The 144179-nt window shown below is 46.2% G+C and overlaps 1 long non-coding RNA gene across 1 annotated transcript; it reads right to left on the bottom strand.

Annotated features, from left to right (window-relative positions):
- Positions 1 to 28349: 28349 nt before the first annotated feature.
- LOC146855621 (uncharacterized) lies at positions 28350 to 137375 on the bottom strand. Its single transcript, XR_014980859.1, has 3 exons — positions 137224 to 137375; positions 40425 to 40516; positions 28350 to 28533 (listed from the first exon to the last, which is right to left on the bottom strand). It is a non-coding gene; the product is annotated as an uncharacterized LOC146855621 (long non-coding RNA).
- Between the last annotated feature and the right edge of the window lie 6804 nt (positions 137376 to 144179).

Raw genomic sequence — 144179 nt, 5'->3', positions numbered from 1 at the left:
ATGCTGTAGGAGGGACTGACACTCTGCTTGTTGCTTTGTTGTGCTGGTCTGCTGCTTGCTGCTTCTGTCCTGGGAGTGAAAGGACTGGACTTTGCTTTCTGCATCCTGCTTTCCAAGTTTCTCCAAGGGCTTGTGCATGCTTGCCTCCTGTTAAGAAGTCTCAGGGCCATCAAAGACTTCACCTACCAGTGCTTGGGCTCTTCTGTTGAGAGCCCTGACTTGCCAAGTGGTGCCAAATCCAGTTCATGGACCCTTGAAAGTGGAATCTGATAAATCTGAGAAGATAATCCCTGCATCGACTCTCAGCGCCTGTTTTTCCAACTTAGCACTGGCGTGCAGTTGAAAAACCAATGCATCTCCACTGTGAGGTTGCAGAATCAAAGCAGCACCTGTCATACGGCTGAAAGATGACCACAACCCAAGTCCCGGGCACCATGTCACCGACATCCATGGTGCACGCTCCGACTCTGGCGCATGCCCTGCTGTACGGCTGAAGAAATCAACTTATCACCTGCTTCGTGGCTGTGAAATCTACGCAGCGCCTGTTCCGCAGCTGCTGCGTTGACACGGCACGTCTAGATTTTTGATGCATCGTCCTTGGGCGCAGAGTTCTTCATTGACGTTGCTCCGCAGTAAGGAACAGAAGCCATGCATCTGGATATCGACGAATCACCTCCCATCACAGAAAGAAACTGTTGCATCACCTCCCCTGGGAGTAAGGAACCAACGCATCACTTTGCTTTTATGGTCCCTGACCTCCCCAGCTCCTGTTTTCGTCTTTGATTTTGACGCATCCCAGGTACTGTGTGCTAAAAGTAATGCATACATAGATTTCTAGGATGGATCTGATTGAACCTTTCAAAAGTGAAATCTTTACTTGTGTATGTTGTATTTTTGTCGTTTTCTCCTTGTTTTAGTCAGATAAATATTGGTTATTATTCGAAACTGGTGTGGTCTCACTTTATAGTGTTTGTACTGTGTTATTGTGTATGTATGTGCAACTACTTTACACATTGCCTCAGAGATAAGCCTGACAGCTAGTGCCAAGCTACTAAGGGGGTAACCGGGGGTTATCTTAGCTGTGTTGCTCCCATACAGTGACTAGAATAAGGGGCCAACTTGGACAGGGTGCAAACATTTGCAAACGCGAGACCCCCATTTCTAACAACAGCCATGTCACTGAGTTCACCTGGACAGACACCTCCATCATCCACTTCACCAACACAGGCTTCCCCGGCATCGCCACCAAGCTGCCCAGCACCCCACACCACAGCTGCAACCAAGTATTAGAGAGCCAATGGACCGATGCACCCAACACCTCCCATCCTGACAATGCAACCAATCTAGAACAGGCTGTCAAGAACTTCTACACTTGGATCACCGATTGCACCCACAGAGTCGCCCCATCAAGCCCACCAAACTTGAGAGATCCTCAAAACAGACCAGTTGGTACACCATGAAACTGAGAACCACAAAATGCAACTGCAAGTGACTGGAAAGGAAATGGCACACCACCAAAGAACCCATAGACCGAGCCACAGTCAATACATCCCTCAACCAATACCAGCAACTCCTGAAAGAGACAAAAAGGAGCGTGCTGGCTGACCACATCTAAGCCAGTTCTAACCACAGCAAAGAACTCTTCAACATCATCAGAGAGTTCTCCAACCTCTCAGCCACCAAAAGATCATCACCCCATCCCAGGAACTCTGTAACACCGTGGCAGACTTCTTCCATGACAAGATCTCCACCATCTACAAAAACTTAAATCCCCAATCTGCTGACACCGACATCCTCAGCCTCCTCGCTCCCACAGATGCAAACCCCAACCACCTGCTCACCACCTGGGACCAGCTCACCACTCAAAACACGACAACCATCGGGAAATTTCTCCACTCTGGAGCACCCACAGACCCCTCTCCCCACCACTTCTTTAATCTCGGGAGCACGATGATCAGAAAGAAGCTCACTGCTACCTTCAACGCATCCATCACCACAGTCACTTTCCCTGGAGAATAGAAACACACAGAAGTCAAACCCCTCCTCAAGAAACCGTCCGCCGGACAAACCAGACTCAAGAACTATGGTCCCATCTCTCTGCTCCCTTTTCCCACAAAAGTCCTTGAAAAGTCCATCAACTGCCAACTCACAGAACACCTGGTGAACAACAATCTTCTGGACATCTCCCAATCTGGATTCTGCACTAACCACAGCACCAAAACCACCCTGATCGCTGCCACCGACGACCTCAGAACCCTCCTTGACCAGGGAGAAATGGCAGCCCTGATCCTTCTCAACCTCTCAGAAGTGTTCCACACCATATCCCTCCACTCTCTTATCAAGACGTTTCACCATAATGGAATCCAAGGAGGCACCCTCAAATGGATCACCACCTTCTCCACCAGAAGATCCCAGTGAATCCACCTGCCAACTTTCACCTCGATACCTAAGAACATTATCTGCTGCGTCCTTCAAAGCTTGTCCCTCAGCTCTACACTGTTCAACACCTGCATGACACCATTGGCCAACATCGTCAGAACCCATGGACCAAACATCATATCCTGCACCGATGACACCCAGCTCATCCTCTCGCTATCAGAAGACCCCTCCACCACAATGTCCAACTTCCGCAGGTGCATGACTAGAGTCGCCGACTGGATGAATGACAACTACCTAAAACTCAACACAGACAAAACAGGAGGGCTAATCTTCGGGTACAACACCTCTCCATGGAACGACGCTTGGTGGCCTTCTGAAATAGGACCCTCACCCATTTCGACAGACCATGCCTGCATCCTTGATATCATCCTGGACAGCAAGCTCACCATGAAAAGCCAGATCAGCGGAGTCTCCTCCTGCTTCTTCACTCTTCTCATGCTCCATAAGATCTTCAAATGGCTGCCAGTCAACACCAGACAAACTGTCACTCAAGCCCTAGTCACCAGCCAGCTGGACTATGGCAACACACTCAATGTAGGAATCATCTCGTACCTCCTGAAAAGACTACAGACTATACATAATCCAGGGGCCAGACTCATCCTTAACCTCCCAAAGAGAACCGACATCACCCCTACCTCAAGAAGCTCCACTGGCTCCCCATTCAGAAGAAATGTCAATTCAAGATGCTGATTCTCACCCACAAAGCCCTACACAACCAAGTACCAGCATACATCAACCCCCACTTGAACTTCCACCAATGCTCCAGACATCTGCGCTCCACTTCCCTCTTCCTCACTCAAACCCCCCACATCAGCTGAAGCAACAGTGGAGGATGCTCCTTCTCCTACCATGCTGCAAAGTCCTGGAACAACCTCCAATTTCACCCCTAGACCTCATCCTTTCTGTTGGAGTTCAGAAAAGGACTCAAGACCTTGTTGTTCAGCTGAACCCTCCCTAAACAGCAGGGTTCTCAGGGCCTGTATATCCCCACTGGTGATTAGCCACCATTTATAAGTACTGTTTTGATGGATTTGATTGCTTTATATTACTTTGCTATCACAAAAACATTTTTTTTTGTCAGAATGGAAAGACTGCTCCTTTGTCCAAAGTATCTAGTATACAATATCTAGCTCTGTATGCCTTTTATGTTCACCACTTACAACACAAACTTAATTTTGACTCCATTTCATAACACTCTTCTTTGAGGTTGCAGCTTATCTCTGCTGATACAGTCTGTTCCAGAAAGGGAGCCTACTCCCAACTTCCTTATTGTTGTTACACACAAAGTTGCTTGATTGCGGAATGCTCTTCCTGGGAGAGCTGGGAGCAACACGACCAAAGGTACCCAACTATTACCAAGGACTTCCCCTAACAAAAAGCCCGACCTATTTGATTTTCCAATTCTCGCTTGATTCCTATTTTTTTCTGAGTCCTGGCTGTTCTGTCAGTCAAACTGCTTGATTCGAAACCACAAACTCTTTTCTTTCATGGTGTAATGACATATTTATGCCTCGGAGTACCCAGAGAATTTCCCACATTTTCTTTTTTTTCTATATTTCCCTTGGTTTTACTATAGGTACTCCCCTTGGGAGCTGCGATTGACTGTCCAGTTTAGATGCACATTTAAATTGTGGTATTGCTGGATATCCCTTGACTCGTAATGTCTAAAATGTTATTTACCTGGTTCTGGAATAAAGGTGTGCACCCTCAGCAAGGGAGACACTACACTTTTGGGATGAGAAGGATTGATAAAGGTTGCCATAAAACCAGGAAATAGCACAGGGTGGGTCAAAGTAATGCAGACTCACCCTCCTAGAGCCATCAAAAAACCCCTACTAGAATCAGTCCTCTTGCAAAGTAGATGTTATTGGTTCAATTTTGCCAGCAGGTTTGCAAGCTTATTATGGATCCGTCGTCAGTAACCTGGATCATGCTCTTTGATCTCTAGGTTCCGAGTAAGCATGTTACCATGCAGCAAGCGGGATAGTCTTCTCTTCTTCAAGGAAGAATCCCAGCAGCAGAATTTTCTTCCACATCCTCTGCTTGTTCCCAGCCTCAGGGAGAAAAACAGCTTCCAGGATCCTTTGTTTGGGCAAACCTTCGTCTCTTCTGATTCTGCTGAGATTCTAAGTTCATACCAAAACATCCTCCTGAGTCGAGGAAGACAGTATTTCTAAATCTTGGGGAGCTGAGGGGGAGACACTGCCCATTCAATTTAGTGCTTCAAATTCATAACTGCAGTACAGCAAAGCAGAGAGCATCTTGACTGTCTTGTTTACAGGTTTTCACATAAGAGGAGAAAGGAAGGCACCACATGGTTAGGATAATACGAATTTTGCGGGAGGCCATGCAGACCCATGCATGGAACCCGGCACAGACTTACTGCAGATTTCAGATAGTGCTTGGTAATGCACGAGAGGAGACAGAAACAATAAGGAATGTTGCACCTTTTCTCCTAGCAGAATTTGCACATAAATATGTACCTTAGTATTTGTTGTTCATTATTTCCCCTTCTTCTTCTTCTTCTTAGATGCAATTTGGGCTGGTATATCTGTCCATTCTTCCTAACCTTATCTTGCTCTACAACATACTGACATTAGGTTGAAAGATGCAACATGAATGTCATCTAAATATTGGTTCTAAATTCACAGGCCTATTGCTTATTCATGCTAATGAACTAACCTTTAAGGCAACTTTTATCTGTGAACCTGTACTTGTACACTTCACGGTATATTAATGCAGGACTAGGCTGTAAAATGCATCTACCAAGGACCCAATTGGGTGTCTAAAATTGCCTACTGACAGCTATTACACGTGCTCCATCTATTGTTGCCAGGGGAATTACAAGCAATCAACATGAGGTTTTAAAGAGGTCGCAAAGTCTCATACATTTGAAAAAATCACATATTCACCTCTCCATCTCTCACGTTCATCTGTCTCTTGGCAATCTGCGTGTTGGCTTGTCTGAAGTCTTAACAGTAAATATAACCTCTGTCTATTCTATTTCAACATAGTCCTCTTACTCAGCGTTGTTCTCTAATGCCCCCAATCTCCTCCTCAACAAATTCTTATTTTTCCACTGTTGGGAAAATATAAAATGTGCTGGAAGTATTGAGAGAAAAGACAGTACAGTAAGGATGACCTTCAAGATGCACTGCATTTAGAGTAGCACATTCGGAAATGTCTTACACATGGTACTGGTGACGGTGAAAGCGCACAGGATGGTACAGAGACAGACCAAAGTATACACAAGAATGATCAAAGAAGATGGCAACTGGGATAGTATAAATGCCCAAAGACAAATGGGTGCACATTTTAAGCAATTTATATCATCTGTATATAAATCAGAAGTATCAATGCCATCAACAACTTTGCCAATTCCTCAATTTTTTCAGTACTCAAGGTATCCAACATGCATTCTTGACATGAAAAGATCTAAGTCTCTGAATGACCCTCTTTCTGTACCATGGCTGTGTTTTGTTTAGTTCTGGAATTGTTTCTCGTACACCATACCATAGGCCATACAAACATTTTCCAATGGCTTCAGCATCATTTGTTTAGCTGCCCTCACTCTACTCACCATGTTCACATTTGAGTTCCACATACAATGTTGGCTGAGAAAGGCACTCCATGACACATGGCTCTGAAAAGCTGTTGCTCAAAAGTTAAAATAGAAACCAGCAAACCTCAGTTTCTCCAGCATTGAAATCAGCTTCTTAATCTGTTGAATTAAAAAAATAATAACCGTGCAAACGTCCTAAAAATGTTCTACATAACATGAGGTATCTCATTTACTGAAAAAGGTCTAAGATAGTCAGAGAGTTCGAATACTGGCATAGCATACTGGCCTTATAGCATAAGGCATTCCAACTTCTGACAACATGACCACCTTTGCCAAATTAACGCTCTTTAAGGTGGCTAGTCAATCACCCACCTCACATGGCACTCAACTCAATGGCTAACAACCTTATGCAGAACACAGTACAAGTCCAAGAAGCCCTCCGCACCAAAGTACCAACCTCCTGCTCTAAACGTGTGTCACTTCATACTGCTACTCACTATCTACAATCACCTACGCTGCGCCTCCATTCTGCAAATAGCCCCAGACCACCAGCTCTGACACACAAATATAAATAAAACACCTACAGATTGAAGCAGCAAATCCTCTGATATTGGACTGATGTAAATATAAAATATTTATAACTTTTCTTCACCGATCTTGCCCAAAATTAAGATATGTGTATAGCAACCACCGACTCACAGTGGCGACATTACCATTTAATTGTTACATCCATCTATCAAGCAACAAAATACAAAGCCAGCATTAGGAAAGTCATTCTTTTCTGGCTTGCATATCCACGCCATACCTATTGGTTTTGGCGGTATGCTTATCACCGCATGCAGGCACACCACACTTAGCTTTAGCAGCCCCTGTGGAAATTTAGCTTGCAAACTGAACATTATCTGCGCCATCTTGCCCCTCCCCAGCACCACGCACAGCGAGCGCACGGCTGCCATTTTAGGCACCCCACTCATTGTCAATCGCCAGCGCGGTCCCCTTGGCGCTGCAAGCATCCCCCGCGCGCTGGCCACCCCCGCTCTCTCATACAGGCCATAAACCCTCTCCTTCTGCGCGACCCTGCTACGGAACCACATCCGACCGACATCCCATACATGGTCATGCCTCTCCTTTGACAACCCCCTTCCTCTGCACCCCATTGTCCGAACTGGTCCCAGGCCATCACCTAGCCCTGCGGATGCAGTTTATTGCCCCTACTGTAAGGGAAACACCCCGCATCAAAGGGATTACAGTAGATCAAAGCCCCTACCCCCTGAGACCCGGCCGGTTGCACACACCGCCGGGAATTAGCGGAATTCCCTGCTGCGCGATAGCCATCTCCCACTGCGGGTAGGGTGGGAACTTCTACTGTATCTATGTGTGGGATCGGATCTGAGCCGGGGCTTCAGGGGATGTTCTTTCAGGCATCAAGGGAATCTCAAGAATATACTATGTGTAATAAAGCAATAAACCAGTGTATAAGAGACCAGGTCTCAGAGATGCAGTTAGAGCACCTCGTGACGATACCTTGCTGTCTGATCTGATGTGTTCTGCTCCGACGGAATAAAACTTTGTTTCCTGCCTTCCAGTCTCCGGCGCCTGCCTCTTTTATTGGTAAATTATCGAGTGGTATGAGAGGCGATTACCGCCGGGCAAATACTTGAAAGGTTATCGACTGAAACTGCCGCTACCATTTAACAATTGGCGTCCCAAACGTGGGGCCCATCAGCGACACGTGGATCCAGTGGGAGAGGTCCCGACGACAGAGTGAACGACTGCAACGATCGGGAGAGCTCCTGCCCAATAGACCCTCGTCTGGCAGCCGATCATCCGAACTTCACTGGTTCCGAGCAGACCTCTCTCGAGTGATCTACGGTCCTGACTGGGAACCATCAGGAGTGCCGCGGCAAATACGGAGAGTAGAGGACGATCGGGCGCTGGAGGCGGAAGACGAGAAACTGTCCACGCGGTCCGGGTAAGGTCGTGAAATACGACAAAAGTGCGAAATAATTGATTGATTGTTTGAATACTAGTATTGCTCATTGATTGTTCTCTTTGAGATATTCGCTGTCTACAAACGGGGAGGAGTAGAAATACTCTCTCTCTCCCTTTGCAGATAGTGAAGGGTAGGTAACGCAGACTTTTGTCCCCATTGAAACCCGTCGTGCCTATCTTTATCTCCCCATTGATTGATTGATTGATTGTCCGAACACTAGTTGTTCGATATTGGTTCTTTGGAGGTATTCTCTGCTTACAAATAACGAAGAATAGAGATATTCTGTCTAGTCTTTGCAAGCAGTGAAAAGATAGGTAGTGCTGACTTTTGTCCCCGTTGAAACCCGTCATGCCTATCTTCTCCCCACTGATCGGTAGTTGGTTCTGCCCGGACCGCTTATTAGAGGTGAACCACCCGGCTCCACTGGAAGGCACCCCTAATAAGGACATGTTCACTAAATATGGACTAGTCGCCGTAGCTTATAGCAAGCTGTGGCATAAATATACCAAGAAGGACCCCGAAAGTCAGTGGCCACTGATGGGATCCTTCGACGACCGCAAGATAGAAGCGCTAGAAGTAGCTCTGCGTAGCAATAAGACGACGCCTACTATGCTTGACAGTATTGGCATGTGGCGCAAAGAAGCGACGCAACGGAAAAAGAGGGAAGAAGTAAAAGCAGAAAAGGAATTACGAAAGGCAGCTCACCTTGCCGCTAGAAAGTTAGAAGAAGACATAAAGGAGAGAAGGGAAACTAAACTAAGACAGGAGCCCGAAACCTCAGGCCAGTACGCTGTTAGGACCCCTTCTTTGCTCTACCCTGAGTTGTCCTCCAAGCAGCGAACGAATGACGAGTTACTGTTAGGTCCCCCGATCATTTACATGCCCCCTCCGTATGCACCCTCCCAATCAATAGTGCAACACCCACAACCCCCGAACACGAGCGAAAGCAGTACAGGGGCCTCGGCCCTCACGGCCTCCGCGCCGGCTGAGCCTCTTGTGCCGAACCCAATGTCGACTACAACGCTAGACGACCATGAGATAGGAAAGAAAGAGTCCACCAGAATGAATCGATTAACTAAGGATGAACGAACAGGAATCGACAAGATAGTAAAGGCACTGGTAGGATCCTTTTTGACCTTACAAAAACTAAAATAACGCTAGGAGTTAGCCCTTTGTGGGACATATGAAACCAAGGGAAGGAGTCAAGCTCACGGTCGAGACGACCGCGAGGTAGCCCGACTCCATTACTCTCGCTACCTAAACATGTCTGCCCTACTGCCCACCCCGCCCAATAAGCATGACAAAATCCCGCACAAACGGAAGCCTGCTGACACCCACCATCGACGTCACCAAACTAGGGCTAGATCGCGCACAATTGGGCTATGTTATTTTTCCGATTGCACAGTAACCTCCTTGTGCTCGTCATCAGACCACAAATATGTACAAACACTCCAACGAAGTAATGTAGTTATAACATTTTAATAACTTATAGGATATAACAAACACACCAACAGGGTAAACAGGTTAAAACACGTTTTAAAACAACTATTTACATGACAGTCTGCTGCAACCTCCATCCCAAAGCCTTAACGTCCACGTGACACCGTCCTCGCCTCTCCTTCCTCGAAATTGCAACATTGGCCTGTTTTGGGCGGTCCCTCTTAGTTGACTTTGGGCTATAAAAGCCATGCAAAAATCCATTGACATCAGTGGCGAGCGATTGTGCGAATAGGCCGGAGGCTATACGAAGCGCCGAAGTTCTGGCAACACCAAGGCGGAGCCCGCCACGCTGTACGGGCCTTTCCGCTTTCTCTTCTTCTTTCTTTAATGAGGGCTGGTGCCCTGGCGGGGGGAAGCGACGCGGACGGGCCTCCCCCACCTCCCCAGGTGGAGGCTCGCCGGGCAACCCAACCGTCTTTCACTCACCGGCCAGCTAAGCTGCACCCAACCGTCTTTCACTCACCGGCCAGCTAAGCTGCACCCAGCCATCTTTTTCATCGGCCTGCTGAATTTCAAACTGGCACGCTGTGCGGGTCTTCCCAGTCACTTCTTCCTTCAATAACGGAGGGTGCCCTGGCGGGGGGAGGCGACGCGGACGGGCCTCCCCCACCTCCCCAGGTGGAGGCTCGCCAGCAGATGAGGGCACCCCAACCGCATCTTTCACACGTCAGCCAGCTGAGTTGCGCCCTGCCACTTCATTCGCCGTTCGGCTGAGCCGGCGCCCCTGCACGCGACCGCCAGGCAGCCACCCAGGCACAGGGTTCACCAAGACTGCCGCTAGCACCCGACGCGGGGAGTGGGCCCCCGCAGCCAAGTAAGTAGGGGCCCACTCCGATGGTGATACCATCCGAACTGCTGTTGTCGCTGCTACTGGAACCACTCCGGTGGCAATACCATCTGAACTGCCGCTGTAGCTGCTGTTGGCCCCTCTCCGATAGCCGTACCGAAGAGCTGCTGCTACTGCTGCCATTGAACTCCGGCGGTTGACCCCTCCGGTTCCAGGCCTGGCCCACCGTGAGACAATTCTGGACTCGAAAGCTTGTTTGCTAGGGCATGGGCCCCACCCTTGACAGAACGCTCCCCTCAGCCTTGCAGAATTGGTTGGAGTCATTTGACATTCGACTCCTGCGGACTTCCGGTAAGGACAAAACCACCGCCATTGCTCTTTTGCCCCCGGGCGGCAGCCGCCTTGCCTCCGCTTGGTGCAGTGAGAAAGTAGAGCGTCGGCGGAAGAACCCGCCTGCTGCCCCGCCCTAAGAACAAACCGTGGCATTGCTACAAGGTTGCAGTGACGCCATGCTGACGCAAAGTTGACGCTAACGAAAGTTCTCGAACTACCGAAAGGAATCCTGGTTCAACAGCTAATTCATGGAAAGACTTAGACTGTGCACTGACCCGACCCCGCCCCAAGATGGCGCTGATGTAGGAGTGGCCTACAACTCCTTGTGGCGTTCCAGTCACGTGACATTTGTGTTAAAAAAAAGAGATATATATATATGTATGCGATGCTTACACACATGATGGTGGGGAAAAGGGGGGAACCGATTTTTATGTTAATCCAGTGTTGCTCATGTTGCTCGACGCCTCTCACACCGTGGCCGGTCTATGGCGGCTGTAGGCCCGTACTTCCATACTGACATTGTTTTAAATAAAGGGCTTCTTAAAAAGGAATTACGAAATCAGTGTCATGACTAATCATCTGGGTTATTGAAGGTTTTTCTTTTAAATAAATGATTGTTACTCCTAAGCGAAAGCATACAGATAATACAGACACAATTTGCCTAAAAATCTTTTTGTTTAACGGAATTTGTACCCATCACGCCTGCCCTTTTTCCAAGAATTGTCAAATCAATAATGAACTATAACTTAAGGTATATGTCGCATGCAAGGTATGGTATCCTGCGCCATAATACACGACCAATTGAGAAATACATGCACGACCAGGGAACGCGAATTTAGGAGATGAATGAACTAGAGCATCTTTGCCTCGAACTAAAGAATAATAGGTCCGTGGTATTACCCACCCCTGCGGCTAGCCTGGTACATGGTAGGTAGAACCTTTCGTGTCTGCGCGCGCTGGGGTATTTTGAATACTGCACCTCCCCTCCCCTCTTATTTCCCCTCTATAGGTCACGACGAAGTTCCGACTGAAGAGTGGAGTGGACATGGACCGCACCAAGTTCAATATCAGGGAAAACATAGACAAACGTTGTGAGATAGTGCGTAAAATTACAGACCACCATTGGGAACATGAAAAACTGTATGATATGATTGTGCGTGTGTGCTACGATTATACGATATGAATGTGTATGCATTTCATGTTCGGATCACTTGAAGAGAGCGTCATTGTATGATTGAAGTGCGCGTCCACCGATCAAAGGGAGGAGAATAAAGGGTCAGACAACCCATAAGATGAACTACAAAATACTGAAGGTACGCAGCATGCATAGGAATAGAGGACAGGAAAGGAGAGGTCCCCGTGCTCGACCCAGCCCTGAGTCTCCGTCTTGATGCATGTACTGTCACACCCTATCCGGCATTTGTGTGTACGTGATCACCGAATTTATGTCTTTTCCCCGCTTGTGTTTTCTTACATGGAACAGACCCATGCTACTCCATGTTGTGTGTGCACCAAGTGGCCTATTATCTTACCCATCTCTCTCTCTCTCTCGTTTTGTGTCGTATGTATGCCAAAATAGCCTACTTGATGCACACGTCTCTCTCTCTCTCTCTCTCTCTCTCTCTCTCTCTCTCTCTCTCTCCCTCCCTCGCAAAAGGCTCTCTCTTGCCCTCTTTTCTTCTTGAATAAATTAACGACATACACCCCTTTGGTAAGTGTATAATTGGCCTGAACACAGTGGTGTTCGAACAAATTGACAGAAACAAAAACGACCATACTTTACCACGTTACTACCTCTCCTTTTTACAAACATTAAGCCTAATCGGCTGAGAAGGAAAGGACAGGTAAGACGACTGATGTCTCCCAATCTGACCCTCAACACGGGGACTATATGTCAGTGGTTTTTGTTCTTAAAGGACACCATCTCCACCACCCAGAATTACCCCTGACCAATTAGCCCGAAATAGAATGTCTAAAGCACCCTGTTCTCCCAGAGATAACTCCAGCCCTATACTAGCCGTCTCAGAGTATCCCGGACGAAACAGCTGATGGCCCTGTTTTAAACTGATAAAGGGTCACCTACTGTATGAAAAGGATACTCATGAACGCATGACAGTAGCACCTCGCACTTACGGGTATTACCAAACCTTGTATTATAAGGCGCAGAAACCGACACCTAGAAGGCCAGGCGATGGACAGGGACACCCACAGAACCCTGCACCACAGCAGTAATTAATAGATTAGTAACACGCACATTAACATCAGAGTTAATAGGCACCAATCATGTAGTAACAGATAAGAGCATTTCCGCAACTACTCAGTGGTTGGGAGAGAGAATGAAGTATGTAAATGTCTTCCCTGCCAAGATCTCTAAGACTTTCGTTTCTTATAACCTATTCAAGGATAACCTGCAGCCATCGGAAGAGAGGGGTCGGACGTGACGCACAGTCTGGCTGCGGATCATAAAGCATTTATGACATCGACCAAGGGGGAAGCGACGAAGCAACAAGGGTGTGAGACGAGACACCATTATCAGAACGATGAGCGCGAAGGGCTACATCGAGGCCCCTGCTCACTGACCAGCGTGCCTGAAGTCTCAACCCGTCGGGCCCGATTGATGGGCCCAGTGCTGAAAAGATTCTGCCCCCCCTTGGTCCGCATTTTTGATCCGATCCCATGCCACCCCATTCTCTCTTCCTCTTTCATTTGGACTATGACTTTGACCTACTACCGAGGAACAAAAGGCCGGCACCCTGTCTCAAAAGTACCTGTGGTGAACTGTGTTAAGGAACAGGACTGTGATCAAAGAACAGTGAGTGGTCACACCCTGCCACGTGAAGAAATCGGATTTGAGCTGGACCTTAGTTCCACCGCCGGTGCTCAACAGTGCCAACGAAAGAAGAACAACAATGAGAGCTTACCAGTGATAGCTCTTTATAAAACAAGGACACTGGAAAGAAGAACCCATGTCAAAGTTGAAAATCCTCTCCCAACCACCTTATTATATTAACTATCTTCTTATCAAGTTTTCATGATGTTGCATCAATCACTTCCGACTATACACTGAGAAGTTAAGAAAATGTAACTTTGTATAGTAACATTCATACAACACCAGCCATGTACACGACTATACTGCAACTTTGAATGTACTTCCTCCTCGCCTACTTTATCAAACTGTATGAGACAATGTACAAATGTGTCAGATTACTCCTGCCTACCCTAACGACTCTGTATCTTTAAAATGTGTGACGAACATTGACGATACTGTAACTGAAAGGCTAACAAAGGTGAATATTGGCCGGACAAGCTGGCGAGATATGTTAAAAGGGAGGACTGTGGAAATTTAGCTTGCAAACTGAACATTATCTGCGCCATCTTGCCCCTCCCCAGCACCACGCACAGCGAGCGCACGGCTGCCATTTTAGGCACCCCACTCATTGTCAATCGCCAGCGCGGTCCCCTTGGCGCTGCAAGCATCCCCCGCGCGCTGGCCACCCCCGCTCTCTCATACAGGCCATAAACCCTCTCCTTCTGCGCGACCCTGCTACGGAACCACATCCGACCGACATCCCATACATGGTCATGCCTCTCCTTTGACAACCCCCTTCCTCTGCACCCCATTGTCCGAACTGGTCCCAGGCCATCACCTAGCCCTGCGGATGCAGTTTATTGCCCCTACTGTAAGGGAAACACCCCGCATCAAAGGGATTACAGTAGATCAAAGCCCCTACCCCCTGAGACCCGGCCGGTTACACACACCGCCGGGAATTAGCGGAATTCCCTGCTGCGCGATAGCCATCTCCCACTGCGGGTAGGGTGGGAACTTCTACTGTATCTATGTGTGGGATCGGATCTGAGCCGGGGCTTCAGGGGATGTTCTTTCAGGCATCAAGGGAATCTCAAGAATATACTATGTGTAATAAAGCAATAAACCAGTGTATAAGAGACCAGGTCTCAGAGATGCAGTTAGAGCACCTCGTGACGATACCTTGCTGTCTGATCTGATGTGTTCTGCTCCGACGGAATAAAACTTTGTTTCCTGCCTTCCAGTCTCCGGCGCCTGCCTCTTTTATTGGTAAATTATCGAGTGGTATGAGAGGCGATTACCGCCGGGCAAATACTTGAAAGGTTATCGACTGAAACTGCCGCTACCATTTAACACCCCTGTGTGCACATATCAACCCCCCAACCCCCGGGCCTAAAGGCTACTGTAGTTAGGGTGACCAGGCGTCCCTGTCCCAGCAAGTTTCAAGAAATTTAGCTCATGTCCCGGTTTTTAGAGAGGGTCGACTGAAAACGGTGGGAGGTGTTTTTTATGTTTTACAAAGCAGGGAAAGTTAGCAGCTGTTTCAAGAATGCAATTTAATTAACAGGTAAGCTACTGGGGTTTAAAAATTACATTTTATGTATGTTTTTACTGCCTGTTCTGTAATTCTCTGCTGAGGAGCACTCTCATCGCTTGAAGTAAAATTGTAGTCCTTCTTCTATTTTTGTGAAATGTCCCGGTTTTTGGCTTTAAAATTCTGGTCACCCTAACTGTAGTACCCCCTAAAAGTACACCACAGCATGAAGTGTGAAGCCTCTACTGTTCCAGATTAGTTGATGAATGTATGGGAATGGTCTACTGCTGAAAGATATTTATGATTTGTTGAAGGCAACAATTTAAGGGAAGCTTCGGACCTCGTGTCATGTTAATATCCCTGTTGAAGTGAGTTAGCAAGCCTACAAAAGTTGAATAACATGGGTTATTAGCACGCAGAAAGAGTCCGGAGTAAGTCGCGCACATATCATTTGTGTGGTGGAGCATTAACTCTTGAAAGGGTAGCTTCACCCTCCTGCATCAGCATCAGGGTGGGTTGAGCGGACAAAGGAAGCGAGAGGGGATCATTATTTGATTCTTTGTGGACGCTTAAGTAACGGTTAAGCTTGTGTTATTTGTGTGTTACGAAAATCAATAACATTCTGTTTGCATTTGTAAACCTTGAGGCTCGTGAGTAGCAACTGTAGAATTTAAGAAGGAATTCATGAAACGCAAATCGTGACACGGCTAACACAACGAGGGAAGACGTATTTATTCAAAAGGACAGTTTGTTCTCATGAACAACTCCTGAAGAGATCCGGGCATCTGCTGTAGGTCACAGGTTCGATTCCCACCAAGGGAGGGCGACTCAGCAAAATCCATACTGAAACCATTAGGGTGGGTTACAAGACCACCCTCCTGTCGCGTGCCAGGGGACACTTCAGTTGTGAGCGTGCAGTATGTCAGAGGTCATTGTTGTTTACATTAGACCCACATCACAGCGCCCGCTATTTGCCTATGAGTCATTCTACTTGACTAGGGACTGCTTCTTCAGGTTTGACATTAGGTTCGGGCCAGGCCTTGCACGTACGTTACTAATGCCCTCACATGTTACTTTCTGTCTACCTCAGCCACGTTCCTGCCCCCTGTATGTGGAGAAAGAGAGCGACTAAACAAACCTCATCACAGCCGCCGTCCGCAGTAATTGGAGCTCTCGCAGAGAACACGGCTTCTGCTGCTCATTAAACGTGCATATTTAAGTGCTGTAAAGAAGGATGCAATTAAAAGACAATTTCTAGCAATGATAGCTCCAATTAGCTGGGAATTACAAGGCGCCATATTAAGTGGTCAGCCTTGTATTTGTAGTCTTCTCATAAGGTAATAAATTAATCAGCTGCATGCAGAGCCATGTTTTCAAAACAGCAATTAGTGCTATGGCACTTTGCGCCAAGGCACTTCATACACCTCTTCAGAGTGGTTGGAAATGTCGTCCACACCTTTAAATAAGATTCAAATGCAGCTACTTCAGGTAAGACCTGCAGGACAACAGGCCGCCGTACTTGTTCGGAGGCACAGCTGATGGTACATGAAAACACTGACAGAAACGGGTTTGGCAAAGGCCTCAAATTCACTAAGTACTGCAGGGGATATTATAATTTATGTATTATTGATATCTGTCAAGTTTAAGTTAAGCCACATCTGAAACTAGGAATGCTCAAGGAATGTAAACCTAATTAAAATCAGTGCACACTTCCCTAGATTGCTTTGAATCGTTCAAGCGAATCATATTTGATAGAGGTAAATGTCAAACAGACATGATATGTGTATTTAGTGTCCCAGAACTTTATTTTATGATTTACCAAGTTGTACCTGGAAGCAGTCACACCATACCCCAAGAGGTATATTTTAAACATTTATTCAAGAATAGTTAGCTCCAGGATGGATTGTGCGGTTCCTACAATGTACACTGATTGTGTTAATGGTCCCAGTCCTATATGTATGTCTGCTCTGTTGCGAACAGTATTCAAATGAGGAGTTTATTTCACCCTGTGACTGGGATGCGTCTTCCTCTTTCCTCAGTTTAAGAAGATCTCTAGAGGCCTCCGCTCTCCGGGTATAGGGATCTCACAGCTTTCTTAACCAACCTGAAAGAATTTTTTCTGGCTTGAAGTTTCATCATTTGTGTCTTTAGGAGCTGGGAGGGGACTTGGGACATTAGCCCTGCCCCGACTCATAAAGGGCAGTCAGAGTTGGAGTAATGCTGGAGACTAATAAGGGTATATGAAAACAAATAAGTAAATGAATAAATAAATGAATAGATGGACACTATAATAGTCACTATTATAAGCTGCTAGAGCAGCCCACAGCTTTATGCACAATCAATCCCTTTGGAGCAATATACACGAAGGGCCAGATGTACAAACAGACTGTTCGCAAAACATGGTTGCAAATCGCACACTAACTTTCCGCGACCACTCTGTGATATTGCAATGTGATCTATGTACTATCAGGTCACGTTACAAAACACCTAGTCGCCGAGAGTTGAGGAAAGACCTGTCTAATGAGGGTTAATTTGCCAGGTTTGTATTTCGTGACCCCCCCCCCCCCCTCCCGTCATGGCGCCAAACACAGCGATGGTGCCCTGTAAGCAAAAGTAGACCACCATCTGCGTATTTGCATTCCATAATAGTAAACTTTTAATTTCAATGCAGTCTATGTTCCATAAAGGAAACTGGTTGTTTTAAGAAATGCATCCCGTTTGGAAACACATTGGCCAGGGAACAGGGAGTTCCCAAAAGGGAAGCTGTTCATTGAGGTCAGCTGCCCTTTTGCAGATGGGTTACCACCTCCTTTGGAGGGCCTGTAACTAATCAATGGTTTGTCACCACTATTATGGTAAAAAACATTTATATATCTTATTCTGATTCACAATTTGGAAGGTGCATCCCTTTTATACTCCTTCCTAATTGTGATTCTGTGCTAACTCACAATAGGGTACACAATGAGTTCATCCAACATGGATCTTTTTCCCATGCAATAATGACAGTGAGTTACCCCAGGAAAGGCAAGCAACCACTATTGCCCTCTCCTTGTCCCCAGCAGTCACCCTCAGAACACTTGGCAGTCTCAAAGAGGCTCACAGTAGGGTAGACAGTATTCCAAGGTAACGTCACAGAATTCCAGGCTACATCACAAATTGTGACACTGTTTTAAAAAAAATATATAAAATAATAAAAACAAAATCATTATACAACAAAAGCCACACAAAAAAAGCCCTAGATGTATCAACAATTCAGAAATGACAGACAAATCCTCCCTGCCGAGACACTGATGAAACTTCAATGAAATCTGGGAGAGGTTTTCCTTATTCGACCACTTCAGTGATAAGGAGTGGTGATTTCTGTTCTTTTTCATCAGTACCTGATAAAGGATCCCTGAGCTAAGACATTTCAATAACTTTAGCAAAATGTCACCAATGATTTCCCTGAACTCTCACAGCATTGCCACAGACTTTTTTAAATTGTCGCCGGCTCACCATGCTTATACTCCCTCTCCATAGCGCATTCTATTAGACTCCTTTCTTAACCATTTAAGAATTGACTTTGCTTGTCTTGGGTCTCTTGAACTCTACCCCTGACAATGCAGTCTAATTCTTCCAAAGGGACACCCAGCTCCACCCACTTCTTCATCCACGCAGGGAACAGTTTGAAGTACGGAGTTCTTCCTCTGGGTAACATAAAAAGTGAGACTTTGGTAACCGAATCAGGAGTAGTACTGTGGAACCAAAGTATAGACCTAATGGTATGACAATCTTGCAATCATTAGCCTTCGCCCAATGGATATATTATGCGAGTGGATATATTCTGTGGATACCCTATTCATATGATCCACTAAACCAATCATTTGTGTGTTATACAATGAGCTGCTGAAATGTTTGGCTCCTGCTATCTCCTGGAAAGTGACCTTTTTGAAATCGACAAATTAAACCCCATTGTCTGACACCACATGCTCAGGGAATCCCTCCCCTGAGAAAATGGCCTGCAGGAACTCGACAGCCTTCATTGCTCTTAGTTCATATACAAACATAACCTCTGGTCATTTGCTATAGTACAAAAGTGAAACAGATCTGCCAGGTAAGTTTGTTAAAAGTCCCATCATCTCAGTTCCTACCACCTCGCCCGGCTTTGAAAGGAACTCTAAGTTTTGAAGGGGGGAATGCTGACCTTACATTTCTTTTCATATATGACACACACCACATATAACTAGACCCATTCCTCAAGTTCTGTATCCATCGCTGCCCACCAGAAATGACTGCGCACCCGCCTCTGAATGTATGACTTTACAATGCATGCATTTACCATGCATGCACTTATCATGCATCCTTATACAATGCATGCCTTTACTGCACATGCTTTTACGACGCAAAGTATAGTTAAGGTAAGTTTAAAAAACCAAACGATATATATACGTATATAGATATAATTTATATCCCGATTCCCAAAAATACATCTTGTTTCTTGCTAAACTCCGGCACAGTAATATAAGACACCTCTCGGCACTCGGGATGTAATATTATGTCTACGCCAGCAATCACAGATTGATGAGGCAGCGATTTGGACTTTTAAACCTTGACACCACGGTTACCGAGGGCGTACCTACACAACATTGACGTGCATGATACACAGCACGTCATTATTTTACCTTTCGTCACAGTGGTCGGCTGAATAGGATTTGGACATCCGGATATTTTCCTTACTTAAACACAGCTACTGACACGCCTTGACTGTTTATGTGATTGTTTTAGCACACTTTAATTAAGTAGTGTTCACTGCACATGTGTTTTCATTAAGTGTACTTAGTCGCACTTTTTATCAATCTCTGTGAGCACTGGTATGGCATTCTCCCCGTTCAATTAACACTCACCTACATACGCCCTTTGCTCATTTCATCAGGTGCATGTGCTTTCAAACACTTTCTAATAACCTTCGTAGACATCTAGTGCACCACCCTGGTAACATTAAGGACACTGAACTCATCATTCTTTCTTCAGGACCAACTTTAAGCTCCGTTCTCCTTTCTCCTTTGTATTGCCCTACAGAGATATATATCTCCTGATAAAGGGCTTTCAGTGAAAGCATAGCAGTGTAATGTGGCAAGTGCACTGCACCCCTTGATACTTGCTCATAAAGCACTCGTGCAAACAAAGCATCTCATGCCACACAAAAGGAATGGTAATATGCTGGGCAACTTGATGTGGTTTGTGCAGTTGTGAAGGGCTAAGCATGGTTTATGTAAGTCATGTTATACTCAATAAGTTATGTTTTAAAGCTTCCCTTATTAACTATGCAGAATACATGCTCAATGTGTGGTAAAGCATTAAAATGTCTGGCATTGATTTACATTTGTCTTTGTTTCCGATTGGCTTCATCTTCGCCCGTCACTTACTCTCCCTGTGCCGTCCGCCACCCTTCCCCCCCCCACAACACTGCTTGCCCGACCTCGCCACCACCCCTTTGAAATCATAGCTTTGTTTAATGTACATTGGTAAACCACGATTAGGTATCAGAGCACTTTGCATGAACACCAGTTGCCATGAAGGGCTTGTTTTTAGGTCTCGGCTAGCGAAGGCTGCGCTTGCGCAGTCTCGCTCGCGAGATATAATGACTTGGAGAAGAGGGGCTTGAACCCGCCCCTCTTCTCCCCTCTTCTCCATTGGCTGGCCTCTTGAATGCTGGCCAGCCATTGGAGAAGAGGTCCGTCACTCCGAACAGGCCCCGTCCTTTTCGGATTCGGGGGTGTGTTTTTTGCTACTTTTCTAATTAGAAAAGAAAAGAAAAACACGCCCCCGAATCCGGAACCGCCGCTGCCTTTCTCCGAGGCATTTCTGCTTCGCCTCGGAGAAAGGCGGCGGTGTGCTTGTTTAACACCTCTTTTCGGCAATGCCGGCGTGGTCCGTCACGCTGCGTCCCAGCTCTCCCCACGCTCCATAAACGAACACTTCGCAAAATATTTTGGCATGTGGGAAGTCTCCCAATCTTTCTAACATCACCAAAAGTTAAGAGGGAGGGACGAGAGGGCGGGGGAGCCTGCCGCTAAGAGTGAGCTATGGCGGGGGCAGCAGGGATGCCTCTGCCAGTTTGTCTTCCGTGCCCCAGCCCTCCGCCTCCCGCTAACGCAGCCTTGTCGCCACCGTTGGTCCCTGAGCTAACATCGCCGCAGCTCCCGTTCCTATCGGAGCTGCCAGACTCTCGACGCTTGACCCTAGAGCCTGTCTTTCGTGGTCCGTCACGCGACGTCCCAGCTCTCCCCACGCTCCATAAACGAACACTTCGCTAAATATTTTGGCATGTGGGAAGTTTCCCAATCTTTCTAACATCACCAAAAGTTAAGGGGGAGGGACGAGAGGGCGGGGGAGCCTGCCGCTAAGAGTGAGCTATGGCGGGGGCGGCAGGGATGCCTCTGCCAATTTGTCTTCCGTGCCCCAGCCCTCCACCACCCGCTAACGCAGCCTCGTCGCCACCGTTGGTCCCTGAGCTAACATCGCCGCAGCTCCCGTTCCTATCGGAGCTGCCAGACTCTCGATGCTTGACCCTAGAGTCTGCCTTTTGGGATTTGCCTATTGTCCCGTCCCCCCATCATTACACGCACCCCCTCCCGCCGATTGTAATCTCCCCTTCTCCACCCCCGCGTTCACTAATTTTAGCCTCTTCCAGAAAGCGGGACAGTGATGTAATGCAGTGGGCCAAAGGCGATGACTTTGGATCGCCTTGTAGGTGACTTCTGCAGGGCGAGGACGGCTCTGTCTTCCTGGTATTAATAGGATGTCTTTCGGCAAAATACTTTAGTGGGGCAGCATCCCTGGGCCCAGCAAATGTGCCACCACCCCAGAAAATAGAGGGGTGCTTTAATTCAGTGGGATGGTCGGGTTTCTTTGGTTATGATTGCACCTTTAGCCGCCTAAGAACAAATCCTGGTTACTTTCCTGGTCAAGGTCTTCAGAAAACTAATAAAAATAAAATACAAAAAACGCCCACCACTGAATCCATAAAACCAATATATTGATACCTTTTTTGATGTGTAATGTCATGGTGTATTTGACGTGCAACCTGGAAATATGTAGCTTATTATTTGATACAGTGTTTTTTCTTTTAAATGATTTTAGGATTTCAGTTGTATGAAATAATTGTGTATATGTGGGGAAGCAGCGTTAACATCTATGATTCGGAATTTGCCTGGGGGAGGTCTACCGAGTGTACTATGAAATTGAAGAATTCAGCTTTATTCCCAAGATGGCTACCTTGTAGACCAATGAACGAAATCTTCAGCTTGGCGTCCGTTGTCTATTTCCACTCGATCTCCGCTCTCAAACCACTAGATCTCTATGCTCTTGTTTTCCTTTCGTGTCACACGAGGCCATACTACAACGCTCCCGGGGGAAGGGGGGAGGGAGAGCGAGAGGGCAGTCGGGGAGGAGCGTCACCGCAACCTGTGCTGCTTCTGCTGCCTCTTTCGGTGCATTGTGGGATCGCGGCGGGCTCCTCCGGAGGCTTGAGCCTGGTCGCCCCCCTCCTTCCCCAGCAGGTCCAAGATGGCGGACGCGGAGGCAGCGGTGGAGACGCAGGCGCCCGTGGAAGAAGACACCTGCCCGGGCTCCTTGCCGGATTTCGCGGTGGTCTGCTCATTCCTGGAGCGGTACGGGACGCTGCTGGAGCTGCCCGAATTTACCTTCCTGCAGCTGGAGCGAGTGTTGCGGGATACCGGCCCAGGTGAGCGGTATTTAGTCTTTCACGTCTTTAGTCCCTGATTTCCCCAAGAGCCACTCTAAGATCTGAGTGTGGTAGGCTCTATGTGTGTGTGTGTGTGTATGTGTGTGCCTCTGTGTGTGTGGCTCTCTGTGGGTGGCTTTTTTTGTAGGTGGCTCGAAGCGTGGGTGGCTCTGTCTTTGTGTGGGTAACTCTGTGTGTGTGTGTAGGTGGCTCTGTGTGGGTGGCTCTATTTGTGTGCAGGTGGCTCTATGTGAATAGCTCTGTGTAGGTGGCTCTGTGTGGGTGGCTCTGTGTGTGTGGGTGGCTTTGTGTGTGTGTCTCTGTGTGTGGGTGCAAATGCAATAGGTCTCGCATTTGAGAGAGATTAAGCTATTGACATTGTAAATAACATTGCCGTTTCTTTAAATGTTTTAAAAAGAAAAACATAAACAAAAAAAATGTCATGAGTAATGCCAATAGCTCTAACTTTAACAATGCCAAGACCATTGCATTGTAAATGCTTGTTTTGTTTCCAATCGGCTTCACCTTCGCCCTTCACTCACTCTCCCCATACCGTCCTTAAATCATCACTACACTGCAAACAAAAATAAAAAACATTGTCATTTACAATGCCAATAGCGCTAACATTCACAAATACGAGACTGATTGCATTGCAAATGCTTGTTTTGAATATGTGTGGTGGGAATGGTAGTCTGCTGGTGAGCCTGCCAAGCTTTGATGAGGTCAGGGAGATCACTGAAAGAAAAAGTATTGAAGGGGGGTAACCTAGGTTGTTGACTATGGTTAGAGGTCATAAATTGAGGCTGATTGATTGGTGTATCCGCTTTGGTTTTCATGTCACATAATTTGTCCAGTCTTTGGCTTTTGAAATAAAGTGGTCTTACGGAGATTGCATAGTTCTTCAGTAACTCTGGAAGAAATGCATTCCAGGCTCTGTAATTCAGGCCTTGGTACACAAAGCTAAACTTACACTTTTGTGTTAGTTCACGATTGTTTGATGTTCACAAAGAGATTTATGAGTAGTATGTTTACCAGTGCAACGTATCCGCATATAAAGATAAGAATGTTCAATCTTTTTATGTGCGGAGACTCCGCACTCGTAATGATACTACTTATGAATCCCTTTATGATTAGCAAACAATTGTAAGCGTACATTAAAGTGTACGTTTGCCTTTCTGAACCAGGCCCTCCGTGTTTTTTTGTGGCTTTTTCTGATGTGATGTGGTAAAGGAGTCTTTTAGCTTTTTTGATAAGGACTTTATGAATTCTGGAGAGGCATTAGACTACAACCTTGACGTCAAGGTTCTATATTTCCTCCCAGTTTCTTTCCCAATTTTTTTTTTCTTTTGTTTTAGTGATTTTAAGACACACACCAACCAACTGGATTTTAAGTAGGGGTGGGCAGAATTTGCGTAGTCGCGCTACGCAAAGCTCCGCTAAATGGTAAAATATCTCCGCGAGCACGCAGAAATTATGCGAACACGTGGAATTGCTTGTTCACGATACTTTTTTCCTGTTCGCGAACGCTGTTTGCATGCTTGGGGGGAAATATCTCGCGAACACGCATATTGAGACCGCGAACAAGCGAAAAATTCAGCGAAACCGCAGAATTTTGGGCAATTCTGCGTTCGCTGCGGAACGTGAAATTACCCAAATTCTGCAAATTCCATGAGCGGAACAGAATTTACCTCCCAGGCCTAATTTTAAGATGACTTTTCAGTAGTTGAGGAGGGATTTAAGAGAATAAGGGATAAAGGGAGATGCTAGCCAGACATACAACTGCTTGACTGTCTCTTTGGGTTATTAGCTAATCTCGTCATCATCTTGGAATCCTCGCTCACCATGAACCGCTAGATCAACGCCGTCTCATCATCTTGCTTCCACATGCTTAGCCTGCTCCGAAAGATCTTCAAGTGGATCCCCAACGAGTCCAGAAAGACGGTCAACCACGCACTAATCAGCAGCAGGCTCGACTGCGGCAACACACTCTACGCCGGCACCACCCAGAAACTCCTCAAGAAACTGCAAAGCATCCAGAACGCCTCTGCCAGACTCATCCTCAACATCCCTCACTGCAGCCACATCACCACCCACCTGAGAGACCTTCACTGACTCCCAGTCAACAAAAGGATCACCTTCAAGCTCCTCACACACGCCTACAAAGCCCGACACGATACGGGACCTGCATACCTCAACCACCGCCTCTCATTCCACACATCCACCAGAGACCTCCGCTCTCTTCAACTGGCCCTAACCGCCATCCCACGTATCCACAAGACCACCACTGGGGGAAGATCATTCTCCTACCTCACAGCAAAGACCTGGAACATCCTGCCTCTCTCCCTAAGTCAATCACTTTTACTGCCCAATTCAGGAAGGACCTCAAGACCTGGCTATTCGACTGAACCACACTGCTTTGTGACAGATCTGCAGCCATCCACCCCCCCCCCCCAGTGCCGCGAGGGACCCTTACTGGTGAGTATTCGTGCTTTGCAAACCACTTGATTGATTGATTGAGGGAGTGGTATATTTTGGTTGTAAAGTCATATGTTAAGACTCTTCCAATGTTTAATGTGCATCCTGGTATTTGTGAGGATTACAGTCATAGGTGTTGCTGGAAGGGTGAGGTTGAAGCAAATGACGTTATGGTTAGTCAGGGTGTTGGGAAGAATGCAGGTGAAGACGATGAGGCTATGAGGAGTAACATTTGTATTCACTATATAACCAGCTATATGAATAAAAGCATAGATCAGCTTATCTAGTATGAATGATTTGAAGTCGGAGAGGAACTATTTGGGCTTTTGCATTTCAAGTTTGTAAAACCAGATATTAAAGTCTCCCAGCGTCCAGAGGTTGTAATACTTTAAGTGAGTTCAGAGATGGAGTCTATGAAGTCATCTGTGATGGTATATATGAAGTCTACTAATTAGCAAGAATGATCATGTGATGGTTGGAGAGCATTGGAGAGTAAAGATTCTTATTGTGAGGCAGTGAATTCCTAGATAGATTTGGTAGAGATCTCTGATCGTCTTTCTGGGTTGGTTTCAACTCTGTAATTTATAGCAACGGGGGATAATGGAGAGGAGGTGAGGAACTGATTTTCATATCATGCCATGAATGCTAAGACAGTCCTTGCCCATTGATTTGGCATTGATGGTGATGTAAGAGAGATGCTTAGTGATGTTTTGTGATAGGAGGGGCTAAATAATGGGGGTTATCAAGTTGGAGGATAAGGGTGCATGATTTTCCTGATTGACTCCAGCATGCAGAGTAATCACTTTACTAGGTAAGGAAAAGAAGAGAGGGCAAGGGGGCTGAAGGAGTTAGTAGAAGGGTTAAGAGAGTGGAAAAATGGGAGGGTGAATAAAGTAAGTGAAGAGTGCTAGGCTGAGAAAGTGGAGAGATAAAATGGAGACAGAATGGGGCTGGTTAAAAAACATGCAATGTTGGACATCTGTTGGGAGACAGAGGAGCACATAAGGATCCACATGTGCAGATACATCAGTGAGAGGAGAAGACATTAGTATAAGAAGAGGAAAGGGTGGATTTATCGGAAAATGAGTAAAGGGAGAGTCATGATGAGAGAGTGACAGCATGAGAGGGCGTGAAAGTGTGGTTTTAGTAATGAAGGGTAGTGGAGGTTGTATGATAGTTCATAAGAAGGAATGAAGGTGGAAGCTACTGGGTTAATTGTTTTAAAAGGGGAAAGTAAGTAGCCCAAGAGTGAAAAGTAGGATTCCATTGGAGACCTGGATTGGAAGGATGGAGTGAAAGGCAGGCAATATCTGTGAAGGAGAAGGGTAGGCGTAGGTCATAGGAAGAAGGGTAAAGACAAGGCAGGGTAGGTTGTGAGGGAGGTAGTAAAGGTGTAAGGGGAGGAGGTTAGGGATATAAAGATGAAATCAGAGGGGAATTGTTTGTCATTGTAGACTGGATTATTGTGTTTCAAGTGGGGTCCATGTGTGGATAACAGTATGAGTCCCGAAGTTGTCAAGGACTGGAGTCACATGAAGAATGCTTGATTTACATGAAGAAGCAGCATTTCATGGGGATGAGGGGCCGGTGGGGAAATGAGGCATGAACCCACTAGAACTGCACCTTCCAATTGCTTGTTTTTGGAATGTGATATCAATCCATTGAGCAACGAGAGCTCCATTACCCGAAGCCACTTGTGTTTTAAGTTATGGGTCAATCCCAGGTTTCAGATACTTGTCTAGAAATGCGGTAGCGATCATGGAGTGGTGGAAGGTCAGTCTCCATGAACTACTCCTGCTGATGTTCAATAATTCAATCCAGACATAGGTTAGATTAGGTTTTTCATACAGTACAACTTTCACCCGGGAATGGATTAGGTTAGGTTTTTCATACAGTACTACTTTCACCCGGGAATGGGTATCATGGTAATTGGAAGAAACCAAGTACAACATGAGTTGTGGTTGGGTACAAAGGAACTCTGAGTGCAACATGCTGAAGGTGCAAGTACCACCTCCAGTTTGAGTTTTGAGCTCTCCAACGGCAGCATTGGAGATATCCACTGCAAATCACAGCCTCATAGACATGTGGGCTGGTCAAAGTATATAGGTTTAGAAGCCACAGAAAGCAGCAATGCCCTCTGGTGAGGTACTGCTACCATAGATCCAAAAACAACAACCGTCTTTTCTTTTAGAAGCCCTGAGCAGGATTTCAAATACACGAGAAATGGTTCAAACAAATAACGAAAGATTTGTGAGTAAGAGTGCTGCAACATGGATCCTAAGGTGCATACAGTTAACAATATTTTACTTAGTATAGTATGGTCACTTACTTGAAGTCTTGGTTGGGGTTGTAGATTGGTAAAGAGCAGTAGGTGAGGCTGGTATCTCAGCTTCGATAATTCACCTACACAGTGGCTAAGTAAGGAGAAGCCGAGCTGCAGAAGTCTCCTGTCACTTCCTGCCAGCTCAGATTGTTGTTGCTAAGCTTGATAAGACACCGTCAATCAGGATCAATTGGAGGTACTCACATGACCTAGGAGCCGCTTGACACCTGAGATGGTACTTGACAAGTGGGAAACGGAATAGAAATATTAAGTGACAGCATGGAAGAGAGAGGCATGAGTTGCAAGAAGTGGAGGAGCCCTTGAGGGCCCTGGGATGCTAGCATTCCAGATCCAGGTGATGATAACACCACAGTTCTGCGCGAAGAAACATATTTCAAGAAGTACATATACAAGTGCCTACAGGCGGACAATGCAGCACACTCTCATTTCATAATTTGATAATGAAACAGGCAAAGTCCAGTCCTCTGAGGAGGGTGTGCATTTATCCTGATTGCCCGGGGCAGACGATGTCAGTGGCATCTCTCCCCTTGAAGCAGTCGATCAAGTGATGGTATGTAATTGAGAGTGGACAGAAGTAGGTGGGAGGACAGCTGCAGAATCATTGTTAATTTCGTGATGTGGGGATTCTAGGACCAGGCAACAGCAACACCTCAATACACATGACTTTATGCTTGCCTTTGGCCATGTACAGCCCTCAACTGCCTTTTGGCTAGTTTAACGCCATATAAATGCCATGTACATACATACATGCATACAAAGATAAATTCTATTCAATTACAAATGCAAGGCCCTAAGGCCTTCAAGGACCCACAAGTCAGTAACCAAACTGGAAAAAAACATTCACCTGAGGCCTGGGGATAAATCATCTGGATAGGCTTGACCAGAGTAGGTCATGGGGTCTCTCTGCGTACGGCAGCCAATCAGGGTATCAAATAAGATGGTAAGCATGGATAGGTGGGAGGGTAGGGTCAGACTCTTTACAAGTCCTGTGATGCCAAGATTATTGGTCAGTAAATAATAACACCTCGATCCACCTGTGAAAGGGAAAAAATTTGAAAAGTACAATTAGGGACACCTACAATGAACACTGTGTGGTACACTGTATTTTAAATGTGATAACCAAACAGGCAAAGCCCAGTCACTTAAAGACTATGACAGTATTTTACTACAGCATTTGCTTGTTTCATTGGATCAGGAGCTAGTAGAAACGAAATAAAATCTTCAAGATCAGGTGAATTTCTGTGATCTTTCACACTTTCAATTGGAATTAATTCTTTCATGAGGATCTTTGTGTCTGGAGTGAAATTTAACAGTTCAAATGAGAAAAATGTTAATTAATGCACACTTTAATTGTTCAGACAAAGGGAAAACAAAAAAGCAAAACAAACATTAAAATTGCAAAACAGTAAGGGCCAAGTGTCAAAATAGCATTCTGCTCTTACGAAATAGCGATTTTTACAGAATCTCTATTTCTTAATCGTAAAATGCTACGTTTGTAAGGAATCACCAACGATTTAGTGATATCTTAATATTACCTAATAGCGATTTGGTAAATAGCGAATCAGTATCAGGTAATATTACTCCATTCGTTCCTATGAGCGAAAGGCCCATAGGTGCAAATGGTTTTGCATTTGCTAATTTGCGATTACTGTATTAGTAATCGCAAATCAATGAATGCAAAGCCAAGGGTCCCCGGTGGCCTGAGGCCCACTGAAGCACCCCCCAAAAAATTAATGTGCACATGTAAAGCACACACAGGGCATGTGTGCGCTACATGGCACTTTGAAAAATGCAGTTTTGTGCATTTTTCATAATTTGCACATGGTTACCACTGTCTTGAAGTCGATGGTAATTGCATTTCCCTAAATGCACAGTTTGCCTTTGGAAAATGCTTCATACTTGTGCTTACAGATCCACAAATTGCGATTCCTTATTTCCATTCGCAATTTTAGGTTCCTATATTTGCAACTGCAAAGCCTTTCATACATCATGAAAGACTATTTTAAATTCTCAAACGGACGTAGTTTTGCGATTCGCACAGTTTACAATTGAAAAATTGTTTCATACATGTATCCCCAAATTGCCAAAAGAGGAAATATATATGTGTTCTTATTTTTCATCGTCTCATCAATGTGTGCAGCTGCTTAATGACCAGATAATTTAGCCAACAGACATTAGGATTTTTGAACTTGTAGTTTTGCTTTTACAATCATGAACATAGCCTTATAATGCCTGTTTTTATTAAGCTCCTGCCTAAAAACACAGGCCTGGCTGAAAAAAAACCTGGGCCTTCCCACTGACTGATAGTCCTCAGTGCTCAGATCATGCAAACACCAAGTTCTCCCCCACTTCACAGTACCAGGGCTTCTCGGAGGCACATTACTCAGTGTTTCTTGGGGCATCACCACATCCCCCCCTGAGGTGCACCACTACTGCTTGCCTGTTGCATATTAATTTGTCATTCATTTATGCTCCCTGTGCACATTACACTGGGCTCCCTTGCTGCCATTTGCTTTGTGCACCAGTGTGCACATCATTCCATGCTTTGCTGTGGTGCATTACCTTTGTCCACCTAGTTATCTAGGACCGCTGGTCTGTAGGTAGTGATGCCTTCATGGTTATTGTTATACCTGCATAGGTGCTCTACATGCAAAGGAGCCGTTTATTTGTTCAATCTTGAGTAAATGGGTGTCTGTAAGTATCTTGGATTGTGTGCATGTGCTTTTGCTTTATGTGCACAATTATCCCTATATGTTGTGTTTCTCTGTGTGCAAGCACTACACAAATCATAAAACTAAATTTATTTTCATGCTATTGCACAACAGGCGTTCCGCTATATTGCCCGTTTCGCAGCCAATGCCATAAGAGTGGCTTACATTGTGCAGATCCACAGTTTGCAGGGGCGTAGCTTATGCAGGGGCGTAGCTTGGTCAGTAATATTGGGTGGGTGTGAGCTTCAGATTCCCCAACAAACACGCTGGGGCATTTTGTTAAAACACATTATGTGAGAAGAGGACATGAGGGGGCTTAAGGGGCAATGGAAAGAAACAGGAGTGCGGATTGTTAGGGGTACTTAAAACGCAATATTTTTCAAACTAATCGATATTTTTTAAGCCCTTCAAAATATACACAAGAGAGTGTGTGTGTGGTTTTGTCAGTGTGGGCATGTGAGAATCCCAGGTGAAATCCGACAGACACTTCACATTACCCGACAGAAAGCACTTGTACCCAACTATTTACTACAGTATATATTTTTTACGGGGTGTAACACCCCAAACACCCCCCTTGGAGCTACGCCCCTGACAGTATGGTATGACTGTGCAATATAACTCGTCGTATCGCATGCTGCTTTTGTGGTGTGAGGTGAAAGTATAGGCCTCACCAGACTGGAGTTCCTTCAGTGCAATGACAAGGGGCCTGGCTACTCTTGCTGAAAAATGTTCCTTTAACCCTATAAACAAGCACCTGCAGTGTCTAGTAGCATCAGCAACCATTATGCCTTTCCCTGTGAAATCAGCACAACTCGCATGGGCAGCATGTAGGGAGTCAGAGAGTACTAAGCAGTGCTAAATTTGTTAATATAAGTGGCAGGGCTCTTCTCAAGAAGCTACTACAGTTTGCACTGCTCAGTGCCCCTGCCAGCACTGCCAATGACAGTACCCACACAAGTACCAACCATGGCACTCCAAGTGTGACAATTCAGACTATTCCAGGGCCCCAAAGCTATAAGAATGGCCTGGGCGGTAGGTATTATTCATATTCAATATATCTTGAATTATTACACACTGTTGCTGTGCTGCCCTTCTCAAAACGAGATAGTGTGTTGGACTGTCATTAGTGCCGGTGTTAGAAATTCAGAATCCACAGGCTAAACGTAAGCATTGGTACTAGGGCCTAGGCTTTGTTAGAAGCAGTATCAGTCTTCTGCATGCGTCCCCTCTCAATTTCAATTGATTTGACAGACGAGGAGCCTTCAGAAAGAGAAAGAATGCACCAGCACTGTAGATGAGGGGGAAGTCATGCCATATGTCTGGGATTGTAGAGTTCATTGCCTAGAGTATATTTCGGTTCATGTTTTGTGCCATTTTTATTTTTTGCAGAGGATGCATTAAATGGGTATTTGCAACATCTTGTTGTATATGTTAATTTTTATGGTGCTGTTTGTTACTGAGTGCTGGAGAAGATATTCTTGTCTGCATGTGTATGGCTAATATAACATAATCCTCGCTGTAAAGCAATATGGTTGTCTAAACGCATTAACAAAGATTTTGAATGTCAGTTGTAGGCATCTTTGAGAGTGAGCCTGCTAATATATTCCTGCATCATGTAAGTTTTGTTGGAAATGGTCCTTTCTGCATGGTCACTGCCAAACGTTTTGCCTTCCGCCTCCCCTTTTTGCAGTAGTTGTTTTTGTTGGCCTTAGGCCTCTGTGAACCTTACACATGCTAACCAATGCAAAAGTGCTTGGGCTCCCCCCTCTTAACATGGAATAATTGGTTTATACCTGTTTGGTATATATTTTTTTTAAATTCTTTTTTATTAACAAAACTCAACATTTTGGTCACTTCACAGTTTCAAGTCATTAGAGTTACAGTGTTCAGCTGCAAACCCTTGGACAGTCCTTCAGTGCAGTAGGGTACAGCATAACAGGATATGACATTTTCACCATCTTATGGGGATACGATTTCCTCTGGGGGAGAAGGGACTGGGGGCTCGCAGATGTTGCCCCGGTATGCATTCCAGGGAGACCAGATCGCAAACCACTTCCCGGGGCACCCTCTCGAGACATATACTATCTTTTCCAGCAGCATGCACCAATCCATGTCTTTTTTCCATGCTCCAAGCACTGGCGGCGCTTCCGCCCCCCAGAGGCGCGCTATATTACGCTTTGCAACCGCCAGTCCCAGGGTTGCCCATATTCTGCCTTTAACCGGTAGGTCCGTGGGCTCCCAGATGTTTAAAAGGCATCGTTTGGCCTCAGGCCGCAACCTCACCCCCCACACCTTGCTTATACAGTCGTGTATCTTTCCCCAGTATGTTTGAACCTGCGGGCACTCCCATAACACATGAAGAAATGTCCCCCTGTCCCCACACCGCCTCCGGCAGAGCCCGTCCGTACTCCTCCCCATCGACACCAGTCTAGTGACCGAGATATACACCCAGTGCAATATCTTGAGTTGTACGAGCGCGGTTTTGCCGATATCGCCACTTCCGTAGGGGATGATAGGGCCTCTCTCCACTCCTCCTCATCAATTTCAAGGCCATCCGCCTCCCACCCCCCTTTGAGGGGCCCCAGCGGGTCCGGGGAGTGATGTATGAGTTTTTTGTAGGTGAGGGATATCGCCCATTCAGGCAAGTGACCGTCTAGTAGTCTATCCTCTAGAGGGGAGGAATCTTGGAGCGACATCCCTGGTGGAATGTTGGATTGAAGAGAGTGGCGGACCTGCATATATCGGAAGAGTTCCGAGGGCGCCAGCTCATGCGATTGCTGTAGTGAGGCAAAGGACACCACACCCCCGGCCCCCCACAGGTCCCCTATGTGGGATATACCGATCAAGTCCCAGTTTTGAAATCCCTTAGTGCGTCCCAATGACCCGAGCTTCTCCGACACCCAGAGCGGGGTTGCCCTTGTCAGTTTGGCCCGCCCACCCCAGCTTTCGGTTGACAATATGCCACAGTTGGACCGGTTGTTGTGTGGGTCCCGTGAGGTGAAACTTTTTGGGTCGTGAATAGAGTGCAGCCTCATAATTCCCTCCGGGGAGGAGCCACCTATCCATCCCATATCCCGGGTCGTCCCCACTGCCGTACGTGCCCTGGTTGATGGCCGCGAGATACGCTGCCCAGTAATATTTACGGATGTCCGGCAGGGCAATGCCCCCATCGTACCACCCCAGGGTAAGTTTCTGGAGAGACATGCGCGGCGCGCCACTCCACAGCAGGTCCCTCGCGATCCTCCTCTGAGAGCACAGGCAGCCTAATATCCTTCAGGAGCTTGGCTGAGTCCTCCTCTGACCGGTCAGTGCCTCTACTGTACAGGCCCTTTAAATGTGCCGCAAATTCGTCTATTATCGCCTGCGGTTCATTAAGGGGGGGGGGTTTCCCGCAGAGCGGACTTCAGCCACCACCCTCTGTGCCATTTGTTTTTTATCGAGCCAAGCGATAAGTTTACCCGCCTTGTCCCCTTGATCATATAGCCGACCTCCTTTGTGTCTGGCTAGCGTTTTTGCGGCCTCTGTGGCTAGGGCCTTGTACTCAGCTGCCTTCAACTGCATTTGATGCTGGGCTTTTGAGGTCCCGCGCACCTGTGCCTCTGTTTCTAGTGTGAGAAGGTCCTGCTCCACCTCTAGCATCTGTGCCTCCCTCTCCTTTCGTTGTCCGGCAATTTTTGAGAGGGCCTCCCCCCTCACCACCGTCTTAAATGCCTCCCAGAGGGTAGTTGGGCCCTCCACCGTCCCGACATTTTCGGTAAAATAGCGATCAATGGAACGCGCGAGTGTCTTCTTAAGCTCGGGATTACGCAGCCACCAGGGATTTATGGGCGCGACACATCCCACCCTCTTCTCTCCAAACGTGAGATGCGCCCATAGCAGAGAATGGTCTGATATACCCCTGGCCAAATGTTTGACGTCTTGAACCACAGTGTCATGCTGTAGGAGAGTAAGGAGGTAGTCTATTCTGGAGAATGTGTGGTGTGGTCCTGAGAAGAACGTGTATTGCAACTGAGTGGGGTAGCGTAGGCGCCATAGATCGACCAACCCATATGCTTCTAGTAAATTGGTGAGCCACAGTTGCCCCGGCGCAATGTTTCGTGTTGGCTGTCTATCCAGGTCTCCGGATGCTACTGCATTAAAGTCCCCCCCAACTAAGAGCTGCCCCTCAGGAAGGGAGAGGAGGAGCGCCCCCAGATCCTGATAGGATTGGTTCTGGAGACCAGGCGGAATGTACACTGTCAATAGATTGAGAGTGCGGCCCTCCCATCTACCCGTGAGTACTGCATATCGGCCCAACGGGTCAGTTTGTGTGTGCTGAATTACCATCGGGAAGCTACGGCTTAGAATTCCCACCCCTCGTGATCCCGTGGTGAAGCCGGCATGTGTGGCTAATGTGTATCCCCACCTGTTAAGCGCCTGACATGTATTGCCAATAAGGTGCGTCTCCTGCAGTAGGACAACATCAGGGAGGTGCCATTTGAGGAATTGGAGTACTATACTCCTCTTGAGCTTGTCCCCCAGCCCATTCACATTCCAACTAAGCACTTTGATACTTTTATCCCACTTCATAGCCATTTCCACAGATGATGCAAAGCTGACGTTCTGACTTCGAGGCTCACTGATATCTCTTGTTGGGATTGTTTTCACGTGACCAGATAACACTCCCACCTCCCCTCATAACCTTGCTAACAGCCCCAAAAACTTCCCGCCCCCCCCTGCCTCCCACCCCTCCCTGCTACCCTGCTGTGTAGGCTTACAACTACCCACATCCCCCAACTAGCAGAGTGCCTTTCGCCCTAAACAAGAAGGAGAGAGAGCCCCTCCCCTCTACAAACTTATCGGTGAGGCGTGCGCTGGCACCAGCTCCAGCCGGTGGGTGCCCCCCCCCTTTGCCAATGCTTACAGTGTTTTACAGTCCATGCTTGGCTGTCACCACGACGGTTATAGTGTCTCGCGCCGTACTGCCCCGCCCCTCCTTTGAGTGGGATATTCAATGTCCTCCGCCAGTGGAACACAACCCCATTGTTCAGCATGGTAGGTGGTTCCCAGCTCCCCCCCCATCAAAGGCACCCCCCCCACACCCCGGCGGAGAGGCCCTCACCTTTGTGGAACCATCCTGGGCGTATCCCCCCCGCAATGTCTCACAATAAAGTTATACATTACAGTTTAGCACCCAATCCTCGGGGGGAACCTTCCACTCAGTGTCACCTATGTCCCTGCGGTCTTCAGATGCCAACCAGGTCCGGACTGCGGGATCGTGAACGCCACGAGCACTTACTTGACTTATCCAGTTCCAGCCCGTCGACCTGGGGGGCCAGCGAGCCGGTACGAGCAACGCCTCCCTCGTCCCTCGCCGCGCCGGCCGACTGTTGCAACGTTCCCCTGTCTAGCCAGTCTTGGACCTCTGAAGGTGTAGTGAAGAAGAGGGATCTGCCGCCATCGATAACTTTGAGTTTCACTGGAAAAAACATCATGTACTTGATGCCCCTCTCCCGCAGTGCTGCCTTCACCCCCTCAAAGGAGCGGCGCTCCAGTTGTACCTTGAGTGTGAAGTCCGGAAAAAACCTGACCGTTGCGTTTTCGTACTTCAGGTCCCCTTTTTGTCTAGCCGCCTGCAGAATGGCGTCCCAATCTCTGTAGTTAAGGATCCGTGCTATAATGGTTCGCGGCGGGGCCCCCGGCCTAGGTCTCGGGACCGGCGCGCGGTGTGCCCTCTCCACGGAGAACATGGCGGAGAGTCGCTTCGGCTTCAGACTGTTGAGGATGAGGTCCTCGAGAAACAGGTCCATGCTCGGCCCCTCCGAACCCTCCGGGACACCCACCACCCGGACGTTGTTTCTTCGGGCCCTCCCCTCCTGATCTTCCAGCTTCAGGGCCACCTGGCGGTGTTGGTGGACAAGGTCATTTACCCTTTGCTCAAGTTTCCTGGAGGAGGCTTTGAGCTCTGCAATCTCTGTCTCATTGGCCCTGGCTTTGTCTGACGTTTTATTGAGGTCCGTTCTCAAAAGGTTCATTTCAAAGGACATTTTATCAATTTTAGTCTCAAGTGTGGTCCCCATGGTCTGAATGGCGGACAGGATGGCTGCTAGAGAGGGCTCAGCCGACACCTCCCGCTCCCCCAATGCTCCCTCGGTCTGGGGGGCCTGTCTCGGGACCGCGTACTTGTCCAATTTATTTGATTGGGCCACTGCCGCTCCCTTTGGCCTCATGGTGCGATCCCCTAGCGGCTCCCCACAGGCCGGCGACTGCCGCGCACCTCCGGATTGGGTCTCCGTCTGGGCCTCCGATACTTCCTGGCCCCACCGCTCTGATTGCACACAACCGCTAGTGGATCTCTACAGCCAGGGGATCGCCCCGGCGCGCCCCCGACAGCGCCCCACCGCTGCTCCGCCGCCCCCGGGATATCTTCGGATCAGTCCAAGAACGGGCACGGGGGGGGTCTGAAAGAAGGAGGGGAAAATATCTCCCGGCACAGGAGCCCACTTCACGGATCTTATCAGCCGGCAGCTTGAGGACGAACCAATGGGGCCAAGCTCAAGCTCTCCGCCAGCCGGGATCTCCTCCTGTGCGCCTGGCCCCTTCCACCGGGCCTAGGAGGATCGCAGCTTACACGTCAGGGGGAGGGGGGGGCCGAAGAAACCTCCACGATCTTCGGGGCATCACCGACAAACCCCCACCTCACACGCGTCGAGCAGGTGCGTAGAAGCGGGGTCTCCACAGGTGCAGCCAAGCCGCCCCAGCGTCATCGTCCTCTCTGGGTGTCCCCCACTGGCCGCCAATCTCGCCACCTCACCTCCGCCTCCACAGGTTTGCCGCTGTCGTGGAGAGGCAGCCGGGCTGCCACAGGGAGGGCCGTTCCTCAATATCAAGGCCCGTCTCGGTCGGCGACATCCACAGGCACCGCCCCCGCCGCCGATGGCAGACCTGGCGATGCAGCGCCTCAGCGCGGGCTGCAGGCCCCTGGGTAGGCCGCAGCACCAGGACGTCGCGTGCCCTCCTCTGCCCGCCTCCGAACCGCTCCCCGGCGTCGTCCGACCCAGCCGCCGTAACTCGGCAGCGGAGGCGTCCCCAGCTCCCGAGGTTCGAGTATTCCGGAGCGCTGGTCACAGGCAGGGTCCCCACGCTGCACCGCATGGGCGATCTTAGTCGGATATTTGCGGGGAAGGACACCGCTTTGGCGGAGCCTCAAACTAAGCGGCCATCTTCGCCGGCGCTTAGCCACGCCCCCCCTGTGTGGTATATTTAATACACTTTTAAGTCCCTTGTAGAGTGGTATACTATATACCCAGGGCCTGTCAATTAAATACTACTAGTGGGCCTGCAGCACTTATTGCGCCACCCTCTTAAATAGCACTTTAAAGCACGCCCTAGGCCTGCCATTGCAGCCTGAATGCTGTGTTACACTGCCATGTCGACTTGGCATTCAAAACTCCTTGCCAAGCCTGAAACTCCCCTTTTATGGGCTACTCAGGGCCTACTCCTAAGGTTGGCCCTAAGTTGCCCATAGGGCAGGGGTTTGTGTGAGTTAAAGGTAGGGCATGCACTTTTAAGTTTTACATGTCAGTTTTACATGTCCTGGTACTGAAAAACTGGTTAACATAATGGATTCCTTATTACATTTAATAAGCTGTTATTCCCAATTGAAAGGAGGTAGATCTCACATGTTAGTTCCTATTGAATTATAATGATAAATCCTCTTTAATGGCAAATTCTAATTTATCATTACAACTTTAAAAATTCTACTTTTAGAAAGTTGGTATTTTCTGCACTTAGCTTTGTGTGCTTGCAGCCTGTGTCTGATACACGCACAGCTGTGAGGGCAACAGCTGGACTTTGTGTATTTCCTCTAGGCAGCCACACACAATGGGAGTGACTTGATGGGCCATCCTGGGAGGATGGGAGGGAGGAGTTGGGCACAGCCTCACACTTACACCTGAATAGGATGTGTGCTGTCCCCACACAAAGAGCTGCAGACCCCCCTGGGTGAGTCTAGAGCCAGGGCAGGAAGGGAGGACCTCTGTGCACTTCAAAGACCCTTCTTTGCAGTCTCCCTACTTCAGAGGCACCACTGGGTCCTCAGACCCTACCACTTGAATACACTCCTGGATCTGTGGATATTCTGCCAGGAAGAAGGACTGCTGTGCTGCTGAAGGGCTGTCACTCTTCTGGACTGCTGCTTTGGAAGAACTGTTGTCTTGCTATGCTGACCTGATGCCCTTCTGGTCTGGGTGAGAAGGACTGTACCTGCATCACTTAACTCTCAGAATCCAGAGTGACTCCAAGGGCTAGTTGGCTGGCCTGCTGATCTGAAGTCTCAGGGACATAATAGACTTCCACCTATCCTGCTACTGCACTTGGACTCTGCCTTCTGTGAGTCTACCCAGCCAACTGGTGCCACCCCTGTCCTAAACCCTTGGAAGTGGGCCTACAGTGCTTGCTCAACACTTCACCGCTGCTGTGGAGAAGGTGCCAGCACATCACGTCAACTTCGTGGTCAACATTGACTCATGTCAACACTGAGTTGATCGGAACCAGCGTACCCCTTTTGTTGCGAGGAACCGATGCAAAGCTGCTTTTGCGTGGCTCGCAGCATCAGCTCTGCCTTTGGAACCAATACTGCGTGACTTTCTTCAAGTAAAGTCCTCTCATCCCCATCAACAATAGCATCGACGTCTAGGCTGAAACTCTGCATCACATCGGAGCCAACACATCATCGCTGTTGTGCAGCCAGAACCAGCGCATCACCGCCGAACGTGTGGATTGACATTGGCGCATCACCACCTCTGCGCTCTGCAGCTTCTCCATCTACAGCGCCTTCGATGTGGACGCAGCCCGGACTAAGACACTTTTGCTCAGTGTGCTCAGCCAGGTCCCTACAGCCGGCCCATGCTCCATCGTAGCCGGCCTGAACTTTTGACTTTTCCCCAGTCCAGTATGACCAGTTATCCCTTGTTGCTGCTTTGTGCTTTTTGGCACTATTTTCTTTTTATACTTTTAAAATCAATATCTTAGATTCTAATAATTGGATTTTTGTCATTTTTGTTTCAAATAATTCATTAAAATATAATCTATTGTTCTACCTTGGAGATTTTTCTTGTCTTGTGTTTTCACTTTATTACTATTTGTGTGCTGCATAAATACTTCACACAAGCCTGACCACCTGTGTGCCAAGGGTTCAGCAGAGCTTAATTTAGTTACTTTTAGTGGTTCACCCTGCAAGGGATTGTGGATGTTGCTTGACTAAGGGTCACACCTCAGTCAACCACCACTAACCCCATTTCTCACAAGTTTCTTTTTTTACTACAGCCCCTATCCCTCTAATGGACAGTGCTGCCATATTTCCCTCCAGAATGCTGTAATATTGTATTTAGTTGCACGTATTTGTTTTTTTGCAACGCTCATAAAGTTCGATGGACAACTTTGCAATTTTGCAAACGTTGTGCAGTGTTACTCTTTGCCACATTTGTGTGAAATCCTGTTTTTATGCAACCATGCAGATAACCATTCTGCTTAGATTCGACGTTGTGGCCAGAAAAACAAATGTTGCAAACAGTAAATATACATAAAAAAACTCAATGGGATTTACATGTGACTGAAAATTAATTTGCAGGGTGCTAAAAAGCTTTACACGAAGAAAGCCAAAAGGTAAACCGTTTATCGACTGAAAAACACACTTTGCACAAACGAAATGATAGTTGCACATATAAAAGTAATACAATTTCTAGTGTGTTAAATATAGATTCATAGAAACCCTATATTTAGCATGAGCCATTCCCCTCTCATTATAAGAGAATGTTGTGATAATTATTGCCAAATATATCTGTTCTAATGTAAATATTTCAGGAGGAGAACATAATGATAGGTAAACAGAATTACGAACAGTATTATTATGAATGTGATATTTAACTCTATTGAGATTAACGTGTGGCGTGTACATCACTTGTAGACATTAATAGGTGTTCTTTCTGATTCATAACCCGCCTCAGCTCTGTTATCAACTGAATGAGTCACCTCCAGGGAGGCTGCTCTGGATACAATACATGTAAATGGTAATAAAAAAAAGGTTTAACCTTGTCCCGGTACAGTACATTCAAAAAACGTGCCTCACGCGTTAGTCATGATCAAGGTATTTTTAAACCCATTGCACATGCGAGTGAATGAGCAGAGTGAACATAAAATAATTTTGAAAAAATTTAAGACTGCGATCCACGTACCTTCCCCCAACTTCTGGGTGCCTTCAGAATCTGTTTCCTGAGTGTTTCATCAGTAGTGTTCAGTGTGGGGTCTCTCGTTTCTCCTGGAGGCCCTGTCAACAAGAACCATTACCTATAACATCATTTCATGTAAGAGGAAGCTTTCTATACATCAATTACAAACGTCTGAATATGTATCTGTAGAATGCAGGGGGTCATCGCCCTCTGTGCCCAGTTGTAGCCTGTGTTTTCTATATATTCTGCCCAGCAGGCCAGATGCTGGTTTTCTTTCGCAAGACGTTTTTGTCATCACAAAACCTATGCAACGTTTGTGTCATTTTGTTAAGCTTCCCCAGCTATGCGATGTGAGCGTCCAGCAATTTTATCCTGTCCTCCAGATGGTCCATTACACCTCAGGATCTCATAGTCCTTTGCTTCAGCTCTAGGGGTGGGGGGGGGGGGGGTGGGGGGGGTATTGGACGTGGTGGAGGAAGGCGGGGTTAAGGGCCTTATTTAGGGTTTAGAGGAGTAGGAGAAACACAGTAGATTGCCTGTCCTCCCTACCACCTCACCTGCGTTTCCCTACTCTATTTAGAGTCTGGGGAAACTGACCAAATGGCTCCTACGCTTGAGAAACAAATCCCTGTGCGTTGAATTTATTTCTTTTTGCCAAGAAAAAAACACGAGCTCCTTCTTTGTGAGTTTGTTTTCATTGAACACAACAGTGTGCCGAGTGGTCTCTTTAAACATGGCCCCTGCTTGGTAAACTTCACTGCTGTGAAAGGATGGTGGCTCCCCTCACTGTAGAGAGGCCCCCACCAGGCAGTCGAGGTTCTCTAAATATGAGTGTTGCCCCTCCTCACCCACCACTTGAATTTGCAGGCCATCTGCCAAGGCCTAAATTAGAGCATACATCTCTTTCCTTTTCTTTATCCCTCTTGATGTTCCTGTCCCTTGCAGTTCCTTTCAAGGTATGTGTCTAATTTAGGATGCTGGTCCACAAGGTCCAGAGCAGCGATTTCCCTTAGCCAGTCAATTATGGCAGATGCACTTATGCTGTACAGTCTCCCACTGTGATGCAAAACATTACAGAATTTGGTCTGATGGCAATCCTTATTAGTGACATTTGGGTGGGGTGTGAGGGAGAAACTTCCAAGACAGATATGTTGAATCGTTGGAATCACTCATCTTCTGCTTCCCATCTTTAAAAATCTGTGATGGAATAATTTTCATGAAGCAAACACCTACATGTGTGTTTCTCCATGTCCAGACACAAATAAAATAAGTAAGTAAGCACATTTGCTACACAACTGCTGCCACAGAAGCATTGTAGGATAATGCCCTGAAGGGCACGATTAGAGTCAAAACAGAAGAAGATGCACTCATTTCAATCAAATTATCAGTCATCTTACAACAGATTCTCCATCACCCCAGATACACAGCTTCTGGTTGTTTGAGGTTGAAGAGTTGACCGAAATGCAAATACTGCATATGCATCCTGGTCTTGTCTAAAGATTTATCCTGCCATTTATTGCAAAGACTGGGGTAAATGTATGCGCAATCTCTAATTTGTCACTATCTTCTGATTCTTTCAGTAAAGAAGTTGCAGAAATTATATAACTGCACATTTCCAATTTGACGAATTTTACACTTTTCACAGACATGAAGTGGTGGTATGCTAAATTGGTTAATTTGGTTTTCAAACATTACGCGAACATTTCACATAAATTGTGGGAAATGCACAGTTTGCTATCTCGAGCGATATTTGGATGCAAGAGCGTCCCTCAAGGGAGTAGCCAGAAAACTGAACTAAAGCACGGAAGCAACCAAGCAAGTGAGACAAACTCTCCCTAGAACAGCTTGCTTGTCTGTTCTATCTATGCATCTGTAGGAAAGTGTCTCTTTTTTCATGGTTAGCCCCCACTTTTAACCTGATGCCTGGTGTAATTTCAAAATGTAAGTGCACTGTGCCCCTGCTAGCCAGGTATCCAGTGCGAGATCTCTTTCCCCAAATCCTTTACCATATTTTGCACACCTTTAGCTACCCCTGTAAGTCCCTAGTAAGTGGTACCCTTGGTACCTAGAGCATGGGTACTGAAGAGGATCCTCTGAGGCTGCAGCACTGGTTGTGCCCACCCAGGGCTTCCTCACCAAAGCTAGGCACTATACCATTAAAGGCTGCGTATCTTGGTGCAGGAAAATCTGAAGAGTCAACATGGCACACAGCCCTGTTTTCCATTCCACTGATACACTGTATCAGATATAGGCAAGTCACCCCTACTGCAAGCCTTCAGCCCTAAGGCAGGGTGCACTATATCCTATATGTGGGCATATCAGCATGAGCAGATATGCCCCTACAATGTCTAGTCAATTCTGTGATGTTGCAAGTGAACAGAGAAGCCATAAAGAGTATATGGCCTTGATACTTGCCAACACGAGTTTCCCAGCTACATGATGGCTTCACTGATTTCTAAGATACTTGGTACCAAACATCTTGTCTTAATAAATCCTCACTGATGTCAGTATTAGATTTATTAATAACTTCACACAGGAAACCCTTTTAGAGGGTCCCCTGAAACCTAACCAAACACTAGTGGGGTCTCTTGGCGGTTTCCACCAGCCTGCCACCACTGGACATGTTTCGTTCTCAGAGGACAGAAAAAATACCTGCTCTAGGCAGTGGTGTTTCACACCTCCTCCAGGACAGGATGTCCTTCCAGGACAGGAAGCTTCAAATTCAATTCTGCCTTTGAAATCCATGAAATCCAACCGAGGAATCTCCAGATAGTGGAGGAGGCCAAGGCCCCTTTTCTGCTCCATGTTTTGCGTAATATTTGTTGGAGGAGGGTCCCCCCTTAACCTGCACCACTCCTAGGGTTGTGCAGGGAAGGTAAACCCCTCTCCTGAAATTTCACCATCTTGAGATGGTGAGAAAACCTCCAATCAGGGCTAGGGTATTGCCTCTTCCCACAGGAAGTGGTCACTAGAGGATGAAGACACCCTAAAGGTAAGTAGCCCATTGTGCTTCTACCTTTCTCCCCTTTCAACGCACCTCAAAACAGTATTTAGGTGGTTCCCTGAGACCTGAAAATCAGAATCATTGGACCAAAGAAGACCAGGACAAAAAAGACCTGTTACGAGAGTACAGAAGCCCTGCGGCAGAAAAAAAGCAGTCAAACCGTGCCAACTGCCGGAAGTACTCAACAGTTGCTGTTGCTGTGTTGTCCTGCGAGGACTCAAAGAACCCTAGAGAACCTCCAGCCTTTGAGAAATCCCTGAGAAGCTCCTTTGGAGTGAAGATATCACTCCTCTGCACTACACAGGCACTGATCCTGTGAAGTCCCGTTTGTTGACTTCCTGCTCCCCAACGACCCCAACGCAGCACCAAAGCAAGAAGAGGTACAACAGTTTTGGAGGGTCAGATCTGCCTCTCCATCAAGTTTGGTGGCACCAGGACCTATCGGAGGTGCAGTGTACTAATACCCGGTGACCCCCAACAGAAAAAAACAAGATGAAGAGTACACACCAGACCCCCAAAGCACCAGAAGCAAACACCCTTCTATGGACGTCAAGACACCAGAGACCCCACTTCCTGAATGGTCCAATTGCCCCGAGATCTCCACTCCAAGTTGCCTGCTCCTGACCATGAAGACTCTAAAGATGCACAACGCCTGTCTGACCTGTTCGCTCTGTACCCGCCCTACCACTGACTAATCAGCCCTGCTCCCATGGTCCTCAGGCCCTTCCGACCTCCTCCCTCCAAGGAGACCCACCGGACTTACCTGTAAGTCCACCTATCCAGTGCATTTTCAAGTGGCCCCCTATGTCTTTGAACACCAGTTTCCAAGACCCTCAGCACTCTGCTGCTGCATGATCCAGGATGCTCCTGAACTTCTCCTTCTGGATGTTTGGACTTGGTCCCAACATCAACCTAAAATGAGAAGGTGAACTTCATTAAAGCATTGCCTGATTTTATATGCATTTCTCCTCTTTTCCCAATTGTTTCCTATAGTGCATAATTGAGCAAAAAAGTGATATATTTTCCGAACTTTTAAAAATTATAACTCCAAAAATACTTACTTTAGAACTGTTTTCTGGTCTTACAAAATACATAAAAATCAACTTCAATTTTAAAAATTGGTCTCGGATTTATTCTTTTTTTTTGTAGAGTTTTATATAGCGCAAACTAGACAAGAAGATATCGGGTATCAGAGCGCTTTACATGAGCACCAGTTTTTTTACACAAGGACACATTCAATGTTAGACACAGAGAGATTAAGCGATTTGCCCAGAATCACAGGACATTGAGTGTCGTTGCCGAAACTCTAACCCTGTTCCCCAGCTTTGATGTCGACCACTCTAGCCTACATCCTCTCCCTTGAGTGTGTGTCTCATTTATTGCCTCGGTTGAGTACAGCAAATGCTTAGCACTACCCTCTGATAAGGTTAACTGCTCGCCAGACTACAAAAAAAAAAGCATTAGAATGATCTGCTTTTACCTTTGTGTACCATTCTCTGCCTCGGCACAGTGTACTTCTTTTTAGTACACTATATAGAGAGCCAACTTCCTACATCACCTATCCATTCATTCTTTCACCCTTCCATCGACCTGCTGATATCCACTATTTCATCTTCCCATTCATCATTTTTTTATCCATCGTTCAAATTTTCCCCATTCCATCCATGTACTCTGCCATCCATCCACTCTGCCATCTATCCAATTATGCATTCACTCTGCCATCCATCCATCCACTCTGTGATCCATCCATCCATCCATCCATGCATCCACTCTGCGAGTGATTCATCTATCTAGACACTTTTACATCCATCAATCCGTGCACTAAGCCACCTATCCATCTATTCTTCCATCATCCACTCTGCTATCCATCCGCCCATCCATCTACTCATCTATCCATCTACTCTGCCGCACATCCTCTCTTCCATCCACACTTCCCATTTGCCATTCATCCATCAATCCATCAACTCTGCCATCCATCAATCCACTCTGCCATCCATCGTCATCATCCCTCCATCCATACATCCATCCACTCTGCCATCCATCCATACACTTTGCTTCCAACCATCCACCCTGCCATCCATCCAGTCCCTCTGTCATTCATCCATCAACCCATCAACTCTGCCATCCATTCATCCACTCTGCCATCCATCAATCCACTGTTCCATCCATCCATCAGCCATCAATTTCTCCACTCTGCCACCCATCCATCCACCATCCACCCTACCATCCATCCATCGACCCACTCTGCATCCATCCATCCATCCACTCTGCTATCCATCCACTCTACCATCCATTCATTCATTCACTTTGCCATCCACTTTGCCCTCCACTCATCTGTCCATTGATCCATTGATCCACCCCAGCCATCCGAACATCAACTCTGCCATCCAACCATCTGTTTTGCCATCCATCCATTCACTCTGCCCTTCACTCATCTGTCCATCCATCCTTTCATCCACTCTGCCATCCATCCACCCATTCATCTATCCATCTATCCATCCATTCTGCCATCCATCTATCCATCCATCCATCTATCCCTCCCTCCAGCCCTTCATCCATCCATCCATCCACACATGTACTCTGACATCCATCTGCACTGCCATCCATCCATCTCCTCTGCCATTCATCCATCAATCCTTCAACTCTGCCATCCATGATTAATCCACTCTGCCATCCATCAATCTACTCTGCCATCCATCCATGCATCATCCATCAATCGAAACACCCATCTACTCTGCTATCCATCAATCCATCCTCTCTGCCATCCATCCATTCTGCATCCTGCCATCCACTCTGCCATCTATCCATTAACTCAACCATCCAGCCATCCATTCACTCTCCCATCCATCCACTCATCCACTATACCATCCATGCCATTCATGCATCAATCCACCAACTCTGTCATCCATCCATTCATCCACTCTGCCATCCATCAATCCACTCTGCCATCCATTGATCCTTTTTGCCATCCATTCACTCTGCCTTCCTCTCAGCCATCTATTCGCCTGCCCATCACTCCATCCATTCACCCACTCCACCATCCATCAATCCATTCTGCCATTCATTCATCCATCCATCCTTCCATCTTTCCGTCCATCCATTCTTCCACCCATCCATTCATCAACATCCATCCGTTCATTCTGTCAGTCCACCCATCCACTCTACTATCCATCCATTCATCTATCCATTCATTCACTCTGCCATTCATTGACCCTCCTATCTATCTATCATTCATCCATCCACTCTGCCATCCAACAATCCACTCTACCGTCCAATCACTGATCTTTTTTAATTATTCATCCATCCCTTTCCTCTGCCATTCTTTTACCTGTCTATCCACCTATCCATCCATCTCTTCACTGTGCCATCCTTTCACCCATCAGTCCATCCATTACTCTGCCATCCTTTCCCCGGTCCATCCACAGTCCATCCACCCCTTTACTTTGCCATCATCCTACCTGCCTCCATCTTTTTAATCTGCCTTCTTTTCACCTGTTCATCCACCTATCCATTCAGTCATCCACCCATCCCTTTACACTGCCATAATTTCACCTGTCCATCAACCTATCCATTCACTCACTTATCCATCCGCCCATCCCTTTTCTTTGCCATCCTTTCATCTGTCCATCAACCTATCATCCACTCATCTTTTCGCCCACTCATTCATCTGCATACTCATTTCCCACCCACTCATTCAGCCATGCTTCCTTCTTTTTACTCTTCCATCCAATATTCCTTCTTTCTTTCCCCGTTTTATTCACCCAGCTGCTGCTTTTCCTTGCTCCTGCTTCCTCTTCTGTCATAGTCCAGGGTTAACCTCTTCTATGCCCATGACGAGATAGTCTCGTCATGGAGCACGGTTGCGCTGTGCCCATGACGAGACTATCTCGTCATGGACCCCGCCCACTAATGAAAGGCCCGGCACAGGAGGGGGAAAGGGCGGGGCACTGAAGGGGTTAATGAGGAGCTTTTGTATGCTAAGTTCCAGACAAAAGAGGTTCATAAAGAACACCACCCCTGCTGTAGCTGCTAAAGCAGGGGGTTCGCTATATCCCTGGCCTACCATGTGTTTAAAAATCCCTCCAAATACAAGCGAGGGGACCATTTTCTTCTCAAACCTGGGCATGGGAAGAGATTAGCTTCTAACACCCGTGTCCTGCAGCAAAAAACATGTGCATAACTCCACACCGGCATCATATTTGGCATTTTGTGAGATTTGCTTAATTAGAAACTGCAAATTGCACAAATTATGTGGGCATAACTGAAAGTTTCACATGGGCTTACTGATGACCTACTCTGAATTCAAAAGTAGAGCACCAGGGAAATCACTTTCCCCTTCATATAAACGATGGCATTGCATCATCTGAGGGTTGATCATTATATGATAAACTATTAAGAACAATGTTGTTATGACAACTCACTTTGAAATACAGCTGGGGTCAACCAGGCAACCTGACAAGCTCAGTAGGTAAGAAATGTAGTTTCAGTGCACACAGCTGCATGTACTGGCAAGTAGGCAGGAGTTTGCCAAGGACAGTGAGATTGGGTGCTCCTTCCTTGTATGGCAAATACTGTGATATTCTTGAGAAGGGCAAGTGATTTAAGTTGCCATTTGTATGCACTACATGTTTCTGCTGGTTTAAGGTATTATAACTTCATTCAACACTATACATGTGTTGGCTTCTTGCATTTCCATTCAAAGGCGGTAGTAACCCATGCATGAGTAACTGGTGCCCCCGAATTGATAATGTGGCAGTTAAGCATGCAAAATCTGAACCGCATAATACGTGTCTTCACACTAGACTATTTATTAAGGGAAATGTAGTGTAGGGTCCGGGCCATTTACATCGGTTGTAGCAGAGTGTTATGCTTTCAATATGACATAGGGTGCTGCAAGGACCTGAATTCCTAGTGTGGGGAGAAGAAACACAGAGCCAGGGCCAGCTTTAGAGTTGGTGTCACCGAGTGTGACAATCTTTGTTGGAGCCCCTCCATGACCTCCTTCTATTTAGACCCTCTCTAACATTCACATTTATTTTATAGCACTACACATACCAATGTTGAGTGTCAGAGCACTTTACATCACAATAGAGACAATGAGTCATACACGTGTTGTCAATGTATAGGAAATGCAACCTAGGATAATAAGGACTCCAACATATAGGAGTCACATGAAATCCACACTGATATGCATTATATGTTAAGAGTGCTTGACATAGAGAAACAAAGTGGCAGCTCAACTATGACCATGTCATAAGTGATGTAATTTGTGAGGTCATAAGCAGTGCATTGCTGGTGCATAAGTTAGAGTTAGCTCAGGTAACTATAACTGCTGAATTTGAATGCTTTTGTATGAGTGAAATCTGAGCCTAACTATAACGTCCATGTAACCTTTGCTTTTATGGGTGAATTTCTAAGTTTTAAAAAAATTCTGTTTCCTAACTATAACGTCCCTCTCATCTTCGGTTTTTTTAATGAATTTCTAAGGTTTTTTTATTCTATTTCCGAACTAGCATGTCAATGTAACCTTTGTTTCTTTCAGCGAATTTCCATTGTTTTTCAAATTGCATTTCTAAAATATTATGTACTTCTAACGTTTACTTTTTTATTTAATTTGCAGTTTGTTTTTAATATGAAGCATATTACAAATTGTTTTTCACTTTTTTATTAATTACTTTTTTCTACTGTAGATATACTTTTTTTACTAATAAACTTTTTACATGTTTTAAAATATAAATATCACATCTGTACTTAATGTTAACTAAATGACGTTTTTTTGTGTCATTTAAAAAAAGAATTTAAATATTTGGCGCTACCGGGATAACTGCGTGGGTCCATAAATTTAGACAGACTGTTCCTCTATGGTTTTTACTCCAGATCATGTGATTGGAAAGCCTCGGTAAATCCAGGAACAAGGAACAATTTTAGAAATTATTGCGCATATATACACCCCCTCCATTGACCTTAATAACATCAGTGTGAACATATTTACAAGTATATATATAAACCACCTTATATCTGTTTTTTTAACCCATTTAACCAGTTTCGCTAGTCTGTCAATTTATGGGGCCGGATTTGCAAATTCAAACGGAAACACACCCAAACTTTGCCTTCTGTTTGGATACATTAGGCCCCTACTCTGCCACATGGAATACCACACCCAAAGGCTGTTACTTCCCTAGCCTCTTCGGTGCTCATGACGGCTCCCGGCTGTCATGAGTGATGGTAGGCGTGTGCTCATGATGGCCGGGAGCTGTCCAAACGTTGCCGCTCCTCCCAGGCGGGGTTAATTCCCCACCTGTGCGGAAGAATTAATTAGTGGGTGGAGTTCGGACGGCTCCCGGCCGTCATGAGCACACGCCCACCATGATTTATGATGGCTGGGAGCCGTCATGAGCACCGCAGTGCCACGCCCACCCCCTAGCCCACCCGCACCACGGCAGAATTTGCGCCACAGTGAAGGGGCTAGTGAAGTCTCTAGAAGGAGGATTGAGAAGCAGCAGTGCTGTGCTTTTAGACAATACCTGAAGCTACCTCATCCGTCCAAGATGGGGATCCACAATCTCTTGAGGATGAAGAGGAAGCCCCACCACCTCACAGAAAAGAAAGTGATGTGTGGAAGCACTTTTCTTTACCTTCTGTGTCAAGGGCACAGTTTGTGCAAAGCAGTTATCCAGAACACTGTAAAGTAGTATTCACATGGGACAAGTTCTATGTGGAAGCACCTAAAAACAATTAATGACAGGATCTACAACCAGATAATATGAGAAAAAGCAGGTGCAACAGGGCAGTCAACCTCTACAGCAGCCTTGGGAGAGCCATCTTCAGCTGCGCTCCTTACAGTACCAGCTGCTTGTGAGGAATTGAGTAACATGGTTATTCACTGCGCAAAATGCCACATGCTTGTCTCTGTAAAAATGTCTTCTGTGGGTGCATTCATGGATACAGTGAAGGAGCATCACTCTTAGTTTTTTTTGTTGCATCCAAAGACTCTATAATGTTTTCTGAAGAGTGAAGACAGTGGATACTCTGCATTTCTCCATCCCTACCCTTGTTACCACCTTGTTCACTTTTTTGTTAAAAAAAGAAGAAAAACATTTTAAAGAACTGTTAAAAAAAAAGCCTTCTAGAAAAAAACTGTTCTTGTTAAAATTATCATCTACTCGAACAAAGAGCTAACTCTGTGTTTCTAATGTGTCAGTGACTGTATTGGTGTGAGAGTGGGTGTATCAGTCTGTGCATGAATGTATGTCTAGGTGTGTTTAGTGTATGAATTAGTGAGTGCCTGGGTATGTTAGTGTATGCATCAGTATGTACTTCGGTATGTTAGTATATGCATCAGTTTTCCCTGAGTGCGTTGCTGTATACCTGCGTTTGTCAGCTTCTGCACTGGTATGTGCTTGAGTGTGTCAGTGTATCCATCAGTGTATCAATCAATCAGGGAGTTTTAAGTGCGCTACTCACCCGTGAGGGTTTCAAGGTGCTGGTGGGGGGAACAGCTCTGGTCAGTCGAGGAGTCAGGTCTTGAGGGTCCTCCTGAAGATGTGCCGGGTGGGGGCACGTCTGATGTCAATCGGGAGCTCGTACCAGATCTTGGCTGCGATGTAGGAGAAGGTTTTTGCTCCCATTCTTGCTCTGCTGATAGTTCGGTGAGGTCAGCAGATCGAAGGTTCCTCTTGGGTACGTGGAAGGACATTCTATCATTAAGATATTGGGGTCCAGTGTTGTGGAAGTATTTGTAGGCGTGGGTGAGTATCTTGAAGGTTACTCTCTTTTCAACGGGGAGCCAGCGAAGGTTACGCAGGTGTTGGGTGATGTGTTTGTGTCAAGGGATGCCAAGGACGACTCTGGCTGTGGTGTTCTGTATGGTCTGGAGTTTGCGGAGCAGAGACTTGTTGATCCCGGCGTATTAGGGCGTTTCCGTAGTCCAGTCTACTGGTTATGAGTGCGTGGGTGACAGTCTTCCTTGATTCGAGGGGGGATCCATTTGAAGGTCTCTCGGAGGATGCGGGAGGGTGTTGAGGCAGGTGGAGGTGACTGCGTTGTACTGTCGGGTCATGGAGAGGGAGGAGTCGAGTACGATGCTGAGGTTTTGGGCCTAGTCTGTGGGGGTGGGGGACTGAAGAGGGCAGTGGGCCACCAGGTGTTGTCCCATGCAGAGGGGGAGGGTCGAGGACTAGGACCTCTGTCTTCTCCAAGTTGAGATTCATGCAGCTGCTGTTCATCCAGGATGTGACGTCCTTCATTCCTTCCTGGAAGTTGAGTCTGGTGGTGATGGGATTCTTGGTGAGGGAGAGGATGAGCTGGGTGTTGTAGGTGTAGGATACTATGCTGAGTCTGTGCTGTTTGAAAATGGTGGCAAGGGGGGCCATGTAGATGTTCAAGAGCGTGGGGCTGAGTGACGATCCTTGGGGTACTCTGCAGTTGATTTTAGTGGGTTCGGAGAGGAAGGGGGGTAGTCTGATTCTTTATGTTCTGCCAGTGAGGAAGGAGCGGAGCCAGTCGAGGGCAGTTCCCTGTATGCCAACGTCTTGGAATGTGCGGTGAGAGATGGTGTCGAAGGATGCAGAGAGGTCGAGTAGGATCAGGGCCGCGGTGTGTCCTTGGTCGAGGAGGGTGAGGATGTCGTCTGTGGTGGCGAGTAGGGCGGTCTCGGTGCTGTGGTTGCTGCAGAATCCAGATTGAGAGGGTTCGAGGATGGGGTTTTCTTCGATGAATTTCGTTAGTTGGACGTTGATGGTCTTCTCAGTGACTTTGGCCGTGAAGGGGAGGAGGGAGTGGGTCAGTAGTTCTTGTGATCCGTGGGATCTGCTGAAGGCTTCTTGAGAAGGGGTCTGACTTCTGCGCATTTCCAGTCATCTGGAAAGATGCTGGTTTCTAAAGTGGCATTGATGGCGCTTCGTGGTTCCGGAGCGATGGCGCCGGTGGCTCTGTGGAAGATGTGCAGGAGGCAGGAGTCTGTGGGGGCTCCTGAGTGGATGCCTTTCATCATTGATGTGGTGTCTTTGGTGGTGACCGGGGTCCAGGAGTACATTGCGGGCTGGCTGGCATTGCTGGAGGAGGGAGGGGTTTCAGAGTCATATGACTGGTTGTTGAATTTGTCGTGGAGGCCCCTGGTTTTCAGATGTAAGTAGGGACCAAGCTTGTTGCAGAGGTCCTGTGACGGGGTGATGTCTGTGGTTTCAATGGGGAGTTTGGTGAATTCCTGGATGGCGTTGAAGAGTTCCTTGGAGTTGCTGGAGTTGGCGAAGATTTTGTTCTGGATGAAGGTCCTTTTGGTGGATCTGATGCTTTCGTGGTTTTCTGTCATAGCGTTCTTGTAGGTGGTGTGGTCTTCCAAGGATTTGCTGTTTCTCCAGTTCTCGAGATGTCTGCAGGTGCGTCTGCATTCTTGGAGGTCAGCGGTGAACCAGGTGGCCTTTCTGGGGTGCTGTCTATCGGGGTTACTTAGGGGTGTGAGTTCACATGCGAGGTTGGTGATCCATCTGTCTGCGAGGTTGGGTTAGGTCATGGAGGTGGGGGCTTCGCGGTTGAGAGTGGAGTTGAACTGCTCCTCTGTAACCTTGCTCCAGTTTCTTCATGGAGGGCGGGGTGCAGGTTTGGGTTGCGTGGGTTTGTTGACGTGGAAGTGTACACAGTGGTGGTCCATCCATTGGGGTTGCATGGTGTGGCTGAAGTGGATGTTGTTACTGCCTGAGAAGTTGGGGTTGAGGGTGTGTCCTGTCGTGGGTGGGGGTGGTGATGAGCTGTTTCAATCTGAGGTTGGCAAGGTTGTCCAGGAGGGTGGTGGTGTTGGGGTTGCTGCGGTTGTCGAGGTACAAGTTGAGGTCTTCGATGAGCAAAAGTCCATGGAGGCAATGGCGTGGGGCGCAATGAGGTCGGTGATGGTGGTGGTGAATGCAGTTCGAGGTCCGGGAGGTCTATAGGCAAGGGTGCCTCTTAGGGTCATTCTGGGGCTGGTCTGGATCTGGAAATGGAGGTGTTCGGTGGTGGGCGGGCTGTCGCTTAGGCTGGAGGTCATGAGTCGAGGGAGCACATGTGCGCGATGGCAAGTCCTCCTCCTGGGAAGTTGGGTGGTCCTTCCTCTGGATCTTGAACCCATCGGAGATGGTGGTGGCTTTGTCAGGGTGGAGGTGGGGGGTTGGTACCAGTTTCTGTGAAGAAGGCAACATCTGGCGAGAGGGTGTCAAGGAGGTCCCTGATCTCTATGGCATGTCTGTGCAGGGAACGCATGTTGAGGAGGATGCACTTCAGGGCATCGGCGGTGTTGGTGTCCGACGTGGGGGCAGTGACCGTGGCAGTCTGGGGGGTGGTGAAGGTCTGGTGGCAGTGATGGCAGGAAAACTGGCCATGGGTGGTGTTCGGCGTGGACAGCTGTAAGTTGTTATCCCTTCCAGGGTTGAGTGCGCGGAGGGAAGCTGAGTCGTAGGGGAGGGTGGTCAGAGATCCAGGGTCCCTGGCGCTGGTTGTGGTCGGGTTGCGTACGGGCGCAGACGGGCTTGGCTTTGGCACGCCTTTGGCGCCCCAGTGGTGCGGCTGCGCTGCAGCCACTATTAAATAGGGAAGGGGGAGGGAAGCGCAGCTGGGAGGTGGGAGAAGGAACCGGCAGGGGGGAGGGTCCACAGGGGCAGCAGTGGTGGGAAAAGGGCAGCGAAACAGGCACAATGGCACAGGAAGGACAGTACAAACAGTGAAAACACAGGCAGCATACCACAGAATACAGAAAAAGTCAATTACAGGCACAATTAACAACGACAGTCAAAGACAGAAAACGGGCACAAAACACAGGACAGACAACGGCATACCAGCAGAAGAGCAAGGCTCTCCCACTGGACCACCAGGGATGAGGCGCAAGCAGGAGCCTGCGGGTGGAGGAGGGCCTCAAACACCTACCAGCAGCAGCGGCACAGACAGCAGAGCTGCTGGGGGAGAGAGCAGGTCTCTGACTAGGAGATCAGAGGTCAGTGTCATAGGTGGATGCCTGGGAGTGTTATTGGATGCATTAATGTTTGGTTGGCAGTGTCAGTGTCTGCATTGCTGTATGCCTGGGTGTGTCAGTGTCTGTATTGCTATGTCCCTGCATGTGTCAGTGTATGCATCAGTGTAAGCCTGGGGTTCTATTGGGTGCATTCATGTTTGCTAGCTGTGTCAGTGTTTGCATTGCTGTATGCCTGTGTGTGAGTTTGTGTCTGCTTTGAAAAGTCCCTGAGTGTGTCAGTGTGTGCATTAGTGTGTGCCTGGGTGTGTTATTGGACCCATTACTGTTTGGCTGGGTGTGTCAGTGTCTAAATTGCTGTATGCCTATGTTTGTCAGTGTCTGTATTCCTATGTCTCTGGCAGTATCAGTGTTTGCGCCAGTGTATGCCTGGGTATGTTATTGGATGCATTAATGTCTGGGTATGTCAGTGTCTGCATTGGTAAGTCTTTGGGTGTGTCAGATTATGCTTCAGTGTATGCCTATGTGTCTTACTGGATGCATTAGTGTTTGAATGGGTGTGTCAGTTTCTGCATTGGCAAGTCTCTGGGTGTGTCAGGTTATGCGTAAGTGTTTGCCTAGCTGTCTTTTTGGATGCATTAGTATTTGAATGGATGTGTCGATGTCGGCATTGTTTTATTTGTGGGTGTGACAGTGGCAGCATTTGAAAATTTCTGGGTGTGTCAGTGTGTGCGTCAGACTGTGCCTGTGTATGTTATTGGATACATTACTGTTTGGCTGGGTGTGCCAATGTCTGCATTGTTGTGTGCCTATGTATGTTAGTGCCTACATTGAAAGGTCCCTGTGTGTGTCAGTGTGTGCATAAGTGTGTGCCTGGGTGTGTTATTGGATGCATTAGTGTTTGGCTCCCCGTGTCAGTGTCTGCATTGCTGTATGCCTGGGTGTGTGAGCATCTGCATTGGTAAGTCCCTTGGTGTATCAGTGTGTGCCTGGCTGTGTTATTGGATGCATTAGTGTTTGGTTGGATGTGTCAGTGGCTGTATCAATGTGTAATTGGGTGGGTTAGTGACTGTATCGATGTGTGTCGAGGCATTTCAATGGCTCTATTAGTGTGAGCCGGTGTCTTTTAGTACCTCTGTCTGTGTGTTAGCTGCTGTAGTGAGGTGTGCTAGTAACTGTAGGAATCTGTCTTTCGGTTTGCAGCCTCAAAATTCTAAGTTATGGACCAACAATGCAAGAACTAATTATTAAAGTGCATTGCACCAATAGATGGTGCCATTGATCTGCATACAACCCAAAAAACTTAAATATTTATTCGTTTTACAATTAATAGAATTCCAAAAATAACTTACATTCTAAGAAATAACTAGACATTTTTCATACTGTAAAGGTATTACATAATAATATGAATAATCATTTAATTTTCCCTTTTTCACTCTTCTCATCTTCCTTACTCATACACCATACACGATGTACTTTTTAAGCGAACAGCATTAAACAGTGGGGAAAAAACAATCAAAGATTACAGAAAAAAAACCTGTGGATTGCATTCACTACAAATAAACAAATAGACATAGCAAAACGTATTTAACTATTATTAACAATTTACAAATATAGTTTTCTACACAATCATTTCAAACACATTCATGTATATCTCTACAAGTTAACAAAACAATAAGTGATGTTTGGAAGCACTTTCCTGTACCTTCTGGGGTAAAAATGGTAATAGCTAAATATGTGCAGTGTAATATTTGCGGCATGCAGCTACCCAGCAGTACTGCCAATAAGTATTCACATGGGAATAGTTCCAGTTGAAAGTACTTAAAAGCAATTCACAAAAGGGTGTACAACTGAATGATGCATGATAAACTAGGTGCATCAGAATATTTCACCTAGAGAGCACCCTTGGGTGAATGTTCATCAGCAGCGGTCATCAGAATACCAGCAGCCTGTGAATATTTGAGTGAGATGATTACTCACTGTATGAAATGCAACATGATTGCAGCTGTAAAAATGTCTTATGTGAGTCCACTTTCCCTACTACTGTACCTGTGTGAATAACTGTGTAGGTGTGTGACTACATGTATGAGTATCTGTATGGTTGTGTTTGTGACCCTTACATTAACTTAATAATAAATGTATTCATAACTTTACAGGTATATTTGTTAAACATCTTACAATACAACTTACACCAAAAAATTAGCAAACTCTAACATTAAAAGTATCATCACTCCTCTCCCTCCTTCTGCAATCCACTGCTCTTTGGGGTCCTCATTCAGAGGTCAATTACAATCAGGGTTCTCCCTTTTCAAGAGAGCTAAAGTAGTCCTCATCAAACTCTTCTTGTGGTACCGATTGCGATCTTTGCATGTCCTCTCAGGATCTAAGGGCGAACTTGCACTTAAACTTGGATGTATAGGTGAGTAAATAGTTGTGTGAATGATTTTATGGTTGTGTGACTGAGTGTATTTGTGATATGTAAGTGCCTGTCTGACTGTGTGAGCATGTACAAATTGCATACTATTAAATTGCATACTGTAAGTAAACACCCAAATCTAATTTCAAATACATTCCTTCATACGGCATTAACAACATTAACAAACATTTAGTATACCAATTCCTCTTTCCCTTTACCTGCTCACTATATTTTTAGTGAATGTTCTCATCTAAGCTCCCTTAGAAGGAACACATTTTCTTTCAACTTACATACGCTCAAAATGTTTGATCTAAATATACTTTAATTTACTACAACCTAATTAACATACCTGTAAAAGCGCTTTGCTGTTCTTCCTGTTTTATTTCTCTCTCTGATCACGTCTCTTTTTATTCCAAATGTCTAGTCAGGACTCTAAACCACCTCCTCTCTCAGTAGTAAATCAGGTAAAATGCTACCCCCCATCATGACATGTGTATTTGTAAAGTGCACGTTCACCCCTAACAGGGTATCTTGGCGCTGAATAACAGATGTTTATTGTTACCCAACTCAATGATACTCATTTTATCGACCGCAGATGATTAAAAGACTGAGTGGACCTGCCGGGATTTGAACCTGCGACCAAGAGGTCAAACACGGGCCCCTGCTGTGGATGCATTAGTCCACTGAGCCACCAGACTCATGTGCTCTTACTTATGCTGCTCTAGTTGACACATCACAATATTCCTTTAATCTTTCTTTTTTTGTTATTCCACTTCTAAATGGTCAGTATTTCTTTAACCCTTTCCATGCTTCCTGCAAAGCCGCCCAATTTGGTTGGAATTTTCCATGGCTCTGTGAATCCCCCTCAAAACTCGCCGCAGCCCCTGTGTAACTTTGTGGCGCGGGTCACGGATTTACAGTGGGGTGGAGCTGAGCATCGCGAAGGATTCATGGATCATACGACTGACCCAAAAAGTGTTTTTGGGCATGTTACCGCCCATTAAACATGCTTTCATCTCATTTATAACACACCCATAGGGTCAGGGTACCTCTACCCTGACCCCTTTATCTGTTTTACATCCTTTTTTCAGGCCTGGGGACCGTTTCCCTACATATAAAATGATGGCCGCAACTTTTCTGTGAGGTTGTGGCCAGCCAATAAGGTACTTGCTGTGGTGAGGGGAGTTGGGGATCCACAGTGGGTGGGTCTGCGGATGGTCCACGACCCTAGATATACACAATTGGATTTCGGTTAATAGCTCTGCTGAACTGATTTACAACAAATCACAAAAAGCATGATTTCTGAACCAAGAGCTAACTTTCTGCCAAACTTGGTGTAATTTTGTGTAGCCGATCGGGCTGCAGTCACGTTCAAAATCTCTATGGAAATTACCATAGGTAAAATGTGTCATGGCAACCCCCACTTTTTCTCAGCCCCCGCTTGACAGATTAGCCGAAACTTTGCTGACAGAAGCTGAAGTGAGTGTTTAATTTGTTGGGAAAATGGTGTAAAGATTCATCAACTGGTGCCAAAGATATAGCCATGTCAAAAAACAATTTTTCTATGGAAACTAGTTCCTAAGTAAAACTAGACTGGTGACCGTCAGAAGGTTATATACATATATACATAAAACCTACTGGCAATCACCAGTAGGCAGTTATAGTTATAATTAGAAACCTCTTACTGGATGATGTCATCAGTGATGTCATTTGAGATGTCATCAGTGATGTCACTGACCATGTCATGAGAGATGTAATATGTAAGGTCATAAGCAGTGAATTTCAGGGGCACATGTTATAGTTAGCTCAGCTAACTATAACTGTTGAATTTCTCTGGTTTTGTGCGAGTGAAACTTGAGCCTAACTTTAATGTCTCTATAATCTTTGTTTTTTTCAGTGAATTTCTATGTTTTTTTAAATTCCATTTAATAACTATAATGTCCCTGTAACCTTTGTTTTTTTCAGGGAATTTCTAAAGGGTTTTAAAGGCTAGTTTCTAACTATAACATCCCTGTAACCTTTGGTTTTTACAGTGAATTTCTATGTTTTTGTTATTCTATTTCCTCACTATAACGTCCCTGTAACCTTTGTTTTTTTCTGTGAATTTCTAAGGTTTTTCAAATTCTATTTCCCAAATATAACATAAATGTAACCTATGATTTTTTTATTACATTTTTAAGGTTTTTAAATTGTATTTTCTATCTAAAATGGCTCTATAAGTTGTATTTTTATAAGCTTGTATTTTATTCAGTGGATTAATAAGCATAGGTGTTTTTTTCTTGAGATTTTTCGAATTCGCGAGGATGTTGCAATGATCGTGATCATGTCGTCAAATCACAAAACAACAGCAGACATTCAACGGCCACCATCACATTCCAAAACTTTAACTTACAAAATTCATTCTAACTATTACGATACACACATTACTAACGTAAAGAACATATTTTTACACACATTTTTGCAGTAACCTTTTTCAAAACTTCGATTGAACCCTACTACCTGTTTTCATGAACACGGAGAGAGCCGCAATGACTTTAGTAACCGCGACGAACACGCCTTTTTTAGAGCGTGCAAAACACATATATGCAGACATTTTACAGTATTTTAGACACTAGGGGGCAGATTTATGTTCCCTGGCGCATCCCTGCAAATCAGCATGGATGCACCAGGGAAGATGCGGCACGCAAGCTTGCCCTTGCGCCACCGCAGATGCGCCGCATTTACAATGCGGTGCATCGTGGCGCAAGGACAAGCAGATGCGTGACGTATCTGCCGGCGTAAGGTTGGCGCAGTGCTGAAGTTGTGTCGCAAGCGCGACGCAACTTCAGCACTGTTCCAACCTACCCCATACCTAACATGGTGCGTCAAGCCTTACGCCTGCTTCAAGCAGGTGCAGGGTTTTTTTTTTTTTTTTTTTTTTTTTTTTTAAACCTTTATTTCTTCAAGAGTCTGGACACAGCTATTCAGCCGACAACCCGGAGGTTCGGCAGCTTCGTTAGAGAAGGACAAAGAAGCGTCCACATTGCATTAAAGGAGCAGTGAAAAGATTCCATTTTTAAGTAAACACGAACAAACAACAAACCCCAGCAAGGCAAAAACACTGAATGCCCATGGTGAAAGCCCCCCAGGGGAGGCCGGACACCAATCATCTAACAGTCACAGTACTGTGATAAGAGGAAGAAGGGGGACAGCAGAGGCCCAAGAAGTCAATTAATCATCACATCTTATATACTGAGCTGGAAAGAATGTCAAGAAGAAAGCTGTTCCTCGGGGGGATCCAAATCAGGGGCAAGACATATTCCCCCCCCTGTATTGATTCCACCGCCCCCAGATGGCGTGCCACTTCCGAGGGCGGCCTCTAGCGCAGTATACTGTCTTCTCCCTGAGCATACTCCAATCCATATTTTCTTTCCACGCAGTTATTTTGGGGGGCCCCGCGGAGCCCCACAATCGCGCGATATCTCTCTTAGCGACCATGTTACCCAGAGTCACCCATTGGGTCTGTGCCGCATCGTGATCAGTGGGCCCCCAGACATTCAGGAGACAACACCGCGCTTCCGGCTGCATAGCAATGCCCGTCACCTCCCCCATCACTGCATGGACTCTCCTCCAGAATTCCGCGATCACACCACATTCCCAGATGATATGCAGGAAAGTACCCACCATACCACATCCCCTCCTACATAGGCCTTCCTCAGAGAACCCCATATGAACCAGCCTTGGCCCCGTCACATACACTCGATGCAGTATTTTGAGCTGCACCAGCCTCAGACGCGACGGGATCGCAACCTCCTTGGGAGAGGAAACAGCAGACTGCCAATCCTCGTCATCCAACTCGAGTCCATCCCTAGTCCACTGGTCCCGCAGCCCCAGAAGCGCATCCGCCCGGACGTTTATCAATTTCTTGTAGATGAGCGAGATCGTGCTCTCAGGCATATGGCCATCAAGGATCCGGTCCTCCAAAGGAGAAGACTCAGGCACCTTCTCACCCTCCACGAGGACTGACCGGAGGGCATGACGCACCTGAACATAGCGGAAAAACTCGGAAGTCCCCAACTCATACTCCTTCTGCAACTCTTCAAAGGACTTCACCCTCCCCTTAATCAGCACATCTCCGACCCTGGAGATGCCGATCAGGTCCCATTTATCAAAACCTTTTGTATGCCAAAGCCTACCCAATCTTTCAGATTCAAACAGCGGGGTAGCGAGGGTGAGCCTATCCTTCCAACCCAGCGAGTCAGTTGCCAACTTCCACACACGCACCGCCACCCCAGTGGGCCCCGTGAGGGACGAGTCCAGGGACCGCGAGTACAACGCCCTGTGATAGTTACCACCACGCAGCAACCACCTATCCATGGCATAACCAGGGCTGAGGGCAGGGCCATAGAGACCATGATTAATCGCGCTCAGCTGGGTGGCCCAATAGTAGCGTCGGATGTCTGGAAGCGCAATACCCCCATCATACCATGGAAGCGTCAACTTAGCAATTGTTATTCGCGGCCGCCCGTCCCACAGCAACGTTCGTTGGAGGCTTTCGATCTCCCGAAAGTATTTGGCCGGTACCCAATCTAGAGTATTCTGCAATGCGTAGAGGAACCGGGGAAGAGACATCATTTTGAACAAGGCAGCGCGCCCAACGAGGGAGAGCGGCAGCCTCCGCCAGCCCTCTACATCCCGCCGCAGGCGCGCCAGAGGGGGGAGCAGGTTCCTCTCATACCGCAAAGCGGAGTCCGTGGAGATAAAGATCCCCAGATACACGAAGCCCTGCTGAGCGATCTGGATCGAACAAGTTTGCGGGATCGGTGGAACCTCGCCACTCAGAACATATAAATACGATTTACTCCAGTTGATGACGAGACCCGAGTTCCTACCGAACGATGTAAGAACGTCACAGACCACTATCAGTGATTTCTTGGGCGAGGCAAGATACAACAGGATGTCATCAGCATATAGCGAAATGCGGTCCTCGTGTTCGGGCGACCATCTAAGTCCTCGTATAGCCGGGTTCCAGCGTATCCACGCCGCCAGTGGCTCAAGGGCGAGGGCGAACAACAATGGCGACAGGGGGCAACCTTGCCGAGTGCCCCTCCCAAGCTGAAACGGAGTCGACGCCCGGCCATTTACCACCACACTCGCAAGGGGTCCCTCATACAGCAACCTCACCCAGCTCACAAAGCCATGGCCAAAGCCGAACTTGGCCAGCACAGCCCACAAATATGCCCATTCCACCGTATCAAAGGCCATCGTGGCATCGAGAGACGCCACAACGGCTGGTTCACGCAGCGTGCCCGCCCTGGCGATTACGCCATGAAGGCGCCGAAGGTTTAACGCGGTGTTACGATGCGGAATAAAACCGGATTGATCCGGGTGGATCAGGTCTCCAAGTACCCTGATCAATCGGGCCGCAAGGACTTTAGCCAGAATCTTCGGCTCGGCGTTAAGAAGTGAGATAGGCCTATATGAGGCACACTTATCTCGGGGTTTACCATCTTTGTGTATAACAACAATTGTTGCCAGTCGCTGATCCAATGGGAGGGTCCCACTCCCCCGCGCCTCCACGAACATGGCGCGCAGGTGAGGGGCAACCCTATCTGGAAACAGCTTATACAGGTCAATTGGCAAGCCATTCGGGCCCGAGGCCTTGCCCGAGTTCAGCGCGCGGATAGCTCCCGCCACCTCATCGACCGTTATGTCTCCATCCAAATCGTCCCTATCTACGTCGGAAAGACAGGGCAAAGCGATATCAAGCAAGAGGTCACGCGAGTCCTCGGGCGGCCTATCCGACACTGAGGCATAAACCATACGGAAATAGTCCGTGAAGCACTGTACGATCCTCTCAGGTTCCACAATCTCCTCTCCCCCCTCTCCCGTCAACTCCGGCACTACTCTATTAACCCGTTCTTTTTTGTCCAGCCAAGCTAGGAGTTTCCCGGCCTTGTTACCAACATCATACAAGCGGCCCTGCAGTTCCCTACTGAGGGTCTTAGCAGCATTCGTCACCAGGTCCTTATACTCGGCTTGCTTCAAGCTCAGCTCATGCAGTGAGGCCTCTGTAACCTCCTCCTCTAGCGCTCCCTCCAAAGCCACGATCTCCTCCTCAACCTGCATAACCTCGCCATCTCTCCGCCGCTTGGCCGCCACTACAAGGGAGAGGGCCTCCCCTCGCAGCACGGTCTTAAATGCTTCCCACAGCGACACTGCCGAGTCCACGGATCCCTGATTATCCTTGAAAAAATTATCCACTGTCTTCACCAGTGCGCTCCGCATCTTGGGGTCTCGGAAGTACCAAGGGTTAATAGGAGCCACTCTTCCCCCTCCCTCACGGCCAACATCCAGCCTGACCCACACTGGCGAATGGTCCGATATACCACGCGCCATGTGCCTGGCCTCGGACACCATTGAGCATGCGCAGCCAGAGTGAGCAGGTAATCAATCCTGGAGAGGCTACCATGCGCTGCGGAGTGGAAGGTGTATTGGCTCTGTGTGGGGTGCCGGAGCCTCCAGCAGTCTATCAGGCCAAGAGTGTCAAGAAAGTCTGGAAGCCACTTCTGAGCCCCCCCCGTGTCTCTGGGCGGGTATATATCCAGCAGCCCAGAGCCTACAGCATTGAAGTCCCCCCCCACCACAAGCAAACCCCCCCGGGAGATCCAGCAAGGCCCTACCCAGATCCGTAAACGTGGAGGCCTGCAGGGCCGGCGGGACATAAACCGAAACTAAAACCAAAGTTCTTCCTTCCCACCGCCCCGCCACCGCCACAAACCTCCCCCTATCGTCAACAATGGTGGAGTCCACCTCAAATGGTAGCGAGGCTCTGACTAGGATGCCCACACCCCTGGACCCAGAGGAAAATCCCGAATGTGCTATGAATTTATAACCCTTCCTATTAAGAGCATAGCACGTGTTACCTATAAGGTGCGTCTCCTGCAGTAGGGCGACATCCGGCAATGACCGCTTCAGGAATTGCAAAACAATCCCGCGCTTAATGCGATCCCCCAAACCATTAACATTCCAGCTAATAACACTTAAACCCCTACCCCCCATCCCCAAACGTAAGGAGGCCCACCCCACACCCGAAGAGCCACCATGGAACAGTCCTGAAAATAATCAATACGCCTTGCAGAAACAAACCCCCCAACAACAAACCCAAAATCCCAACTATCCCCCCCACCCTGCACCCCTGCTGCAGCTTACAAAGCCCCCCCAACTTGCAGTGTGCCTGTCGCCCTACCAAACCCAAAATCTACAAAAAGTACCCTAAGGGAGGAAAGAGCTCCCCTCGTCCTCCCACAACCCTCCGTATTTACTGCATCCTGTTCAAGTCATTAACTAGAGTCAAATCGAGTCAGTCCGGTTCCGAAGACATCAACCTTGTTCATCCCGGCCACTGTCCCCGTCTGCGGCAGTGTCCTCTCCCGTCCGTCGTCGGGGCAGAGCGTCCAGCCATTCATCGGCCATGACAGGCGACTCAAAAAAGAATGTTCGGTCTTCGTACACCACACGTAGTCTGTCAGGGAAGAGCATGGCATATTTCAGTTCCCTCTCCCGAAGCCGCCTCTTCACCCCCAGGAAGCCCTGCCTCTGCCTCTGCACCTGCTGGGTGAAGTCAGGATAGAAATTCACCGAAGCGTTCTGGAAGGGGACCGGGCCCGTCACCCTCGATGCTTGCAGGATAGCGTCCCGATCTCGAAAATGAAAGAGCCGGGCGACAATCGGCCTCGGTGCGGCTCCCACCTTGGGCCTACCACCCGGCACTCTATGGGCCCTCTCAACTGCGAAAAACTTTCCAAGACCCTTAGGCTGCAGATGGTTAAGCACCAAGTCCTCCACTAGCAGGTCTACAGAAGTCTCGTCCGAGGACTCCGGGACCCCGATAACGCGCACGTTGTTGCGCCTGGCCCGGCTCTCAAAGTCCTCCAGCCGACGGGCGGCGAGATCACTCTCGGTCCGCAACTTACGGACCTCGGTCTGTAGTTCCGAGACATCATCAGCGAGGCCCGTGGTCTTGAGGTCCAGGGTTTTAACTCGTTCGTTCGTTTTGCCCAAATCCGCGCGGATCAGATTAACGTCCACCAAGATGGCATCCACTTTGTGCGCCAGGGCATCAAACTGTCTCCCAATCGAAGTCTGCAGCCCTTCGAGCGCGCCCATGACATCCTGGAGCGAGAGCTCCGGGGCCAAGGGTGAGGCAGTCTTCTGTGCATCCGGCGACTGGATCGGTCCACCCGGTGACCCCTTCTGCTGGGCGTAGCGGTCCATATTATTGGCCTGAGTATAGGCTCCCCGCCTGGTGGCCTTAGGCTTCAGCCGATCCACCTCTGCTTTGCCCGACATGGTTGGCTCAAGCAGGTCGGTTCAAACAGGACGACCCTCTTACAGCGAAATAAGGCAGGAGTGCGCAGTCCTGCGATGGGCCGCCAGAGTAGCGTGCAGAGCGTCCAAATGATAATAAAGCAGCCGAGAGCACTCCCTGGGCAGGGCCAACAAACGGCGAGAAAGTGAAAGTGAAAGGATGGGGACCTCCGTCCGGTAGTTCACACCTCGCCTGGCCGCTGTTGTTCAATTAGAGGTCGGGCATCCTGCCAACTCTAGCCCCTGGCATCCCTCGGAGATAGGCCTCAATCTTCCGCCATGCATAACTCCGGTTCCCGGTGGGCGATCCGACCGCGGGTAGCATCAATCGCCTCCCTGACAAGTCATCTGCACGATGCCATGCATGCAAACAGGATTAGAGACAGGATAGTCGACGGAGGGCACGAGGGTCTCGGGAGCTCAAAGCTCACGCGGCCATCTTGGTCAAGCGCTAGGCTCCTCCCGCAGGTGCAGGGTTTTGACGCATCAGCGTTGGGAAAGTGACTCAGTGAAATCTTATAGATTTCACTGAGGCACTTTTCGGGGGTGTTCCTGCGAACACCCCCCCTGCGTGGAAACGCCCACATGAAACCTGACGCAGGTTTCATGTGGCGCAGGGCTTTACACCGTGACGCATCTCCATAGATGCGTCACGATGTAAATAGGGCGCAACATGGCGCAGGGTTTACGCCGCCGCTGCGTCACAAAAGTGACGCAACGGCGGCGTAAAAGTGGCGCAACTCCAACATAGATCTGCCCCTAGGGGTTTATTACTACGTTGTTGAAAGTCCTATTTCTTTAGGGAGTTTGTATAATAACAACCATTTAAACCAATTTTCTGTTTTTGCGGTGATGTCATGCGTCGCATATGTTTTAGTAGCTGCGATCGCCACGAATATGTCGCAAAATGACAAAACAAATGCAGACGTTTTATAACCACCACCACATTCAAAACGTATAACTTCCAAATGGATTATAACCAACAGACTCAACACATTACTATCTAAGTAACTGTATAATAGCATGTAAAACTCCCTTAATAGCTCTATAACACAGTGCATATCTTTTTCAGTGTAATCTATAACTGCATGCGTCACTGTATCAGTAAGTCTCTCATTCACGGTGAAACTATTTCAGTGAATATGCAACACGGTGCATCAACATATCAATGCTTCTGTAACAAACTGCGTGACTGTCTCAGTTCATCTAGAAAAGGGTGCATCAGTGTCCCATGACTCTAAATCAATCTGTGAGTGCCTTTGTGCACTTGTAAGTAAGTATATAACTGTCTGACTGGATCTGTAAGTGGATACATGGGTATCTAAGTGGGTATCTGAGTGGGTCAGTGAGAGGGTACATGAGTGTCTGAGTGGGTAAATGACTAAATATATGAGTCTCTCAGCAGGTCTATGACTAGGAGCATGAGTCTCTGAGTGGTTCTGTGAGTGGATCTGGGCGTCTCTGAGTGGGACTACGCATGCATGTGTGAGTCTCTGAATGTATGAGCGACTGGGTCCATATGTCTCTGAGTGGGTCTCTGAGAGGGTGAGTGAGAAACTGTAAGGGTGTGTGACTGTTCGAGTGTGTCTGTGAGTGGGTTAATGAGTGTCTGAGTGACTGTGAGTGGGTGTATGAGTGTATCAATGGGTCTGTGAGTGAAAGCATAAGCCTCTGAGAGGGTGAGTGAATGGGTGCATGCATAAGTGTCTGAGTGGGTGTGTGACTGGGAGGGCTAGTGCCTGGGTGGGTCCGTGAGTAGATGCATGAGCCTTGAGTGGGTGTGTGTATATCTGAGTGAGTTTGTGAGTAGGTGTGTGACTTTCTGAGAGTATCAGTGAGTGACTGAGTTCATAAGTCTCTGAAAGACTCTGTGTCTGAGTGTGAGAGTGAATGTATAGGTGTGAGAGTGGGTGTGTAAGTGTCTCGGTGGATCTGTAAGTGGGTGTATGAGTGTCTCAGTGGGTCTGTGGGTACATACGTCATTGTATGAGTGGGTCTGTAAGTGGATGCATGAGTCTCTGAGTGGGTCTCTACAAGGGTGTGTGACTCTCCAAATGAGTCTGTAAATGGATGCATAAGTATCTGAGCGGGTCTGTGAGTGGGTGCATGAGTGCCCAGGTGGTTCTGTGAGTGAGTGTCAAAGTCTCTAAGTAGCTATGAAACTGTACACATCAGTCTATGACTGAGTCTCTAAGTGGGTGGATTAGTCTCTGAGAGGGTTTTGACATGGGTGCGTCACTCTCCAAGTGAGTCTGTAAGTGGGTATATAAAGTACCTGAATGGATATCTGAGTGAGTGCATACGTATCTAAGTGGGTATGTGACTGGATGTATAAGTGTGTGAGTGGATATGTGAATGGGTGTATAAGTGTTTAAGTGAATTTGTGAGTGCATACATGAGTGTGTGACAGTGACTGGTGAGGGTATATATATATATGACACTGCCAGTACATCAGATTTAGTAGTTGCAGATTATGAACTACTGAGAGATCTACAGACATTGGAAAATGGAACCGAAGCTTCTCAATACTCTAGCTACTCTAGTTAGCAGGGGATGGGCACGGAAGGATCTTCACGACAGCCACCCCAGGGATCTGAGGTGATGAGTTGGAAGAAACCAGACACCCCTTTCACAAACAAGTCTAAATTTACACCAGTCACAGTGAGAGACTCAGTTGATGTTTTTAATAAATTGGTTGTGGCTAGATAAAGAACATTAATATGACAATCAACAAAGAGAAAAGAAAAATTACTAATCATGAAAGAATGTATGGACAGTTGATGGCTAAACTCAAAAAGGAAGGGAATACGGTAATCAGAAATTCAGACAAAGGGGAGAACATAGTGTTATGGCCCCTAACTGATTATATGATGGAAGCTTATAGTCAGCTAAACAATATTGAATGTTATCGTAAAAGCACCCCCCGCAAATTCAAAACTATGCAAACCCAGCTGTACACCAAACTCTTAGCATGGAAAAGTTTGGTTCTTCTTAATCTGGAAGAATTTAAATTTTGAAAAAAAGATCACCCGAAAACCCCTTTCATCTACTTCATCCCGAAGGTACATAAGAACATTGAGAAGCCACCAGGTAGGCTGATCATTTCAGCTTGTGATGGGCCTTTAGAGAACCAGTCAAGGTATATAGATTTCTTCTTGCAAGAACACATTCATAGTTTGGAGTCATACATACAAGACACCAGTGACTTCATATGTAAGATCCGCAATGTGGTATGGCAAGATGGATATCAGTTCATTACCTTAGATGTGTCCTCTCTCTATACTTGTATCAGAAACTGTGACAGCATGGAGGCGGTGGAACATTTTTTATCCAGAAGATCCATTGAGTACATGCAGCACAACAGAATGTTAATGGACATGTTGGTTTTCTGTTTGGAAAATAATAACTTTTTATTCAAAAAACAAATGTTCCAGCAAATGCAGGGTGTGGCTATGGGGGCCAGCTTCTCCCCTAGCTACGCCTGTATGTTTATTGGTTGGTGGGAGGAGCTGTTCCTAAGGAAGCAATATGACCTAGTCTATGGGGGGAAGTTGGTGTCCTTGTTACGATACATTGATGATTTGATTATTGTATGGAATTGAACTGTGACGGAAGCTAAAGAATTCATTGACCAAATCAATGTAAACAATGTCAATCTTACATTTACATCATGTATAAGCGACCAGAGTGTTTCATTCTTAGATGTAAAGGTCACAGTAGCCAATAAAATCATAACTACTTCCCTATTCTGAAAGGAGACAGCTGGCAATACCCTGCTTCATGCGTCTAGTGCGCATCCCCCCCATAGCATCCCCTACAGGGAAATGCTGCGGTTACACAGATTTGCAGTAACATCTCAGACTTGGAAAACACCAATCTGAAAGCAAGACACGTTTTCTGCAGCGGGGATACAGCGCTAAAACCATTGATGCAGCCATCCATAAATCAAGGGCCCTAGCTAGCGAAGATCTGTTGCAATACAAAGACACGTCTCAAAAAACTCGGGATGAAAGTCCAGCTGCTTCTACAGAACCAGTAAGACTCATCTTGACATTCTCTAGACAGGAACAGCAATTGCGCAAAATCATCCAGCACAATTGGCCCATAGTCAGGGAAGACCCCATCATAGGCAGCTGCCTTCCTACATTTCCTTCAATTACATATAGGAAATCAGTGTCTATGGCGAATGTTCTAGTAAAAAGTAGTCCAGAACACAAGGAAGGGGAGGGCTGGTTAACTGCAAGGAAGGGGTTCTTTAAATGTTCAGTGACAAACCTCCGCTGATCAAATACCATCTCACATGTAGAACTGACTATGTGGTGTATGTGTTAGAATGCAGCTGCAAGCTGGCATACCTCGGGAGTACAAAGCTGGCAGCACATAAAAGGGTTCTCCAGCATATTAGGGCAATTACAAACAATGACCCTAACTATCCGGTGGCCAGGCATTTTAAAGAGCACCATGATAGTAATTTAAAACATCTGAGGTATTATGTCATTGACACTGTTCCACCACAAAGGAGAGGCGGAGACAGAGAAGGGAAGCTAAGACGCTTAGAGACTCACTACATCCTCGAGCTCGATACCAAACAGCCAGGGGGGCTCAATGTGAGCGAGGACCTTAATACATATCTTTGAATAGCGAGGCTAGCTTCCCAATTAAGCAACATGATGAGAGTAACCTGTTTTACTTCCATAGACTTTCATGTATTAATAGATGTCATTTGTTGGTTGGTCACAAATATTATCAGGAGTATGTCCCAAAACTTTGCACCTTTTCTTCAATTAAATGTTTTGATATGAGTTTTAGAATGGAATAATATCCTTTTTAACATTCAAGTTTTTGTACAAGGTTTTAGGACTAATTAATTATATTTATCGATTTTATATGTATTTATTTATTAATTAATTATTTACATATTTAATAAATATATTTATGATTGTGGGAATCATTTGTCTCAATACTGTTTGGGGTCCGCCCCCATGAAAACTCAATTTTGCACATGCTGTCGTTTGCACATGTTTCTGTATGCTCGAATAGTAAACTAAAGGATAATATATTCACATTGTACTATTTGAGGCAATAGATATGACGTCTTCTATTTTGCACTAGCACTTTATATTGGAGGCACTGGTGGGGCACTGTTATAGTATAAGTTAGAATTTAGTGCACTTCATCTATTTTATATTTTCTTCTTTTTTTCTCCCTTTTCTTTTTTTGCTTTATTGATTAAATTAGATCTTACATAGTTTTGATGGAGGTAAATGAGAATACAGCATTTGAGCAAGAAATTCTTACCTCCAAAGAACAATTTCTAAATTGGATTGTTCGGAAAGAAATGCTAAGCACCATTTTATCTTAAATGACGTAAGACACAAATGTATTCAAACATTGTATAGTGTATGCATTGAGGCACAAAATTACTTAGTATTTCTTTTATGCTTAGTACCAAGTAATCACACTGTCACTTTACAAATGAGGTTACACAATGCAACGTTGTCATATAATCAAGGCAGGGATCTGCAGAAACACGTCATGGCGACTAATGGTGTGTTGAAATAAATATAATTGAACCAAACCTGGGTCTACGCTCGTTTGTTTTGGAGAAGACAGTAAAGCGAGGTTGTTTACCGCCAGTGATCAAGGGCAGGAGCCAGAAACATGTTTGGCAGTGTTGTTGGTGGGGTTTACACAGTTCTTCTTCTGCCCACAATAAATGGAGGTGTTATTAGCAACTGTGTTGGCGTTTCCATGCAAGGTAACTTGATTCTGTTTTGTATAAATTTGCAGCGTGCCTCGCCTCGGAGACTCCCCGCCACTCACACAATGGACCTGCAGCGCCTGGAAGTGTGGTGCTGCGAGGGGTTGCTAATGCCAGTTTTGTGGGTTTAGACACCAGTGGACAGCGTTGTGTTCCCTGCCACCTGACCCACTTGGGAAGCAATTTTAAAAACACGAGACATTGTACAGCATCCACTTTGGTTTATGCAAAGACTACTTACCCCAGAATGCAATGTGCGTAGAGAAGTCCCATTTGGGCGGGGCTAATGTGATGTAGTTGGCACAGCTGTCGTGACTCAGTGTTTACCGCCAGTGATCAAGGGCAGGAGCCCAAAACATATTTGGCAGTTTTGTTGGTGGGGTTTACACGGTGCTTCTTCTGCCCACAATAAACAGAGGCGTTCTTAGCAACTGTGTTGGCGTTTCCATGCAAGGTAACTTGACTCTGTTTGGTATTAATTTGCGGCGTGCCTCGCCGCGGAGACGCCCTGCCACTCACACAGTGGACCTGCAGCGCCTGGAAGTGTGGTGCTGCGAGGAGTTGTTAATGCCAGTTTTGTGGGTTTATACACCAAAGGACAGCGTTGTGTTCCCTGCCACCAGACCCACTTGGGAAGCAATTTTAAAAACACGAGACATTGTACAGCATCCACTTTGGTTCACGCAAAGACTACTGAACCCAGAATGCAATGTGCGTAGAGAAGTCCCATTTGGGTGGGGCTAATGTGATGTAGTCGGCACATCTGTCGTGAATCAGTGTTTATCGCCAGTGATCAAGGGCAGGAGCCCGAAACATGTTTGGCAGTTTTGTTGGTGGGGTTTACACGGTGCTTCTTCTGCCCAAAATCAACGGGGGTATTATTAGCAACTGTGTTGGCGTTTCCATGCAAGGTAACTTGACTCTGATTGGTATTAATTTGCGGCGTGCCTCGCTGCGGAGGTGCCCCACCACTCACTCAGTGGACCTGCTGCGCCTAGAAGTGTGGTGCTGCGAGGAGTTGTTAATGCCAGTTTTCTGGGTTTAGACACCAGTGGACAGCGCTGTGTTCCCTGCCACCAGACCCACTTGGGAAGCAATTTCAAAAACACGAGACATTGTACAGCATCCACTTTGGTTCATGCAAAGACTACTTACCCCAGAATGCAATGTGCGTAGAGAAGTCCCATTTGGGCAGGGCTAATGTGATGTAGTCGGCACAGCTGTCGCGACTCAGTGTTTACCGCCAGTGATCAAGGGCAGGAGCCCGAAACATGTTTGGCAGTGTTGTTGGTGGGGTTTACACAGTGCTTCTTCTGCCCACAATAAACGGAGGTGTTATTAGCAACTGTGTTGATGTTTCCATGCTAGGTACCTTGACTCTGTTTGGTATTAATTTGCGGCGTGCCTCGCCGTGGAGACACCCCGCCACTCACACAGTGGACCTGCAGCTCCTGGAAGTGTGGTGCTGTGAGGAGTTGTTAATGCCAGTTTTGTGGGTTTAGACACCAGTGGACAGCGTTGTGTTCCCTGCCACCAGACCCACTTGGGAAGCAATTTTAAAAACACGAGACATTGTACAGCATCCACTTTGGTTCACGCAAAGACTACTTACCCCAGAATGCAATGTGCGTAGAGAAGTCCCATTTAGGCGGGGCTAATGGATGTAGTCGGCACAGCTGTCGTGACTCAGTGTTTACCGCCAGTGATCAAGGGCAGGAGCCCGAAACATGTTTGGCAGTTTTGTTGGTGGGGTTTACACGGTGCTTCTTCTGCCACAATAAACGGAGGTGTTATTAGTAACTGTGGTGGCGTTTCCATGCAAAGTAACTTGACACTGTTTGGTATTAATTTGCAGCGTGCTTCGCCGCGGAGACACCCCACCACTCACACTGTGGACCTGCAGCGCCTGGAAGTGTGGTGCTGCGAGGAGTTGTTAATGCCAGTTTTGTGGGTTTAGACACCAGAGGACAGCGTTGTGTTCCTTGTCACCATACCCACTTGGGAAGCAATTTTAAAAACACGAGACAATGTACAGCATCCACTTTGGTTCACGCAAAGACTACTGAACCCAGAATGCAATGTGCGTAGAGAAGTCCCATTTGGGTGGGGCTAATGTGATGTAGTCGGCACAGCTGTCGTGAATCAGTGTTTATCGCCAGTGATCACGGGCAGGAGCCCGAAACATGTTTGGCAGTTTTGTTGGTGGGGTTTACGTGGTGCTTCTTCTGCCCACAATAAACAGAGGTGTTATTAGCAACTGTGTTGGCGTTTCCATGCAAGGCAACTTGACTCTGATTGGTATTAATTTGCGGCATGCCTCGCTGCGGAGGTGCCCCACCACTCACTCAGTGGACCTGCTGCGCCTAGACGTGTGGTGCTGCGAGGAGTTGTTAATGCCAGTTTTGTGGGTTTAGACACCAGTGGACAGCGTTGTGTTCCCTGCGACCAGCCCCACTTGGGAAGCAATTTCAAAAACACGAGACATTGTACAGCATTCACTTTGGTTCATGCAAAGACTACTTACCCCAGAATGCAATGTGCGTAGAGAAGTCCCATTTGGGCGTGGCTAATGTGATGTAGTCAGCACAGCTGTCGTGACTCAGTGTTTGCCGCCAGTGATCAAGGGCAGGAGCCCGAAACATGTTTGGCAGTGTTGTTGGTGGGGTTTACACAGTGCTTCTTCTGCCCACAATAATCGGAGGTGTTATTAGCAACTGTGTTGGCGTTTCCATGCAAGGTAACTTTACTCTGTTTGATACATACATATATATATATATATATTTATATATATATACCCTCACCGGTTGTTTCCACCAATATTCGGGATGTTGCTGCGCTATGCGTGACGTTCCAATGTCAGTACACGGGGGGCTGCGCTGGCGGTCATGGTGTAGTCGTGAATATGGCGTGTGATGAAAAAGATCTATTTTTAACACATAACTTGTGTCACTAACACACCCATTTCTCAAACATGGAGTCGGAGTATCTCCACACTGACCCCTTATGTGGGCTTTCACCCAAATTTTCGGCCCGGGTTCCGTTACCGAATGATAAAATGGTGGCCGCAACTTTCTGTTCAGGTTTCGTCCAGCTAATCAGAGCATTCCTGTTGGCAATTAGATCCGTGATTAATTGTGAAACCGTCACGAAATATTAACTACCGGAGATATATCTATAATTTTCGGTCTAAATTTCTCAAAAAATACGGGACAGATTTACACCAAATAACAAAAAGCACAAGCCGCATAACAACATCTACCTTTCTGCCAAATATGATGTAATTCTGTCCAGCGGTTCGGGCTGTAGGTGCTGTTGTAAATTGGCTGCGATTTGATTAGCATTAGCGGAATCCATCTTTATTTAGAGGCTCTCTTGTCCATTTTGTGGAATCCATTTGTATTTCTGGCAGCCATTTTGCCTGGCATGTGCTCACCAAGAGCTGTTTCCTTCTTCACTGTTGTTTTCCCTTGTGCCCTGTTTAAAGGACTGGCTATACTTAGACTCTGCTACTCTGCAAATGTGCAGAAGAGTCTAACTGTCCATGCATCTGTTTTTAGTCTGTAGCTGTCAGGTTGTTTCTACCAGAGTCAGCAACTGCTAGCTCCTCCTTTACTGTTGACTGTGCATTTCTGTATGACCATCTATGTGCATAACTCTTCTCATGTATACTTGTACCACCTTTTTTCAGCCCCTGTGTGGGTATAAAAGAACCATGCTCTTTCTGTTCAGTGTGCTACTTCACTCAATACCGAAGGGTGCTGTTTGAATGTAGTTCCACCTCATGAGGTTTATTAAACTTTGTATTTTCTATTCCAGTTTCTGTGCCAACTTCTTCCTATTGGTCTGAGCACTCTGTGCAGAGAAGGACGAACCCCTTGCACTGGTAGGCCTAGCTGAGGTCCACTTCTACAGGTGCGACAACGCATTCCTATAGGAATTAACATTAGAAACACACCCTTTTTTGTGCCCTTATTGCTCGGTCCCCACTGCACGGATCCCCCCAAAGTTTCCATGATAACCAATACCTACTTTGACATTTTTATGGGAAAATGTCATGAAGATTGGTGAAACTACGCCAAAGTTATAGCAAGTCAAAAAATGCTTTTCCTATGGAAACTAGGACCTAACTATAACTACCTGCTGGTGACTACCAGTAGGTAATATATATATGTATATATAGATAGATAGATAGATAGATAGATAGATAGATAGATAGATAGATAGATAGATAGATAGATAGATAGATAGATAGATAGATAGATAGATAGATAGATAGATAGATAGATAGATAGATAGATAGATAGATAGATAGGTAGGTAGGTAGGTAGGTAGGTAGGTAGGTAGGTAGATAGATAGATAGATAGATAGATAGATAGATAGATAGATAGATAGATAGATAGATAGATAGATAGATAGATAGATAGATAGATAGATAGATAGATAGATAGATAGATAGATAGATAGATAGATAGATAGATAGATAGATAGATAGATAGATAGATAGATAGATAGATAGATAGATAGATAGATAGATAGATAGATAGATAGATAGATAGATAGATAGATAGATAGGTATATATATATATCCAGTCACGCCGTCGCTCCTCGGCATTCGTTCCACAAATGGAGACGGACCACAGAGTCGTACTGCAGTTTTCTTTATTGCTATTTGCTCGGTCTGATGCGTTTTGGCTCAGAAGAGCCCTGCTCACATGACATGGAAGTAAGAAAGCCTCACGTATTTAAAGCGACGAGTGCTTGTTGTGAGACATCACATGTGCAAATCAGCAATAGACATAAAAGAAATATTTATACATAACAGTGTATATGGATATTGTTATGAGCAGATATATATACACTCTACTTGATACAATAAAATAATTTCTTTGAGCATATATTTCATATTAATTTCTAAACATATGCTTTATATTGGATCGCTTTGGTTTAGTTTTTATATGTATATAAGTTTTTATGTTTTTAGTCTGCTCGTATTGCTGACTGCCAAGTAAAATGATGACAAAAGAACGTGTTTATTTACAAAAAGTGCTTAATGTGCAAAGTGCAGTGATTGAATTAAAAAAGTTACTATTGTTATTTTCATTTAAACTGTTAATTGAGTGAGCTTGGTATTGACTCAAAATGTATATTTGTCTCTATGTCCATGAAAAGCCGCCTATGTTTGTATTGCCATTCAATTAGATTACTAGTGCTGATGTTCTCTGCACTATGTATGTCTACTTAATTTACCAAATGCGAGAGCAATGTCGGTGTAAATACCAAAAGATGTTCCACTTGATCTCTTTAATTTAACCAATGTCACAGCTTGTTTACGAAAGAGTCCTGTGAGCCAGGTATGTTATGTACCATTTTGTTTATCTGGTGACATTTACTGTAAGGGCTATTATGTAAGAGCCTACTTTCTTAAGATTCCAATAAATATTCATTGCACATTTTATAATATATACGTTTTAGTAGATTAATATATAAAGAGATATATAAATATATAGATGCTGAAATAAATATTCTAATAAATATACAGTGCAAATCAATGTAAAAAATACTTCAACATTTTAAATGCATATATTGTATAAAATAATAAAATAAGACTCTTAAAACATTTTAAAACTCTTTCTAAACATCGGACATTCTGTATGTGTTGGTGTCCTGGAGATTGTTTTCTCTAAGTTAGTAATGACTAGATTCATAGACATGTATATAGGTCCTCTGACATGTTGAGCCCATTCAGTTGCTTTGTGTCCATTGCTATGATATACCTAGTCTCTAACTTTCTCAGGGTACTTTCTCTGTTCCCGCCTCTTCTGTTGGGCGGAACAGCATCAATCACATAGTACTTGAGACCCTTGTTGTTTGATAGGTGACAATCTCTAAAATATCTGGCAACCGGATAGGTATTATCTTGATTACTGATGGCCCTTAGATGTTGCAGCACACGTTTATGTACTTGTAATTTTGTGCCGCCAATAGATAGCAGATTACAGGGACAAGATAGGACATAAATTGCATACTCGGTTTTACAAATTGTGTTTTGTTATATTGTGTCTTCTGGAGCTAAATGGTGTTTGCTAGCTGATTCTGTCCCCCCATGCTGACATGCCTTGCATGTTTTGCATTTGAAGAATCCCTTGTTTTTGGAGCCAGTTTGAACCCCTATGATTTCAGGACTCGTTTTGACCAGCTGGTCTCTCATAGATGGGCCCCTACTGTATGTGATAGCTAGTCTTCGAGGTAGATCAGATCCGATAACCGGATCATTAAGTACCAATGGCCAGTATCGCTTGATAATGGCCTGCAATTGTTTATGCTGGTTACTATATTGCATGATTAACCTGCAGTCTTTGCCATCTTCCTTGCTATCATTAGTAGTCGACTTTGCTCCTATCTGTGTGTCCTCTAGTTTGTCCTGTAATAACTCCTCTCTAGTGCGGGCCATGGATTTAGTTATAGCAGATTCAATAGTTTTTCTCGAATAGCCCTATCTAAGAACCTATTTCTATATTCTATTTGAGTTGCCACAAGATCTTAATGTTTACTGTGTATTCGTTTGAGCCGCAACATCTCGCCATAGGGAATACTCTTGACGAGGTGTCGGGGATGGGCGCTACTGGCGTGTAGGGTAGAGTTCCCTGATGTTGTCTTCCTGAACAGTTTAGTTTCTATTTTGTTGTCATTAATGTGTATCTAGGAATGTCACCGTGATGTTGCTGATGGTGGCAGCGAAGTGTAAATTAATCTCATTTGTGTTGATGTCTGTCACAAATTGTCTGGCTGACTCCTCAGTGCCTTCCCATTCAACAAATAGGTCATCTATATAGCGTAGCCATGTTCTGATTATTTTTTAACATAATGAAGATGTGTGGTATTTAGGACCAGCTCATCCCACCATCCCATATGGAGACAGGCATAACTGGGGGTGAAGCTGGCCCCCATGGCTACGCCCCTTGTTTGCTGGTACAGTATACTGTTAAACATGAACACGTTATTGTGTAAACAAAAAGTCACCGTATCTGACAAAATGTTCTTGTGTTCACTAGAATGATCTGGATCTTTGTTCAGAAAATATTTCATAGCCTTCACACCGTCATCGTGTTGGATGCTCGTATACAACGGCGTCACGTCTAATGCCAACATGTAATAACTGCTTTTCCATTCAATTGTTTTCAGTTTTCTCAGGAAGTCGCTCGTGTTGCAAACATAAGATGGCAAAGTTTTTACGTGATTTTGAAGAAAGTAATCTACATACTGTGATGCCAGTAGGTAATATGTATATGTATATATATGTATGAGAACAACATCCAGCTCTCAAAGAAACATCCATGAAAACAGGCACGGACTTCAGGCTGTCAGGATACGGCATTAGTTTAATGTCATAGATCACCCTCAACCCATGAGACAAGACATATATATAATGAGGGGACCCAAATTAATTAAAAATGGCGATCCTTTCCCAAGAGACTACTTTGCGTGCATCCAAACCGGCCCATTGGGGTGGGTCGGCTTGGATGCACCTCATTGGGGTGAGAAGTAAATAGGGCATTGGAGCCTGTATACAGATTGATTGCACAGTGGATGACGTAGTGATGTCTCGAGGGGAGGAGAGACATCCAAAGGGACATTCAGAAATTTGGTTCTCTCATTGGCCAAGGGCCGACCTATGACGGGTCGTCACGGTATTTCAGCCAAATATGGACAGTGCATCAGTTGGAGTGCAGTCAACGGCATCTGAAGAAGGCAAAATGCTGCAACGTGTCATGCAGATGTAATTGCTACAAATAAATACATCTTAACCCCTTCGCTGCTAGGCCTTTTCCCCTCCTGTGCTAAGCCTTTTTTGGGCTATTTGGGGTAGTGCGCGCTTAGGCCTCTGTAACTTATTGACCACATTAGGTATCCACGCCAAATTTGCGTCCTTTTCTTCCAACATCTTGGGGATTCTAAAGGTACCCAGGGTTTGTGGATTCTCCTAGAGGGTTCACAGAAATTAGTCAAAATACAGCAATTTTTTTTTTTTTTGTGAAAAATGGGAAAAACGGGCTGCAAATGAAAGCTTCTGGGTTTTTCTCTGCAAATGGTATCAAAAAAGGGTTTGTGGGGCTGAAATCACCATTTCTCCAGCTTTTAGGGAATGACAGAATTTTGTTAGAAAACCAACATTTTTTACACAGTTTTGGCATTTTTCTGGGACATACCCTATTTTTGCTATTTTTTGTGCTTTCAACCTCCTCCCAGTTAACGGTAGAAATGGGTACAAAAACAATAATGGATCCTGGAAAGCTATACATTTTTGAAAAGTAGACAAAATTCTGAATTCAGCAAGGGGTCATTTGTGTAGATCCATCAAGGTTTCTTTATAGAAATTTACAGGTAAATATAGGAAAAATTAAAAATTTGTTGAAAAAAGCAGCCTTTTGAGTCAACGTTTTCACCTGTAACTTCTTCGAATTATGACATCTCTTTGAAAGCAATGTACCGTTACATCCAGTAGACCTTCCTGGTTGTGGGGACATATAGGACTTGTAGGTTCACCAAGAGCCCAACGAACCCAGAGTAGAAAACTGAGCAGCATTTTGTAATGTTTTTTTTTTTTGGTCCGGGTATATAGCAATTATTGTGGGAAAATGTATACATGGAAAAATCGGTATGAAAGTCACCTATGTATTTCTGAAATGGGAACAAATTACAGAGTTTAGAAACAGTGCATATTTGCACATTTTCGAAATTGGGAATACTCATATTTGCATGACAATTATTGGTCATTTTTCAAAATGACTTTTTTTTTACACAATGTCTTTCATTTGGAAGGGAGAAATGCATCAAAAATCAATAGGTAATAACAGTTGCTTTACAAATTTGAACTACCCTAAGTCTCCCGATAGAAATGGTACCTCACTTGTGTGGGTAGGCATAGTGCCCACGACAGGAAGTGGCTCAAAACCTAAGGTGAACGCACCACATTTTCACACTGAAAATGTACACTTTATTTGCGAAGAGTCTAGCTGTAGTTTTTGAACCCTAGCCCTGCCGGCACCTAAGGAAACCTAGCAAACCTATACATTTTTTAAAACTAGACACCCGGGGGAATCCAGGATGGGGTGACTTGACTGCCTCCCACCATGGTCTGTTACCCAGAATCCCTTGCAAACGTAAAAAATTGACAAAAAAAACACATTTTCCCCACATTTCTGTGATGTAAAGTTCTGGAATCTGCGTGGATCCACAAATTTCCACCCACCCCGCGTTCCCCAAAGTCCTACGAGAAAAATGGTACCTCACTTGTGCGGGTCGGCCTAGTGCCCGCGACAGGAAACGGCGCAAAACGCAACGTGGTTTTGCAGTGAAAAATGACCCTTTTTTTGGCAAAGTGACTAGCTGTAGATTTTGAACCCTAGCCCTGCCGGCACCTAGGGAAACCTAGCAAACCTATACATTTTTGAAAACTAGACACCCAGGGGAATCCAGGATGGGGTGACTTGACTGCCTCCCACCATGGTCTGTTACCCAGAATCCCTTGCAAACGTAAAAAATTGACAAAAAAAACACATTTTCCCCACATTTCTGTGATGGAAAGTTCTGGAATCTGTGTGGATCCACAAATTTCCACCCACCCCGCGTTCCCCAAAGTCCTACAAGAAAAATGGTACCTCACTTGTGCGGGTCGGCCTAGTGCCCGCGACAGGAAACGGCGCAAAACGCAACGTGGTTTTGCAGCGAAAAATGACCCTTTTTTTGGCAAAGTGACTAGCTGTAGATTTTGAACCCTAGCCCTGCCGGCACCTAGGGAAACCTAGCAAACCTATACATTTTTGAAAACTAGACACCCAGGGGAATCCAGGATGGGGTGACTTGACTGCCTCCCACCATGGTCTGTTACCCAGAATCCCTTGCAAACGTAAAAAATTGATAAAATAAACACATTTTCCCCACATTTCTGTGATGGAAAGTTCTGGAATCTGCGTGGATCCCCAAATTTCCACCCAACCCGCGTTCCCCAAAGTCCTACGAGAAAAATGGTACCTCACTTGTGGGGGTCGGCCTAGTGGCCGCGACAGGAAACGGCGCAAAACGCAACGTGGTTTTGCAGTGAAAAATGACCCTTTTTTTGGCAAAGTGACTAGCTGTAGATTTTGAACCCTAGCCCTGCCGGCACCTAGGGAAACCTAGCAAATCTATACATTTTTGAAAACTAGACACCCAGGGGAATCCAGGATGGGGTGACTTGACTGCCTCCCACCATGGTCTGTTACCCAGAATCCCTTGCAAACGTAAAAAATTGACAAAAAAAACACATTTTCCCCACATTTCTGTGATGGAAAGTTCTGGAATCTGCGTGGATCCACAAATTTCCACCCACCCCGCGTTCCCCAAAGTCCTACGAGAAAAATGGTACCTCACTTGTGCGGGTCGGCCTAGTGCCCGCGACAGGAAACGGCGCAAAACGCAACGTGGTTTTGCAGCGAAAAATGACCCTTTTTTTGGCAAAGTGACTAGTTGTAGATTTTGAACCCTAGCCCTGCCGGCACCTAGGGAAACCTAGCAAACCTATACATTTTTGAAAACTAGACACCCAGGGGAATCCAGGATGGGGTGACTTGACTGCCTCCCACCATGGTCTGTTACCCAGAATCCCTTGCAAACGTAAAAAATTGACAAAAAAAACACATTTTCCCCACATTTCTGTGATGGAAAGTTCTGGAATCAGCGTGGATCCACAAATTTCCACCCACCCCGCGTTCCCCAAAGTCCTACGAGAAAAATGGTACCTCATTTGTGCGGGTCGGCCTAGTGCCCGCGACAGGAAACGGCGCAAAACACAACGTGGTTTTGCAGCGAAAAATGACCCTTTTTTTGGCAAAGTGACTAGTTGTAGATTTTGAACCCTAGCCCTGCCGGCACCTAGGGAAACCTAGCAAACCTATACATTTTTGAAAACTAGACACCCAGGGGAATCCAGGATGGGGTGACTTGACTGCCTCCCACCATGGTCTGTTACCCAGAATCCCTTGCAAACGTAAAAAATTGACAAAAAAAACACATTTTCCCCACATTTCTGTGATGGAAAGTTCTGGAATCTGCGGGGATCCACAAATTTCCACCCACCCCGCGTTCCCCAAAGTCCTACGAGAAAAATGGTACCTCACTTGTGCGGGTCGGCCTAGTGCCCGCGACAGGAAACGGCGCAAAACGCAACGTGGTTTTGCAGCGAAAAATGACCCTTTTTTTGGCAAAGTGACTAGCTGTAGATTTTGAACCCTAGCCCTACCGGCACCTAGGGAAACCTACCAAACCCACGCATTTCTGAAAACTAGACACCCGGCGGCTTCCAGGGAGGTATGGCTTGCGTGGATCCCCCAACGTTTCCTTACCCACAATCCCCTGCAAACCTCAGTTTTTGCTCAAAAAATCACTTTTTTCACACATTTTGGGGTGGGAAAGTAGTGGCATCACCGGGCTCACACAAATTTACCACCACCCAGCGTTCCCCCAGGTCTCCCGGTAAAAATGGTGCCTCACTTGTGTGGGAGGCCCAAGTACCCGCGGCAGGCAAGGGCCCAAAACGTAGTGAGGTGACATCAAAATGGCCTATCGCAAAACCACCTGGTTTTGCAAGGGGGGTCACTTTGGTTTTTGGCCCGGTGCTCGGCGGCCATCTAGGGAAACCTACCAAACCCATGCATTTCTAAAAACTAGACACCCGGCGGCTTCCAGGGAGGTATGGCTTGCGTGGATCCCCCAACGTTTCCTTACCCAGAATCCCCTGCAAACCTCAGTTTTTGCTCAAAAAATCACTTTTTTCACACATTTTGGGGTGGGAAAGTAGTGGCATCACCGGGCTCACACAAATTTACCACCACCCAGCGTTCCCCCAGGTCTCCCGGTAAAAATGGTGCCTCACTTGTGTGGGAGGCCCAAGTACCCGCGGCAGGCAAGGGCCCAAAACGTAGTGAGGCGACATCAAAATGGCCTATCGCCAAACCACCTGGTTTTGCAAGGGGGGTCACTTTGGTTTTTGGCCCGGTGCGCGGCGGCCATCTAGGGAAACCTACCAAACCCACGCATTTCTGAAAACTAGACACCCGGTGGCTTCCAGGGAGGTATGGCTTGCGTGGATCCCCCAACGTTTCCTTACCCAGAATCCCCTGCAAACCTCAATTTGTGCTCAAAAAATCACTTTTTTCACACATTTTGGGGTGGGAAAGTAGTGGCATCACCGGGCTCACACAAATTTACCACCACCCAGCGTTCCCCCAGGTCTCCCGGTAAAAATGGTGCCTCACTTGTGTGGGAGGCCCAAGTACCCGCGGCAGGCAAGGGCCCAAAACGTAGTGAGGCGACATCAAAATGGCCTATCGCCAAACCACCTGGTTTTGCAAGGGGGGTCACTTTGGTTTTTGGCCCGGTGCGCGGCGGCCATCTAGGGAAACCTACCAAACCCACGCATTTCTGAAAACTAGACACCCGGCGGCTTCCAGGGAGGTATGGCTTGCGTGGATCCCCCAACGTTTCCTTACCCAGAATCCCCTGCAAACCTCAATTTTTGCTCAAAAAATCACTTTTTCACACATTTTGGGGTGGGAAAGTAGTGGCATCACTGGGCTCACACAAATTTACCACCACCCAGCGTTCCCCCAGGTCTCCCGGTAAAAATGGTGCCTCACTTGTGTGGGAGGCCCAAGTACCCGCGGCAGGCAAGGGCCCAAAACGTAGTGAGGCGACATCAAAATGGCCTATCGCCAAACCACCTGGTTTTGCAAGGGGGGTCACTTTGGTTTTTGGCCCGGTGCGCGGCGGCCATCTAGGGAAACCTACCAAACCCACGCATTTCTGAAAACTAGACACCCGGCGGCTTCCAGGGAGGTATGGCTTGCGTGGATCCCCCAACGTTTCCTTACCCAGAATCCCCTGCAAACCTCAATTTTTGCTCAAAAAATCACTTTTTTCACACATTTTGGGGTGGGAAAGTAGTGGCATCACTGGGCTCACACAAATTTACCACCACCCAGCGTTCCCCCAGGTCTCCAGGTAAAAATGGTGCCTCACTTGTGTGGGAGGCCCAAGTACCCGCGGCAGGCAAGGGCCCAAAACGTAGTGAGGCGACATCAAAATGGCCTATCGCCAAACCACCTGGTTTTGCAAGGGGGGTCACTTTGGTTTTTGGCCCGGTGCGCAGCGGCAATCTAGGGAAACCTACCAAACCCATGCATTTCTGAAAACTAGACACCCGGCGGCTTCCAGGGAGGTATGGCTTGCGTGGATCCCCTAACGTTTCCTTACCCAGAATCCCCTGCAAACCTCAATTTTTGCTCAAAAAATCACTTTTTTCACACATTTTGGAGTGGGAAAGTAGTGGCATCACCGGGCTCACACAAATTTACCACCACCCAGCGTTCCCCCAGGTCTCCCGGTAAAAATGGTGCCTCACTTGTGTGGGAGGCCCAAGTACCCGCGGCAGGCAAGGGCCCAAAACGTAGTGAGGCGACATCAAAATGGCCTATCGCCAAACCACCTGTTTTTGCAAGGGGGGTCACTTTGGTTTTTGGCCCGGTGCGCGGTGGCCATCTAGGGAAACCTACCAAACCCACGCATTTCTGAAAACTAGACACCCGGCGGCTTCCAGGGAGGTATGGCTTGCGTGGATCCCCCAACGTTTCCTTACCCAGAATCCCCTGCAAACCTCAATTTTTGCTCAAAACATCACTTTTTTCACACATTTTGGGGTGGGAAAGTAGTGGCATCAATGGGCTCACACAAATTTACCACCACCCAGCGTTCCCCCAGGTCTCCCGGTAAAAATGGTGCCTCACTTGTGTGGGAGGCCCAAGTACCCGCGGCAGGCAAGGGCCCAAAACGTGGTGAGGCGACATCAAAATGGCCTATCGCCAAACCACCTGGTTTTGCAAGGGGGGTCACTTTGATTTTTGGCCCGGTGCACGGCGGCCATCTAGGGAAACCTACCAAACCCACGCATTTCTGAAAACTAGACACCCGGCGGCTTCCAGGGAGGTATGGCTTGCGTGGATCCCCCAACGTTTCCTTACCCAGAATCCCCTGCAAACCTCAATTTTTGCTCAAAACATCACTTTTTTCACACATTTTGTGGTGGGAAAGTAGTGGCATCACCGGGCTCACACAAATTTACCACCACCCAGCGTTCCCCCAGGTCTCCCGGTAAAAATGGTGCCTCACTTGTGTGGGAGGCCCAAGTACCCGCGGCAGGCAAGGGCCCAAAACGTAGTGAGGCGACATCAAAATGGCCTATCGCCAAACCACCTGGTTTTGCAAGGGGGGTCACTTTGGTTTTTGGCCCGGTGCGCGGCGGCCATCTAGGGAAACCTACCAAACCCACGCATTTCTGAAAACTAGACAACCGGCGGCTTCCAGGGAGGTATGGCTTGCGTGGATCCCCAACGTTTTCTTACCCAGAATCCCCTGCAAACCTCAATTTCTGCTCCAAAAATCACTTTTTTCACACATTTTGGGGTGGGAAAGTAGTGGCATCACCGGGCTCACACAAATTTACCACCACCCAGCGTTCCCCCAGGTCTCCCGGTAAAAATGGTGCCTCACTTGTGTGGGAGGCCCAAGTACCCGCGGCAGGCAAGGGCCCAAAACGTAGTGAGGCGACATCAAAATGGCCTATCGCCAAACCACCTGGTTTTGCAAGGGGGGTCACTTTGGTTTTTGGCCCGGTGCGTGGCGGCCATCTAGGGAAACCTACCAAACCCACGCATTTCTGAAAACTAGACACCCGGCGGCTTCCAGGGAGGTATGGCTTGCATGGATCCCCCAACGTTTCCTTACCCAGAATCCCCTGCAAACCTCAATTTTTGCTCCAAAAATCACTTTTTTCACACATTTTGGGGTGGGAAAGTAGTGGCATCACCGGGCTCACACACATTTACCACCACCCAGCGTTCCCCCAGGTCTCCCGGTAAAAATGGTGCCTCACTTGTGTGGGAGGCCCAAGTACCCGCGGCAGGCAAGGGCCCAAAACGTAGTGAGGCGACATCAAAATGGCCTATCGCCAAACCACTTGGTTTTGCAAGGGGGGTCACTTTGGTTTTTGGCCCGGTGCGCGGCGGCCATCTAGGGAAACCTACCAAACCCATGCATTTCTGAAAACTAGACACCCGGTGGCTTCCAGGGAGGTATGGCTTGCGTGGATCCCCCAACGTTTCCTTACCCAGAATCCCCTGCAAACCTCAATTTTTGCTCAAAAAATCACTTTTTTCACACATTTTGGGGTGGGAAAGTAGTGGCATCACCGGGCTCACACAAATTTACCACCACCCAGCGTTCCCCCAGGTCTCCCGGTAAAAATGGTGCCTCACTTGTGTGGGAGGCCCAAGTACCCGCGGCAGGCAAGGGCCCAAAACGTAGTGAGGCGACATCAAAATGGCCTATCGCCAAACCACCTGGTTTTGCAAGGGGGGTCACTTTGGTTTTTGGCCCGGTGCGCGGCGGCCATCTAGGGAAGCCTACCAAACCCACGCATTTCTGAAAACTAGACACCCGGTGGCTTCCAGGGAGGTATGGCTTGCGTGGATCCCCCAACGTTTCCTTACCCAGAATCCCCTGCAAACCTCAATTTTTGCCCAAAAAATCACTTTTTTCATTCATTTTTGGGTGGGAAAGTAGTGGCATCACCGGGCTCACACAAATTTACCACCACCCAGCGTTTCCCCAGGTCTCCCGGTAAAAATGGTACCTCACTTGTGTGGGAGGCCCAAGTACCCGCGGCAGGCAAGGACAACAAACGTAGGGAGGCGACATCAAAATGGCCTATCGCCAAACCACCTGGTTTTGCAAGGGGGGTCACTTTGGTTTTTGGCCCGGTGCGTGGCGGCCATCTAGGGAAACCTACCAAACCCATGCATTTCTGAAAACTAGACACCCGGTGGCTTCCAGGGAGGTATGGCTTGCGTGGATCCCCCAACGTTTCCTTACCCAGAATCCCCTGCAAACCTCAATTTTTGCCCAAAAAATCACTTTTTTCACACATTTTGGGGTGGGAAAGTAGTGGCATCACCGGGCTCACACAAATTTACCACCACCCAGCGTTCCCCCAGGTCTCCCGGTAAAAATGGTACCTCACTTGTGTGGGAGGCCCAAGTACCCGCGGCAGGCAAGGACAACAAACGTAGTGAGGCGACATCAAAATGGCCTATCGCCAAACCACCTGGTTTTGCAAGGGGGTCACTTTGGTTTTTGGCCCGGTGCGCGGCGGCCATCTAGGGAAACCTACCAAACCCACGCATTTCTGAAAACTAGACACCCGGCGGCTTCCAGGGAGGTATGGCTTGCGTGGATCCCCCAACGTTTCCTTACCCAGAATCCCCTGCAAACCTCAATTTTTGCTCAAAAAATCACTTTTTTCACACATTTTGGGGTGGGAAAGTAGTGGCATCACCGGGCTCACACAAATTTACCACCACCCAGCGTTCCCCCAGGTCTCCCGGTAAAAATGGTACCTCACTTGTGTGGGAGGCCCAAGTACCCGCGGCAGGCAAGGACAACAAACGTAGTGAGGCGACATCAAAATGGCCTATCGCCAAACCACCTGGTTTTGCAAGGGGGGTCACTTTGGTTTTTGGCCCGGTGCGCGGCGGCCATCAAGGGAAACCTACCAAACCCATGCATTTCTGAAAACTAGACACCCGGCGGCTTCCAGGGAGGTATGGCTTGCGTGGATCCCCCAACGTTTCCTTACCCAGAATCCCCTGTAAACCTCAATTTTTGCTCAAAAAATCACTTTTTTCACACATTTTGGGGTGGGAAAGTAGTGGCATCACCGGGCTCAAACAAATTTACCACCACCCAGCGTTCCCCCAGGTCTCCCGGTAAAAATGGTACCTCACTTGTGTGGGAGGCCCAAGTACCCGCGGTAGGCAAGGACAACAAACGTAGTGAGGCGACATCAAAATGGCCTATCGCCAAACCACCTGGTTTTGCAAGGGGGGTCACTTTGGTTTTTTGCCCGGTGCGCGGCGGCCATCTAGGGAAACCTACCAAACCCACGCATTTCTGAAAACTAGACACCCGGTGGCTTCCAGGGAGGTATGGCTTGCGTGGATCCCCCAACGTTTCCTTACCCAGAATCCCCTGCAAACCTCAATTTTTGCCCAAAAAATCACTTTTTTCACACATTTTGGGGTGGGAAAGTAGTGGCATCACCGGGCTCACACAAATTTACCACCACCCAGCGTTCCCCCAGGTCTCCCGGTAAAAATGGTACCTCACTTGTGTGGAAGGCCCAAGTACCCGCGGCAGGCAAGGACAACAAACGTAGTGAGGCGACATCAAAATGGCCTATCGCCAAACCACCTGGTTTTGCAAGGGGGGTCACTTTGGTTTTTGGCCCGGTGCGCGGCGGCCATCTAGGGAAACCTACCAAACCCACGCATTTCTGAAAACTAGACACCCGGCGGCTTCCAGGGAGGTATGGCTTGCGTGGATCCCCCAACGTTTCCTTACCCAGAATCCCCTGCAAACCTCAATTTTTGCTCAAAAAATCACTTTTTTCACACATTTTGGGGTGGGAAAGTAGTGGCATCACCGGGCTCACACAAATTTACCACCACCCAGCGTTCCCCCAGGTCTCCCGGTAAAACTGGTGCCTCACTTGTGTGGGAGGCCCAAGTACCCGCGGCAGGCAAGGGCCCAAAACGTAGTGAGGCGACATCAAAATGGCCTAACGCCAAACCACCTGGTTTTGCAAGGGGGGTCACTTTGGTTTTTAGCCCGGTGCGCGGCGGCCATCTAGGGAAACCTACCAAACCCATGCATTTCTGAAAACTAGACACCCGGCGGCTTCCAGGGAGGTATGGCTTGCGTGGATCCCCCAACGTTTCCTTACCCAGAATCCCCTGCAAACCTCAATTTTTGCTCAAAAAATCACTTTTTTCACACATTTTGGGGTGCGAAAGTAGTGGCATCACTGGGCTCACACAAATTTACCACCACCCAGCGTTCCCCCAGGTCTCCCGGTAAAAATGGTGCCTCACTTGTGTGGGAGGCCCAAGTACCCGCGGCAGCCAAGGGCCCAAAACGTAGTGAGGCGACATCAAAATGGCCTATCGCCAAACCACCTGGTTATGCAAGGGGGGTCACTTTGGTTTTTGGCCCGGTGCACGGCGGCCATCTAGGGAAACCTACCAAACCCACGTATTTCTGAAAACTAGACACCCGGCGGCTTCCAGGGAGGTATGGCTTGCGTGGATCCCCCAAAGTTTCCTTACCCAGAATCCCCTGCAAACCTCAATTTTTGCTCAAAAAATCACTTTTTTCACACATTTTGGGGTGGTAAAGTAGTGGCATCACCGGGCTCACACAAATTTACCACCACCCAGCGTTCCCCCAGGTCTCCCGGTAAAAATGGTGCCTCACTTGTGTGGGAGGCCCAAGTTCCCGCGGCAGGCAAGGACAACAAACGTAGTGAGGCGACATCAACATTGCCTATCCCAAATGTCGCCTCACTACGTTTGTTGTCCTTGCCTGCTGCGGGTACTTGGGCCTCACACACAAGTGAGGCACCATTTTTACCGGGAGACCTGGGGGAACGCTGGGTGGTGGTAAATTTGTGTGAGCCCGGTGATGCCACTACTTTCCCACCCCAAAATGTGTGAAAAAAGTGATTTTTTGAGCAAAAATTGAGGTTTGCAGGGGATTCTGGGTAAGGAAACGTTGGGGGATCCACGCAAGCCATACCTCCCTGGAAGCCGCCGGGTGTCTAGTTTTCAGAAATGCATGGGTTTGGTAGGTTTCCCTAGATGGCCGCCGCGCACCGGGCCAAAAACCAAAGTGACCCCCCTTGCAAAACCAGGTGGTTTGGCGATAGGCCATTTTGATGTCGCCTTACTACGTTTTGGGCCCTTGCCTGCCGTGGGTACTTGGGCCTCCCACACAAGTGAGGCACCATTTTTACCGGGAGACCTGGGGGAACGCTGGGTGGTGGTAAATTTGTGTGAGCCCGGTGATGCCACTACTTTCCCACCCCAAAATGTGTGAAAAAAGTGATTTTTTGAGCACAAATTGAGGTTTGCAGGGGATTCTGGGTAAGGAAACGTTGGGGGATCCACGCAAGCCATACCTCCCTGGAAGCCACCGGGTGTCTAGTTTTCAGAAATGCGTGGGTTTGGTAGGTTTCCCTAGATGGCCGCCGCGCACCGGGCCAAAAACCAAAGTGACCCCCCTTGCAAAACCAGGTGGTTTGGCGATAGGCCATTTTGATGTCGCCTCACTACGTTTGTTGTCCTTGCCTGCCGCGGGTACTTGGGCCTCCCACACAAGTGAGGCACCATTTTTACCGGGAGACCTGGGGGAACGCTGGGTGGTGGTAAATTTGTGTGAGCCCGGTGATGCCACTACTTTCCCACCCCAAAATGTGTGAAAAAAGTGATTTTTTGAGCAAAAATTGAGGTTTGCAGGGGATTCTGGGTAAGGAAACGTTGGGGGATCCACGCAAGCCATACCTCCCTGGAAGCCACCGGGTGTCTAGTTTTCAGAAATGCATGGGTTTGGTAGGTTTCCCTAGATGGCCGCCGCGCACCGGGCCAAAAACCAAAGTGACCCCCCTTGCAAAACCAGGTGGTTTGGCGATAGGCCATTTTGATGTCGCCTCACTACGTTTTGGGCCCTTGCCTGCCGCGGGTACTTGGGCCTCCCACACAAGTGAGGCACAATTTTTACCAGGAGACCTGGGGGAACGCTGGGTGGTGGTAAATTTGTGTGAGCCCGGTGATGCCACTACTTTCCCACCCCAAAATGTGTGAAAAAAGTGATTTTTTGAGCAAAAATTGAGGTTTGCAGGGGATTCTGGGTAAGGAAACGTTGGGGGATCCACGCAAGCCATACCTCCCTGGAAGCCGCCGGGTATCTAGTTTTCAGAAATGCGTGGGTTTGGTAGGTTTCCCTAGATGGCCGCCGCGCACCGGGGCAAAAACCAAAGTGACCCCCCTTGCAAAACCAGGTGGTTTGGCGATAGGCCATTTTGATGTCGCCTCACTACGTTTTGGGCCCTTGCCTGCCGCGGGTACTTGGGCCTCCCACACAAGTGAGGCACCACTTTTACTGGGAGACCTGGGGGAACGCTGGGTGGTGGTAAATTTGTGTGAGCCCGGTGATGCCACTACTTTCCCACCCCAAAATGTGTGAAAAAAGTGATTTTTTGAGCAAAAATTGAGGTTTGCAGGGGATTCTGGGTAAGGAAACGTTGGGGGATCCACGCAAGCCATACCTCCCTGGAAGCCGCCGGGTGTCAAGTTTTCAGAAATGCGTGGGTTTGGAAGGTTTCCCTAGATGGCCGCCGAGCCCTGGGCAAAAAACCAAAGTAACCCCCCTTGCAAAACCAGATTAACGATTGTTACTACAGCGTGAGAATTTAGGAATAATACTGCAAAGAAAATGTGGAAGACAGTTTGAGGTTTACAGGACAATGGGGATAAAAAATATTTTTCAATTCACTAGAGAGACATCACCATGAACTCCCAAGGGTTTTCGACAATATCTACAGTTGGTGGGTTATTTTTACATGGAAAGTGTACCTTGGCAGAGAAACTAAAGACAAAGATTCCTGCACAACCATCTATTCCTCAAACACACACACATACTGGTTGGATTTGGCACGAGGGCGAGTCATGGTTCAGTGTATTAAATTTTATTAACAAGAGATTTCACAAAAATGAAATGCACTGTCAATAATTAAATTCACAAAAAACCAAACCAATGACTCGCAGCTCGTGAGCTGTAAAGCCACGTCAAGGCACCAACCACTTTACAGGCCATTCACACACCTTTCATACGTGATACAAACAAGACCATTCGCACCACCAGGTACAAAAGCAACACAGTACATAAATCACCAAAAAGGGACAAGGTACACCCTGCTTCAGAAAGACAAATATTACTGCACAGCCATCTAACCCGCAAGCACACACACATACTGGTTGGATTTGGCACGAGGGTGAGTGATGGTTCAGTAGATAAAATTGTATTAGCAAGTGATTTCACAAAACATGAAATGCACTGGTAATAATTGAAAGGGCGAGAAACTGAACCATTGACTCACAGCTCGTGAGCTGTAAAGCCACGACAAGGCACCAACCTCTTTACAGGCCATTCATACACCTTTCATACGTGTGAGACATACAAAACCATTCACACCGCCAGCCGCGGGCCCATCACATAACAAAACTCACACAGCACACAGCGCCATTCAAGGGCCCATCACTTTCACACGCCCACAATCCAGACACAGCAACTACACAGGCTGAAGGATTGCGTGGAGTGGCACTCAGCTAGCAGTGTGTGTAGTGACCAGCAGAAAGTCACTACTCACACACAGCCAGCCAAGCACCAGTCGACACACACCGCTAGCCAAACGCCAGTCCACGCACACCGCTAGCCAAGCGCCAGTCCAGGCACACCGCCATCCAATCGCCAGTCCAGGCACACCGGCAGCCAATCGCCAATCCACCTACACCGCCAGCCAAGCTCCAGTCCACGGACACCACCAGCCAAGCACCAGTCCGCACACACCACCAGTCCACGCACACCGCCAGCCAAGTACCAGTCCACGCACACCGCCAGCCAAGCACCATTCCACGCACACCGCCAGCCAAGCTCCAGTCCACGCACACCACCAGACAAGCTCCAGTCCACGGACACCACCAGCCAAGCTCCAGTCCACGGACACCACCAGCCAAACACCAGCCCGCACACACCACCAGTCCACACACACCGCCAGCCAAGTACCAGTCCACGCACACCGCCAGCCAAGCACCATTCCACGCACACCGCCAGCCAAGCACCATTCCACGCACACCGCCAGCCAAGCACCATTCCACGCACACCACCAGCCACGCACCAGTCCACGCACACTGCTAGTCCATGCACACCGCCAGTCCACGCACACCGTCAGCCAAGCACCATTCCACGCACACCACCAACCAAGTGCCAGTCCACACACACCAACAGCCAAGCGCAAGCCTACACACACCGCCATCACATTTTGGATTTTTTTAGAAAAAAATAAAAACACAAACAAATTGCAAATAGATACAAATCTTCTAACAGAAAATCAGCAACTAAATACATTGCACTAACACCAACCTTGAAACAGAATCATATTTTCCAAAGAATACAGACCAGGCAGTTCACTTTACCACTCATGAATGTTCCCAGAAATTTTTACGCGTGTGGTACGCTCTGAAACAAGCAGAGAGACACAGTGCAGGATGAGAGGGACAATCGGGGCAGTACATACGACTCTCCTTCCGCAAACCTCTTCGCCAACAGACTCTACATCTCCTACTGGGAAAATCTTTTGCGGGTGTGGGAGGAATGTGATCTGGAAAGTGGCGTTCTTTCAATCTAGCAACATCCTCCACCAGTCCAACTCTAGGAACACTTGCCTGTTCCACTACAACAAGGCTGCCTATTACAGACTCCTGAAACTTAGCAAAAGTCATCTTTGACTCAGGGCAAGAATCCTGGAACACAACAAAAGCATTAAACATTGCCAAGTGGAAAAGATGGATAGCCAACTTCTTGTACCAAATGTAAGCCTTACGAAGAGCAGTGTAAGGTTCCAACCTCTGATCTACTCTGTCAACACCACCCATGTGCCTATTATAGTCTAAAATGCACACAGGTTTGCGCGCTTCAGCGACCTGACCCCAAACAGTCACAGGTGCAGTGCTTTCATCATGGATGGAAGTCAGCATGTAGACATCTCTCCTGTCTGTAAACTTCACAGCAAGAAGCTCCTGGCAACGCAACGCACTGCACTGTCCCCGCACAAGCTTTTGACAAACAAGTTCTTTCGGAAAACCTTTACGGTTACAGCGGATTGTGCCACAAGCAAAAGTGTCCACTTTGGCCAATTCCCTGAACAACCGCACACCAGTGTAGAAGTTATCTACATATAAATGGTGGCCTTTGTTAAAAAATCCTCTACCAAGTTCCCAAACAATTTTCTCAGTCACTCCAAAAGTGGACGGACAACCAGGGAGGTTAAACCTAGATTCCTTACCGGTGTACACCCTGAAATTAGAGACATATCCAGTCCTACTGTCACACAGCATATACAGCTTTATTCCATAGCGTGCCCTCTTACTAGGAATGTATTGCCTAAAAACCAAGCGGCCCTTGAACAACACCAAAGACTCATCCACTGCAATTTCTCTACCAGGGGCATAAATCTCAGAAAATCGATCAACAAAGTGATCAAGGACAGGCCTAATCTTAAAAAGACGGTCACAATCAGGGTGATCTCGTGGCAACGCTAAACCATTATCAACAAAGTGCATCATCCGAAGCAGAAGCAAATACCTGTCACGAGTCATGACTGCCGGAAAAATAGACGTTGCCATCAAGGGACTGCTAGACCAATATGAAGCCAATGATGGCTTCCTTAGCAAGCCCATCAAAAAAGTTAAACCCAAGAACTTCTTCATCTCTTCAACATTTGTGGGAGTCCACCGGGTAGCTCTAGAGTGTGGCTTAAGACTGGCACTGTTGTCCCTCAAAAACTGTTCGGCATACAAATTAGTCTGCTCAACAATCTCTGCCAAAAACACATCGTCCATAAACAACTGAAAAAAATTTACAGGCAAAAAGTTCTCTGTATTCACTCTAGACCCTGGAACACCAGTAAACTCTGGAAATTCCGGCTGCACCATGCCAGGGGCAACCCAGAGGTCATCACTTTCAACGGGAAGACTTGCAGCCCCAGCCTGCAGCCCAGATGCCTCTTGCCGCACTACACCAACGGGAAGTCTTGCAGCCCCAGGCTGCAGCCCAGATGCCTCTTGCCGCACTATCGGCACATCAGTCTCCTCCTCTAACACAGGCACTTCATCCGCACTAAGAGTATCTTCATCATCCGATGACTCCATACGGAGAGACAACTCACTGCCAGAATCGTCCCCTGCCTCCTCTCCATCAGATGCAGAGTCAGTCTCTGAACCAATATCAGAGGAAGACTCAAACAGCAAACCATCAACCTGCTGAGCAGTCATCCTGCGGCTAGCCATTATACTTACTAAGATAGAAGACTGCACAAACAAGTCAACAACAACCAACAATGTGCAAACCAAGTAAGTAAAGAAATGTGTACCTTTATCACAAAGATCAATGTACTCAAAAACTATACAATCCAATTTCAAGAGACAGCTGCACTCACCAGAAACCAACTCTGCAGTGACACAGCAAAAACCAACGATATCAAACTAGAAAGAAGAAAAAAAAACAAATTACTCACAAGACAACAAAATACACATCGAGCACCAATGCAAAAAGTTTTTGACACTCAAAAACCAAACATACTGCTATTATTACACCATTTGCAAAACAGGCAGAGAAATCAAACACATTTACATTGTACAAAAATAAGTCTCTTACCAAACTACACAAACAGCAGAACCACCAGTCACAACACTGCAACGTGAAATGAAGAAAAGCCTTCACCTAGAACAAAAAAGTAAACAAAAAAAAAACATTACAATTGGAATTCACAAAAAATATAACAATAAACATTATAACATGCTATGTCACTACCCAAATGGTCAATCGGGTTGTGTGCCAGAAAACAAATTACACCCTGGAAGCGAGGGGTCACTTCTATTTTTATTTGAACTAATTCCCTGGTGTCTAGTGGCCTTTTCTGCCCCCCCTGGGAGCAGAAACGGCGAAAAAATAAAACCGATCTGCCCCCAGAGGGGGCAGAAAAATCTACAAAATAATTAGGGGCCCAAGGAAGCGACCCTTGCCCAAGGGGTCGCTTCCTACAACAAAAATTAGATCCCTGGTGTCTAGTGGGCTTTTCTGCCCCCCCCCCCCCCGGGAGCAGAAACGGCAAAAAAATAACACCGATCTGCCCCCAGAGGGGGCAGAAAAGTCTTCAAAAAATTTAGGGGCCCAAGGAAGCGATCCTTGCCCAAGGGGTCGCTTCCTACAATAATAATAAGATCCCTGGTGTCTAGTGGGCTTTTCTGCCCCCCCCTAGGAGCAGAAACGGCAAAATAATGACACCGATCTGCCCCCAGAGGGGGCAGAAAAGTCTTTCAAAAATTTGTGGGCCCAAGGAAGCGACCCTTGCCCAAGGGGTCGCTTCCTACAATAATAATAAGATCCCTGGTGTCTAGTGGGCTTTTCTGCCCGCCCTGGGAGCAGAAACGGCAAAACAAATGACACCGATCTGCCCCCAGAGGGGGCAGAAAAGTCTTCCAACAATTTAGGGCCCCAAGGAAGCGACCCTTGCTCAAGGGGTCGCTTCCTACATAAATAATGATATCCCTGGTGTCTAGTGGGCTTTTCTGCCTCCCCTGGGAGCAGAAACGGCGAAAAAAAACCACCGATCTGCCCCCAGAGGGGGCAGAAAAGTCTTATAATTATATATGGCCCCCAGGAAGCGACCCTTACCCAAGGGGTCGCTTCCAAAATAAAATAAAACACATCCCTGGTGTCTAGTGGGGCATCCCTGCTCCACGATCGCGACGCTGTGCGCGATCGTGGAGCAGGAATGCCCTGTATTGAGACATCAGGGGAGAGGAAATACTCTTTCCTCTCCCCCGATGCCTCAATACGCTCTGAAAGGCCCCCGCCGCCCCACCGGAACACACAAGACTCACCTACTCGCTGTGGACGCCTGGAAGCAAATGGCTTCCAGGCGTCCGAGCACTTCCTGATGACGCCGGCGTGCGCTGTGCGCGCTGACGTCACCAGGAAGCGTGGGGGGGCTCGGGGGTGGCAGCGGAAACTCTTCCGCTGCCATCCCCGTCTGTGGGGGCACGATCGATGCCCCAGGGGGGGAGCGCCAGCGCTTCCCCCAGGGGCTGTCCTCATGACGGAGCGGTTCCGTCATGAGCACAGCCCAACTGATGCTCATGACAGAACCGCTCCGTCATGAGCATCGAAGGGGTTAAAAGACCCCGTGAGTGCTCCATAATTTTTGCTATAAGTTGCTGTGTAGCACGCGAATTCCCGCCTCGCGAATGGATGCACCCGTCCTGAGTGCAGCGGCTATAGAAAACTTTGGCAAAGGAATATATATATATATATATATATTATCTACTGGCGGTCGCCAGTAGATATTTATAGTTAGGACCGAGTTCCCAAAGGAAATCTGAAAATTCGATTTTGAATAACTTTGGCGCCGGTTGACTTATCTTCGTGACATTTTCAAAACTAATGGGGCGCTCCGCTCAGCTCCTACCCTGAAAGTCTCGCGGTGATTCGTCAAGTGGGGGCTGAGAAAAAAGGGGGGTCCCAAAACGCATTTTCCCCATGCATTTTCCCATAGGACCTTTAGTCGAAGGTACAGCCCGAACGGCTGAACAGAATTACTTGTAATTTGGCAAAGAGGTAGTCCTCAGGTCAGGCATGTGCCTTTTGCATATATGGTGTCAATCTGTTCAGTAGTTCCTGAGAAAATCAAAAGTAAAATCACATATATATCTGGGCGGAGCCTAACCACACATCTCCTCGTGAGATCTGATTGGCTGTCAGCACTTCATCCAAGAAGTGTTGGCTGCCATCTTGGGACCAATATACATGATAGCACCTCATTAAAAAGCATTACAGTTAATAGAAGGTTTTAAGACTTTAGTTACACTATAAATCATTTGTTGATGGTACCATACTCATTTTAGGAATTGTGGTGTGTTGTAAGGTGATTTTACCATGTGAAAAAGCCTTCTGCTGTGATATCATGAATCATGTTTGAGAGAAAACAATTTTCTCATGCTTTTCCCACAGAGGTTTGGAAGGTGATCTATAAGCTAAACTGAGAGCATATTTTCTGTAAATTCACATTATCTTTCTCAGTCATGTGAGAATGAAGTCTGACATTCTCAGTAAAACATGTACTTCCAACAAGGGCAGAGACTGTCAGTTGATTCCTTTGTGTTCTACTGCAGCTTCCCAGAGTGTTCTAAAGAACAACTAGAGCGCTAACAGTCCTATTTATGACAAACGTATGGCACACCTGAAGCCATCTTGGTTGGAATAAAGTGGTAACTCTTAAAACATTTAATTTAAAAAGGAACAAAATGAGGGGGTTCATTTTGCCATAGAAAGTATGATTAGTGCTGCAGAAAGAAAAATTAGGGCACATTTTGAGTGACTTCTCAAATCCTCTTCTATTTCATTAAAAAATTCTGACATGCAGACTGAAACATGCACTTTCAATACCAGCAGCAGACTTCCCTGGTGAGCAGTAGCTTTACTACAGTGATCTAATAAGCAACTAGAGTGCTAACATTCTGAATTTATGGCAAATGTGTGACACATCTGAATGCCTTCTTGATGGAATCAAAGTAAAAAACTGAAAGTATTTCCTACTGAGGAGACTGTAGTAAATGAGGAAATTAGGAAACTTCATAACAAATAAATCTCCCAAGATGGCCACCAGAGACAAAAGAGCCCAAATGTAGCCCAAATATCACCCAGATGTACCCCAAGTATAGCCCAATGACAGAATGTCCCAGAGTGTTCTAATGAACAACTAGAGCGCTAACAGTCTTACTTATGACAAAAGTATGGCACACCTGAAGCCATCTTGATGGGAATAAAGTTGAAACACTCAAAACATTTAATTTACAAAGGGACAAAATGAGGGGGTTCATTTTGCCATAGAAATTATAATTAGTGCTGCAGAAAGAAAAATTAGGGCACATTTTGACTTCTCAAATCCTCTTCTATTTCATAAAAAAATTCTGACATGCAGACTGAAACATGCACTTTGAATACCAGCAGCAGATTTCCCTGGTGAGCAGTAGCTTTACTACAGTGATCTAATGAGCAACTAGAGTGCTAATATTCAGAATTTATGGCAAATGTGTGACATATCTGAATGCCTTCTTGATGGAACCAAAGTAAAAAACTGAAAGTATTTCCTTCTGAGGAGACTGCAGTAAATGAGGAAATTAGGAAACTTCATAATAAATCTCCCAAGATGGCCACCAGAGACAAAAGAGCCCAAATGTAGCCCAAATATCACCCAGATGTAGCCCAAGTATAGCCCAACGACAGAATGTCCCAGAGTGTTCTAATGAACAACTAGAGCGCTAACAGTCTTACTTATGACAAAAGTATGGCACACCTGAAGCCATCTTGATTGGAATAAAGTGGTAACACTTAAAACATTTAATTTACAAAGGAACAAAATGAGGGGGTTCATTTTGCCATAGAAATTATAATTAGTGCTGCAGAAAGAAAAATTAGGGCACATTTTGACTTCTCAAATCCTCTTCTATTTCATAAAAAAAGTCTGACATGCAGACTGAAACATGCACTTTGAATACCAGCAGCAGACTTCCCTGGTGAGCAGTAGCTTTATTACAGTGATCTAATGAGCAACTAGAGTGCTAACATTCAGAATTTATGGCAAATGTGTGACACATCTGAATGCCTTCTTGATGGAACCAAAGTAAAAAACTGAAAGTATTTCCTACTGAGGAGACTGCAGTAAATGAGGAAATTAGGAAACTTCATAACAAATAAATCTCCCAAGATGGCCACCAGAGACAAAAGAGCCCAAATGTAGCCCAAATATCACCCAGATGTTGCCCAAGTATAGCCCAATGACAGAATGTCCCAGAGTGTTCTAATGAACAACTAGAGCGCTAACAGTCTTACTTATGACAAAAGTATGGCACACCTGAAGCCATCTTGATTGGAATAAAGTGGTAACACTTAAAACATTTAATTTACAAAGGAACAAAATGAGGGGGTTCATTTTTCCATAGAAATTATGATTAGTTCTGCAGAAATAAAAATTAGGGCACATTTTGACTTCTCAAATCCTCTTCTATTTCATAAAAAAATTCTGACATGCAGACTGAAACATGCACTTTGAATACCAGCAGCAGACTTCCCTGGTGAGCAGTAGTTTTACTACAGTGATCTAATGAGCAACTAGAGTGCTAACATTCAGAATTTATGGCAAATGTGTGACACATCTGAATGCCTTCATGATGAAACCAAAATAAAAAACTGAAAGTATTCCCACTGAGGAGACTGCAGTAAATGAGGAAATTAGGAAACTTCATAACAAATAAATCTCCCAAGATGGCCACCAGAGACAAAAGAGCCCAAATGTAGCCCAAATATCACCCAGATGTAGCCCAAGTATAGCCCAATGACAGAAGTGTGCAAAACACTTATTTTTTGTGTATTTGCAGTTTTATATAGTGCAGACTTGTCAGGTATTGGAGTGCTTTACATGAGCATTGGTTACATCACACAAGATCAAATTCATTTTGGTTGTAGACATGGGGAGATTAAGTGATTTGACCAGAATCACAGAATGTTAAGCTGAAGCAGAAACTCCAACCTGGTTTCCCAGTTGCAAAGTCTGCAGCTCTGGAAGTAACACCACATCCTCTCCCCTAGGTGCAACATTTAATCAAGTGGTCAACTGGATAAAAAAACATAAAGATTACAAATAATTTAAAAGTTCTTTGTCGCTATTTGAAAACTAACCATAATTTTGATGCAAATAAGACCCTCTCATATATGTAATTTCTAAAGGAAATACTCTAGGTATTACAGTTTTGATTACATCAAGATGACATCAGGCGTTCCACACTTTTGTAATAAATATAGAATGTGAGCAATCTAGTTGTTCATTGGGATACTGTTGAGAGGCAGAGGCCAGGGGCACGGACTCTGAAAATTGAAGGCAGGTAGGAGAGTGCAGACCACACTGGGCAGGCAGGAAGGGCGGTGGCAGCACAACAGACTATGGAGGGCAGTGGAAAGGGGGGCAGGGGCAACAAACCAACAATACAGGACTGGCAAGAGAGGCTGTGGCAATATAATAGACCATTGTGGGCAGAAGGAAGAGGCAGTGGTAGATGCCAACAGACCAGTTTCAGCCAGGAAACGTCCAATGTTTTTAAGCTCAAATGGGCTTTATTTGATCTGTCTCCTATCTACAATCTCCTCTTTTTCAATGTAACTCAAAGGGGAAAATCAATACCCCAGTTTTTTTCAAAATCTCCCTCTTACCAAGTTCAAAATGTTCGCAAGAATGGTACATTGGATCATGGTAGGCAGGAGGAATTGGGGTAGGGACATGGACTCGGATAACAGAGGACAGGAGGGACATGGAGAGGTGCACCAAACTGACCCCACAGGGCAGGCATCAGGGTTTGCAGCAGCACAATACACCACACAGCGCATGCAGGACGGGAGTGCAGCACAACAATCCATAGAAAGCAATAGGGAGGGGACAGGACCATGCACATGGACAACAGAGAACAGAGGGGAAAGAGGCAATGGCAGCTAGCTGACCATAATGGACAGACAGGAGAGAAAGCTGCAGCATAATAGACCATAAAGGGCAGGAGGGATGGATCAGGGGCATTACAATGGAACCGACAAGCCAGGAGGGAGGAAATAGGGGTCTGCACATGAAAACAGAGGGCTGGGGGCAAGGGGGCAGGGCAGGAGCAGCAAGATGACCATGGAGGTCAGGCAGGATGGGCACTAGAAACAAGACACACCATGGAGAGCAACAATGAGACTATGATGGCATACACACAGACCATGGAGGGAAGGTAGGAGGGGGTCAGGGGCAGCTAGCTGACCACACAGGGAAGGTGGGAGGGGCCATGGCAGCACAGAAGACCATGCATGGCAAGCAGGAGGGTTAGTGGCAGGACAATAGCTATGTTGGGCAAGAAGGAGGGTGCAGGGGCATGCACAAAGGACCATGGATGATAGAAGGGAGGGTCAGGACCTGGGCACAGACAAGAGAGTTCAGGGGAAGGGGCCTCACAACAGACCGCACGGGGCAGGCAGGAGGAGCAGTTGCAGCACAGCAGACCAGGGAGGGCAGAAGTGTGTGGCAGTAAAATGGACCATGGAGGACAGGAGGAAGGGGATAGGGGCATGGCATGTGGACAGGCAGGGTGGAGGTGGCAGGGACAAGTTACAGTCTGATAATGCTAGGCAGGTGGGAGGGGAGTGGCAGCTCAACAGAACACTCAGAGTAGATAGGAGTGGCACGTCCATGGAACATGGTGGGCAAAAAAGATGGAGCAGGGGCATGCACAAAGACATCGGAGAGCAGGGGAAAGGAGAATAGGGGCAGCAAGCTAAGCACAGAGGCTAAGCAGGAGGTCAATGATGGGCCATAGAATTGGGCAATGGAGGGCAGGAGGAGTGTACTGGTACATCATGCTAAATGGAGGGCAGTGGCAGCACATCAGACCATGCATGGCAGGAGGGAGGAGGCTAGTCCATGGATTCAGACAACAGAGGATAGGGAGGAGGTGGATGGGGCAGCAAGCTAACTGTTCAGAGAAGGTGGGTATTAGGAACTTTATTGTTTTTAAAATGTGTGTCTGTGCAACTACTTAAAATATGAACAAGTATGCAGCATAATCTCACTTTTATTCAGGAAGAAGAGGACATTTGTGACTGTGACTCCGGGCTCACTTGGCAGAAACACCCCCTGACCCTCCACCCCCATTGCAAAATGTAATGCCCGTGAAAAGGGTAGGTGGACGCAGTGTTATATAGAACATAGTCCTGAGAGCACGATTGAAAATGAAAACTAGATATAGTATATGGTATAAACTATGCACCAAAAAGTGTGATATAAGATGAACCGGGGCGTGAAATATAATATGCGATACATTGTGCGCAATGACAGATTCATTGGAGAGCGCGAGATAGCACAGGCACTAGCGCGTGCTATGCGATATGCGCCTTGGAGTGTAATATGCACAGGGCAGTGTTGTGTAACCTAACTAGTCTCTAAAGTTGTAATATAAAATATGTGCTGGGGAGTGTAACGTTGCATATGCACTGTGACAAAGATATGGATCCCAGATTGTAATATGTATGGCATAGCACTGTGCGTTATAACATAGGCATCGAGGAAGGCACGTTAGATGGGGCAATATAACCTGTGTGAAGGCAAGTGTGGCATGGCATATTCACGGGGTGGTGTTACAGTGCACATGGGCTAGAGAGTGTCATAGCATACGCACTAGCTGGTGGAATACAACACAGAGGTGTGAGGCACTCGGCGGGCACTGGTGGGTGTAACACAGCATTGGGCTCAGCCAGGAGCACGCTGTGACTCTCAAGTGAGGTTCGTCTCCTTTCCAGAGAGTAAAATAAAAAGTATTACACATCCGGCGGTGGATGTGTGTTTTATTAAGCGTGAGGGGGTTTCTTGCATAGTTTGGTAGAATTTTTCTCGAAGCCCCTTTGAATGGCTTGGTGTGCGTGTATATTAAATGTGCCCGTCAATAGCTACCCATGTTTGTATAAATAAACGACAAGGGTGTCTACTTGGAGAGTACCCACCGGCGGGGGCGCCGGGATTAGGCACGGTAGGGCGTCAGACACGTCAGAGCTTCACTAGCGGTGTAAATACATTCCATGTGGATTTATTCTATGCATAGTCGCCTTTTAATGAATATCACGCAAATCGTCATGGTGATAGGTACATACGGTTTGTCCAGCATGTCCTAGGTTTTTCTATAAATATATATTTTTTTTAAATTATAAAAAACAAAGGCCGGCCCCGGGGGATGGGGTCCCTGGGGCCATAAGTGGCCTGAGGAGGGGGGCAACGCAGCCCCCTCCTAAAGAATTAAAAAAAAAACAAAGGCCATGACCCGGGGGTTGGGGCCGTTTTAAGTTGGGGAAATAATTCCCCTTCAATCCTGAGGGACCCTGGGGGCCAACTAGCTCACCAGGTGCTTCCAGTAAGCGCCAATGCGCTGCGTTGCAGAGAGGTGGTCTAGGCCGTGCCCCTTTTTACATCTCTCTGCAACGCAGCTCTGTGGCACTTACTGGAGGTACCTAGTGGTCTAGATGGACCCTAGGGACCCTCAGGATTCAAGGGGACTTAATCTCCCAACTTAAAACGGCCACAGAGCGTATTTACACAGTGGGGAAGTGAGGGGACGGGGCCTGAGGTGACGTGTGCAAACACGCCCTGTGGTGCGTTTTAAGAGGTAGTTTTAATCCCCTGCCCTATTATATACTAGGGGCTTACAGAGGAGGTCATGCTGATCACAGGGGGACCCCAACGCATAGTGTTCCCTAGTGTATGTAGGCGTTTTCACTGTATTCTGAGTGCCTTTTAACATAGCACTGGCTCTAGGACTGGTTAGTCAGACTCAGTTACCACCAGTATCCGTCTGAAAAAGTTGAGGGCACAGGAGGATTTTGCAACAAGGCTTCTTTCTGCTCTTCTGTTTGTTCTTTCTGCACGTTATCCTTCATCCTGCACTTTTCTTCGTCTTTGAGGACTTCTGTTTCTTCTTTCTGCATTTCTTTTTTTCTTTCAGTGCGTTTTTTCTTCTTTCTTCACATGTCCTATCTCTGTAGGCATAGTTAGAAATTAGCATTTAAAAAACCTTTGAAATTCACAGAAAAAAACATAGGTTTCAGGCACGTTATAGTTAGGAATTAGCATTTAAAAAACCTTAGCAATTCACTGAAAAAACCATAGGTTTCAGGGGCGTTATAGTTAGCTGGACTTTTCACTCGTACAAAACCATTGAAATTCCCCCGTTATAGTTAGTTCAGCTAACTATATCTCGCGCGCCCGCAATGCACTGCTGATGATGTCACATATTACATCACTCATGAAATGGTCAGTGACATCACTGATGACATCACTGATGACATCTCAAATGACATCACTGATGACATCATCCTTGTGTGACTTGTGTGACCTCCTCTCCCCCTAATATAACCTTTGATACACACATTCAAAAATAGAAACTAAAATTATCAAAACAATGGACATACCAATATCAGTTACAACAACCTATTCAGTAATTCTAAGATCCACATACACATCCACTCATTCACCAACAGTCCTATACAGTCACTCATACATGTACTCACTCATCATATGTACTCATACACCTATACATCCTGTTACACGACGCCATTCATCCATAGAGTTACTCACACACATAGTCACTCATGCTAATAAAGAATCAAACATCCATTTACTTGCATATACAGTTATACACACACCACCACACTTACTTCTACAGAAACTTACACATACTTAGTCTTTTAAACAATCACTTATAGAAACACATACTTATTCATACAGGAACTCTTTCAATCTCTCACTCTCACATATACTCACTTATATACACCAATAGTCACATATACTAGTTTAAAACATATGTAGTTACTCATAAAGACACTATTGAGACAGCCATTCACTCACTAACACACCCATGCACACACTCATCCACCCATACAGTCCTGCACACATGCTGTCTTCAACACATACAAACAGTGAGTCACTCTTTCATGCACCTATGCCCTACGTAATACCCCCCACCGAACCATACAGACACTCAGACACTCATACTGATACTCAAAAAACCAACTAATAACCTATATAGACACTCATGTAGCTACTCACCAACCCATGCAGCCACTTATACACAAAGTGAGAGACTGATACAGATATTTACATATTTAAACATTACTCATAAAGCCATGTATTCACTAAGATACACTTAATCAGTCAGTTATACAATCAATTTTTCAAAAACAAATCATCCATTTAGACACTTATATACCCATTTATTCTTCCATCGACCTTGAGATATACATATATAAAACATATGTAATTTTCAGAAAAACACACATTCACTGGATGATGTCATCAGTGATGTCATCAGTGATGTAATTTGAGATGTCATCAGTGATGTCATGAGTGATGTCACTGACCATGTCATAAGTGATGTAATATGTGACATCATCAGCAGTGCATTGCGGGCGCGCGAGTTATAGTTAGCTGAACTAACTATAAGGGGGGAATTTCAATGGTTTTGTATGAGTGAAAAGTCCAGCTAACTATAACGCCCCTGAAACCTATGGTTTTTTTCAGTGAATATATATATATATATATATATATATATATATATATAAATTCACTGAAAAAACCATAGGTTTCAGGGGTGTTATAGTTAGCTGGACTTTTCACTTGTACAAAACCATTGAAATTCCCCCGTTATAGTTAGTTCAGCTAACTATAACTCGCGCGCCCGCAATGCACTGCTGATGACGTCACATATTACATCACTCATGACATGGTCAGTGACATCACTCATGACATCACTGATGACATCCCAAATGACATCACTGATGACATCACTGATGACATCATCCAGTGAATGTGTGTTTTTCTGAAAATTAAATATGTTTTATATATGTATATCTCAAGGTCGATGGAAGAATAAATGGGTATATAAGTGTCTAAATGGATGATTTGTTTTTGAAAAATTGATTGTGTAACTGACTGATTAAGTGTATCATAGTGAATACATGGCTTAGTGAGTAATGTTTAAATATGTAAATATCTGTATCAGTCTCTCACTTTGTGTATAAGTGGCTGCATGGGTTGGTGAGTAGCTACATGGGTGTCTATATAGGTTATTAGTTGGTTTTTTGAGTATCAGTCTGAGTGTCTGCATGGTTCGGTGGGGGGTATTACGTAGTGCATAGGTGCATGAATGAGTGACTCACTGTTTGTATGTGTTGAACACAGCATGTGTGCAGGACTGTATGGGTGGATGAGTGTGTGTATGGGTGTGTTAGTGAGTGAATGACTGTCTCAATAGTGTCTTTATGAGTAACTACATATGTTTTAAACTAGTATATGTGACTATTGGTGTATATATGTGAGTATATGTGAGAGTGAGAGATTGAAAGAGTTCCTGTATGAATAAGTATGTGTTTCTATAAGTGATTGTTTAAAAGACTAAGTATGTGTAAGTTTCCGTAGAAGTAAGTATGGTGGTGTGTGTATAACTGTATATGCAAGTAAATGTATGTTTGATTCTTTATTAGCATGAGTGACTATGTGTGTGAGTAACTCTATGGATGAGTGGCATTGTGTAACAGGATGTATAGGTGTATGAGTACATATGATGAGTGAGTACATGTATGAGTGACTGTATAGGACTGTTGGTGAATGAGTGGATGTGTATGTGGATCTTAGAATTACTGAAGAGGTTGTTGTAACTGGTATTGGTATGTCCATTGTTTTGAAAATTTTAGTCTCTATTTTTGAATGTGTGTATCAAAGGTTATATTAGGGTGAGAGGAGGTCTGCCACTCTATCACAAGGATGATGTCATCAGTGATGTCATCAGTGATGTCTTTTGAGATGTCATCAGTGATGTCAGGAGTGATGTCACTGACCATGTCATGAGTGATGTAATATGTGACGTCATCAGCAGTGCATTGCGGGCGCGCGAGTTATAGTTAGCTGAACTAACTATAACGGGGGAATTTCAATGGTTTTGTACAAGTGAAAAGTCCAGCTAACTATAACACCCCTGAAACCTATGGTTTTTTCAGTGAATTTCTGAGGTTTTCTAAATGCTAATTCCTAACTATAACGTGCCTGAAACCTATGGTTTTTTCTGTGAATTTCAAAGGTTTTTTAAATGCTAATTTCTAACTATGCCTACAGAGATAGGACATGTGAAGAAAGAAGAAAAAATGCACAGAAAGAAACAAAAGAAGTGCAGAAAGAAGCAACAGAAGTCCTCAAATACGAAGATAAGTGCAGGAAGAAGGATAACGTGCAGAAAGAACAAAAAGAAGAGCAGAAAGAAGCCTTGTTGCAAAATCATCCTGTACCCTCAACTTTTTCAGACGGATACTGGTGGTAACTGAGTCTGACTAACCAGTCCTAGAGCCAGTGCTATGTTAAAAGACACTTAGAATACAGTGAAAACACCTACATACACTAGGGAACATTATGCGTTGGGGTCCCCCTGTGATTAGCATGACCTGCTCTGTAAGCCCCTAGTGTATAATAGGGCATGGGGATTAAAACTACCTCTTAAAACAGGCCACAGGGCGTTTTTGCACACGTTAACTCAGGCCCCGTCCCCTCCCTTCACCACTGTGTAAACACGCCCTGTGTCCATTTTTAGTTGGGAGATTAAGTTCATTTGAATCCTGAGGGTCCCTAGGGTCCAACTAGCCCACTAGGTACCTCCAGTAAGTGCCACAGAGCTGCGTTGCAGAGAGGTGTAAAAAGTGGCACGGCCTGGACCACCTCTCTGCAATGCAGCTCAGTGGCGCTTACTGGAAGCACTTGGTGGGCTAGTTAGCCCCCAGGGGCCCTCAGTATTGAAGGGAAATCATATCCCCAATTTAAAACATGCCATAGTGCGTGTTTGCACACGTCACCTCAGGCCCCGTCCCCTCCCTTCACCACTGTGTAAACGCGCCCTGTGGCTGTTCTAAGTTGAGAGATTAAGTCCCCCTGAATCCTAAGGGTCCCTAGGGTCAAACTAGACCACTAGGTACCTCCAGTAAGCGCCACAGAGCTGCGTTGCAGAGAGGTGTAAAAAGGGGCTTGGCCTCAGAACACCTGGCTGCAGCGCAGCTCCCTGGCGCATACTGGAGATGCCTGTTGGGGGCGCGTTTGCAGAGTGCTGCACGGAGGGGGCATGGCCTCCGGCACGATGCCAGTCTTTTATTTATTTTAGTTTTTTAAGAAGGGGGGCTGTTTGGTTCCCCTTCTTATTCTAATTTATTGGCCCTGATGACCCCATAACCCAGGGCCAGTCTCCTAATTATATTTTTTTGACCCCAATCCCCAGGGCCGGCCACTGTTTTTTATTATTTTTAAAAAATATATATTTATAGACACACCTAGGACATGCTGGACAAACCGTACGTACCTATCACCATGACGATTTGCGTGATATTCATTAAAAGGCGACTATGCATGCAATGAATCCACGTGGAATGTATTTACACCACTAGTGAAGCTCTGACATGTCTGATGCCCTACCGTGCCTAATCCTGGTAGACACCCTTGTCGTTTATTTATACAAACATGGGTAGCTATTGACGGGCACATTTAATACACATGCACACCAAGCCATTCAAAGGGGATTCGACAAAAATTCGACCAAAACTATGCAAGAAACCCCCCTCACGGTTAATAAAACACACATCCACTGCCGGATGTGTAATACTTTTTATTTTACTCTCTGGAAAGGGGACGAACATCACTTGAGAGTCACAGCGTGCTCCTGACAGAGCCCAATGCTGTGTTACACCCACCATTGCCTGCCGAGTGCCACACACCTCTGTGTTGTATTCCACTAGCTAGTGCATATGCTATGACACTCTCTAGCCCATGTGCACTGTAACACCACCCCGTGAATATGTCATGCCACACTTGTCTTCGCACGGGTTATATTGCCCCATCTAACGTGCCTTTCTCGATGCCTATGTTATAACGCACAGTGCTATGCCATACATATTACAATCTGGGATCCATATATTTGTCACAGTGCATATGCAACGTTACACTCCCCAGCACATATTTTATATTACAACTTTAGAGACTAGTTAGGTTACACAACACTGCCCTGTGCATATTACACTCCAAGGCGCATATCGCATAGCACGCACTAGTGCCTGTGCTATCTCGCGCTCTCCAATGAATCTGTCATTGCGCACAATGTATTGCATATTATATTTCACGCCCGGTTCATCTTATATCACACTTTTTGGTGCATAGTTTATACCATACACTATATCTAGTTTTCATTTTCAATCGTGCTCTCAGGACTATGTTCTATATCACACTGTGTTCACCTACCCTTTTCACGGGCATTACATTTTGCGATAGGGGGTGGAGGGTCAGGGGGTGTTTCTGCCAAGTGAGCCCGGAGTCACAGTCACAAACGTCCTCTTCTTCCTGAATAAAAGTGAGATTATGCTGCATACTTGTTCATATTTTAAGTAGTTCGCACAGACACAATGTTTTAAAAACAATAAAGTTCCTAATACCCGCCTTCTCTGAACAGTTAGCTTGCTGCCCCATCCCCTTCCTCCCTATCCTCTGTTGTGTGAATCCATGGACTAGCCTCCTCCCTCCTGCCATGCATGGTCTGATGTGCTGCCACTGCCCTCAATTTAGTTTGATGTACCAGTCCACTCCTCCTGCCCTCCATTGCCCAATTCTATGCCCCATCATTGACCTCCTGCTTAAACTCTGTGCTTAGCTTGCTGCCCCTATTCTCCTTCCCCCTGCCCTCCGATGTCTTTGTGCATGCCCCTGCTCCATCCTTTTTGCCCACCATGTCCCATGGACCTGCCACTCCTATCTACTCTGAGTGTTCTGTTGAGCTGCCACTCCCCTCCCACCTGCCTAGCATTGTCAGATGACTGTAACCTGTCCCTGCCACCTCCACCCTGCCTGTCCACATGCCATGCCCCTATCCTCTTCCTCCTGTCCTACATGGTCCATTGTACTGCCACACCCTTCTGCCCTCCCTGGTCTGTTGTGCTGCAACTGCTCCTTCTGCCTGCCCCGTGTGGTCTGTTGTGAGGTCCCTTCCCCTGAACTTTCTTGTCTGTGCACAGGTCCTGACCCTCCCTTCTATCCTCCATTGTCCTTTGTGCATGCCCCTCCACCCTCCTTCTTGCCCATCATAGCCATTGTGCTGCCACTAACCCTCCCACTTGCCATGCATGGTCTTCTGTGCTGCCATGGCCCCTCCCACCTTCCCTGTGTGGTCAGTTAGCTGCCCCTGACCCCCTCCCACCTTCCCTCCATGGTCTGTGTGTATGCCATCACAGTCTCACTGTTGCTCTTCATGGTGTGTCTTGCTTCTAGTGCCCATCCTGCCTGACCTCCATGGCTATCTTGCTGCTCCTGCCCTGCCCCCTTGCCCCCAGCCCTACTCCCTCCCTCCTGGCTTGTCTGTTCCATTGTAATGCCCCTGATCCGTCCCTCCTGCCCTTTATGGTCTGTTATGCTGCAGCTTTCTCTCCTGTCTGTCCATTATGGTCAGCTAGCTACCATTGCCTCTTGCCCCTCTGTTCTCTGTTGTCCATGTGCATGGTCCTGTCCCCTCCCTCTTGCTTTCTATGGATTGTTGTGCTGCACTCCCGTCCTGCATGCCCTGTGTGGTGTATTGTGCTGCTGCAAACCCTGATGCCTGCCCTGCAGGGTCAGTTTGGTGCACCTCTCCATGTCCCTCCTGTCCTCTGTTATCCAAGTCCATGTCCCTATCCCATTTCCTTCCATGATCCAATGTACCATACTTGCGAACATTTTGAACTTGGTAAGAGGGAGATTTTGAAAAAAAACTGGGGTATTGATTTTCCCCTTTGAGTTACATTGAAAAAGAGGATATTGTAGACAGGAGACAGATCAAATAAAGCCCATTTGAGCTTAAAAACATTGGACGTTTCCTGGCTGAATCGGGTCTGTTGGCATGTATGGTTGTACTACCATTGCCTCTTCCTTCTGCCCACAATGGTCTATTACATTGCCACAGCCTTGAAGGAGGGTAGATTTTGTATCACAGGGGGCCCCTGGCCCGTTCTGTCCACACCTGAAGTATGAGACCCTTGTCCTTGCCCTGCCACCTGCATTTGTAGGCCGAATTAAATTGACCAGCGGGTCCTGTGTTGCTATATAATTATCCTGAGACATCCTTACCACTCAGCCAGCATAAAACCCCTGTGTAGGCCCTTCTGTTCAATATGTAGGCCTCTTTGTTAAATTGACCATAGCTCTGCAATTTTAGTGTATAGCAGTCTGAAGGCAGGTCTGCGAGGCCTTCTGATCCAAACTAGTAGCCCCCACCCTACCCGAGTGCTCCGTGCTCGGTATCAAAGTTCAACATCCCCCTGAAGCTGTCGACATACAGTAGGCTGCATCCTGGACTGGTACTTGCTTCCTGGGCAGGTTTCCCGCTTTTAAGGAAGTGGCAACCGCAGAGCGTCAAGTTAGGAGAACTGAGGAGATTTTATACATAAATATATTGAATTCCCGTACAATACCCATTATTTTCTGCTTGCTCTATGGAACTTACGATAAGCGATTGGCCTGAGAGACTGACCTTTTCACCCAGTCCATTGTCAGCATTAAGTGGGTAAATGACGAAATGTCTGGTAAAATCTGCAGACGAAGCTTTTGGGTAGCATACGTAGGTAGATGTAGCGTGCAAAGGAGCCCACAAAATGATATAAAAAGGGAGCACCCACAGATATCGACGGACTACCTCGCCGTCTGTATGTAGGTTAACAGGCAGTGCAGGTTTTCCCCAAGAGCTGGGAGCTCTTGTCTTCCTTTGCTTAAAATGTCTTGCTCTGCTTTGCTTGAAGTATCTTATTCTATTTTACCTATATGAAATGTCATGTTATGTTTAACCATTGTTCTCTTTACTTTTGCATTTAAAAGATTTTGTATTGTAATTGCAGGAATGCTTGCTCTAAGAGTAAACGTGAGTGTTCCTAGGTAACATTTTCCTTGGTGTAACTTGTTTCTCATGATGCATTTATAGATGTGTTTTCTCTCTCTCTCTGTCAGTACATTAATTGAGATACAGAGAATATTATGACAGCTGTATGATTATCTGGATTCTGTATTTTGTACTTTATGTCTCTATTCTGCGGTTTCTTTGAAGTTGCATCTTCTCATTAAACTGCCATTGTATTCTGCCTCCAATTCCATGTCTCATATGTCTGTTTTCTTCATTTTTGGAGCAAGCGTTCCTAGGCACCCCGGCTCAAATTAAGGTGCCCCTTTTGTCCCTGACTCACTCTCCTGCTCAGTTCTGTGGTGGCTCCCGGGGATCTGGGGACCGCCCCTAGCTTCCTTGACCCGTAATAGATCTTCCCTCCAACAGCCTCTCTTGCAAGTCCTGTATTGTTGGTTTGTTGCCCCTGCCCCCCTTTCCACTGCCCTCCATAGTCTGTTGTGCTTCCACGGCCCTTCCTGCCTGCTCAGTGTGGTTAAATTGTTGCCTTTGCACCCTCCTACCTGCCTTCAATTTTCAGAGTCCGTGCCCCTGGCCTCTGCCTCTCAACAGTATCCTAATGAACAACTAGATTGCTAACATTCTATATTTATTACAAAAGTGTGGAACGCCTGACATCATCTTGATGTAATCAAAACTGTAATACCTAGAGCATTTCCTTTAGAAATTACATATATGAGAGGGTCTTATTGGCATCAAAATTATGGTTAGTGCTCTAAAAGACTAAAATAAGGACATATTTTCTGAGTTTTCAAATAGCGACAAAGCACTTTTAAATTATTTGTTATCTTTATGTTTTTTTATCCAGTTGACCACTTGATTAAATGTTGCACTTAGGGGAGAGGATGTGGTGTTACTTCCAGAACTGCAGACTTTGCAACTGGGGAACCAGGTTGAAGTTTCTGCTTCAGCTCGACATTCTGTGATTCTGGTCAAATCACTTAGTCTCCCCATGTCTACAACCAAAATGAATTTGTTCTTGTGTGATGTAACCAATGCTCATGTAAAGCACTCCAATACCTGACAAGTCTGCACTATATAACACTGCAAAAACACAAAATAATAAGTGTTTTGCACACTTCTGTCATTGGGCTATATTTGGGCTACATCTGGTTGATTTTGGGCTACATTTGGGCTCTTTTGTCTCCGGTGGCCATCTTGGGAGATTTATTTGTTATGAAGTTTCCTAATTTCCTCATGTACTGCAGTCTCCTCAGTAGGAAATGCTTTCAGTTTTTTACTTTGATTCCATCATGAAGGTATTCAGATATGTCACACATTTGCCATAAATTCTGAATGTTAGCACTCTAGTTGCTCATTAGATCACTGTAGTAAAACTACTCCACCATGGAAGTCTGCTCCTGGTATTAAAAGTGCATGTTTCAATCTGCATGTCAGAATTTTTTAATGAAATAGAAGAGGATTTGAGAAGTCACTCAAAATGTGCCCTCATTTTCTTTCTTCAGCATTAATCATAATTTCTATGGCAAAATGAACCTCCTCATTGTGTTCCTTTTTAAATTAAATGTTTTAAGTGTTACCAGTTTATTCCAATCAAGATGGCTTCAGGTGTGCCATACTTTTGTCATAATGAAGACAGTAAGCGCTCTAGTTGTTTTTAAGAACATTCTGGGACATTCTGTCATTGGGCTATACTTGGGCTACATCTGGGTGATATTTGGGCTACATTTGGGCTCTTTTGTCTCTGGTGGCCATCTTGGGAGACTTATTTGTTATGAAGTTTCCTAATTTCCTCATTTACTGCAGTCTCCTCAGTAGGAAGTACTTTCAGTTTTTTACTTTGATTCCATCAAGAAGGTCACACATTTGCCATAAATTCAGAATGTTAGCACTCTTTTTGCTCATTAGATCACTGTAGTAAAGCTACTGCTCACCAGGGAAAACTGCTGCTGGTATTGAAAGTGCATGTTTCAGTCTGCATGTCAGAATTTTTTAATGAAATAGAAGAGGATTTGAGAAGTCACTCAAAATGTGCCCTAATTTTTCTTTCTGCAGCACTAATCATACTTTTTATGGAAAAATGAACCCCCTCATTTTGTTCCTTTTTAAATTAAATGTTTTAAGAGTTACCACTTTAATCCAAGCAAGATGGCTTCAGGTGTGCCATACGTTTATCATAAGTAGGACTGTTAGCGCTCTAGTAGTTCTTTGGAACACTCTGGGAAGCTGCAGTAGAACACAAAGGAATCAACTGACAGTCTCTGCCCTTGTTGGATGTACATGTTTTACTGAGAATGTCAGACTTCATTCTCACATGACTGAGAAAGATAATGTGAATTTACAGAAAATAAGCTCTCAGTTTAGCCTATAGATCACCTTCCAAACCTCTGTGGTAAAAGCATGAGAAAATATTTTTCTCTCAATCATGATATCCCAGCAGAAGGCTTTTTCACATGGTGAAATCACCTTAGAACATACCACAATTCCTAAAATGAGTATGGTACCATCAACAAATGATTTATAATGTAACTAAAGTCTTAAAACCTTCTATTAACTGCAATGCTTTTTAATGAGGTGCTATCATGTATATTGGTCCCAAGATGGCTGCCAACACTTCTTGGATGAAGTGCTGACAGCCAATCAGATCTCAGGATGAGATGTGTGGTTAGGCTCCGCCCACATATATATATGCTTTTAAATGCTATTTACTCAGGAAATACTGAACAGATTTACACCAGACCTGCAAAAGGCACTTCCTTGACCTTATGGCTACCTCTCTGCCAAATTTCAAGTAATTCTGTTCAGCCGTTCGGGCTGTAGCTGTGTCTAAAGGTCCTATGGAAAAATGCATGGGGAAAATGCGTTTTGGGACCCCCCTTTTTTCTCGGCCCCTGCTTGACGAATCCCCCCGAGACTTTCAGGGTAGGAGCGGAGCGGAGCGCCCCACCTATTTTGAAAATTTCGCGAGGATTCGTCGACCGGCGCCAAAGTTATTCCAAATAGAATGTTGCGGATTTCCTATGGAAACAGGGTCCTAACTATAACTACCTACTGGCGACCGCCAGTAGGTAATATATATATATATATATATATATATATATATATATATATATATATATATATATATATTTATACATATATAATTTGAACATACTATCCAACCCCATGGGCAGTGGTGGGCTCAGCGGGTTTTACATACAGAACTATTGACGAACTACTGAAAGAGCTGTATTTCATACCGCGGTACTCCGTGACATTGTATGACAAATGGACACCCGAGCTGGTACTTGTGCTGTTGACACACCACATGTGTTTCTATGAGTGCCGACCACAGCGGATCTGGACACTCGAATAAACTGGCAGAAGGAACCTTGCATTTACAAGGGGGGCGAGACACACTATTCACAACGGTAACATTTCAAGGCAACCAAGCACTATGGAGAAGGAGGCGGACTGGAGAGCAGCGGCTCTCATGTTGTTCACAAGGAAAGCCGGACAAAGATCAGGACAGAAGGACACTAGTGAGAACAGAGGTACTGTGATCCAACCAATTGAGGACAAATTAAGGAAATTGGAGAAGTTAAAAAGGGCAGAGATATCTAAATGGTGGGAGGCCATCTCATTAAAAAACTATGTTGACCAAGACATGGCTCCTAGAGGGTTGAGAATTTTCATTACACCCTCGTATGAGACACCCAATCCTAAGATGCTGGAAGAATGGTCAATCAACTCGGCATTGAGTTCAAGGCGGATGCTGGAAATACTCATTAAGTATGCCTGGAGTGACCGGGGAAAACCTCATCTTGCAGATAAAAGAAGTACAAGATGATTTGAAATCAATCATGGACATGGATCATTACAACAAGGCATTGGCGGCGATGAAGGAACGCCTATGCAAGCATGAGGAAGATATCAAAGCCAGGAGGCAAAGGAAACTGAATAGAGACTACGGGGACTATGAGAGTGGGAGGATACTCACTTTCCGTAAGAAATATGACCACCTACATAAGAACCAAGTCCCCATGGAGACCACACAAACAACGAGCACAGAGGGTGCAACAGCGAAAGTACTAACGACAAGTGATAGTGAGTCGGATGTTTCCAAAGGAGACAACTCAGGAGAAGAATGCAATACACACCAAGTGACTTTTTTAGATGAGTACAGGACACTTTGAACCCGACGAAAAGCAAAGCGAGACAACTCAGCCCCAAAGACAAGGGGACAGAGAGGTCGGGGTCGAGGCAGAGGACAGGGAGACGGAGGAAGAGAAGGAAAAGAACTCGGCAACAATGGCAAAAGAGCCAGAGGAAGGGGCCGCATGGGAGATACCAACACACGCTCCAAAAGAACATACTAATGGACCCCACTATGGTTAATGGAACGATTATTAATTTTTCTAAAAGACAGCTTAACAAAGTTGAAAAACTTACACTCTGTCTAGGACTTTCCTTTTGTCCCTCTTCCTCGTTTAGCTATGCTGATACTAGGATCAACCTTTTTAAATATGTGAGGAAGTTAAAACTTAAAAAATGGCACCAATTGCAGAGACAGAGACCCAACATTAACACAAGAGAAGGGGAGGGTAGTTATACCACTGATTTGAACATAGATGATATAGACACCCTAGCCACCATGCTAAAATTACAACAAACCACAGAGACCGATGACACCATGATAGATGAACATCAGATTTTAGAGGACCTTGGTATCTCTGGGGATGCGGCTGCATCCACAGATTTCAAACCTAAGTCGACCTTCTTACTATCTCTCCCACACGACAACATAGACACTTTCCATGATAGTGTCTCTAGGGCACTTATTGACTTTAAAAGCAAGTCTTACAACAAGAAAAAGCATAACACTAACCTCACCTATAAACAGCGAGAGGTCCTCAAATCACTGGCCGCTGATGATAAAATTGTTATTCGACCGGCTGACACGGGGGCAACATTGTTGTACAGGACAGAGAACAATACATCACCGAGGCACCCAGGCAGCTCAATGACACCAAATATTACACCCCTATCTCCAGGGAGATATACAACACCAATGTTATCACCATTTGGGAGAATCTGACCACATGGAAAGACAAGGGGATCCTTGAGTGGGAGGAATTCTGTTATCTTAAAAGGGACTATCCTAAACTGCCTGTGTTATACCTCCTGCCTAAGGTGCACAAAGATCCAATCAACCCTCCTGGTCGTCCCATTGTATCCTCCAGAGGAAGTGTAGCTGAACACATATCGAAATATGTTGACCACTTTCTTAGAGAATTTGTTACCACACTTCCCATCTACATCAGGGACACTAAAGATTTTCTGGGTAAAATAGAGAGTATCAAATGGGTGAGTGACTTCCTTCCGATTACCCTAGATGTCCACTCATTTTACACCATCATAGATCACCAACAGGGACTAGCTGCTTGCTCACACTTTTTGAAAAGAAGACAGGTCAAATACCTAGAACACAGCCACATGATTCTTGAAATGAGAGAATACTGCCTGACCAACAATATTTTTCTGTTTGACGGGACCCTTTACAAACAAATGACCGGAACTGCGATGGGATCCTGCTTTGCTCTCAGTTTTACCAATCCCATTGGCATCTGAGAGGAAGAGATCTTTGCAGGTTCAGACCAGTTACTTAATCTAGACAAGGTACAGGTGTGGCTCAGGTACATAGATGACCTGTTCATCATCTGGAAAGGGTCCACAGAAGAAGCAGAGATGTTTATAGAGGGACTCACCGACAACGACCACAACATACAACTCACTGGCAGTATCAGTAACACCAGAGCAGAATACCGTGATGTGCACTTAGAGATCAAGCACAACAAGATCCACACTACCTTGTTTTGCAAGAGCATGCAGGAAACAGCATTCTGCACGCCCTCAGCAGCCACCCTGACTCTCTCAAGTGGAGTATCCCCTATGGCGAACTGCTGAGGGTGAAAAGAAACTGCAATAGTAAGGAAGCCTACAGACTCGAAAGTACCAACATGATAGAGAGATTTAAAACGACAGCTTATCTGATGTGGGTACTCAAGAAAGCCATCTCCAGAGCTGAAGGCGTTAGCAGAACCCTAACACTCATGGAAAAGAAGGATAATGAGGGCGAAGTGAGTGAAAACAGCACCAGAGTCATTATGACCTACAATTCAGATGCTGACAGTATAAGACGCATACTCACACAGAATTGGAATATTCTCAAATGCGACAGCAGTATAGGTGACACCATCCCTGACAGACCTAACATTACGTATAGAAGGGGCAAAAATCTGAGGGACATGTTGGTCCATAACGACATCAAAAGGCAACAAGATGCAGATTCACACAATCTGAAAAGGTTCTTTCCTTGAGGGCACTGCAAGGTGTGTCTGACTAGCAGTTTCCGCAAGGAGTTTACATACATAATCTACAGAAAAGAAATCGCACAATTCCTCACCTGCAGTACCACATTGGTGGTATATGTCATTGAATGCCCATGTAAATTGTACTACATAGGTAGCACCACACTGATGGCAAAAAAGAGAGTCCTAGAGCACAAAAGGGCCATTACCAACAAGGATCCCAAATACCCTGTGGCACAGCACTTCTATGAGAAACATTTCTCGGATTCCTCACTCATGAAATATTTCATACTGGAACAGATAAGATTGGGACCCAGAAGGGGAGACAAAGTACTGTGACTTAGACAGATGGAGTCCAGATACATTGTAGATTTCCAATATAGGATCCCATGGGGGCTCACCAAGATGAAGAGCTTGGGATCCACCTCAAGACTGAATGATTGTCTTTGAAGTTTCCGTTTCCCATGTATTGTTTACTGCTTGCCTCAACATACTGTCTCTCCGTCCTCCTTTTTACTTGTATTCTACATGTGCTTTTACCTGTCTTTCAACCTGGTTTCCTTGAATCTACAAATTGACACAAGGTCCATTTGTAGTAGTAGGTTATTAGCTGATGACAACATATGCGCCCTATCTTCCATAACTAATAGTGCATTAGAAACTGTTTTTAAAGATCATTCTTCTCTTTTTATAATCTTAAACACGTGTTTCTTATTATTCCTACACTAGTTTTTGTTTGTTTATTTTAGAGGAGGGAAGTAAGGAACCCACCCACGAACACGGGCTACCTAACCTTCTCTTCGAATTCACTTTAGGATCTCACCAATTGGGTAACCTTAACTGAGGATTGGGACTCACCAATAGACAGAACTGTGAGGACACATCATAGAGCAGTGGACCGGTAAATCTTGGTTCGCATGCTCGCCATTGACAGCAGACATCCTGCTATGGACACTTTCCCATACAGCACTATGTGAATACCTATCCTAGCACCAGGAGATTACTGGAAAGTCGAGGGCTACCAATATACCAATGACAACGCATATCACATAGGTTTACCTAGAACACCAAGCGTACACTGACTTCCAGCACCAGGCGATTAATCCATAAGCAAGGGCTTATAATTATACCTTGAGCACCATGCAAGTACCCGTGACTGGGTCAGGTACTCAGTGAGTGAGAATCAGTAATAATTTGTATTTTATATTTAACCTTTTCTATCCTTGCTTTACGTTTTCTTGCGCTGCAATATTATTTTATACCCATCACCACTGTATTCATTATATGACTGTATATACTACATACTGTATTTTAAGCACACTCATCAACGAGAGGCTAGATGTGGATCAGCACTCCAATATGGCCGCCAAAGTTGTCTACCCATAGTGTCCTTTTTCTGTTTTGTTCACTCCCAACCCGATGTTGTATACACTTTATGGTTTGTGCACTCAGTACACGAGAGCAAGGCTGCGAACGCAGTTGAAACGCGTAGTGAATAAACTTGGTTTGCATCAGCATTTGGCTTGTGTGTCTTATGATCCTGAGAGCGCACTTATTTGGATTATTGCGTGATATAATAATCCAAATAAGTAAATATCACTTATGAATGCAACCAGATAAGGATGTCAGAAACTGCTTTTCCACAATTACTTTTGTAGTATGAGTCTCCTTGTTTAGTGGAGGACAGACAGACCCTCACCGCTTACTTATCCGGCAGCAAAAGCAAAGCTGAAGCAGTCAGAAACCGCGTCTGCTCACAATGATTGCTGCACTGCAGCTCTACTTTTATCCGACTGAATTTTGGATTTTGTTCCTGCCGTTGTATGGCTGATCTATAAACTAAGGATGTACGAAGATAATTGATATTTCGAAACAAGATAGGGAAAACTATTAAGCAAGATAATTCAACTGGTTGGTCTGTGTGAATTAAAAAATGTTTCTCAATTGAAATGCTAATAATGTGGTGTAAAGAAATTTAGTTTCATATGTTATCACGTCACACTAGTGAGCCTGACACCCTTTGGTAACAGGTTGTCATAAAAGATTAACACTCAAAAGTGTATTTCGATATTTAATATTATACATTCAAATTCTTTGGTGTCTGATTCATTGTTGCCTTAGTGGACCCTTCTTTATATTGCCTCACAACACTCTGAGTTAGAGTTAGGTGTCAAGATGTAACTAGTAGCTGCATGTTTCTGGGAAGGGGCATATGAGAGGAAGAACCTTGGAGAATCCCAGAACTAGAGAATTGGGTATCTGTGGATCTTCAGTTTTATGAACTGTTATTTATAGGACAGAAACCGGTTGATCCACTTGAAGATGGTGTCGAAGACCATGCAGGAAGTGAGTGTAGAAAGGAGGGCACCTCGTCGGCAGCATCATTGTTAAAAGACAGTTTTTTGCGTGGCTACTTCTTCCAATGAAATATTCTGGGACAAGGTCTACACTTTCCTTCCCACACCTAGTCAGAGCAACAACATGTGGTTGCCACCACTCCTACCCCTGTGAGCGCGGGAACCCCAGCCCCGCCCACCTGGAGTCAGATGCCAGCTGATTTAAAAAAAAAAAACATAATAATGAACGTTCTCATTTTATTTTTTGCATTCAGCTTGCAGCTGAAGCAGTGACCACTGTAACTTACACTTTCCAGTTGTAATCACTATACTACTGTTCTGGGTTTCCTGCAATGGCTGTCAATGAGGAGCAGGGAAAAAACTAAAACTACTCTGTAAAATACATCAAACGGACCACCAGTGGTGGCTCATGAACTTTGAAAGTGGTGAGACATAAATATATATGTGGGACATGACAGAGACGGTGACAGAGATAAACTAGGCCACTTACTTATAGATATGTTGTATTCCTCAATAGAATATATTATAAAATAGCTCCAAATGCTACATATAACATTACAATTTTCACATTTTCAAATCCGTTCAGTAAAAAAACAGAGGTTCTGAAGAAACTAGGAAATACTTTGGCAGTGTACTAGACAAGCAACATCCCAAGGGCATTTGGACCCAACCCCTGCAAGAAAGCATCAAAACAAAGTACCAACCAATAGCCCTTTCAGCACAGTTTCCCCTGAAGCATCCTTAAAGAGCAGTATGTGTTACAAGCATTTAAGAACATTTGGCTATGAAAGGCTGTACGTCTTATGAGGTTTTTAAATGTATACAGTATCTGTCTTTATTTCGATTTTCCATTGCGCCTCTTTCAAATTGAATCTGAGTCACGTTCTGACTGAGAATCTATCTGGAAGGCGCATGGTGAAAAATCAAAAGGTGTACACATTTCGAATCAACAGTTTGCGCAGCAGAGATGAGAAACATTAAAGGCTCATACAGCAAAAGCTATTTTTCAGTTACCCAGACCTCACAAGATTAGGCTGCAAAAAAGATGCTATAAGCTCTCATTCTGGGGCCTACATCAATGAGATTGAAAAATATGAATGATTGAATGAATGAATGTGAATTTGTAAAGCGCAGCAGCAGCTTCATAAGAAGCATCATCCTGGCTCTATGTTCGGCGGCGGAAGTAGAACAAAATTACACCTCCTGAAACCAAAAACTCTACAACTGGGCCTCGAACAGGCTTTCCTTGGAGATAGACCAGATATACCCTGGTAAGGCATTCAGAGACTGGGAGCTAGAAAAGAAAGGGATCCACCACCTTCATGAACTTAGATGGTAAAATGCAGGAAATCTCACAAAACTATGAAAAGTGCAGATGTGACATAAACACAGGGTGTCTGGCTAAGGTTAGCATCCCATCAGAAAGCTACCATAGTGCACTGCGGTGGCGGGCATGTGCATGTAATGTTCGAAATATCGACAATGCAATGATATAGAAGGGAGCTTTTAAAATGTCAGGTGAATGGTGAAAGGAGTATGCTTCACAAAGAAGAGCAGTTAAATGCTCGCCAAACCTTTTTGGCTCATCTGAACATACTTTCCATCCTTAACCTTGGTGTGCAGCTTTCTGGTGCCAACCTGTCACCCAGATGTATTCCGTCTTTAGTTCTGGAATCCAAACACGTCATTTCCGTTCCAGTTATTGTTCTCTCAAGTGACCTTTTTGGACAAACAAAGAGGGCATTATGTATGTCACATAGTAAAACAAGCATTGGAAATGCAATAGGTCTCGCCTTTGATGAAGTTAAAGCCATTTGCTTTGCTAATGGTATTGTATAGCAAAGCACATGGCTTTAACTTAATGAAAGGCGAGACCTATTGCATTTGTAATGCTTGTTTGTGGGTGTTTCCCTAATTTGGTCAGCTCAGAGGTGTCCAACCTGCGCCTGGTTTCAATACAGGCCAGCATTCCCTCCTGAACGATCCGAGGGACTCGAGCCCACCCCTTCCCTCCCAAGTAAGCCTCGTGCACGGGGGAAAGAGTTCTCCAACGAAAACAAAATGGGGCCACATGGTGTATGTTCCCAAAAGTCATTAGTTTTATTTAAAGGTATACCTGAAGATACAATCTGTGAATTATATACATTTGATGATCCTCGCAGTGCACGTGACTCTCTGCCATCATTCCTTGGTGAATGAAGGCGGGCCTAAGTTGTGTTTTTTTAATTTACTAACAACTTGTTACTACAATGATGGAGTGTTGTACTAATCTTGAAGAGCACAGCAATGCCTGTAATCGGCAGGTCTAGTTACTAATACTAGTGAGACAGCTCAGTGGGTTTAGAGTTCCTTATGTAAGCTGCATGTAACTACTTCTGAGCCTAAGAAACAGACCAGAGAGTTGTAAGCATGCAGCAAATACCTCCTTGTTGTCTGTGTGGTGTAAGCTTGCATCTGTGCAGGGCTTGCATCTTCAGCTTTCGATCACATGAATGTCATTTAGTTGGACAATATTATTATTACATGACAACAACAATTCCTATTACTGTATGAGATAAGTAAAAGGTAGGAATAACTAAATGCATGAAATAATGCATATTATTCTTGTACACAGACAGATATTATGTGACATATTTCCCTCGTGTTCTTCTTGTATAAACATGTTTGCTTGTAAATCACATTTCCATGGGCCGCAGCAATATCCGCTGGGGTTGTTCTCGAATTGAAAGTTGTATTATGAGCATTTTATTTTGCTCCTTGTACATTTTGTAATGGTTTTGATTAATTGACACAATAAATTAGTTATTTCCAAAACAAAACTTGCAGGCCTAGCGCGGCTGGACAGAAAGAGGGGCTCTGCAGCAGAGCCCCGAGTGAGTGAGCGCCCCCTGCAGCTCTGAAGGCCGGGTCGGTCCTGTGAAGCTCTTCGTTTGGTCTCGAGACAGTTGGCATCGAAGAAGGGTGAGAAAGCGCGCGCCGGGCCAGCTGCCTTCAAAGGAACAATACTCCCAGTGATTCTCTCGGAGCCTACTCACCTTGCAAACAAACACTGGCCAAGGAAACATCTCCGGGGAAATGTAAACCCCTTTGCACGGCGGTCAGGGAGCCAGCAGTATATTTCCGATCGTCGCTCGTTAATTAACGCCTCGCCCAGGGCTGTAGTCGGGAGTTAATAGGTGGGAACAGGCTCACTAATCTTTGTAATCCGAGCTACCATCATTTGTGTGTTGCTCCTCACAATTACAGAGTGGGGCCTAAAAGAGCCACAGCATCATCATTTAAAGTCCTGTCTAAAAGGGGCCCGCGTTACAATAGGGTCGGTCCAAAAAGTGTCACCGCTTAGAGTCAACATGGTACTCTTTTCACAGTAAGAGAGTCCTGCCTAAAAGTCACCTGTGTTCCTGTTACACAGCAGAGAAGTGTCTCCATATCGCAGCAGTTAAAGAATAAATCCTGAGGTTCCTACAACATTTACATAGTCAGGTGCCCTTGGGTCACAACTACAAAGTGAGGCCAAGTGCCCCTAAATCACAATTACGCTGCCCAGCTTAAGGGTGGCCCTGTGTTACAATCAAAGGGATGGTCTAAAAGTGCTCCTATGTTACAGTTAAAAATATAACGCCCCAAAGTGCCCCTACGTCACAATAGACTGTCAAGCCAATGAGCTCCCCTGCATCACAATTACAGACCAACTCCAAGTCTCACCACATCACAATGTCAAACCTAAAAGCGCCCCTATATTACCAGTAAAGAAGACTAAGGCCTAAAAGTTTCCCTGCATCACAATTACGGTGTCAGGGTTAAAAGTGCCCTGTATTACTACTTAAAGGCCCAGCTTAAAAGAGCCCTCTCGTCACAGTTACAAAGCGAAGCTGAAAAATGTACCCACATTACAAATAAAGAGCGAGGCCTGATTTCCTAGTGAGAAAAAACATAACAAGACAAAAAGCAGAAGGATGATAACAGTGTAACTAGACTGGGAAAATTCAGTATTTCTCATGGTGAAACAAAAACTTCAGATTCTATGAACGAAATGGATTTGTGCCTATATAAGTATGACAAGAGCACATGGGACGATAAGATAATATAAGGTAAGAAAGCATAAATAGACAAATCCAAAAGTAACAAAAGAAGTCAACATAACATAAGAAACGACAGTGTTAACGTGACATAACGTATATATTAATACATATTGCAACAGTTTAAAGCATGCAACAAGACATCGAGCATTTCTTATCGGACTATATTTCACAACGTAAGGCATATCAACACATAACGATCTTAGCAGTTTAGCATTAGCCAACACTGGCCTTCAAGTGGCCCAGCCCTGCAACACTTTCAGGCTTTCCATGAGACAACTTCTGTCAAAGGAAATATTCTGCATCACTCTCCTGAACTTTTGGTGTGGATTTGTTTTTTGTGGCCAAAAAGTCAGTCTCGACACTCGTGAAGTCTGCTCAAATCACACAAGACAGGAAGAAGGTTGCAGTGTAAGTGGCACAGAAAGAGAAATCCAAATATTTATACACAACGGCAGGAGCACTAACCATATTAGGGTTCATTAAACATTGAGTACTTAGAAGCTGCAGTGACCTACAAAGCATGTAAGCATCACGACAACACACAGCACAGCGGAACCGCAAGAGCTGCTTCCTGTGCAGAATACACGATTAGCAGCCAGCCACACACCCCTTAACAGCCTCCCCGGGTGGGAGAGGGAAGGCAGCTCAGATATCCAAGGATATTAATCATTTAGAAAAAGAAATGGTTTCGCTCTCTACCTCGTGCACAGCAGCACGTTGTGGTGAATGCACTTCTTTTTTTAACGTTCAACCCACTGTTTTCACATATTTCATTAATCATAAAAAGCATAGCGTTTAAAAGGTTACAAAGCAAACTCTAAGTACAGGTTGTGCAATAGAAAGGGTACAACAATTATTTCTTCAAGACGAGCCTTTAGAAACCTAATGGATAAGTCTAGCAGATCAACGCCCCGAAATATAAAATACTAATTCGGAGTAAAAATAGAAACCGAGCACCACCAAACAAATACTGTGGGGTCTTGGAGCGTCTTTCTGATTCCAAAGGACCCTCGCTTCACTTTAACACTGCAACCAAGCATCGTCATCAAATCAAAGTAAGTCAAGCAAGGAACGGCGCTCAGCGGCAGGCAGTCTGCTAACCCCGTGGAGAGGTACCGCTGAGATTACAACTAGAAATCTGGACACGCGCCAAAAACATAGTGCTTACCGACATGAAGGAGATAGTGTATAACACCGCAAGTAAAAGATCCAGTCCCGGTGGGCGGGGCTAAAAGTGAAGAAAGACGGTAACAAGGAGGGTCTAAGAAGCCTCCTTTACAATCAGAAGCCAGTGGTCGCATGGAAGATGACGCTACCCAATAAAAAAGATGGGTGGGGCTTCAAGTCCCCTTCCAAAAGCTTCCGAAATCGTATTGATTACAAAAAGCCCTCGCATGGCGAGAGCAACGCATGCGCGCTGCTAACACCAGGCGAGACCTAAAAATAAAGGCTGACGATTACTCAGTTCTAGTAAAGCTGCAAAACTTTTGGCCTTGGGAGTGATACAGTTTGTCCCTCAGTCTTCGGAATCGGAAGATGATATTGCGAGTCACCTTTCCTTTATTATTTTTTATTAACAGATTTTGTAGCGCACCGACCTAACACTATAATCTAGCTGAGATGTCTCCAAAATAAAACCTTAGAAAGGTATAATAACTTTTAGAAATGGGGGTCTCTAGTTGGCAATGGCTGGCCACTGTCCAAATAGGGACACTTCTTCCTCAGTCAGAGTAAGCGGGCTACACCCTTTGATAACCCCTGCTCAACCCTGTGGTAACGTAGCACGAGCAGCTAGGCTTATCTCAGAGGCAGTGTGTGAAGCATTTATGACCATACACAGTAACACAGTGAGGAACACTAGAAAGGGACACCACACAAGTAGTTATAAAAAATAAGTATCTTTAGATATAGACTTAACACAAAACCAATAACAGTAAAAAGCCACCATACTAGGAAATAGGATTACTCTTGAAATGCTGCAAAAATAGTTCAAAGTGTGCAAAGAGTTCAGTTCAAAGCAGTGGTCTCTGCGACCCTTTTACTTACAAAGTACCTGGATTCTGTCGCAAAACAACCAAAATGTCGCTAAGGAGCTGTAGCAATGATTTTCCTCATGCGTGACCAGCGATGCGTTGAATCCTTGCCGCAAGGGTGGATGATGCGCTGATCTGTGTGCAGGACAAAGCGACAAACTTCTCCACGCTAAGCCGGCGATGCGTTGAAATGCTTGCCGCAAGGGAGGATGATGCGCCGAGCCTGTTGCGTGTGCGATCTTGTTGCAATGAAAAGAAATGGCGCTATACGAGGGAGCAACGATCCTGATGCGATGCAATGAAAATGGCAGACGCCCGGCATCCGCACTGCGCTGTCGTAAAGCGATGAACTCGATGCGAAGATCTTTGGTTAGCGAGCACTTTGAGGCCCGCAAATGTGCGATGCGATGATCTTCGGGTTAACAAGCAGTTGGCAGCCCACAACCGTGCAATGCAATAATCTTGAGGTTTGCGAGCATTTGGCAGCCCGCAAACGTGTGAAGCGATGATCTCCGGTAGCGAGCACTCAGTGGCAGCAGCGCGATGATTTTTCATACGCGCTTCAGCTGCGGCGGCTCACAAACGGGCGTTAGCGATGATTTTCAGCACTCTTTTCTCTATAGTAGAACTAGAGGCCCTGGAACTCACAGGAGCCTCAACTGCAGATAGAAATCCTCGCTGGGAGGAAACAGGAGGCTGGTGGTGGAGTCTGATGTGCCTGAGACTCCAGCAGGAGGCTAGCTCTCTTCCAGCCCTTGGGTGATTGCTTTAGCAAGTTGAAATAAAAGTTCTCTTCAAAGTCCTTTTCCTCTTCTTCCAAGTCCATAGTAACCACTGCAGGCCAATCCAAGAAACAGCACACAAGGACAGTCACCTCCTGCAGATTCCTTCAGTTACACGGACAGAGGTTCTTCATGTTGTCCAGGAGCAATACAAATTGTATGGGTTTCAGCACAGATATTTATACCCCAAAAGTCTTTGTTCTCAGAAGCTACAAGTCAATGAACCCAGCCAGAACCAGTTCTGCCCAGCCCTGGAGCACTTTGTTCACCAGGCTGCATCCTTCCATTCAGAAAGAGGGGGTCTGCCCTCAGACACACAGTGGGAGGTGGAGCCAGCATTCACCTTGCCAGGCATAGCCATATTCAGGTCAAGGAGCTACCCCTCCCCATACTCCAATGCACATCTCTCTATTCAACCCAGGTCTGACTCAGCCTGCCCTGTCCCTCCGAAACCAGACAGCCAATACACATAATAGCAGAGCACACTGGAAAGCTTAGGCAAGAAAATACCTACTTTCTAAAAATAGTATTTTCAAACACAGAATATAAAAATAAACTTGACTAAAAGATGTATTTTAATATTCTGAGTTCAGGCATACTAAATTCGTTTTTCTACCATTTTCTTTGGGTCAGTTAGGACTATAGAATGTAATAGTCAACTGCCCATTCTGGCCTATGGAGAACAGGCAGCCTTACAGTAGTGAAAAACGAAATTGGGTGTAATTCACTACCAGGACATGCTACACACATCAGAGCATGTCCTACCTTACACATACAGTGCACCCTACCATAGGGGTGACTCACATGATGCCAAGGGAAGGTTCAGGGGCTGGGAACTGGGTGCACTTCACAGCCAAGCGGGCAGTTCTGGACTGCACGCGGACTCTGCAGTGGCAGGTCTGAGACACACTTTGCAAGCTGCTTCTGTGGGTGGCGCAAACCAGAGCTGCAGGCCCACCAGCAGCATTTGGTTTACCAGCCCTGGGCACACACAGGCCACGCTACTAGGGACTAACAGGTAAACCAAATAAGCCAATCATAGAGATACCAATTCAAATGTCATATTTACACTGGGAGCATTCGCGCTGTGGCACTGAATGGCAGTGGCACAGCGCCCAGAGCATCTAATACCAGCAAAAACAGTGGAGATAACAGCGAAAAATGGAAGGGAGACCCACGCCAATGGTGCCATGTCTAACAATAAGAAAGAGTGCTCTGGTGTTACACCATTTGCAGTGAGAAACTGAAGAGTGCTGGAAATTACAAAAAAATTACTTCAGGGTCCTATTAGTTGAGGGTCAGTGTGTGGCAGAAGAAAGGGGATGGAGTCGCGAGGAGCAAAGTCATGAAACGCAGAATATGAGAGTCAACTTATATATTGTGTCTTAAAAAAACTCTGCTGTTAAAAAAATTGGCAACAGGACAAATGTGACAGTAAATTGGTCACAAACAGCCGGCACTTTAAAATACCTCATGGAGTTAAGGCGTCTGATGCAGGGATCTTTGTGTGCCCAGCAATTTTCAGGGGATAATATTAACGGTAAGATAACTTTGGTGGTTAATAATGTAAAGCATACTCTACAGTTGTTATTTAATATATTATAGAAAACAGTTTATGTGAAATCATAGATTTTGTCATTAGTAGGTGAATGCTGTAACATCCACCAGGCCCGTGGTGACGATATGCCCCGGAACTGCACCTAATGAATCCCCTGGCCAGGCATGGTCAGAGGCTATATAATAAATGGGCAGAAACCGCACGTGGGCTTCTGGGTCACACTATAGCTTTGTGTGTGTGTCATTGATCCAGGGCAGCGCGCTCAGGCCCAGTACCCAAAGCGAGAGGCCTCATTACACTGGCAATGAGGGTGAGATGTTCATCCCCACCTGCAACAAGGGCCCCACTGCTGTCACTGCAGCAACCCCGTGGGCACTGCACTGCAGACTCCTGCTAGCCGCCATCGACCTATTCAGTAGTGGAGTCCATGAGGCCTGCATTGACTCCAGTCTAATCAACTTATGCCAGCGGTGTGCAGAACGAGACAACATTATCAAGGCAGCCAACCAAGTACCTGCCTGATTTCAGAGGTGAGAACTGCACCCCTGACCATTGTCAACCCCGTGGAAGTCTCCGCTCCCAGCCTCCTCGCTACTCTGCCCACATCACGTGGTGCACAACAAAGCGCAAGTCTCTGCCAATCACTTCACTGCTGCCCAGCTCAGCCGCACAGAGTGCACAGCGGCCCTCCTCTTTTTACGCCACAATGTGCCATGGATGGCCTTTTGGGAGGACCCGACCCCTCCCTCTGCATCGTTACGCCCGACCGCTGCCTCACTCGCACCCAGGGCGCCTATCAGAGGAACAAGCAGCAATCTGACACTGTGAAACACCAGCACCCGAAAAAAGAAAAAAAAAGGAACCAGTTACAATAAGTGATGCTACACCTGATAAAGGGATTATGAAGAATAAAAGAACAAAACGGAGTGAAGTGACATGCCAGGAGATGATAACATGTTGCATCCAGATAATTCTAATGTAGCAGCTCAACCAAGGGTGTAACAAGACCTGCTTGCCTCACCACATGCCATAGTTGGCACCTTGCCACCCTTCAGTTAGCTAGTGGACCCAGCCATAGCCTCACTGCGCTGGAAGGCTTGGAAGGTTGGAAAATGGCTTCATAGCGACCCATGAGTCAGATAGGGCCATAAAGCACTCTCCTACTTCATTATGTAGGTAAAGAAATCTACAAATTATTTTTGCACCTCCCTAACACAGGTGCTGCGACTGACTATGAGGCTGCTGTTAAATCACTCAATGCACATTTTGACTCGCAATTAAACCCAGACTATGAGTGCTTCAAACTCCCCCAAGCTCACCAGAGGGAAGGTGAGTCAATAGACGCTTTCTATGTGCAACTATGTGAATTAGCCAGGACTTGTACAGCTGACAATCAACCTAAAGAAGTGCGGGCCCAAATCATCTATGGCTGCAGAAGCAAATTACCTAGAGGGCTTATCATGAGGTATTCAAACATCAGCCTGGATGATATTCTGGTTCTGATCAGGTCTCATGACCTGTCTGTGGCAAGAGATACTGAAATGGATATTCCAATCACGCAACAGCCATAACGCACGCCCACGGTGAAAGTGGAATGCAGTGACGCTATGCACACTCGTAGCAAGGCAATAAAAACAAAGACGTCAGTGTCACATCAGCCGGGATCAAGCTGTGGACACTGCGAACGAAGTGAGCTTCCACTGGATGAATGGCCTGCCCAAGGTTGCATATGCTCTAAATGTGGTAAACTGAAACTAAACCATTTTGTTTCCATCTGTAGAAGTGACCTTAAAAGACGAGACACATGAGGGGGTAAGGCCCAGACCAAGTCAATCCAACAGCTGTTAACGGATGACCATACATCTTTAGAGACCGCCAAGGTACCTCCAAACTCACTGGAGAACTTCTCACCTGATGACAAGGAAGAAGTATTACTTATATCCTTCACAAATGAACTCAAATGACACCGACTGCCCCAACCGACATCCCTAGTTGACGTTGCAGGGTCCAGCGTTAAGGGCCTCTTTGACACAGGTGCTTCAGTAAATCTAATGGGAACCCAACAATATTAGCACCTGCGACCAAGGCCAATGTTAGTCAGAATGAATACCAAAATATTCATGTATGGAATCAAATCGCCACTCCCGCTATGAGGAAAAATGACAGTACAAATAAGATCTGAAGACAAGAAGCCATGGCAACTGTCAATGTTGTTGACAAAGAGGCTAACACTCGCATCGGCAGCCACACTGCGGAAGACTTCTGATTAGTATCTTTTCTCAGGGAACGTGAAAGCATTCCAAGCAAATTAACTCATAAGTCAGTTTCTCTAATTGTTCCAAGGGCTCGGGTGCCTGAAGGCCCCACCACTGAAGCTAAACATCGACAAAACTGTGAAGCCAGTCGTTCTTCACCATAGGCGTGTGCCTTTCCATCTGAGACCACTGGTGGAGCATGACCTAAGCAAACTGTAAATACTAGGGGTGAAAGAGAAAGTATCCGGTTCAACCAGTGGGTGTCCCCTATGGTCATCACTGAAAGACCAAAGCAACCAGGCATGATACGGCTCTGCATTGATATGCGACTTTCCAACTGGGCCATAAAGCGGAAGTAACATATCACTCCGACAATGGATGACATTATTGCTGGCCTGAATGGGTCAAGGTGGTCATCTAAGCTGGATCTCAACGCAGGATACCACCAGCTGCTGCTAGCGGAGGAGATCCGCTACATAACCAGCTTCTCAATGCATCTGGGGTTACGCAGATATAAGAGGCTGAATTTTGAGATCTCATCCATAGTGGAAGTCTTCCAAGATGCCATCAGAGAGACACTGTGGTGCCTTCAAGGGGTCATGAATGTGAATGATGACATCCTGAATCACTCTGCAACTGCTGAGAAGCACCATAGACACCTCCGAGCAGCACTGAAGAGACTGTGAGAGCACGGTGTCTCATTCCACTGGGAGAAGTGCTTCTTCTTTCAAAATTCTATCGGTTCTTCGGCTATGTCTTGAACCAAGACAGAGTCCAGGTTGATCCAAGCAAGTTGCATGCCCCAGCACCAACAACAGTATCTGAAGTTTGAAGCTTCATGGGTATGGCCACATATTATGGCCGGTTCATCCTGAACCTAGCGACTATTGCTGAGCCTCTACGTGCCCTGACAAAAATGGATGCCTCCTGGCAGTGGGTCCAGAAGGATGAAGAGGCATTCCAAAAGGTGAAAGAAACCTTACTGAGCAAAACGACAATGGCCTATTTCAATCCCAAGAGACAGATGGAACTCCTGGTTAATGCCAGCTGTGTGACCCTGAAAGCCGACCTTACACAAGAAGTGGAGCCAGGAAAATGGGTACCCTTTGTGTTCGCTAGCAAAGCCCTCACGGCAACAGAGACCCAATACTCCCAAATAGAAAAAGAAGCATTAGCCATCAAATGGTCTTGTGGCCACTTCTATCTACACCTCAGTGGCAGGCCGTTCCGTGTGGTCACGGACCATCAGCCGCTTGTCCCTCCATCTCTTTATTTCGTGGCGCAGCTCCCATCCTCCTCCATGTATCAAACACTTGGCCATACAGCTGCAACACTACCACATGGAAATTACGTATTGACCTGGGGTATAGAATCCAGCTGACTTCCACTACCGCCGCCTGCCGGCTCATGCCAAAGACAACCACAACAGCTCAGGAGCCACTGAGGAGTACGTCAGCATGGTAACTCAAGGTGAATGCCTGTGAGCACTCGCCCTCCAGGAGATCAGCGATGCCACGACGTCGGACTCACTCCTAATGAAAGTTATGGATGCCCTCCTTTGAGGGTCATAGCAGAGTTTCTTAAGAGAGGCCAATGACTGGCTTGGCACCGAAAAGGAACGCCTGATCAAAATGTGGAGGATGCATGATAAGCGGAGCACCACCCCAGAAGAATTAGTGCTGGAAGGGGCCCGTATCGTCATACCCGAGAGTCGACTTCCCAACACAGCCTGTCTCTCAGAAGCAGAGGAATAAGAGAACGAGTGGTAGAGCTCATATTGGCAGCCAGGCTCCAGGGGGCCCCTGCAAACAGCCACACCCCTGTGTCAAGTAACTCGAGAGACAAAGCTGTCAACACCCGCCATGGCAGCCAGGAGTCTGAGGACAATAACAACTGCTCCTGTCACCAGCAGCAAAACCTCAGCCCGAATCCACCCCCACGCCAGCGACTTTGCATGCCAAGCATGGCATTAAAGTCCAACGCCATGTTGGGGAGGGATGTAACAACCACCATGCACTGCCCCCGGGTGATGACATTTCCCGGAACTGCACCTAATGCATCCTCTGGCCAGGCGTGGTCAGAGGCTATATAATAAATGGGCAGAGACCAAACGTGGGTTTCTGGTTCGCACTATAGTTCTGTGTGTGTGTCATTGATTCAGCATGGCGCGCTCAGGGCCAGTACCCGAAGCGAGAGGCCTTGTTCGTTACACATACCACGTGCTGTACAGTGTGAGCTTTTGGCACGCAGAATTTTTGATTTAATGAGGCTGATTTGACTCTAACCAATTGAAAAAGGTCGCTATTTTATGACTTTCTCTTGGCACAGTAATTTAATTTTATATTTGATTTGGTTTCGGAATATATTTGTACTTGTGCATTCAGGGTACCAGTCAGGATGTGTTGGCTTCCGCACCTGCAGCTCCGCCTCGTCTCAGACTGTCCTTGCCTCAGTGTTCTCTGCGTTCTTGTCTGCTACTTGGTTTGCATCTTGTCAGGTTTTTTTTAATACACATTCATCATTACGTGCGGGTGGGGGGGGAGGGACTTTGCTTACTTTCAGTCTTGTGGTTTCTGCATATCTTGCATTCTCGGACTGCATCTGAGTCTGCCTCTGGTATTTGGCAGAAGGTGGTTCAGGACATGTGGGTTTTAATTTTCTGGCAACTGTGCCTCGCTCAATGAAGTAATTTTTTTCTGGTGGGTGTCATAGAATGATTATTTTTAGAGCAAATAAGTCAGGCTTTAATGTGAAAATGCAACACAGGCATGCTCAATTATTGTTTACCTATTACAGCTGTCCCCATGGGTTTTGGCAATGCTTGTTTTATACTAAGAGATCTAAAGGCCAAAGAACAGCTATGTTTTCTCTGCTATAGTTTCCATCTCTGTGCGTTTCTAATTTGAGATCACTTAGTTCAGAGGAGAGACAATGGTTCCTTACTTTTTTGGAGTTGATCTGTTTACAAGTTTGGAGTAGGAATTTCTAAAACTGAGATGCATAAAGAATTTATATCTGGCAACAAGGCATTCAGATCCGAGTGGTTGAAGGATTGCAGAGGTGCTGCAAGAATAGTGGAGTTATTTGGTATTTAAATTAATTTTTATCATAAAATTCATTACAAGCAATTTTTTACCCAGTCCCCTTTAAGCAACCTTGAATGCATTTTTTTGACCTCGAATGTACTTGAATCAAAAACTAACATGATCAGTCCAGGGAAGTGGAATGGCTGCTTGAACCTTAATCAAGTTTTGAGGAGAAAGTTAGCCAAGTTTAAAGTGCGGCCGTGGGATTCTTCTAAAACACAGATCGAAATCTCCTAGCTTCTACCTTCTGTATATATGATCTGTCCCTCCATGCATTTATGGAGTATGTAGAAAGCACAGCAATGCCAATATTAATGGCAAATTCCTTGCTGTATAAATGCCAAATTACACTAACAAATCAAAATAGGAGTAAAGGGCACATGCGTGCACAGTTCTGCAAAAAGAAGCATCGGCAATTTATAGTTATTTTTATGACCCAACTGGGAGACAACAACCTTACTACCTGCAAAATAAAGCCTCTACGTCCCTCAGTTATATTGACAACATTCTGATTTGCATTGCAAGTGAATATAGAGTGGGCGTGGGCTGATGTCAATGGAGTGAGCAGTGTTTCTCGGAGCTCCGCTCGGCCGATCCACATCCAGTGCCATCCTGAAAGTATGAGGCCAGCTCAGGAGCCCTAAAACATCCCTTCAGTAACAAGTAATATTGGTGAGGCCGCAAAAGTGACAGCAGAATGCATTTGAGGTATGATATCGCTGTGTCAGACAGACGCGTCATACCAGCGAGGCCCTAATGTTAAATGGCAGCGACCGCTTGAGGTCGCTGCCATTTAAACACTTCCTGGAACTTTTGAGGATACAGAAGTCCCTAAGCTATCCCACTGCCGGAACCTGAGTGTCCTAAACCCGGCAGAGGCTTCACCGGCCCGCTTGGACCTACTTGAGCAGACCCGAGGAGGAATCCGCATGGCCATGAACGTAGTAACAGAGAGATGAAGAGGATGAGAATCAGAGGACCTGCAGAACAACAAGTGGCAATTTGAAGCGGTGAGTGACCAGCAGGGAAGCGATTGTTCTACTGACTAAGCACCCTCATTTGATGACAGAGCTACTGCGTGGCAGCTTCTGCGACTGGTGCGACTGGAGCCCTGGCTTGATTGTGGCCTTGTCAGCCAATGATCTGGATGGCCTGGTCCTTGGGGCAGAGATGTAACTGAACCGACGTGGGACCTGACCCACCCATAAGGAGTTGCGTAGGCCCAGCGCAGGACATACGAGCAGGGACCTGACCTGGCGGTGGAAGATGAATGTGTGCTGTTAGAGGTGCCCATAGCGAGAACCGATCGATCCACACATCGGCAGGAGCACATTCTCTCTCTCACTCTTGACTGTAGGCCTTTTGGCGTTAACATTACGCCACTGTAGGTGCCTTATTGAGACGTGGCTGCCGTGTGGGGGGTCTTGGCAGTCGTCGGATGTTGCGGCCTAAGCTTCGGCAGCAGCTTTGGTGGCTCGTGGCGGTGTCAGCCTGAATCCCGACCTGAGCAAACAAATTGAGCAGGCAAGATAATTTAGCCACCTGTGGTGAACAAAGGGGACACGATAGGAGCAGGTGAATAAGGATCTGGAGTCATACTTCATCATCGGGTTCACCCTGACTCCTAATGGTCAGGGTGGGCTCAACCGCATTTCAGGGAGCTCTTAGGAGATGTAGGCCAGGGGGACTTAAAGATAAAAATCCTACTACAATCCCCAGGTATCCCTTTATTCACAGAGATGTAGTGGTTGTTAAAAGGGTAAAAATGGGTCTTCTTGGAGGTTATGGTCCTATGACCCTAAATGACTGCCAACATGTTTCAGCCCCAAAATTCAGTGTCCAAAAATGGTCCTGGGCTTTCGTCAGGGCACAGCAAATATTCCCTCCCTGGTGTTGACCCAAAAAAACTTTTTCTTGACCTATATATTAGTGTTGAAGGTACAGAAAGCTGTAACCTTCGTTACAAAGATAATAATAATAAAATCAATGGTAGCGGTAGAATACTTATCTCCCTTCTGATAACGAAAAATTCTGCCTGTAAGGAGAACAAAAGAGGACAGGGCAAATAATTATGCATTACAATAACTGTCCTGATGTACAATTGCACCCATCATGCACACATTCTTTTGATTCCAAGATCCATGTTTGAGTGATCAAAGCGGCAGAGCCATAGTGGATCCATTGATCCAAATCTACCCACTTGGCAGTGTGCGTGATCTGATAGCATACAATTTGTGCTTATAAGTGAAGATCACCTAGTTCACAAACAATACTCGCGCTTTCAAACAACCCTTGACACAATACACACTCATCTCAGTTGTGGTCACACGTATATATAGAATTATCACACATGGTGTTTCTTTATATGTAATTCGTGCCAATATGATTGTCAATACACTTTCTCTCGTCCATACCTAATTAGAGGGGAATAATTATATCTCATGGATCACAGTGGGGTACCCTTGTAGTCAAACCCTGTTAAGGGAAGTAAAGATACAACAATCCTGCGTTAGGGCTCCCAGTATAGCTAAAAATAAGAACACATTACCTCTGTCTGTCGCTGCCTTAGCATGATCGACTTACTACTCCAAAGGCCCTGCCCCGTGAAAAATCTATTTTGTGTCCGTGAGCCTTGGCATTCGCGCTGCACTGCCTGAAGTGCCTCTATATGTAAGCCAGTCACTTGATGTTGCCTCCGGACTGGGGGCAAGGCGAGAGGGCAGAGCGCTCCTAATGCGCGTCACTTCCGGTGCGCTACCCGGAAGAGAGTTTCGGAACCCCATCGTTTGATGGGAAATGTAGTTCCGATCTGATGTGTGTAGTCCACCTCCGTTAACACTGCAGATTACTCTGGAGTGGAATACATTGGGCAGCCCGGTGAATTCGAACATCACATTTTAGGTGCAATTATAAAAATGGGTAGTGATGGCACTGAGAAATTGTAGCCCTATGCATCTGATTATGTCTGTAATGTTAATCAAGACAGTGTCTGTTTGATCGATTGGAGCAAAATAACAGTGTTATAAAGGATGACCCTGTACATAGATCCTCTAACACAGTTCTGATGTAGCCCCGTATTTAAAGGTTTCTTGGTTGCAACAACTCTTTTTATACGTGATTTTATATTTGATTTTATATACAATGTCAGCCCCTGATTCCCATAGGGGTGGTAATGGGCCTGCATACTGCATACTAATACTCAGAAGGTATTATGTGTGTAGACAGGCATAGCTGTTTATCAACGTATTCAATTTCTATTCAGGGCATTCCATGGGATAGAGTCATTTAGACCATGGCTGTCCATGCCCAACCGATACACCCAACGTTGTTCTCTCTCAAGGAGTCTCTTAGTAATGTTGGGACCTTCTTTCACCTTTTCAATCACAGTCCATGCTATATATTTGTCGTTGTGTTTACTTTCCAAGTAATGTGCAGTCAGTCTCATGGCGGTGATTGCTCTCCTGATTGTGCTTCTATGTTCACCTATATGGAGCTTCACTTTTTGCGTCATCATTCCAACATATTTCATTCCGCATGGACAGACAATCAAGTAGACCACATTTGAGGTGTTACAATTGGTGTGGTCTCTTTGTTCCCAATCTGATTGCATGCCCAAGTCAATGCACCTGGTGAGTTTGGTGAAGGGGCACACCACACAGTTCCCACAGGGGAAGTGGCCCTTAACAGGTGGTTGGTTCCATAAGGTCATCTAAGTGTTCAGTGCTGGTTCCCAACTGTCCATATGGACCAGCATGTTCCTTATGCTTTTATTCCTAATGAACGAGAACATGGGTTTCTCAAACGTTAATTTGTTAGATGTCAGGATGCGCCAATTGTTCTTTATGATTTTTTTGATGTTGTTAGAGTATGAACTGTGAGTGGTTGCACAGATAAGTGCTGTGTTTTCTTTTCTCGTGTTTGTTTCCAGCAATGCCTCACGTTGTGTATTTCGTGATCTTTTCTTAGCTTGCTCAAACAACTTTCTGGGGTAGCCTTTCTCTTCCAGTTTAGTTGTGAGGAATCTTCATTATAATCCTGTAGATTCGAGCAGTTCCTCCGTATCCTTAGATATTGCCCAATGAGGAGGTTCTCTCTCAGGGACCGGGGGTGTGCACTATGGAAGTGCAGAAGTCCGTTGCAGTCAGTAGGCTTCTTGTATAATGATCTTTCCAGTCTTCCATCTCTGGCCGAGATATTGATGTCCAGGAAGGAGACAATCCTGTTATTACAGTAACTGGTGAACATTGATGTCATTAATCCAAGTCATGAAGTCCATGGTACTATCCTGATTTTCATGCCAGATGACAAAAATGTCCTTTATGTACCTTAACCATTTCTGTATTTTGTTGGAGAAGGGATTGTTGGACTAGATGTGTTCCTCTTCAATGTACCCCATATAGAGACAGGCAATACTGGGGGCAAAGGTACTGCCCATCGAAGTCCCATGGACTTGCAGATACAGTTGTTCCTCGAATCTGAAAAAGTTTTTCGTAAGGGCGATCCGCATAAGTTCCGCAACAAATTTTACTGGAGCCTCCCAAGACCATTCTTCTCTTCTCAGTATAGTCTGTATGACTTCAATGCTTTCCTCTTGTGGAATGCTTGTGTATAAAACTTCAACGTCCAACCACAGCATTGTTTCCTTTGATGGGTCGTATTCAACATCTGCAAGTATGTTGAGTAGGTGTTTGGTATCCCTGACGTAGGACTTAATTTTTGGAACCAAAGGTCATAAGAAGAAGTCAGTATATTGTGAAAGAGGTTCGAGGACCAACCTATTCCGGACACAATTTTTCTCCCAGGGGGTGGTATCTTTCCTTTGTGTATCTGGGGGTGGTATAGAATACAGATACAGATACGAAACACCTCCTAGCAGGAGTGTTCTATCTTTACTTCCCTTGACAGGGTTTGACTACAAGGCTACCCTACCATGACCCATGAGATATAATGATTCCCCTCTAATTGGGTTAGGACGAGAGAAAGTGTATTGGCAATCATATTGGCACGAATGACATATAGAGAAACACCAACACCATGTGTGATAATTCTATATAAACGTGTGACCACGACTGAGATAAGTATGTATTGTGCCACTGGTTGTTTGAAAGCATGAGTGTTGCTTCTGAACTAGGCGATCTTCACTTATAAGCACAAATTGTATGCTATTAGATCACGCTCACTGCCTAGTGGGTAGATTTGGATCAATGGATCCACTATGGCTCTGCCGCTTTGATTTCTCAATCATGGAATCAAAAGAATGTGTGCACCTATGCATGATGGGTGCAATTGTACATCGGGACTGTTATTGTAATGCATAATTATTTGTCCTGTCCTCTTTTGTTCTTCTTACTGGCAGACTTTTTTGTTATCAGAAGAAGGGAGATAAGTATTCTCCCCGCTGCCATTGATTTCATTATTATTATTATTGTCACGTAGGTTACAGCTTTTTGTACCTTCAACACTAATATATAGGTCAAGTAAAAGTTTTTTTTGGTCAACATCAGGGAGAGAATATTTGCTGTGCCTTGACGAAAGCCCAGGACCATTTTTGGCCACTGAATTTGTGGGCTGAAACATGTTGGCATTCTTTTAGGGTCATAGGACCATACCTCCAAGAATACCCCCTTTTGCTCTTTTAACGTCCACTACATCCATGTTAGTAAAAGAATACCTGGGGATTGTAGTAGGATTTTTATTATCTTTAAGTCCACCTGGCCTACATCTCCTAGGAGCTCTCTGAAATATGGTTAAGCCCACCCTGACCTTTAGGAGTCAGGGTGAACCTGATGATGTAGCATGACACCATTAGGGTGTGTGAGGGTTAAATAGCAAAAGGAATTGCTTCTTTCCTGCATTTGTGCGGCATTCGCCACCTAAAGGAGTTGAAAAGGTCTATGAGCCACATTGGGGTTTGGATACATTATTTTGAGTATAGGTAAAGTCGGGATAAGGTATCCACACCCTCACCTCTTTTACCCCTTCTCGTGGATAGTGGGGGGCCCTCCACTGCCACCTGTGGGTTACAGAATGAGGATCTGGCCATATGATAGAAGGTGAGCGTAAAGTGTGGGGAGTGCCTGAATAAACAGCTGATCAGCCTATGCACTGGCAGGGTTCAACCTTTGATGATGATGCCTGTAAGCAACTATAAACCTCTATGAAATTAGTGTGCTGAGACTATCCTGAGATCACATTGGCGATGGAACTTTCTGGGTAGAAGCTGGTGGATCTGCCACCGATCTGAGTCTGGCTGCAGAGAACTTGCTTCGAGTAGGGGGTGCTGTCTGGTACTGAGAGTTTGCCACTATCTAGACCCCAGCTCATCCTGAGCAATCTTTTGTTGTTGTGATTGAGGAGTAATCTACTTTTTAAGACTGGGACTCCTATTGCCTCTCTGACTGCAATGTTGGTGGAGCTGCGGGAGGCTGCCCTTGCCCTGCCCAGCTAGTGTATTCTATATCTGGCTGGTTCCTGTGGCACAGAGTAGGGGTTCCTTGGCCTTGGCTCATCCTTGATAATCATGGGCAAGATTGCCTACAGACAAGACCAAGATCCTGTGTGTGCAGCTGAACTTCTGGACAAAGCTGAGGGCACGCACGGCCTCTGGAGACGCTTAAGATCCCCACGTTGCAGGACATACTCCAAGCTATAACGGCCTTCCCAAAGGTAATAGAGTCCACAATAGACACTATCACCCTCCACTGCGTGACTCTCAGACTTTTCACTCAGCCCGTGCGTTTGCAGACTGGCAGTGTCATTAGGAGCTCATTGAATCCTGGAGACAGATGCACCCACTGGAGTGGGATTATTCCTTCTTCTCTGGGCTTGATGAGGTTTATGTCCACCTGGATTTATTTCTAAGCACTCCAGCCATTCACAGTTTAGTACAGTGGAATATCTGGCACACACTGTATCGGACCACAACCCAGTCCAATTGCATTTAAAGTCGGCTCAACCTCAACATTCTATCCCTACATAGCAGCTCAAACCGGAGTCTCTAGAGGACCAGGTCTTCTGCAAAATGGAACAAGATACTTCAGTATTTTACAGGTAACACTTATATGGCCTCCTCCCCCAGGTAGAATGGGATGCCTACAAGGGGGTTCTCTGTGGTCCCTGCTTGCCAGGGTCGAAGGGGATCAGGCACACTCTACTAGGAGAGGTCCAAGTTATGGAGCAAGCGTTGACAGACATGGAGACCCAACGACCAGAACACCCTGAGTTACAATCTGAACTTTTGAAAGCTAAGGAAGAGGTAGCAGTGCAGATAGAACCGCTTCGGTGCTTTGATTTCAAGCAGTATATAGATAGAATGCATGCTGGTCGGGACAAATCAGGTTCCCTATGGGCCTGGCTGGCTAATCCTGACAAGCGTGGCTCGCCCTTAGTGGAACTGAATGCCAGGTGAGGAAACAGTATATACTCACAAAAAGGAATTAATAATATCTTTATCCAATACTACTCAACCCTCTACACCAGTTCCACTTCACAGGACACTGTGGGAACACAGACATTTTTGGAGACTTTCTCCCTGTCATGACTTGGGGTGCAGGAAGTGAGAGAACTCGGGGGAGACATCACTCCACAAGAGATAAACTCTGCTATCAAGAAAATGGTCCATAATTAGACACCGAAACTGATGGAATTTCATGCCGCCTACTCTGCATAATTAACTCCTCAGTTGGTAAACGTATACATGGCGGCCAAGAATTCGGAAAGCCTACCAGACACTACTAAGGAAGCACCTATATAGTCCCCATCCTAAAACCAGGTAAACCAGTGCATGATCCTATAGCATAATGACCACTATCGATGTTAAACATCGACCTCAAGATCCTAAGTAAAATTCTAGCGACCAGGCTCATGTCCCCAATGCCTAAACTGATTCACCTGGACCAATCAGGATTTATCCCAGTCTCCAATAAGATCATTTATAATCGAAGGCTAAAGGCCATTCTGGGAATTATGAATAGGTGAGCGCTGCAGTGTTTGCTGTCGATATCAAATAAGCATTTGACAGCCTAGAATGGCACTACCTGTATGAGGTGATGTCACGCATGTCGCTGGGCAAGAGTTTTATAACATTGGACATGATTGCTATATCCAGGACCGACTGCTAGAGTCTGCCCGGTTGAGAGGTATCTTTGCAGGCTATTTGGCAGGACTGGGAAACAAAAGGGCTGCCCCCTGTCTGCCCTGTTGTTTGCTATTGCCATGGAGCCTTTGGCTGCTTCTGGACGTATGTACAGGGGCTTATATATTGGGAAGCATCCTCATCGCATAGCACTTTATGACGTTGACCTACTCATTTTCTAATGCAACGCGGGGGAGGATCTGAGGAGAGCCCGTTCCATGTTGGAAGAGTTGAGTCTCTTGTCTGGCTTAAGAGTCAACTGGCAGAAGTCCAGGCTCTTTCAGGCAGCACAGAGCAAGGGTCCACTAGAGGGACTGGCTCAATTGCAATGGGAGCCCCGATGTTTGGCTGATTTGAGGGTTAAAATTTATCATGATCAGGCTGATCTATTGAATGGGAATGTAGGACGAGCTGCCAGATCCCTGAGATCTCATACAGATTTGACATTACCGCTCTCGGTAGAGGGCAGAATAACGCTTCTAAAAATAGTAGCTGTTCCCTGTCTCCTCTATTTTTCAATATGCTACTGATATGGGTCCAGAGAATCAGATTTAAAGAGCTGGACTCATTGATTACTGCTTTCATATGGGGGACAGGATGCAGACGATGCAGTGCTGGAGAACAACTGGAGGGATGGCTGTCCCAGACTTTGAGACGTATTACATAGCGGCCAACTTCAATGGCTAATTTAGGGTCTGGCGAACAGATGGGATCTGTCTTGGGCCCCAAGCCGCTTTGTACCAACACTTTCTGACTTCCTTAAAGTGTTCCTGCGGTATAGTGATCAACCACGAATGATACCCAGGAGTTTTGGGTGCTTGCCAAATGCTGGAATAGGGGTTTGCAGAAAACGCATATCATCATCCAATACTCCCCTGAAGCTAACTCTGTCACTACTGAGATACCTTCCTCATGGTGGCAGCTGGCAGGGCCTCTATATTCGAGTTGAGGCGAGGGTGCTAAAAATGGGAGACCTCTTTAGAGACTCAGAGCTTCTCCCATTTGGAGAATTCAGTCAGAGCAGATTTTGACCTACCACAAGGGCATTTTCTCTTGCATAGGGCTCTCATGGCGGCAAATAGAAGACACTGGGGCACTGGATCCTTTGTGGCCCATACTTTGAAGAGCTGTCCATATATAGCATTATCGGCGGGCACCATCAAGACAGTTTCATGCTTATATAGAGCAATGCTTGAGGATCAGCAACAGCCGTTAGAAAGGTTGCGAACAAGGTGGGAGGAAGATTTGGGTATCACTATTGCTGCAAGGGATTGGAACAGTATCCTGGAGAGAACGCCCAAAATCTCTAGGAACGCATGCTTCAAACTCATTAATTAATATATCCTTCATAGGTCATATTCTACCCCAGA

This window comes from Triturus cristatus, chromosome 4_1, assembly GCF_964204655.1.
Source record: "Triturus cristatus chromosome 4_1, aTriCri1.1, whole genome shotgun sequence".
NCBI classification, from domain to species: Eukaryota; Metazoa; Chordata; class Amphibia; order Caudata; family Salamandridae; genus Triturus; species Triturus cristatus.
The sequence above is the reverse complement of the archived record's forward strand: the minus strand, read 5'-3'. Positions and strand labels throughout refer to the sequence as shown.